General features: G+C 41.4%; 2 protein-coding genes across 10 annotated transcripts in view; one reads left to right on the top strand and one right to left on the bottom strand.

The window, feature by feature from the left end:
• Positions 1 to 51,964, top strand: part of NUMB (NUMB endocytic adaptor protein) — a 92,868-nt gene extending 40,904 nt beyond the window's left edge. For 4 of the 7 annotated variants that reach the window (XM_048484180.1, XM_048484182.1, XM_048484178.1 and 1 more), the window contains exons 2-11: positions 9,990 to 10,126; positions 29,301 to 29,375; positions 33,308 to 33,340; positions 34,663 to 34,737; positions 36,752 to 36,892; positions 37,439 to 37,640; positions 40,515 to 40,811; positions 45,645 to 45,794; positions 47,873 to 48,028; positions 50,048 to 51,964. In XM_048484180.1, coding sequence (XP_048340137.1) covers positions 10,001 to 10,126; positions 29,301 to 29,375; positions 33,308 to 33,340; positions 34,663 to 34,737; positions 36,752 to 36,892; positions 37,439 to 37,640; positions 40,515 to 40,811; positions 45,645 to 45,794; positions 47,873 to 48,028; positions 50,048 to 50,757 — 1,965 coding nt within the window. In that variant the 5' untranslated portion in view covers positions 9,990 to 10,000 and the 3' untranslated portion in view covers positions 50,758 to 51,964. The remainder of the gene's footprint in view (positions 1 to 9,989; positions 10,127 to 29,300; positions 29,376 to 33,307; positions 33,341 to 34,662; positions 34,738 to 36,751; positions 36,893 to 37,438; positions 37,641 to 40,514; positions 40,812 to 45,644; positions 45,795 to 47,872; positions 48,029 to 50,047) is intronic. The other 3 variants (XM_048484183.1, XM_048484184.1, XM_048484185.1) reach the window with 3 other exon arrangements.
• Positions 51,965 to 60,777: 8,813 nt separating this feature from the next.
• Positions 60,778 to 133,170, bottom strand: PAPLN (papilin, proteoglycan like sulfated glycoprotein). Of its 3 annotated transcripts, XM_048484435.1 has the most exons (29): positions 133,066 to 133,147; positions 129,246 to 129,415; positions 125,663 to 125,725; positions 114,252 to 114,367; positions 108,876 to 108,936; positions 104,333 to 104,435; positions 100,590 to 100,720; positions 99,297 to 99,420; positions 98,717 to 98,797; positions 97,175 to 97,347; positions 94,851 to 94,974; positions 93,866 to 93,992; positions 92,579 to 92,644; positions 88,420 to 88,627; positions 81,286 to 81,462; positions 80,464 to 80,620; positions 80,214 to 80,300; positions 75,687 to 75,951; positions 75,099 to 75,216; positions 73,764 to 73,893; positions 72,068 to 72,767; positions 71,176 to 71,313; positions 70,073 to 70,197; positions 68,921 to 69,059; positions 67,420 to 67,557; positions 65,511 to 65,638; positions 63,974 to 64,082; positions 63,543 to 63,718; positions 60,778 to 61,748 (listed from the first exon to the last, which is right to left on the bottom strand). In XM_048484435.1, exons 3-29 carry the CDS (start codon positions 125,720 to 125,722, stop codon positions 61,576 to 61,578), a joined length of 4,134 nt encoding a protein of 1,377 aa, XP_048340392.1. In that variant the 5' UTR covers positions 125,723 to 125,725; positions 129,246 to 129,415; positions 133,066 to 133,147; the 3' UTR covers positions 60,778 to 61,575. The 3 variants fall into 3 exon arrangements, with proteins under 3 accessions (XP_048340392.1, XP_048340391.1, XP_048340393.1); XM_048484434.1 differs by lacking the exon at positions 129,246 to 129,415 and having other exon boundaries at positions 133,066 to 133,170; XM_048484436.1 differs by lacking the exons at positions 92,579 to 92,644; positions 129,246 to 129,415 and having other exon boundaries at positions 133,066 to 133,170.
• Between the last annotated feature and the right edge of the window lie 11,009 nt (positions 133,171 to 144,179).

Below are 144,179 nucleotides of genomic sequence, written 5' to 3'. Positions count from 1 at the left end.
GCAGGGGAGGTGAGAAAGCTTCTTCCCTGGGCCATGGTCAGAAACAGCGATAGCTATCAGTGCGGTGGCGGCACCAGCAGCAACAATCCCACCTAAGTAGCTCTGCCAACAGCTGTCTTTACGTGTGCACCACCCTGACCCCATGACTGAATGGTACATGGAGCAGACTGAAGTGGGGCTTTCTTCATCTAGCCTGCCATGAATAGGGCAAGGTGATGCTGCCCTGTGATGCTGCACTTTGCTGCTTGCTGCTCCAGGATAGATGGTAAGGTGGATGTGCTCCTTTTCAGACCCATTTCTCCTGTTTGCAAAAGCCAACTCTATGTTACCATATTGATGTATCGACACAAGCATTTAGAAAAGTGACAAGGAGTCAGCAATAGGGAGGAGGTGAGGCAGAAGCATGCAAAGCCCATAAGGGAGTGTGTGTGAGACTAGGTGGACTGGCTGTGGGCAGAAGAGGTCTGGAACAAAGCTGTGCCCTCTGGTAAATCTGTCTACTCTGGCTGTGAAGTAAAATTACATTTGTGCTAGAAGTGGTCTCACTTGCCGTGGGGAGAATAGAAAGTGAAAGTGGGACTTGAGGAAATACATCTGTACAAGAAATCTTGTGGCAACACACATTTGTCCCCATCACGCAGCAGTTGCTTTGTGCATAATTGGCCAAAGGTAGTTAACCTACAAAGTCTCCTCATCAAGTGGGAAGTTTATGATCAGTGTGTCACACAGTAAATTTCTAGAGACATACAACTATGCAGTCACAATAATCCTACATAAGGTAAGTCAATAATAGTATCAATAAACACATTTATAATGTCAAAACTACAAATGAACAAATAGACTTAATGAACAACTAGTCTTAACTCAGGAAACTTTATCACAAACGTAATGTTTCACAACAGTTTCAACTGAGCTGGATAAGGTCTTCTATTCTGTGAGCCAGTCACTCTAGTACACAGAAATATGTACAGATATCATAAGTGAAAATACATTATTAGAATTCAACTTGAGTTGAAAACACCAAATCCTTTGCTGGTTCACAGTACGTAGTGTAGGCTATCCAGAATCCAGTGTCCTCTGGTCTCAATATAGGTTAGATAGAGACTGGCCCAAAGCTATTCAGCAAGGTTTGTGGGGGGATACTTGAACCTGGGTCCTCACCACATCCACTGTACCAAAAGTAACTCTTATACATGAACTGGCACACTTTGCTTAAAAATAAAGAACCTTGTTGAAATCCATGTTTTGGTTGCAATGAATAAAGCCCTAAAGGTCAGGAAATAATTTCAACATAGTTTACAGAAATTGCCTTTGACATACGAATTTCTTAACATTGTAGCATTCTACAAGATGAAGAACTATGTTGAGGAGCATCAGAAAAGCATACATTTGTTTGAATTTCAGAATGAAAGTAAAAAATACAAGAAGGGAAGTATGCTTTCAGATATTGCATTCCAGATGTGGGAGTCCTTGTTCAGTATAACCATTCAGAAAATATGAGTTAATCCCCTCACATAGAATGGGAATTTCAACATCATTGGAACCATGCCTTTTAAATGACTTTGCTTTTGAAATTTGGGAGAGGGAAACTGTTTTTTCCTCTCCTATAATATAACTCAAACACTTATTTGTATATTGACTTTTGTCTTGGTATTTGCAACTGGCCCGACTCTAGAATCAGTGTTCAGTTCTTAAGTACTGTCTAGTTGGGATTGAGGTCCTGTTATTACCAAGCTCACATTGTTTTGGAAATTTGCCGTGTTGATATGCAGTAGAACAGCTAGACTAGGGTCCAGTAGTACTTTAGAGACCAAAACATTTTGGGGCTTTTGAAAGTCTGACAGAGGGAGCTTTAATTTTCAAAAGCTTGGATCCCTGAAATGTTTTTGGTCTCTGGCTGGAATCTAGCTAAGCTCACATTGTATTTAGTCAGAAAGTATGTGGTGGTGGTTAGGTTTTGTGATACAAGAATCAGGGTTCCTTTCAGTGAGATTCAGATTCTATTTGTCACAAAACTGATGTTGCTCATAACTCTGCAAACCATGGGGTCCCTTGTAGTTCTAGTTCAGTGGTTCTCAACCTTCCTAATGCAGTGACCCTTTTATACATTTCCTCATGTTGTGGTGACCCCCAACCCTAACATTTATCCATTTTACAGATGGAGAACACTGATGCAGAGTCTCTTAGGCAACCCCTGTGAAAGGGTCGTTCGAACCCCAAAGGGGTTGTGACCCACAGGTTGAGAACCACTGTTCTAGTGAAAGGTACTGATAGAGGCCTATCTTCCCTTCCTTTGCTTTTACCCATCAGTAACCAGTGTGTAGGGGTGAGCCCGCGAACCCGGCAGAACCGTAGAAGGAGCGCTAGGCATGCCAGTGCCGGCTACTGCCTTCCGGGCGCACACGCTCCCCCAACCCCCGCTCCCCCATGAGTCACGGGTCATGAACTGCCTGACTTGCGGTCACCAGGTGTCCCACACAAAGGGACACAAAGGCTCCTGCCCTCAGGTGAAGATTAGGCCCAGACATGGATGCTTCCTCCCACACGTAGCAGCCCGATGAGATCATGCATCACATGAATGATCTCCCACTCTCCCGACCTCCCGTTCTCCCGCCTGCCCGACCCCTTTTACACGCCCCCATTGAAACCCTAATAAAAGGTGTGAGGGGCGAGCGCACGGCAGAGTTGCCAGGATCACGGGATCCCTCACTTCCTGCTTGCTGGCTCTCTCCACCAGATGAAATCTCCGCATGTTGTCTCTTCCCTGGGACCTCGTGGGTACGACTACACAGTGAGAACCAGAAATGTGATACTGGTGTTTGAGAGGCGTGCATGAATACAAAATAGGCAAGTGATATGAGGAGAAAGTAGTAAACTGCTTTTTCAAGGGAGCCTCTGCCACAAGCAGAACACTCATGTGATCTCATCAGATCTTGGAAGTGTAGTGAGGTTGGCTCTGGTTAATATTTGGATGGGACGTCCAAGGAAGTGCAGGTTGCTTCACAGAGGCAGACAGTGACAGACCTCCTCTGAACATCTTTGTCTTGAAAATCCTACATGGCTGCTGTAAGTTGGCCATGACTTGATGACATTTTCCATCATAATAGTACTTGAGAGACTATGGAGGTTACCTGGTGATATTTCCATTCCTTTCAGACATGGCACATGTTGCTGTCTAATTAGAAACCAGGAAAGGGGAAGGCATTCTTTTTTCTTCTCTGAAGGTTTCAGTTGGGGCTGCCAGCAAGTACTCTGTGCTTTCAATTCAAGCAGTCTGACCTCTGAGCAACAGACAGCAGTTGGGCAGCTTTCACCAGGTGCTGTTTAATAAATTTTCTTTGTTTGTTTGTCTTGGAATGTACCTGATTTCTGCAGCCAAACTGTTTCATGCCTTGACATGTTCCTATCCTTGGTTGAAATGCTAGACCTTCTGAGACTTTCACCTGTTTCTGAGAAGGGTACCATCACATCCTTCAAACAGTGATATTTGCAATATGAAGCAGTTACTTAACTTATAACCTTTGGGACACCGTAGTTTTCATTTCTAGGATTCAGACAGCTTCAGGCATTTGAGATTTGGGGGTATTCAGTGGGTACTCAGTGTAACTAATGTTGCATCTAAAATGACATCCTGTGCCACAAACTTTGTAACATCAAATTGTGCAAGAAATTTCAGGTAACATCCACACATGAGAGAAAATGTCTTCTATGTCAAGTGGCCTTGCTGCTCCTGAGGCCTCTTTGAATGCATGACATTGCTGGGGTACCAGAAAATAACTTGCCACGAGGTAAATATGAAAAAAGCCAGTATGCTTGCCAGAAGTTTTTACTGTTAGTGTTCACATTTAGCCTTCATTACTTTGTGCACATTTTTGGTTGTATCAATTAAAGCCTGTACCTTAAAGATAATTTTTAGGCCCATGCGACTACTGTGTTAAGTTTAATTTAAACTATTCAAATTCTGCTTAATTGAGATAATGTTGTGAGGTTATAGTAACTGCTGGAACACTTGTAAATATTCCTTCATCTATTGCTTTATTTGTCTGAATTATTTATATGCCTCTTCAGGTAAAGGTGCAAACATGGAATCATTACTCACCCATGGGGTCATGTCACATCAGGACATTTACTAGGCAGACTGTTTACAAGTTGACTTGCCATTGCCTTCCCCATATGTCTACACTTTACCCCCAGCAATCTGGGTACTCACTTTACTAACCTCAGAAAGATGGAAGGCGGAGTCAGTTTTGAGCTGGCTATTTGAAGTGGACTTCTGTTGGGATCAGCTTAAGGTTGAGAGCAGAACTTTGACTGCAATACTGCAGCTTGCCAGTCTGCACCACAGGCTTCATTCAGATGCCACTTAGTTTCATATTTCTGCCTTTTAATCTGAAAAGTTCATAACTGATTAGCTGATAAAATCATCGAGGGTCAGGCTAATGTAAAATGATGCGAGCTGACATTTAAGAAGTAGATATGCTGTACTTGAATATTGAGGTTGATTTTTGGGGACATTGTCTAGGGACTTAAAATCAGATTCTTCTTCAAATGCTTTTTAAAATAGATTACAAAGTCCTGTTTATTTGGCTTGATCTATGTTCAAGTCTTTCAACAGAGTCAGATTCATTCCTTATCTGATTTGAAAAACAGAATGTAAACAGTTGCTTCAGTTGCAGGGTGGATTTGATTTAAATCAAATGGAATTAAATCGTGATTTAAGTCACTAGTCAGACTAGATTTAAATCATGGTTTTCTGCAGAAATACTAGTTCTTGCTGCTATAATCTTAATATTTCCAACCAGATAAAGGTTTCATTTTTGGAATAATAACTTTTTGGATTAGTTTAGAAGTTATATCAAAAATATTGTTTTGGTTATACTATTAGAAGCATATAGATAGTTCATCTTGCTGAAGTTTCATAATTGCCTATCTCCAGTTTCATTTGGGCCACTAGGCCTTGCATTTCTTTGTTGCAGTGTTTCCATTTTGCGCATGCACGCCTGCCTTCGCCGTAGATAGAGAAACTTGGCTAAAATGTTACCAAACTGGGTCTCTTTTACAGCCTCCTGCCATTATAGATTTTTGTCTTCCAGGGAGAGAATAACATGATAAATCTCAGACGATACACACAGGGATCCCAGGACGTATGGAGTAGTCTACTCAAAAGATTTTACTTCTTTTCCTCCTCACACTTAGCTGCTTGTGCAGATCGTTTCCACTCCAAACAGTCTTTTATTAATTGAACTTGAAAATTATCCCTTAAGAGATAAGGGGTTGATTCCATGTACAGTCATCTATCCCACATAGCAGCTTTTTACACCACGACTCTCTTCCAGTCCCAACTCCAGCAGATGAGGAGGGCCCAGCGACATGGAGCAGCGGTGCGGGATGAGAGCCTGGGGAGGAAGAGCCCAATCCCAGGGGTGGGGCTTGGGTTGGAAGCAGGGGAAGTAATTGGGGAGGGAAGAAAAATTGTATGCAGTTTTCTACTTTGCTGGATGTAACAGTCTTAGTAGCTGCTCCAGTGACAAGTGGAATCCCAACAGCATCAACTTCTAGCAACAGTGCCCACAACAAAGCACAACAAGATAGCAGGAGATGCACTTTGCCTCCATGATGGAAAAAAGCACTTCCTCCATAAACTTGAGACCCCCACAAGCACACAAAACCCACAGAGAGAAGGAACGGCGCCCCTGAAAACTTGTGCATGCCTCTGCCAAACTGTTCACTTCACAATAATCACAATAGAGGCAACAGCTGGAATAATCACAGCAGCTTCTTAAAGAGTCTCAAAGTGCAGCAGCTTGTCACACACCCCTTCCACTGCTCATCTAACCGAGTCCAAAGTTAAAAATTTACGCAACCAAGCCTTCATGGACTGGTGTGCACCCCCCTCCAGATGCCTCAAAGACCCATAATGTGCTGCCTCTTCACCCCTTGTCCCCTTTTCTCTCAAGCCCTTCAACCCATCACAAGCTGCCACCCCCTGGCCAAGCAAAGGGCTACAGCCCAGAGGCAGCCAACAGCTGCCCCTTCCCTGCAAACAGCCATGCCCCAAACTCTGGCTGAAGGGTAAGTCCCACTGAAGTAACTCCTGAGAAATCAGTCTTGGGATCTCCCTCCACATTCTCCATCCTGCCCATCTCCTCCCCAGGGGCAGGGGACTTGGGCTGGAAGCAGGGAAAAGGACTGGTGAGGGCAAGAAAATGTTATGCTGTTTCTCACATTGTGGGAGGCACCGTGCCCCTAGCCCCCATGATGTGGGAAGAATGACTGTACATATATTTATTTGCAAAGTAATATGGGATTAAGGTCGTTTCATGAACTCTGTATATTTATTTTATAACATTTTTGCTAGGAAGAGGAGGCATGTTATCTTTGCAGAAACAAATTCACAGTTATGAGAACTGCAAAACCAAGCATTGTTAATATCTTCTAGATAGAAAAATTGCCCAAAATAATCTTTCAGAAACCTTTGGAAAAGCATGACACTGAATGGATTAATGGAATTCATCTACCAAAAATTTAAACATTGCAAGAATATACAGCCTTGTGCAACAAAGTTAAAAACTAATTCTTATTTCAGGGTGATTAACCTTTGGACTATAATGTGTCTTAAACAGAAACTGTTTGGTTAGATCCCCCCCCCCCTCAAAAAGCATACTATTTAAACATCTTATTTAAATACAAAAATCTGATTTAAAAATAATTTTTTTAAAAAAATCATTGATTTTTATCTACCCTGTTCAGTTGAATTTGAGGACAAGGCGTGTATATTAGGGTATTCTCAGAAAGTTCTTACGGTGTTCTTAGAATAAGCCTGCTAGCTTGTCTGTTATTTCTGTCGAAAACCAGAAAATAAAAGCTTACACTGACAGTCTTGATTGCTGCATTTTTTTTTGCATGGACAGACGTCAGATTAATACAATGATGCTATTTGAGATGTCGTGTTATGTAATGTGTCACTGTGCATTCAGTTAGAAGTTGCCAGCTCAGGTTTGATCAATTCAGTTGCCAATCATAAGAAATAAATTAGTGTTCACTACTTCTCTACACAATTTGATACGTACTCTAAAATATTTGACACACACACACACACACACACACACACACACACACACACACACAGAGTAAATATCTTAAGATTTTTCGTGTTTCATTCTGTGAATTGATCTAGGAGAACTGAAAATAGTTTCTCTCTCATTTTTGATATACTGGTGTTCTTCAGGAAGTATCCACTCTGTATCAGCCTACAAATGATGACAGATTTTTTCCCTCCCATCACTGTCTTGTTTTCTTTGTAGCTTATTGATTAAATAATGTCAGCATTATAGGGTGTGGGACAATATTTTGTTTGTTTTGATGTTAGGCTTTTTTTTAGTTTTCTGATATTTGTTAAACACAAGTTCAGTTTTTTAAAAATCCTTTTTTTCCTTTCGTTTTCACCTCTCAAAAATGTACCAATAATGGTGAGATTTAATATGGAATCTCAGTACAGACTTGTATGGTGGCTTATTCTTCAGCTGTTTAAAATTGACAAAAGTGTACATGTTTTCTTTTGGATGATTAAAAAAAACCTTTTTGATGAAATGGAGTTTGCTATCATGTGTTGTGGAATGAGGATCTCCAGCCATCAATTGATATTTTAGAATTAAACATGAATTCATGGAGCTCAGGCCTGTTGATCTTGCGCACCAAAACTGCATGTGTCCCACAGGATATTTTACTTACTATTAGAAAGCAAATATCTTTTGACATTTGGTTTTGGTGGGCTTTCTGGGCTGTGTGGCCGTGGTCTGGTGGATGTTGTTCCTAAATTTCGCCTGCATCTGTGGCTGGCATCTTCAGAGGTGTATCACAGAGGGAAGTCTGTTACACACTGTGATACATACACCTCTGAAGAAGCCAGCCACAGATGCAGGTGAAACGTTAGGAACAAGATCCACCAGACCACGGCCACACAGCCGGGAAAACCCACCACAACCAGTTGAATCCGGCCATGAAAGCCTTCAACAATACTTTTGACAATTGTTTATTCAAAAGGTGCTCAAATTTAACTGAAATTTGAGGTATATTACTTAGGTATGTATTTAGAACATATACCTTTCTCTCTGTAACTTCTGCTGTAAGGAAGAATGGATAGCACCAGATTTAATTTTTTTTCAAGGAGAATACAAGCCTTGATAAATAATACATCCTTGAACAGATATCTTTCTTTTTAAGGTAAGTGCCTACTCATTTGGTGCCCCTTCACCTAATGTGATGAACCTTGCTGTTGAATTTACAGCATCGCTGGCTTGAATATGGATAGGCTCACACCAATTAACTATGCAGCAGAAGTTTACAAGTAACCTTTTGTATGAAAAGGAAGTAGAGTTTTTCTGTAACATGCAATCAGCTTCACTTCAATTACTATGAACTCTCAGTGATGTCAGAAAGTTTCTTTTGGGGAAAGGAACTGTTTTTCTGGGCAGGTTGTATGAGACATTGAACTGCAGTATTTCTCAGTGTACTAGTCTCTGATCTTTTTAGCATGTCACTGTATTATTCAAATCACATCATTTGAAACAGCTTCTGTGTTGTATTGTGACTAAAATTTTGCTTCCCTGAGTATCTTTGTGACAAGCAACTTCTATTATCTTAGGCCCCTTCCGCACACGCAAAATAATACATTTTCAAACCACTTTCACAACTGTTTTCAAGTGGATTTTGCTATTCCGCACAGCTTCAAAGAGCACTGAAAGCAGTTTGAAAGTACATTATTCTGCATGTGCAGAATGAGCCTAAGTGTGTTAAAAGTTTACAAAATCATCTTATGTCTTTGGCTCAAAATCTAACTGGCGGGACTAAGTAGGCAGACCAAACAGTGGATTTGTTAACAATACTGCTCAAAAGCAGAAAGATAGCTGTGCAAGACTCTTTTCCTTTAGCATTTGACAGAGCTGTAGAATGACTTCGTAAGTTACAAACTTTTCCTAAGAGTTATAAAGTGTACCTTTATGACTCAAGGATGCGTTAACATAATCTTTGTGCAAATGCAACATTTAACGTTTGAAGTATTTTAAGCATCAGAGGTGGTGCCTCAACATATTAGTTTCTAATATTCATCAATATAAAATTGAAATGATGACGAATATTGACAATAGTGCCCATGTCCCTGAAAGTCATGCTGTATACATTCATAATTGATTGAGGAAGTTACTGTGAGGGCTCAAAACACATTGACTTTCTTTCATATCTGACATTATATTCAAGCTTTACTTGCTGGTATAAAACTGCAGTTATTTGCACCACAGGCTGTTTGTTTAAGGTATTTAGGCTGCTCCTGAAATTTGCTTTTAAAAAAAACCTGTGCTGTGTTTAACATGTTTTTTTTAAAACCTGTGCTGCCCTTTAAACATCCTATTAGCACAATGGAATATTTTTTCTATATGTTCTTCTGATGAAGCTTTGTGACTTTAGTGGTCTGGCAGCTATGTGTGCAGGGCTGCTTTTGTGCAATTGGAATCCCAGGGTGATGGCTTAATAAGAGAAGTCCTTCTGTAGGGTTGTCAGTCTCAAGGTGGTGGCAGGAGCTCGCCCAGTATTACAACTGATCTCTCAGGAGATCAGTTAACATGTTGAAAATGGCTGTTTTGGAAGATGGACTCTATGGCATTATACCCTGTTGAAATTCTTCCCCAAACACCTCTTTCCTCAGGTTCCACCGCCAAAATCTCCAGGTATTTCCCAACCTGGAGCTGGCAATCCAATCCTTGGTATCTACCCATGCACACTGCAAACCCACAAACTTTACAAGAGCAGTGCAGCAGAAGTGCATCACAAAGTACTCTCTATAGCAATAGGGTATATTGCTAGCCTTTCAGACACTTAAATGGTCTTTTGTATATCAGTGGAATGTGCTACCTTGGTTCACTATTTGCTAGATTCCTTTGGTAATGAAGGGGGGCATTTTCTCTATTTAAAATGGTGCTTCTTTATTCTTGTAGGCATCTGAGCAATGAATAAGTTACGGCAGAGCTTTAGGAGAAAGAAGGATGTCTATGTCCCTGAAGCCAGTAGACCACACCAGTGGCAGACGGATGAAGAAGGGGTTCGGACTGGCAAATGCAGCTTCCCTGTTAAGGTGATCATATCTTTTTTTCCCCCCAGAAGAGTAAATTTCTAAATGTGGTGTCAGTGTGACTGGAATTGCTGAAAAGCAGGTGTTTTGATGATACCGTTTGGTCACCTGCACGTATACACTTTCTCATTTATTACCAGCATGGGTATGGTAACAATCCTGAATTCTTAAGTTAAATGAATGTGCTGTACTCTGTCCCACAGAAAGTTAAAAGTGTAGTCAGTAGTGGTGTTGCAGAAGTGTGTGCTTCTGCAGCAGAAAATAGTCCTGAAGGACTATGTGCAGCCTGACGAGCGAGCGGAGGGGGGTGGAGAGGCAGCAAATATGGTGCTTGCCTGTCCATGACATGGCTGGTTTGCCTTCCTCCTTTGCCCACTGACTGCCCTGTTGTCTCCCTGCTGCTGCTCCAGAACAGGCTGCTCACTTGGGGTTTGTTTAGTGTGCGCCTTTTTAAAAACCAGGGATGCAGCTGCAGCAACTTTGCCTGGTTTGGTGTTTGGGGCAGGGGGAGGGTTGGAAGGGACTTGGGGGGGCTGGTTCCAGGCCTTTTCTCCTTCCCTAGAATTCAAGCGAGGTGTTTATTTGTGTCGGCACTGCAATGGGGCTCTCTCCATTGGGGCTCTCTCTTGTCTGCATCCTGTGCAGAATTCTGGGTGGCTTTGGATAAGGTTGTGCTGGTGGATGGAGGAACATAAGAACATAAGAACAAGCCAGCTGGATCAGACCAAAATCCATCTAGTCCAGCTCTCTGCTACACGCAGTGGCCCACCAGGTGCCTTTGGGAGCTCACATGTAGGATGTGAACGCAATGGCCTTCTGCGGCTGTTGCTCCCGATCACCTGGTCTGTTAAGGCATTTGCAATCTCAGATCAAAGAGGATCAAGATTGGTAGCCATAAATCGACTTCTCCTCCATAAATCTGTCCAAGCCCCTTTTAAAGGAGGAGATACCAGGTTGTCTCTTAGGCCTGATGCAGACCCGTCCACCTGCCCAGCACTCCCCACCTCACCCGTGACGCAATCAGCCTCTTCCCTGTCAGGGATCAATGGCATGGGATGGGATGCAAGTGAGGACCCAGCGCTGCCAAGGAAGAGGTGCTTGGGAGCTCTGCCAGAGGGGTCTTGGGTGAGGGGAGGGTAGAATTTCACCATAGTCTTAGACACAATGGAAAGACGTGCTGCTTTCGAGTCAGCCCATTTAGGATCCAAGGGAATGACATCTACTCATGATTCCTCCCATTCCCTCCGTTAACACACTGAAAGGAAAGGCGCTCCCCCCATGATTTCTTTGAGAGAATGACTTGCTGGTCACCCAAATAAATCTCTCACTATTGATGTTGGGGCGGGGAGAGGGTTGGAAGGAAAGGAAGTGGCGGCATTTGGCGTCACAATTCCCCTTATACCTTTAGGTGAGACAGAGTATAGTAAACCAAAGAACACCTGTTCTTTGCTTTACTGGTATGTGTTTATTGTGTTATGAGCCTTCTTAAACATTTTCACAGAGTACAGGTTATAAATATTTTAATTATGTACGCTTGAAAAATTTCTCTGAAGAAAAATCTATATTATATTTTGTTTTCAGAGGATGCATTAAGCAACACTATTGATGGATTCTCTTTCCTATGTAACAGACGTAGTGTCTGTAATTGGTTGCTTTAAAAAAAAGTGCTGATTAGTGTTCCCAATCAGTCTATTGAGCATGTTGTCCAAACCAGTTGACTAAACGTTGCAGTATGTATTACCAGAAGATTTAAAATGTCAGTAAATCTTGTTAATCAGCACTACATAATTATTGTGAAAATTTAATTACAGAGAGGTTGCTAGCTAATGGTAAAATGTGATTTACATTTAAAATAGTGTTAATTTCTGTTCTTCATAGTTAGTTTCTCCCTTCAGTGGATGTGATAGCAGTTTATGCTGCTGCTTAACTTAACACACTCAGCTCCTGTACTAAAGAATTATTTTTAAATGGTGTTCCCTGTGATGTCCTTGATTTTGTTTGAAAAAAGATAGCAAAGGAGTTCTACTGAAGGAAATAGTGCAGTGCTTTTAAATCTGTGTAAGTACCCACGGTTGACTAGATGTGAAAATAATGGAGCTGAGTCTGATGCTTGAAGGTTGTGGCATCTTAACATGTGTTTTTGTTTTGGTACAGAGTTCTTTCTCGAAGTCTGGAATGTCTTGCAAACAGCACAGGGGTAACTTGAGAAAAACTAATTTGGAGAAGCAAAGGATAGTGAGCATTATTTGAGTGCAAATATTTTGTAATATCATCTAATGATATTTGTGGAATACTGTTTGGATGACATCTTAGAACATTTTTTAAAAATACAAAAATAGGACTGGGCTCCTTGTACTAATCTGTGTTTCTGGATTAAGGCTAAGCTTGCAATTTGAATTTCCCAGCTGATTTCCTCTTCCCGTCCATGACCATATGGCAAGGGGAGTCAGTCCCAACTGAAAGGTTCACATCTCTTAAAATAAAATAAAGTGGAAGGGAGGGAGGGAGGGAGGAAAGAAGAAAGGAAGGAAAGACTTGCACAGCCTAGTTGGAGCAATAATGACTTCTGTTTGCTGCTAGTGAGGTGGGAGAGAAGGGCCAGGGCTCAATTGATAGCACATCTGCTTTGATTGTTGCCAAGTGTGGTCCCTGAAGTCTCCTGTTGAAAGGAGCAAGTAGTAGGTAATGTGAAAGGCCTCCACCTAAGAGTTGCTGCCAGAGTGCATGATACTAACTGTGCTAAACAAATGGTCTGACTTGGTTTATGGCAACTTAATGTGTTAATGTGAGAGGATACAAAGCTGCTGAGAACATTGGAACCGTGTCACTAGAAACCTTTTAACCTTTTAAAAAGGAAACATTTTTTCATGCAATGTGTGATTGGTGTTTGGAATATGCTGCCACAGGAGGTGGTGATGGCTACTAACCTGGATAGCTTTAAAAAGGGGTTGGACAGATTTATGGAGGAGAAGTCGATCTATGGCTACCAATCTTGATCCTCCTTGATCTGAGATTGCAAATGCCTTAGCAGACCAGGTGCTCAGGAACAGCAGCAGCAGACGGCCATTGCTTTCACATCCTGCATGTGAGCTCCCAAAGGCATCTGGTGGGCCACTGTGAGTAGCAGAGTGCTGGACTAGATGGACTTTGGTCTGATCCAGCAGGCTTGTTCTTATGTTCTTAACTTAATTTTCAGAAAATATCATCTGTATGTTTTCAGTTTCTGTTCACGCTTAAAGGTAGTAGAAACTAGAAGTGTCCACAGATTTTATTTCTCTTCAGATTTAGCTTGAACTGAACTTTCTTCTGATGCTTTAAAGTTATGTGTATTCAAAGAAGTTACGTTTCAGTGGAAAACACATTCCTACCTGCAGTTTGTGTGCCACCCAATTGGTGTGATGTTCTTATATCCTCAAAGAGATCCTTCCTTTTAGTTTTCAGATGGATAGGGGAAAAGAAACCTTTTCCTTTCTAGAGACAATTTAAGTTTTCACTAGCATAGTTGTTATGAGTATCTAAGTGTTCATCACAGTGTGAGAAAGAGACAGGACAGTGTTTGTCTTCCCTTGTCTGTGTGCTCCACTTTTATGTGTGTGTAAAAGAACAAAGATTTGACATGACAATGGGTGGATTCGTGCAGTTTCCCTAGGTCTGTTTTTAGAGGAGAGGGATCCTCTTACACAGAAATGTGATACTTTTGCTCACCTTGTTTTTCTGTGTGTATATATATTTGTAGCAGTAAGAGAGCAGAAGTCTTAGCTGCTTCTATGCAAAGCAAGCAGGTTGCCTGCTGTGCAATGAAAAAACAGAGCATAAAAAGATACATGTCCCATTTTAACTCTTCTCACTTTAGAGTATACAGGCAAAGTTTTCCTCTGTCTGAATGTAGCAGGCTAGGGGAGGACATAGGCTTCTATCATCCCCCTGCCAAGTAAAACAGTAGTTACAATCAGCTAATGTCTGATTGCTAGGTGAGCTTAGGCAAAAAGCGTGAAACTGAAATCAGGGTTATAGCCATAAGATACTGCAATGCTGCCAGGAAAAAAAAGTCTATATTTAGACTGGTTAATTGAGGCCCAGCACTCAGAGAAAATGTCATTTACATTCATCTTTCCAAAGTTTACAGTATTCAGATTGTTTTGACTAATTGTATCCTAAGTACACCTCTCTACTAAAATAAAGTCTTTAAAACAATTTGGAGATTCTTGAGTTGCATGATTCAGCACTACATTGCTCATTATTACTTGCGAAGTAGTTGTATAGATACTTGGAATAATGTGCATATAGATGAGTCTGTGGTACAAGCTCGAGTTCAAGGAAACTTAATTTGTAGACTTGGGATACTTCTGTTATACACTGACTTGATGTTTCCTGATGTGTTGATGCTTCATAAAATGAGAGTTCTGCTTTTAATAAGCGATTTAGAACTTGGCTCCCCCTCTCCTCCCCCCACCCCAGCCAATAGATGCCTTGTTGGCATGTCTCATTTCCTACTCATGGTCATTATATTAAAAGATCTGCTGAAGTGGCCTGAAACACAGTACAATTTTAAGTGCCTCCAACTGTGCATATGACTTACAACATCTGCTAGTTTGACCTCTGATTTTGAATGTTATTGATGTTGTGGCAATAAGGTGATAAGCAACACGTCCTTACACTTAAGGATCTTTTCTAGCTTCTTCATGGCTTCTCTCCAGATTTCTTGGTTGCATTTTCCCTTTTGGTTGATGATTAAACTAAGAAATGTAAAATCTTCAACTATTTCAGTCTCTTCATCATCAACCTTGAAGTTATACAGTTCCTCAGTAGTCATCTGTCTTCTTGATGTTCAGTTGTAATCCTCCTTTAGCATTTTCAGCTTCAACTTCCATCAGTAGTTATTTTAAGCCACTACAAAATGGATAAGATTGAGTTCATCTGACATGGCCTTTGGACGAAAAGTTCTTCAACGTGTCCTGCATGACTCAGTCTATGACCCACCTGGTGATATTTCGGATGGCTCTGGGGGGTCCCAGAAGATGTCCTCCTGCTCAGTGGGAGAGTGATTGTTGGTACTTACCTGTGAAAGGTCCTTCTCCTATGAGCAACGAAGGACATTTTGTCCTCTCCACATCATTGATTTTATAAGATGGGCAACAAATACTCAAAGTGCTTGAGTACTTGTGCAATCTGTTTTATGTTCTGTTGACAACTGTGTTCCTATTCTGTTCTTTGTTAACTGGTTATATGTTCCTACACCTAGTTTCCTTTATTAGTTATTGAGTGTTATTAATTACTACTTCAGCTGCTGGTAGTCCTGGAATTTAGGAATCCTAGGTAACTCCCACAGGAAACAGGAAATAAAGATTTAGTTCCTGCCTCCCAGGTCAATGGTGGGAATTACTCAGAAGACATCCTCCATTGCTTAGAGTAGAAGGACCCTTCACAAGTAAGTACCAACGGTCGTTTCATGCTACTAACTCAGATTTTCCAACAATATTTGTTTCTACTCTGTTTTCCGCTTCTGCATTCCAGTCATCTGTGGTTATCAGCAGATATTGTTTAAGTGTGTGATCAATTTTTTTCTGGAACACTTCCATAAAAGCTTTCTGTTTATTCCTCCTCAGCATCTGTAGTTTGATCATAAACTTGAATGATGATTATTTTGATAGGAATTCCATGAAGTCCAATTGATATTATATGGTCAGACTTTTCATTACAGCCCTGAATTGCCTGTGCTACATCTTACCTCACTATAAAACCAACTCTGTTTCTTCTATGTTTGTCAGTTCCACAGTAAAACACTTTGGAATTGTCTGGTTGAAAATGTTCTAGTCCAGTTCACTTTAGTTTCTTCACTCCCAATATTGCAATGTTTAAATGCTGAAGTTCTTGTTTCACTTCAGAATATGTACCTCCAGTGTAAAAGTGTGTGTGTACTCAAATGTATGAGAATATGAAAGCTGTCTTTTTAATTAGCTTAAATTGGTACTTTTGACTGTGGAAGTTCTGCTGAAATTAGAAAGAAACAAGTATAAATCTATAAGAGTTCAGGAAGCATTGTGAGAAGCAAAATATTCAAAAAATAGAAAAACTAACCAGAAAAGTGTCTTTAAATATAAAAGTAGGAAAGTCAGAGACAGTGGCGACATTAGATAACATTATTATTTAAAAAGAGGAAATGAAAGAAATGAACTCTGGTTCATTATTTTCCTTCCTTTGACAGGAAATAATGTAGGGTATTCATTTGTTAATTAGAAGCTAGCTACTTAAGGAAGGTGTCACTGAGTGGGTAGTAGACATTTTTTACTGCCAAAGTACCACATTTACCATATGCCTTATTTTTGCCGTGCAGCTCTCTAACCTTGAAGTGTTAAGCAAGTATCAAGAAGCACAGCTTGAGTTCAGTAGTACCTTAAAGATGAAGAAGATTTCCAGGGTATAAGTATTTGAGAATCCAATATCCTTTTGTCAGAGCTTTGTGTCAAAGTTCCCTTTGCAAGGGCTTTGACTTCCTGAACTTATCATGGGAACCTTATTCATCTTTAAGGTGACACTGGACCCCAATCTTGGTCTTCTTCTTCAGACCAACCTGCTACCCATCTGAAAGTGGCACAGGCCACCAGAGAAGTCAGATTGAAATGTGCTGGTTAACCTAGGACCAGTCATGCATTCTCAGGTCTAGCCTACTTCATAGGGTTGTTGTGAGGGAAAATAGGACGGGAGAGTAACGTAAGCTGCTTTAGGTTCTTGTTGGAAAGAAAGGTGGGGTATAAATAAAGTGTTTAAGTAGGATAAGCATTGTATTGTATTGTATTGTATATTTAATTTATATACCGCCCTCCCCTGAAAGGCTCAGATCCTCTTTGCATTCTTAATGTTTTCCATTTTCCTAGGAAATAATTGTATCCATTGAGAACTTTTTCTAAACTGATTCTCTCACCTCTTCCCTGGGAATGCCCTGTTCTGATAGAACTAATCATTACTGGCAAGTTTATCCCTCTGAAAGTTAAAATATGAAATGGGACCACTGTAAATCTTAAGGACTTTCCAAATGACAAGGAGATAGCACAGCTGCTTTTGAAAAAGATATATTTATAGGGATAGGTCAGATCAGTCAGATTAAGTTGTTTGTTTGCAGTAGTATACTTGTTTTGCTGTTGACAAAAACAGTTCAAAGCCAGTTCTGATCACTGTAGCATATTGGAAATTAAAGTGCCATGTTTGGTGCATGCATAGAAACCCAAATTTGTGCCAAGGCAGTCCTTTTAATCTTTTCACCCATCCTTCTGATCTAGTAGGGATGGGATAAGGCACTCTTGGCAAAATCAGTCGTCATTCCTTGAAAGACAGGAGTTCAGATCCCAGGGCAAGGCTAGTAAGGGTTTCCGTTCCGAGTCGGGCGGAAACAAGGCATGACTGCCAGAGCCTTCCAATAGGGGGGCGTCTTGTGGCCTTCAGCCACATGTGGATAGGAGAACATGTAGACGCCTGGGTCAGAGAGGTCGTTTCAGACGGCTACTCCTTAGAATTCAAGCATTGGCCAAGGAACCGATTTATTCCCTCCCCGGTCAGTTCCAACCCGAACAAGGCCTCTTGGTTAAAGTTGGCAGTTCAACACCTAGTGGACATTCATGCTATCCAACCTGTTCCAGAACATCAACAGTTCAAGGGGACATATTCTCTGTTCTTCACAGTCCCTCAGGATGGACAGGCCACTTCTTCTTTCCACAATATTCAATGCTCAACTGCCAGAAGATTTCTTGAGCATATTGGTTCCCTTCCTGCATAGTTCTGTAAACTGTGACTTTTTCTCGGGACACTGTAAACCAGTGGTGGCGAACCTTTGGCACTCCAGATGTTACGGACTACAACTCCCATCAGTCCCTGCCAGCATGGCCAATTGACAATGCTGGCAGGGGCTGATGGGAATTGTAGTCCATAACGTCTGGAGTGCCCAAGGTTTGCCACCACGGCTGTAAACCATAACTTCTGCAACCGTGTTTCTTTAGTGGGAACAATATCTTGTTTCCGCTATTGCGCTGTTAAAATTCTTGCTGGATCAATCGAATTGGACAATTGTAAGGGGGGGAAGGTGAGAAAATTCAGTGGTGCATCCCGTGGTCACAAGGGATATTCTCTTTAGTTATTTCATTCACTGTAAAGTTTGATCTGCCAACATAGGGGCATGTGCCAAGTAGGGAGCCAAGAGAGTAGCCAAACAATTTATATATAGATTAAACAAAACAACAAACAACCTTGTCTAACCCCCTTATCTTGAGGGTATTTCTTGAGTTAGCTATCTTGATATACCTTTTTGAACTTGATGCACTGAATTTTACAACAATTATTCAACAATAGTTGAATAAGCCATAGTAATCTAATGTAGACTGAGGTTTTTCTTAATTTTTCTCATGAAACTCTAACAACTGAGTAAAAAACTTGCCTGAGATTACTTGACTCTTTAAATTGGAGTTGTCTGAAATTGAAATTGGGACCTTCTGCATGGCATGTGAATGCTATATCATGGAGCCATGGTCCCTCTCCAAATCAGTGGAGCATTTTTCTTAAATAGGAATGATTGGGATAGTAATAGGAGTCCGTATTCATATCCACTGTTTGGGGAAGAGGTTGCTAACAGTGAGTTCAGAATGGTTAGATATAAAGCATGAAGCTGCTTTGTAATGACTCAGATCTTCGGTCCATCAAGGTCAGTCTTATCTGCTTGGACTGACAGTGGCTATCCAAGTTCTTAGGCAGAGGTCTTTCACATCACCTGTTGCCAGACCCCTTAACTGGAGATGCTGAAGATTGACCCTCGGACTAGGGCTGTTGATTTTGGTCAAAACACACACACGGGGACACACACACGGGGACACGGACACATGGACACACGGACACACACACGGACACACACACATGGACACACACGGACACCTGGAAAAGACTATTCAGGCAGAGCCAAATAGCTCAAGCTGAAAAAAGCCAAAAAGCATTTCTGCTTTTTCAACTTTCGGTGATAGGGCAGCCAGGAGAGCTGAGTGCCAGGTGTTGACACACCCAATCCCTGCACCCAGCTTTCCTCCACCATTTAAGAATCTCAAGTAAGTTTCCAAGGCAGTGGAAAGCCAGCAAGGTTGAGTACAGGTGTTGGCTGAGGCAGTCCCTGTGCTCAGAAACCCAAGCAGGCTTCCAAGGTAGGGCAGCCAACAGAGCTGCGTAAAGAGATTGGCTGAACCAATCTCTGCATTCAGTTCTGCCTTGTCACTAGCCAGCAGAGCTGTGTGGAGCTAATGCAAGTCCTGCACTCTGATCTTCCCAAGTGGCCTAGAGCTGTGTGGAGCATTTGACTCAAACAATCCCTGCATACAGCTCTGTGGCTTGAAATTTTGGGGGGTCAGCTTTAAATACCATTTTTTTGAAGAAGCTAGGAAAGTTGGCATGGGAGTTTGCCTTTTTTTTTAGCTCTTCAAAAAATTTCCCGGTCTTTTAAAGCTGAACCTGAAAAATACCAGAAAAAAATAGTGCACAGCCCTACCTGGGACCTTCCGCATGCCAAGCAAATGCTCTGCTACTGAGTGGAAGAAAATACAACAGTGATTGCATTCAGGTGAGAACCTTGGTGAATAGCCTTGCTACAAACATGGAACAAATGTGCCATAGAACTTGATTTACGTTTGTCCTCACGTATGCCTGTTGTGATTCACAGTGTGGACTTTGAAGAAGCCGTGAAAAATAGTCATTTTATATGTTAGCTTTCGGCAGAATATATGTGCCTCTTGCATTTTGTAAGAGGACACACTATGTGTCCTTTTCCAGAGAAACTACATAAAAGGTATACCCTCCTTACTGACATTTAAGCATTCACTCTCAGTTGCATCAGGTGGATTTATTGTGTTCCCTTAATAAGATAAAAGGTATTGTAACACAGAGAATGAAAACTCAATGAAATTTTGGCTGGTACGGAAAGGAAACATCCCTTGTTTCTCCCACCCACCCCCAAAAAAGTTGGGACAAAGTTGTACTGATTGAGATTCCAGATAAGATAGGAATGTTGCAAAATTGTCAGTGAATATCACTGTCCAGTGAAAGTTAGGCTTAAATTATACTTACTATATTCTAGTAAGACTAATATCTGTTCAACTTCAAAGGGCTGCTTTGGATCCAGGTCACATCATTTATATACACTTGCCCATATACACTTGCCCATACTTGCCCATATAGTTCAGTTGTCAAGCGGTTATTGCACTACTAGCATGTAATGCATTAGCCCTGGGAATACTGAGCACTGATGTATTTATAAAGGAACACATAGTAGGCTTGGACTGCTTAGTTCTCAAAATTATTGTGGGTTTTGTTTTGGCAATTTCACCTCTGCTACAGAAAATTGAGTGAAGTAGCATGAAATTGAGAGATCACATCACTGTAACTGTAGAAAACTTACTACATTCTATTTATCATATTGACCTTACTGAAATCAAGAAGATACTTGTGTGTGTGTGTGTGTGTGTGTGTGTGTGTGTGTGTGTGTGTGTGTTCATAGCTCATTTGATCTCTGAGAAATGATGTATTATCTGGCACCATTTCCAACAACTTACAATATAATACATAGCCTTATACAACTGCCAGCACATTGTTTAGCTTGTACTAAGAAAATAACCACACCTTAGCAAAGTCCCTCCTAAGTCTTCTGTGACAAATTAGTTTTGTCCTCAGTCTGATGGCAGAAAAGTTAATAGTGAAAACTGCCTGTTGTGTTCAAACAGGAAATAATGGGTTGGATCGTGCAACTCGGTTCTGTTAATGGAGCCTTCTAATGGTGTAAGGTTAAGGAGCCTTCTAATGGTGTAACTCTCTGCTTTGAATAGAATTGAATAGTACTGTCCTTCACAGTGCAAGACAATGGGGGTTCGTGGTTAAAGTGTTGGACTAGGAAGTGGCAGAGCCAGGTTTGAATCCTTGCTCTTCTATGAAAGCTTGGTGAGTGATCTCTCACACTCCTAGCCTAACCTACTTCACAGAATTGGAAGAACCTTATGGAAGGGAGGAGACTGTCTAATTTGGGTCCCCATTGGGGAGAAATGCAGGGTACTGACCTTAGAGAAAATTAAAGTGCAATCCTATGCAGAGTAACTCCAATTGAAGTCCATTGACTTCAGGGACTTAGACTGGAGTAACTCTGCATAGGATTGCACTGCTAAACATGTGCTATAGAGGAGGAGTTGTTATACCTTTTCAAACCCAGGAATCAACCTTGAAACCTCAGCCTGTGTTACACTCTAACTTAACTTTTTAACTCCTTAAAACTCCTTCTTAGAGCTCCCACTCCACTAGTTTCTGGACAGCCAGTTCAATATGTTCTGTATCAGGGCAAGTGGAAAGAAGTACTCTCACCTTTTGAGTAGGAATGGGCACTGGCTTCATTCTGTAAAGTGCAACTGAACCAATGGCTGAACATTAATTGCTGTTTAACTTTACACATCAAGCACCCACATGAGGGTGTCTGGCAAAGCTGGAACCAAATTACGCAAATACTTTTGACAATTAAAGATTTCATTTGGTCAGAGATGGGTATCTGCCGCAGCAGCTTCAGAAGCATGAAGTTTATTGACATAGAAAGCATAAACAAGATTTCAGATATGTGGGGAGTAGAAAATTACTGGAAATATTAATGATGTGTAAAATTGAATATATATAGTACTTATCAAATCTGAACCTATTTTACACTAGCACCATACCATGCATGCATTATACCTTGGTATACAATGTATTATCTCTCATTTATAAAATTTGAAAGTATAGATACTATAGTAGTCTAAGCTGCAAATATACACAGTATTAGAGAAAGCACAGCAAACTACTACACCCTAAAATACTGAATGTATAGGGGTGCTGTGTGGTTTCCGGGCTGTATGGCCGTGTTCTAGCAGCATTCTCTCCCGACATTTCGCCTGCATCTGTGGCTGGCATCTTCAGAGGATCTGAAGATGCCAGCCACAGATGCAGGCAAAACGTCAGGAGAGAATGCTGCTAGAACACGGCCATACAGCCCGGAAACCACACAGCACCCCTTTGACAATACACTGCATGTATTTTTTGGCTTTGTCTTCTGAGAGGCAGAACAAGGGGAGAAGTGGTAGTATTTATTACAGAGGGCATCTTGATCTTGGGATATTCCCACTAATTGCTCAGGGAGGCAGGACTAATTTTGTCACTTCATGTCTCCTTCATGGAATCCTCTTGAGCCCAGTTTGTTTCCTGACTTGAACAGGGAGAGCAGCTGGGAAATAGCTCTCGACAGCAGCTACCCACCCTTTTTGTCCTGCTTGTTCTTTTTGACTCTTCCTTGAGTTTTTTCTTTTCTTCTACAACTCTAGGGAGAGCTTTTCTCTCTCCTAATCATTCTTGAGTTCCAGCCTGATTTTGTGTGTTTTTGTGCCCTGTTTCTCTTTCACCCATTTCGGTTCTCCTTCCCTTCTCTCTCCTCCTCATTGCAGAGTGAGAGGCTTGGGAGGAGTCCAGTGGAGATGGCTTTCTTTTGGAGAAAGACACAGACCCAGAGCTGCTGGCCTCCATGCTACAAGAGGGGGACTCAGATGCCCAAATGCAGTGGGGGAGAAGAGAAAGAAAGCTTAGTGCCAAAAACAAAAGTACCAAACTGTGCAATCAAGAAATGGTGCAGACAGGGCATCCAGGGAAAAGCTGCACTAATGTCTGTCAGTTCCACCCTGGCTCATTCCGCACATGCAGAATAATGCACTTTCAAACTGCTTTCAGTGCTCTTTGAAGCTGTGCGGAATAGCAAAATCCACTTGCAAACCATTGTGAAAGTGGTTTGAAAATGCATTATTTTGCGTGTGCGGAAGGGGTCCCTGAGTGACTAGATGGAGCTTCAAAGGAGTGATGTACACCAACACCCACACCCTTTGAGGCTATGGTAGAGTGACCATCCTTGCAGAGATGGTTGCAATTATTGGCCAATAGCACCCCTTTTAGTCATTCCAGATTTCCTTCTTGGCAATTACACGTAGTGCTATCATCTTTCACTACAGAGTCCTTCAAACCTTTATGGGAAGTAAGAGGTTACACATGAAGACCTAGTTTCTGATAGTGGTGACTTAGCTAAAAGAGTATCACAACTTGGATCCTTATCAGTCAGGAAAGGCATCTTCCATAAGGACAAGGTAGTGCTCCAACTGGACCCCACCTCTTGCAAGTGAAAAACTTTACACTGTCTCCTGCCTCAGTGGCAGAGGGGGGCGTATCAGTGAGTCAGATAGCTGGGGCGGGGGGATCAAGACACTGGGCATTTTATCTCTACTTCTCTGACACTATCTCTTTGATGGGTAGAGATGGCAAATAGACTTATATTTTGGCTTATGTTGCTGATTTAATTCTTGCCTATGAGAATCCAAATGACAGCAAAGAAATAGTACATTATCTGAATAAGCATGTGGAAGTCAACCAACTTGACAACATTGCGCACTACCTAGGCATCCAAGTAGAGGAAGATGGAAGTTGCTTTATCAACCAAGAACAGAAAATCAAAGAACTGATAACCTTACTAAGATGGGAAATGCTAATCCTACCTCAGTTCCAATAAAACTGAACTGCATAAAGCAAGAAGATCAAACTGAACCATTGTGTGACAGCACCAGATATCATGAATCACTCACTAAACCAGATATCAGTACAGCAGTTGGCTTACTGCGCAGGAAGACTGCATTGCCAAAAGTCAAACACTGGAATGCAATTAAGAGACTTGTTAAATACCTAAAGGGTAGTGTATACCTTAAACTCAAACTACCAACCAATAATGATCCTAAACTAGAAGAATATGTAGATGCGGACTGGGGTGGAGATCTAACAGAAAGAGAAAATCCACCAGTGGTCACATAATTTTCTATGGAAATGGTGCCATAAATTGGTCACGCACCAAGTAAGGCATAATAGCATCATAATACCACAGAAGTGGAATATGTGTCAGCTGCACGTGGTTGTTATGAGATGTACAATGGCTAATTTTTATTTTACACTTCCCTTGTGAATAGTCTAAGATAACAATGTAGATGTAACATAACCCACACAAATGTATGAAGATAACCAAAGCTACATTCAACTCTCCAAACAAGAAGATGTAAAGAAACATACCAAGCATATTAATGTGAAATACCATTGTAATGATTTTTAAGGTTGGATTGAAATGATGGTAGGTTTGTGTCTTTAAACTGAGTGCTGAATAGGAGAGAGAGAGAGAGAGAGAGAGAGAGAGAGAGACCAGAGAAAGGCAGGTGAGTCGTAATTGGTTTTTGTGAGAAGTTCCTGGGTGGGGGGAAAAAGAGAGGGTAGAGTCAGAGGGAGCGATATGTGTGTAGGGGGTAAAGTTGTGTGAGAGAACTCTTGGCTGTGTCTTTCCAAGAAAGGGGGAAATTGAAGTTAGTTTTGAGATGTATTAATCTAGGAGGAATATAGAAACTGTCAGAGTGTCAGAACTCTCTCTGAGGAAGAATTGGAGTAAGTCAGAAAAGGACCAAAGTTGTATGGGTGTGACAAAGGGTGACATAGTTTCCTTGTAAGAGTAAAAAGGTTAAATTCTAGTCCAAGAGAACAGTATAAGTCAACTTTCTATGTCAACTTTCATTAGACATTACAAGCTCAATCCACTCTCATTAACTGAACACCACCTTCATGCAGAGAGGTGCAGCATGTGGTAGACAATAACTAGTTCCCACCCAGATTGTGGAACACCACTATTGGAAGCCCCAAAGTAAAGATGCTTTCCTCCTCAGAGTGAGAACAGAACCTTGGATACTCACAATGAGGATTCCTTCTGTTCTGAGGTAAGGAGGGTATCTTGCTCACCCACCCCCTAAAAGTACAGTTATAATGAAAACAGGCTGCAGAGACAAGGAAAGTTGAAAGGAACCCACTCAGAACCATGAATGTCTCACACAATCCAGCACTGAGGGAAGACATTTGATACTCTTAACCTTCCCCAGAACTAGCTCTTTTTCTTCCCTGTATTACAACAGTGTTTTTACACCTGTTCTTGTTAACATTCTGTATCTGGTTATACGCCTTCCTATCCTTGGTTTAGCATGGGAAGTATTCAGACAGCGCTCAAGAGGCTCCTGCGTTGGAGAGAGAAAGTGACAAAATTAGTCCTGCCTTGCTAAGCAACCAGTGGGAATATTTTAAGATCAAAATTCCCCTTTTACCTCAGAGCAGAAGGAACCCTCACAGTGAGTATCCAAGGTTCGGTTTAATGTGAATATTCAAGATTCTGTTTAATGTGAGTATCCAAAATTCTATCTTTCTCCCCTATATTGGCAAGGGAAAAGCTCCCACAAGACCGCCACATTGGCTTGATCTTAGTAGCATTGCCATTATTGTGAGTGGAATTTATGATTCCTGACTTGAATCTTAAATGGAACAACAGTCATGCCATATTTCAAACACCACCACCCCATTTCCCCGCAGAATGCCCAAATCCTGAAAATTCTGGGATCCTTAGGAATGACATAGGACATGGAATTGCTCCTTCTTTTGCATAAGCTTCGGTTGGTACATACGTGATTTCAAGGGGGTAGGGAGATTTCTGCTGAATTTCCGTTTCAGGCTCCAGTGTGAAGGGGGAGTTCCAAAGATCTTTTCCATGAGATCTTTGTTTGTGGTTCATAAAATTCAAGTAATTGCAGTTACTCAAACTATGGTGAATTCAGTAAGACAGTTTTTCTCAGGGGAAGAACATGACTGGCTAGAGCTGCCTGACATGAAATAGTTTTCATATTACTACTTATACATGAAGCCCATCCCATAAATTACAATTTGTGTGGAAAATAAGGAATTGGGTGTAGAGTCCTGTTAGAAATGGCCTTGTCAGTAAAGCGACTGTTCAAAAAGGGTGATAAAATCAAGTGAGGATTCTTCACTATTGCAGCTTTCATGGTAAGCATTAATGAAAGTCTGTGACATCTTCTGTAGTTAAGGTTTTTAATAGATTCTGTTTATTTTTGGAAGGTCTCGTGCTTGCAGACTCTAGAACAACAAAAGGGAGATCAGACTTTTGTTTTGTGAATTTATGCTGTGATATAAATATCTCTTAATAGTTTCATTGAGGGTCTGCTTATGGAATAAGTGACAGTATTGTTGAAGGCTTTGTGCTTCAGTTAAAATAAGCAAATGTATATTCAATATAGTTTCTGTGACAGACTTATATTTTGACAAACGTGTTTGTATAATTCAATAATGTAAAACCTACAAAGTTCTTCATAGCCTTGGACATACATCCCTCTCCCACTATGCTCTGCCATGACAGCTTCACTCATCCGAACAAAGAATTCTTAAGGTGCCACCCTGCAAGTGAATAAGATCAGCAACCTTCCCTTAATCCTCATTCTCGGTGGTGGCTCCACCTTGTGGAACTGCCTGACAAGGTCGGAAAGGTTCCCGTACTTCTGGGAGAAAAAAAATAGAACAGGTGGAAGTGAATCCTTTTTCCAGTAGAAGGATTGATTTAGTGTAGTATAGATTTCAGTGATCCTAGATTATGCTGTGATAGCTTTCTTCTGAAATCGAAGGTTAGCCGTTGTCTGAGCTAAATCCTATTGCCTGAGGCAGTGCTAAGGATGCCATCTTTTGTTTTGTGCAGTTTTGCCAAGTAGAATGGATCTCATATTCATAATGCAATACGAACTGTTGCTGCTTGAAGAGTTTTATTCTGTTACAGCACAGAGATGGAATGAAAAGCCTCTCTCCGCATCCTACCTAAAATTATTCTTCCTTTTGACACAGCCTCTATAATCTCCCCCTTTTTAAAGAAAATGCATTTCAAATAGCTATTCCAGTGTTTCTTGACCTTTAATCAGCTTCTGCTACCCAAGTATACCGTAGTAGCATCAAATAGCACTTGTTTTATTGGCTTTGTGTGAAATAATTATATTCCACCTTTCCTTCCAGTAGCTCAAAGTGACTTACAAAAATACTTGACCCAAAGGTAACAGACACAATTGAAAAGTAGACTTTAAGCCATATTTATAACACTTCCCTTAAATACCTTGCCTATTAACTGCAAAGTACCCACCCAAAAAGAATAGCCTTTCACTTCTTATGGAAGGTGGGCAGTATAGGGAACCTCTGTACCTCCCGGAAGAAAGTATTCCATAACACTGAAGCTGCCACCAAAAAAGAGTGGGCCCTTGTGGCCGAAGAGGCTGCTTGATGGGAGGACTTAAAGAGAAAGTAGCTTTGGGAGGATCGGAAGGGGACAAACGAGTTCAAAGCAGTAAAAAACTAAGACGTAGAACCCTTCTCAGGAAGGGCAATTTTATATACTTGTGTAAGTATGATATGTATATAATACATTCAGTGACACCCTTGAGTATAATAGTTGTTCTTTACTGTTTGGTGTGATTGTGATTTCCTGTGTTTGCTTTTTGTTCAGAAGAACTGATCTAGTTCTGCTAATGGAAAGAGGTATGGGGTCCTCTTTGGCTATCAAAAAGATTATGCCTTAGATTTGTATTGTCGAAGGCTTTAGAATATGCCTTAGATTGTTTTTGCTTGCATTTTTTCTAGTTATGGAATCCTCTCCTCATTTCATTGTTTTGTTGGTCAGCATTCTTTAGAATATCTTAAATTTTGTAATCTTCTTTGAGACTCTGAGAAAAGTGGGCTATCAAATGAAGGTAATAAATAATCGTAGGATCTACATGAGCAAAGGCATATGGGCTAGAGATTGTATTAAGGAGGGGGAATTCGGTAAAATGCCTGGATCCAAACCTTAATTTATCTCTGGTTCCTAATTCAAGGAGTATACAATCAATAATAGCTGTAGTTTGCATTGAGCATCTATGAAAGTCAAGACTTATGGAAACTGACAACCACTCCTGCTCCCAAGTCTCCAGGTTGGGGTTGATGGTAGACCACCTAACAAGAAGAGGGTAGCTGAGAGAGAGGCATCTTCCAAGTAGTAATCTTGAACAGGGCTTTCCTTGCCTCTGGGGCACCACAGATCACAGCATGTTCTAGACAGATGCTCTGTGCTGCTGACTTTTATATGGACCTTCACTGTGTGAGTGTCCAACCTTCCTTTAAGACTAAAGTTATGTTGATTTGGAAGTTTATTGTTGAACTTCTTTAAAGAACTCTTGACAGTATGTAACAGTCGTTGCCGATGTTCTGACTGACCATTCTTGGTTCCTTTAGTGTTGATATATTTCTCACATGCAATTTAAGAAAAAATGTACCACCTACTGCTTACAATAGAATTGTGAGGTGGGTGTAGCCATCCTGCTGCTTACAACAGAATTGTGTGGTGGGTGTAGCCATGAGAAATGGGAGAAGCATTACAGGCAGTCAGTACTTCAATCTGTGTCCCAGTGAGACAGTTCTGAGAGTTCTTTTTAGCTCCTTGGTGAGTAGCTTGCTAAATACCAACATGAGACTTCACAGAAGATGGAAAATGAAAACCGGTTTGCAGTTAACTCTAACTGATGTTCACATGACTACTGTGCAGGTGTGCTTTCCCTCTTATCTGACCTGTTGCAAACTCTTGTGTCAGCATAATTTCAGGCATGCTTTGGCTCAGGTGGAACGGAGGGAAAGGGCACTGCTCCCTTGGATCACATGACTGTTAGGGTGGGAAATGATTGCAACAGTTCCATGGGAGCAAGGAGGGAGGGCGCTTCCAGTGGAAACTTAAGCTAGGAAAAAAACCCTCTCCGTGGCAGGCCTAGTTATGCATAGTTTCTCAATGTGTGCCTGCACAGAAGACACTTAATGAGCATTCAGTTACAGTAGAGTGTAATCCTGTTTCCTCCTTCTGCAGATGATCCTGAGATCACTCTTTGGTCCCCTGTGCACCAGGAGTAGCATTTTATGCAGATCAGTGAGCCACTGTTGGCGGCAGGAAAGTTCCATTCTGCCACTGGAAAAGCTTTGTATGGATCCAACCCATATCTTTCTCCCATCTGTTTTTTAATGCATTCATGGCTAGTTTTATCTTGATGACAGTTCTTTGTATGTGGAAATCTTTGGTGATTCTTGAGTTCCTCCTGCCTTTTCATATACAGGATAAATAAAAGTACTGAAGTAGTTAATTGATTTAACAAGAACTGTGTGTGTGTGTTCGGAGGAACTGGTCTAGTTCAATGCTTTTAATCTGTTCCCCCCCCCCCCCCTTTGTTGTTTTCATTAGTATCTGGGACATGTGGAAGTGGATGAATCAAGAGGAATGCATATATGTGAAGATGCTGTGAAGAGACTGAAAGCTGTATGTATACTTATCTTAAGTTATCATTCGGTTAAGATTCTTCCAGTTTTAATCAATGAATTTGTTGCTTTGTAAGGGAATTAAGTATAGGATGAGCTTTAGCACACCATGTAGCATATTTGTAGAATCCAAATAAGAATAGGTGTATTTTTGGCTCCCTATTCAGATTCCTAACTTAAGTAAATGATTGGTTACTAAATTTCCCACAGAAAATGAAAATCATTCTGAAGTAATATTCCCTGAACCAGACTGTTTTGTCCTGATAAGTGGCTGAACCAAAAACTATTTTCTGTGACATTCAAGATAAACCCATTCTTAGTGCCTTTTCTGCTAAACAGAGGAAAGATATTCTGGAATCTTACTATGAAGTTCAGAGAGAGCTCATACACTCCTCCTGCTCCCTCCGTATTACTGTTTAATATGTTACTAGTTCCCTTCCATTATTTGTCAATGAAACTGAGGCAAAAAGTTTATTGGTGTTGACATGTAGGGTAGTCCTGCATGAGGATTCTTGTTCAGGGATTGACTTTTTCATGAGTGTTTTTCACCTTCTGTGTTTTGTTCCTTATCAGTATGGCTTCTTTCTTGGCTAGCCTAATAACAATACTTCAGGTCCATTTCTACAAGCTGAACTTTCATTTTTACAGGATAACCATGACTTGGAGTAGATTTTGCTCAGAAATTTTCTGAAAACAGTGTTGAAGTCATTCAAGGACAGCATTCTAGATATGTCTTTTTAGGTGTGGGACTTCTTGTAACAGCCTAATGTTGTCAAAACAGACCAAATTGTGTATTGTAAACTGTATAAATGACAGAATTCTCTCTTTGTATTGCTGTAGATGTTTTTTGTGTCTTTTTCTGGCTGCTGTTGAGGGTATTCACTCAGGCCTGTTTGGTGTTTCATATTTGATTAATTGCACCAAAAATGTGAGGCATACCCCCGACAAGATATAGAGCAGTTATTTTGTTTTTCATTTTAATAGATTCTCAGCCCTTTCCTTCTAGATAGCGCACACTTATTTTCAAGTATACTATGGGAGGAGTGGGTGGGAGCAGTGGGTTTTTATTACATTTTTATTGCTACCTGCTGCTTGAATATGGTAGTTTTAACAACATTACTTGTACCTGTAGAATAGAATAAACTAGCATTTTAGAATAAAATTAATCAGCTGGGACTGGGTGGAGAAGGCAAAGCAGCCTGCTGGAAACAGCGTTCACCAAACTGTGGTGTTCCTGTTTATGCTAATTGATTAAACCCTAGTTGATACAGAGTATCTAATGCACATTCCACATTATTTGGATGTGGAGCATGTCTGTATTTCAAGGGCAAATAACAATGTTGAGTTAATTTGGAGACAGCATGGTAAAATGTCTTGTAAGTGGTACTCAATATGAATAAGGAAGCATGAAGAGGTTCAAGGTGGAACAGAGAATTCTCAGTCTCCAACTTGTTTAGATAGCAAGGTACAGCAGTAGCACAGGAATGACACAGATATTGAGTGGTAAGACCAAATGCCTTGGCTGAGAACTAAACAAATAGGGCACTAAAATCAAGCTATCAAATTCTTCTATAACGTGTTGTCACTTGGCTGAGTTAGTATGTGCTTGGTGAAATTTGCTTATGTGTTTGGAATACTGAGACTCCTACTTGGTTAATGATATAGTCACAGTAGGACTATGAATATCTTAAATACGTACACCCAGCTGCATTTAAAATTAGAATTTCATAAAGTTTGAAATTCTTGGTTTAGTGGACATGCTTAGGAGCCTTTAAAATAGATTTCCTCTTGATTAATAACCGCCTTATACTTGCCCATTGGTAAGCTTTGTTGGAGCTGCCCTGTCTCTTGCATTGTCTCCATCCTTTCTAGTTTGGTTAGAAATTGTCTTAACGTGTCATATTTTATGTTTACAAATATGATACATTTGTTAATGTGTGTTCTTGTTTTAGCAGGTAAAAGAAACATAAATTGTGTTTAAAACTATCTTAGTGTTATTTCTGAATATTAACTTCCATAGCTTCCCTAAAATCCATTTTGCATGCTTTCCTTATCATTCTTTTTCTGGGGCAGCTGATTTTTTCCTTATAACCCATGTTTCTGAAAGTAGAACTAATGATGTCTCTCGAACAAGGTAGCTTCTTAGAAACCTCCTAGCTTTGACACATCTTCTGAAAGCTGATTATCTTGATGTTTATTGCTTAACTTGGCAGTGGTGGAATGCCTTGAGATTCATTTGCTCTTTGGCAAATAAAAATAGGGTTCTATAATGAATTTGTGGACATAAAACAAAATTCAACAACCCTAATTCATTTGTGGAGACACAGGTAATATAAATGTGAGGTAGACAAAATTTGAGTCTGGTAGTTGCTTGAAGAGTAACAGCTTTTCTAAGATTAGGTGAGATTAGATTTCATGAGTCAAACTTCATTTTGTCAGATACCTAGAGAGCCTAAACCCTGGAAAATGTTGTTAGTCTTCAAGATGCTATGGGATTCCAGTTTTGTTCCACTACTACAGATTAACACAACTACTTACCTGAAACTATAAATACTAGGATTATCTATAATATTGTGTTCCTGCTTAATTTTATCAGCCTAGCAGTTTCTATACCATATTCTTTCAGTGGTTATGTACAGTAAAGAAGGTTACTTTGGATATGCGATTAATGTTACAAGACAGTAGTATCTGATCTTATTTGTGGATGTTATACTACATGTTGAAAGATGAAAGAAATTAGGTGCATAATAGATGTAAAAGTCACAGTTGACCTTGGAGTGGTCAAAGCAGTAGACATGAAAACAAAGACAGTCACGGGTATCTGATAAGTAGGGGACAATGCACATGAAATAATTATTAAATGGAATTTACCTGAATGAAGGGGAACTTTGAAAGGTAAGGCATGCCTACATTTGAAGCAGACTTGGACTGTTGCTTCTGTAACCATGTGACATGTTGTGGGTAACTTTCTTCAAAAGGCTGTGCATCCTTTGAGTTGAAGGTGTGTGTTGGTGTGGGGGACATTGGAGAATATCCATGTGGCAAGCCACTAATTGCACACATATGGCTGCTAATGGTGGTATCTGTCACTGGACGAATTTCAAATGGCATTCTGTCAATGCTGTTTTTTATTTTCCAGAAATTGCTGACTTTTCTGACTCTAAAATTAATTATATATAAAATATAAGTTGCAACATTTTAATTGCTGTGTGCCCTCAGTTTCTCTTAAGCTGCACATTTTGCACATATAATATAAAAATTACATATCCTTTGTGCTGCCTGGGTATGGATATAATGTCCCTTTTCACATTTTATGGGGCAGAATGTGGGTGGGGGGGTGCACTTAAAAGCTTTAGAGTTTTCTGGTTGGTTAGTGAATGGATCATTATTTCAAAATAAACATTGGCATAAAGATTATTTAATCCTTTAGTACAGTTAAACTTGGAAAATTAATTGTGACATTTGGTGGCACATAAATCTCTTGATAATGACTGAATAATAAATCCCTGCAATATTTTGATTTTATGCTGCTTGAGCCTTCTTCCAGAGCATCTTAAATGTCTCTAATGTGTTAATTCCTAGCTGTGTATCCCTACTGCCAAGTTTGGTTTATGACTTACTAAAATTAAGGGGACCAAGAAAATAAAATAAATATTTTGCATGAAATTGGGCCTGATTCCCCCTCACCTTTCCCCCACCAATTTCAGAGCTATAGCCTGTCTTTCTAATAAAAACCCATGGAAATTTCTTTTATTTGCATTTTCACAGCATTTATTTCACATTTACTTATCTCATCCTTTCCCAACAATTCTGAACTTTTCCCTACTTCCCTGTCCAATCCCCATTTCTTGTATATGTGTGTGGGTTTGAATCTCTGGGACATTTTAGCTACCTTCAGTAATAGCGTTCGACTTGTCCCCCCTGTTCCTCCAGGAAAGGAAGTTCTTCAAAGGCTTCTTTGGAAAAGTAAGTTTAATGCCTCATTGTGTTTGAGCTATAAGGAGTTACATCCCTGGTATAGCACTGTCATAGGTCAGGTTCTTGCAGAACCTGGAAGCTTCATCTTCAGTTGACCCTGGATGATTAGATGTTTTCCTCCCATCCCTTCCCTCAGAAGTCTCAAAAATCCCATAATGTCTGTCTCTTACTAGTGGGCTCTTATAAAAGGAAGTGTGTAGTCTGGTGAAAGCTCCTTCTGGAAGGATTGAATGGTGTAATTTACTGTTCAAGGCTGCTGATGGTCCCTGCTCAGTAATGAAAGTGTTACGCTCTTAACAGTATGTTTGATTTATTTAAATGACTTTTACGATGTCTTTCCACTTCAAGGCAGTTTATATACAAATTGTAATACAATAGAATAATAAAATACAAGAACAAATGGAACAAGGAGTTATTTAGCTTTCTAAAAGCTATTACTAAGATTGTCCAGTATTTTAGATTCTTATACATACTTCGCCCAGAATAACAGGGCCCTTATGTTAAGGCATCACTGCATAAGAAACTGGTGTCGCCTCTCTCTCATCACAGACATTCTTGACGTCCCAGCTACTGCTTCCAGTCTTGATTAACCTATATATTTTGCACCAGCAACTAGTTTTCACATAGCAAAATATGGAAGGAAACAAGCACATCATGTGTGCCTTTAGAAATTGCAAGGCGGTATTTAAATTTGTATATAAATATATGTAACAACTTCTCGGGGTATTCCTTTAAAACTTAAGCTGGACTTCTGCTTCCCCCTGATATTAAGATGCTTAATTGTGCTAATGACTGCACTGTGTCCCAACCCTTGTGATATGAACCAGAGAAGTCATATAAAGCAGTGTCCTACCTGATAGTAATGCTGTGTGTCTACCTGCAAGGCAGCATGGGGTGGGTGGGTAATAAAAAGATAAAGTAAGAATATTCATGGCTAAAAGTTGCAACAAAAGCTACCTGTGGTGTAACTCCTTAAGCATCATCGTTAACTGATTTTTTTTTTGGTTGGGTGTTTGAACAGGTAAAGAATTTAAGCTTGAATTCTTTGCCTTTTCTATGAATGTATTAACATACTCGATTCATGCTTTTCTATTCTTTCCCCCTTCCTTTTGCACTGTGTTCTTGAAAGACTGGCTCGGCTTGATTCTCTGGAGGTTTTGTAGTTCTGAATATCTGGCTTTGGGTGCTCCTACTGAAGTTGGATATCATCACCTGCACACTGACTTTTGTGTTTACTGGAGAAGGAAGTCTACATTTAGCCTTACTTAACAGTGCTACAATAATACTGTTTCTCTTTTCTTCCCTACAAGAGTGGAAAGAAGGCAGTGAAAGCAGTCCTTTGGGTCTCAGCGGATGGACTCAGAGTTGTTGATGAGAAAACCAAGGTTAGATCTTGTGTAATGGTTAGATCTTTTGTATCGTTAATATTACCAAATGCGATCTGCTGGGATATAAGCCTCCTTTGTTGCTTCCTTTAGATACAAGTTTTTAAATGTGTAATTGCCCAGATCTGCTTATCAGACATATCAAGGAATATGTCTCAATTATCATTTTGGCTTTTTATACCTATCCATCATATAATTAAATAATTTTAAATTAGTCCTCAATCTCTCTGTTTGAAAAGTGCTCTTGCATCACTGGAGAGCCCTCTGGGGGCAGGGGAACATCATACCTGGAATCCTCGGGGTCTTGACATCACCAGGCCAGATACTGTTTGCTTGTTCAGATTTATTCCTCAATCCATGCATCTGAAGCTGTGGTTAACTTCACCCACCTCAGGAGAAGATCCACAATGCTGCAACTTACCTCCTTGGTTTCCAGCCAATGTCTTCCCATTTCCCCTTCCTCCCTTTTTGTTGCCACAACTTCACACTTAACTCTTGAGCTCAGCTCCACTCTCTTCTTCTCTGTTCCCTCTCTCCATAGCCATGCCTTGGTTTAAAACACCTGGGATCAGAGAGCCACTATTCTCCCAACCAGGCTTGCTCACTGCCTCCACGCCATTTGAGTTTCCTTGGGGCAGACAGCCAAGGCTGCCCCGTACTCAGGCTATCCTGGCCACATCAGGTTGCATTTGGCCCCTCTAAGATCATGGTGTGGACTGGAGATCTTGCCAGTTATTTCAGTAGAACAGGGACTGTGTCCATTCTTTCATCTTATCTGGAGGATTACAGAGATTAAGTAGTGACAACCACTTAACTAGCTTCTGTTGTAGCTGTCACTTTATATCAAAGACAAGGGCAGCCTCAATAGATCATACCTTGCATCACATAAAGAGGCATGAGAAAACTCTTCTCTGGCTCTGTTTTGGACACTGTTCCAAAAGTACAATGGCACCTTTCCTTCCTTGGTTCTCAGCATGAAGTACTGGATGCTCAGGAGCAGCTGTGCAAACAGTGCAAACTTTGGAAGACGCTGTACAAAAAATCGTCACCCATCATGAAAGGCTTCAGTTTGAGGTTGGAGCTCTCCAGTTGAGGGCTGGAAAGTCCTTTGTTAACATGTCATCTATGAACTGCCCAAATAGCCCTAGACAATCACACTTTCACACACTTAGCCAGACATCTACAATGTGAGAAGGAAGGGGACAACTGTAGATTACTGGCATAGTCTGTAACATAAACTGTATGAATGTAAATAATATGACTAGACCATTGCTTTTCAGAAGCAAGGATACCATGTATAACGTGGGCAAACTGGCTGTTCAAATTATCCACCATAGTTTTTCAAAGTACCTACCAACCTTGGGTTTACTGCATTAAGAGACTAGCACTTCTGTGGTGCACTTGCACTGAATTTCCATAATTGATATATGCACTACATTTTTGAGCAAGTATAACTGTTCAGGATATTCTGATCTCAGTTATGTTTTGATAAACCCACTAAGTTAATACTAATTTTTTGTGCTGATATTCTAAATGTTAGTATGTAATTGTATAATCATAGATGGTAATATACCTGTTCTAGCTGGAAGATGAATATGGTGTTAGTCAATGGATGTGTTATTCCAAGATTCCAAATATTAAATCTCTAGGGAAGTTTGAAAATAAACTAACCTTGAGGACATGTATATGTATACTTCTGAAGGGAGGTTTCTTTAATATTCACATTTATAGGCTCTTCCATCTGTTGTCATGTGTGGTAAGAGATACCCAGACATATATAGGATTTTTGAGAATAAGGCTTAACTGCCTGTGAAACATGTTAGATATATTTTAAGTTACATAGCTTTTTATACTGGTTCTTTGTTGCTCTGAATGTAAATAATTCAGCTCTTAAATAGTAAAAGGTTTCAGACACCTGTAATGGCGGGAGGTGGGGGGTTTCTTGCAATACATTCCACATTCCTATAATACTAACGTTCCTAAGAATTGTCCTTTTGGTATCTCCTTTTTCTAGGACCTTATAGTCGATCAGACAATAGAGAAGGTTTCTTTCTGCGCACCAGATAGAAATTTTGACAGGGCATTTTCTTACATCTGTCGAGATGGCACTACACGCCGCTGGATATGTCATTGCTTTATGGCTGTAAAGGACACCGTAAGTTGCTTTTTAGACCACAGAGAGGGTTGCATGGCTACCCCAGTGTTTTTTAAAAGAAAAGCCTGTTTGTCTCAGGTTGGAAACATCCACACAGATTCGGATTGTATGGGGGCCATTTGTGCAGAGAAATCTCAGTGTCTTATAAAATGGAAATACTGCAATATTATCATGAAGAACTATTTGAGCATATAGTGACAGTCTTGAGCATTCCTTGACACAAACAAGAATCATAAATCTACTTACCAAACACTTTTTAAAAATCTGTTTTAGTTTTGAAGCACTTTTGTTTTAGTAAATGCTGCCTGGGTGTTGAAATTGCTCATTAGTTACTGTATTTTGGTGGTCACATGTATATCCAAAGAGTTTAATTTGTATAAGCCTGTGCTTTGGGATTGCATGTGGTAGTTATTTTGAATCTTCCTGATCACACTTTCCAGAGAAGGCGTGTAATGTGTTGAATGCCACCTATCATTTCATAGGGTTCAGACAAGACATACTTCCTTGCATTTTTTGTTTTTGTAAAGGATGCACGATCTTTTTCAGGGGGAAAGGTTGAGTCACGCTGTTGGCTGTGCGTTTGCAGCCTGCTTGGAGCGAAAGCAAAAGAGAGAGAAGGAGTGTGGAGTGACTGCCACTTTTGATGCCAGCAGAACTACGTTCACAAGAGAGGGCTCGTTCCGAGTTACAACAGCAACTGAGCAGACAGAAAGAGAGGAAGTAATGAGACAGATACAAGACACTAAAGGTAATGGAACGGGTTGCGCAGTTGTTCATCAGGTGCTTTCTCACTGTTAGTTAACCTGCAAAATGCCTCTGAAATCACACAGCATTTATGGCATCTCAGCCATCTTATGTATGTAACATTGTGGTGGTAGTGAGCCCTGCTTCCAGATACCGTCACACTGAGAGAATTTCACTGATCAGGTATTTCTCTGTGTCACTGTCGCTGTATAACATTTGCTTCCTGGTGGTTTTGTATTGTGAAAAGTTTTGAGTTGCTGTAATGAATGCAAACTGGTATTTACCAGAGGAGATTGTGCAACGAGTGCTCAGAAAGCACAGTGAGATTAAGAATGGTACTTGATGGGTTGCAGTTTATTTTGAGAGAGCATTTTGAGCTTTCGAACATGAAATACTGCTATGATCCTCATCTGCAATGAGTATTTGGCAGAGCTGCTGTGTGAGACCCTGGAGGGGTTTCAGTGTCCCCTCTGCTTCCTAGCAACGGTCAGGGAAGTGAGATCTCACAAGATTTCTTGTCCATTTCTGAAGAGCACCACAGGGCCTATTTTTATTTTTACACTTGCATTTCAAAACATTTGATTGTTGTTCTTATAGAACTCATTATCATTTGATTCCTGTATGTTAGCTTAAAAGCATTTAAAATCATGATTAAATACATGTCTGTATACTTTAGGAAGAGAGGCACATACATGGATTTAATTGAGGGGTCTTTCAGAAAAACTGATAATTTTAGTTTTCCTGCATTTTATGCAAGTTTAAAGGCAAGTCTTGGAGCTGACCATCTAGAATACTTCTGAACAACATGTCGATGCTGTTGCTCTTTGCATATTTAAGTGTATAGCTAAAGCAGCTGTGGTAGAACACATAGCTGTCTAATGGGAGAGTTTGGGGAGCCATTGTTTATCATTATTTTGATACATATTAAATTTTGAATATGTATCAAAATAGAGCATTTTCCAGCTGAATGTTAGCATCCTGAAGTTCAGCATCTCTGTCATTCTTCACATGCATGCTGATGTGTACCACAGTGTAAATTTAATAATTATGAACTGCCAGAATGTATGTGGTCACATTCAGCATTGAAGGAAAATGATGGTGCACACCTTGGAATTGCTGAAGGGTTTTGCTGATGATTATCCTAACAGAAGCAGTGAACCTAAAGAGAGAAATGGACTGCAATTAATTAAATTTACAGGTGACACAAAATTAGGCGGGGTAGCTAATTCCCCAAAGGAGTGTCAGAATTCAAAATAGAGATATGGGCCAAAACTAACAAAATGAATTTCAACAGAGATGAATGTAAGATATTACACTTAGGCAGAAAAAATGAAATGCACACATATAAGATGAGTGACACCTGGCTTGACAACAGTACAAGTGAAAGGGATCTGGGAGTCTTAGTAGACCACAAACTGAACATGAGTCAGCATTGTGATGCAACAGCCAAGAAAGCCAATGCAAATCTGGGCTGCATCAATAGGAGTTTAGTGCCTAGATCGAGGGATGTAACAGTACCATCCTGTTCTGCATTTGTTAGACCTCATCTGGAATACTGTGTCCAGTTCTGGGCACCGCAATTCAAGAAGTATATTGACTAGCTGGAACAGGTCCAGAGGAGGGTGACCAAAATGGTCAAAAGGTCTGGATTCCATGCCCTTTGAGGAGTGACCAGGAGCTAGGTATGTTTAGCCTGGAGAAGAGAAGGTTAAGGGGTGACATAATAGCCATGTTGAAATGTTTGAAGGGATGTCATGTTGAAGAGTGTAACAGACTTCCCTCTGTGATACACCTCTGAAGATACCAGCCACAGATGCAGGTGAAACATTAGGAAGATCCACCAGACCACAGCCACACAGCCCGGAAAACCCACCAGAACCAGGGAGCAAGCTTGTTTTCTTCTTCTCCAGAGACTAGGACAAGGAGTAATTGATTCACAGTACAGGAAAAGAGATTCCACCTAAAAATTAGGAAGAGCTTCCTGACAGCAAGGGCTATTTGACAGTGGAATACATGGCTTTGGAGTGCAGTGGAATCTCCTCCTTTGGAGGTTTTTAAACAGAGGCTGGATGGCCATCTGTCAGGATTGCTTTGATTGTGTATTCCTGCGTGGCAGGGGGTTGAATTTGATGACCCTTGTGGTCTCTTCCAACTCTATGATTCTAACTCTTCAACTATAGATCAGTCTGTTTCTGTTTGCCCAGTGCCTTAAGCATGCATACTGAGTCTGAAACTAACTCTCTGAATTCATAGGCCAAGAAAGCAATTTTGTTGATCATAACGAACTCTTAAAAGTTCTTGCAAATGGCTTTTAACAGAAAAAGTTTGGATCATCAATCTGCAATAACAGAGATCTACTTTGGTTGTTTGAACAGTTGCCAGAGTTAATGGATGCTACAGAGGTGGATTTAATCTGCATAATAGATCAATTGTAAAGTGTGGACTGGGCCATAGCTGTGGTAGGTCACCTGCTTGCCACGCAGAAGGTCCCAGGTTTAATCCTCTGCATCTCCCATTAAAAGGATCAGGTATCAGACCCTGGAGCCCTGAAAAGTTGCTTCCAGTCAGAGTAATCAGTACTTGACCTTGATAGACCAGTGATCTGATTACTATAAAGCGCCTCCATGTGTTCTTCTGTATAACCAATCATGTTTGTAGTAAGGCATAAGCAGGCAGCGACAACATTTTAATTGTACTAGCTATGCATCAACTGCAATTCCCTTAGGAAATTAGTGAGCATTTTACATCAGTTAACGTTATTGAATGATTTCTAACACAATGCAGGTTATATTCTAAAGATTACAGTGAACTTGCCCATTCAGAAAGGTTCTTTAACAAATAGCACTTTTTCACATACATCTTTTTTCCCACCATATAGTTGAAATGGATGTGAAAACAGCTGGTTTAAGCGCATCTGGCAATACAGTCCCATCTCCAAGTTCCCCCACCTCTCCTACTGCTGATGTTGCAGCATCTGTGGATAAAGAGTCAAATAACCCTCATGCTATTCCACGAAGACATGCTCCGATGGAGCAACTTGCTAGACAAGGCTCCTTCAGAGGCTTCCCTGCACTTAGCCAGAAGATGTCCCCATTTAAGCGCCAGCTTTCTTTGCGAATAAATGAGTTGCCTTCAACGGTGCAAAGGAAGACAGACTTTCCCATGAAAAACTCAGGTGAGGCAAAATTGAATTCTCTGTTTAAATGTTCATTGTGGCATAGAGTGCACTGTGTTGACTCGAACTCTGTATATGGAAGAGTGCTTCAGAGAGAAGTTGATGTGATATTTTCTCTTGAAAGTAGGACAACCCTGAGGTACTTCCCCAAACACAATTCCTGAAGGCAGGAAATGGACTGTTTTGGTTTCCAGAGAGTACCCACCATCCTCTGTTCCGTGTCTTGCCTCCAGAGCTTCAAGGTTCTTGGTTGAGCTCTTAGATGTTTTTTTCCTTTGCGAGCCTTCATTTCATTGATCAGTCTACTTTTCTACTTCCCTGCTCTTAAAAAAAGAGAGAGGGGGGAGGGGGAGGGAAGGAGAGAGGGGCAGGCTGCACCAAAAGGGGGATGCTGAACTGCTGGCTGCACAGAGACGTATTTGACCGTCAGGGCTGGAGTGAGGGAGAACTGCACCCAGGGCATGCGTGCGCATTGTGCCTCTGCCATGCCTGCCACACCCCTCCAAGCCCCTACCACGCCCCCACACTGGCGTGCACCTGGTGCATTGTGACCCCCGCCTTCTTGGCGCTACACCACTGTCAACTGTGTCCCCACACCAGGCAAGGCTACCCAGGAGGGGAAGCCTGAAGAAATACCACATTCCAGAGGCCCTCTGGTCCAGTTTTGATTGGCCCAGCCAGACGAGCATCATGATGCTGCCCAGCCATGCATACGCCAGGACTGAGGCCTGACCACTATAATCATGTGAACCTGATACTAGTTCTCCACAGTGGAAGACTTCAAAGAAAGCTAAGGAGAAGGTTGGCCTGAAAAGGATGACCTCAAAAGATGAAGAACAAGCCTCCTGGTTGTGCCGCAGTCGCAGTGCCTGCAAAGCCATGTGCTGAGAAAAAAAATGTTAGCAACCAGGCCTGCAGCCATGACTCTGAGGGAAGAAAAGGCACAAGCCTTATTCTTACATTGGTAGAAAATTGGTTGTCCCTCTGCTGTTCCCACAGAACAGACTTCTTCAGGCAGGATAAAAACATATAAACAAATAAATAAGGTAGCTGCCAGAGGTGGGAAAAATTTTGGAAGGTCAGGTTCTAGAGGAACCCAGAAGTCTGACAGTGTGGGGGGCACCCCAGGGACCAGCAACAGTATTGAAGAAGCTGCCAAACCAACGCACACCACCAGCTGCCTGACTGCACCTGAAAGGAGTCTCCTAACTGCATTACTGTCCTGGCCAGAAACCTTAGACATCAAACGCCCTTTAAAATTCAGGTGAACAAAAAGGGCCGGGCCTCCTGAAAGTTTCTAAGGTAGCACCCAAGTCTCACGTGCTCAGGGGGATTGCTTCAAGAATTGGCACACCCACAGATCGTGGTAATGCCAGGTGGTATGCTCAACGTGAAGAAACCCAAAACGTGGCAGCTTCAATCCCAGCTGGGACATGAGGACAGGTGGGCAAGAGAGAGTCCTCTAGCTATGCAAGTCCTAGGCCACGGAGGGCCACAGAAGGTCACTGCTAGCAACTAACCTTAACTCAGCAATAATCTAACAGCCCACAACACTGGAGACCCACATGATTGGGACATGCCACATTGGATCCCTGCATTTCCCTTCCAATACAGGCCTGAGCCATCAAGTCCCAGCAGGGGCAGGTATGAGTCTGCAGAGTTAAAGGACTGGGGTATCCAGTGCCAATCCAGTGTCCACCTTGTGTGTAATACCTTTTACTAGTAATGTCAGGGCTGGCAAAGCAATGGTTAAACATCCACATAGAAGAGCACTAACCGTAATGGTACAGTAATGCAACTTGCCTGACCTAGCGGAGTGGCCTTGCCTTCTCCCGTCACATTGAGGATTTGATCAGGTGCCTGTATGAACACATGTAAGTTAGAAAAGGATACACAAAAAGGCAGTAGGTTATTACTGCAGTGCTAACCTGAGAAAACATAACACAAACTTCTAGAAAATCAAATCTCAGCTTCTAGTCACCTTTTTTGTTATGCACTGTTTCTCCAAGAGTGTGTTAGACTATGTCTGTGCAATGTAACTGAATAGCTCCCTGATGGTGTTCCAGATTGGTTGCTATTGCTTCCTTGAGAATAGCATGGTAACCTCTCACTAGCAAATGCTTCAAATTACCATGCTGCTTTTGATCCTGATGCAACGTATGCTGTTGTGTGTGCAGCGCAAATGCATCTTGATTTATCTCAGCTTTAAAACCTTGTTGGTGTTCCCTGTAATCTTTGAGCTTGGCACTTACTTTAAGATATCAGCAAACAAAGGGGTTTATGTAAGTGATTCAAAAGCCATGTTTTTAAATGGTATGCAATGTATAAATTGAGGTTGCAATCCCATATCATAGTGTAAGTAATTGCCATTAATTTCTGTGGGATCAGTATGCTAGCTACCAAACACTGGGTTTCCTTTGCTCTAAAAAGTCAGTATCAAATAAAGTTATTTGAGACTTAACAGTCTCCTGGCCTATTCTATCGACATGGAGGGTCGTCTGAGTTATTATCCTGTTCCTATGCCTTTCCAAAACTATCCCAAAGCAGCATGACCTGTCATGTGTGCAGTGGCATGTACTTTAACCAAGGCCATAAATTTCTATGACCCTTATTGACCCATGACATCAAAAAGATCACATCCAAGAGTCTCCAATTAAACTCTGGTCACCTTCATATAAAATTAAAAGTAGCCCCCTGTGCCACCATCTGGGTGTTACTGATCCAAGGGATGAAGTTGCATTCCGACATTTACTAGGTACGCTGCATTCACAGGCTGGTTTGCCATCATCTACGCACTCTTCCCCCAGCATCAACTGTTATGTCAGTTGGCAATGAAACGTAACGAAACTGGAGGAAAACCTTCTACTGACAAGGCAGATTTTGGTCAGTTTTGCTCAATACCGGAAAACCTCCATAAACATTCCACCAGCACATAAAAAACTAATATTGCATTAGCAGCACTTGCACACGTCCTCACCCCAAAACCAATCCAGTCTAGCTATTCAGCATTCCATACAGTCTGATTCCACATCTGATCCCCACTATCTCTGGGGAGGGTTGATCCCACTGAAGATGATCCCACTGAAGAACAGTGTGCTGGCAGGCCCCTGTCCTTGTTTAAAGCAGAAGCCTTGCCAAAGCAAGCTCCCGTTCCTTTCCTCTGAAGTCCAGGCAGTCTGACCAGTGAGTAGGAAGGGGGGGGGGGTGTTGTGCACCAAGTCCGTTCCTCACTGTTTAAAGCCACTGATGGCTTTATGCAGTGAAGGGACCATGCAAGCACACCGCCAGGTGCCCCCCCTCCACTTGCTCCTTACCACCCTGTAACCAAACCATGTCAAGCAAGCCTTTAAGGGCTGTCATAGGAGCACGTGGAAGCAGCAAGTAGGCAAAGAAAGTGGCAAGGTGCAGATTGGGAGTATGTGGAGGCAACAAGCTGGAAAGGTAATGATCTCCAAAGGAGCCTACTCCCCACCATTCAAAGCCACTGCCATGTGGTGCCCAAAAACCCATGGAGCCACTGCTAGGCCATCCAGGGTGAAGCCTAGCTTGGCCCAACTTTGGACAGTCCCCCAGTACCACTGAGGGCCTTGTGACGACAGGCCCCTGAAACAGGAATCCCCTCACCTCTGCTCTCGCACGCCACCACCTCCAAGCTGGGGAATCTGCTGTCACCCAGAAAATACGAAGGGCCCCCCAGCAGTGTCAATGCAGAACTACAAAGAAAAAGCACCGTTGAATAGAAGTGCAGCTGACAAAGATCCCTTGAAGAGGAGCGGAGAGGTGTCGGCACTCGCACACTCTCCACCTAAACATTGACAAAGAACAGTGAGCACAGAGAAGAAGTGGAGGCACCACCTCAGCCATTTATGATCATGGATTCTGGGCTCTGCCCCTCCCAGCCAACCTTTAATGGTCTGGCCCTCTAGGTGCTATGTGGCCAGCACCGAGGTGGCCCTCGGCTTCCCTGCTCCCAGGCTGCAACGGTGGTGTGAGGTAAGTCCTGCACCACACTTTGTTGTTTGAGACTATCTTTTGCACTTTTTTTCCTGTGCAGCATTCTCTTTGTGAATCCCTTCTGCTATAGAGGCAAAGTTTGTTTCTGATAAGGCACATTCTGTGATGGGTTACTCTAGCTGCTGAAGTCTCCAAACTGAGATTAGTGGGCACTCCCTCCCAACTGGAGAATGAAAGAACAGACTTCCCTGCCCCCAGGGATTGTGAATGGGAAGAATATCCAGTTGTCAGAGGGTCCTCCTCTTCCTCCTGTAAAAGGAACCTTCACAATATGGCCAATGTTCCGTTCTCTACCCTTTGTCCCTTTCCCGTTGTAATGCAACAAAGACCTTGATTTTTCTACCTTTGTACTTACTGTTATTTACCTCTGCTCTCAAGTTAACTCTTTATAACTTGTAGAGATAGTCTTTTTAATCTGCTGGAACAAAAGCACAATGTCTCGTGGCACCTTAGATTTACAGATTGCTTAACACAGCTCTGTGGTTCATAGTGTCTGATGAAGAGGGCTCTAGCCCATGAAAGCTTATGCTACAATAGTAAAACCTGTTCTTTATGCATGTGGAGATTGTCAAGTTTGTGCAGTTGATCTTAAAACATGCTGGGGGCGGGGCAATGGGATAAAATGCCTGAGCTAAGCCAGTCATATCTTGATTCCTGTTTTCCAGAGTTCTCTAGAGCTCTCTGCTTGATCCTCCCCATGGATTGATGGGATAGAAAATACAGTCTTACATAATTGATCACAGTGCAGTGGGGGAGGGGGAATGTGGGGACTTGAGCCCTCTGTTTGTCTTCATAGCTGTGTCATTTGTGCTTTTTCAGTTCCTGAAGTCGAAGGGGAAGCAGATAGCATTAGTTCCCTCTGCTCCCAGATTACGAATGCATTTAGCACACCATCCGAGGATCCTTTCTCCTCCGCCCCCATGACAAAGCCGGTCACTGCTGTTGCGCCACAGTCTCCAGCTGTTCAAGGTATGTCCTCTCTCCACTTGAGCGTTTGTGGTGCTTGCTATGTATGCTACATATGCCGTGCTGCTTTCTTTGTGCTGTAATGGCTTTTGTGTCTCAGATTGTCTTGCAGCCCTTTCATTTGCATTTGAAGTCATTCTGTATTACTCATTTATTGTTTTCAGGAGGGTAACATCTGGGAAAATCTCAGACAGGAGAACCTGCTCAAACTGTTCAACTGCAAACTAATGTCATAAAAGGAAGCTCAATAAAAAGGCCCCAGATATTGTATGCTGATAAGCAAAATACTACTGTCACATTTTATTAAAATATGAAATTGCTGCCTCTCATGCTGAATGTTTGCAGTGACTCTTGTGCTGTGCCAGAGGGAAGGAAATAGGGTTCTCAGGATTCCACTCTTGTCTTTTTTGGTTTGACTCATCCCTAAATTAGAGGCAACACAGAGCCATCAGATTTTGAAGCTATAGCTAACTTGATCCTTTTAGCTCAGGAATGATTCCCATGGTTTTGGGGCAAAGGCAGAATCTGATTAAACTGTTCTCATTAAACAGAATACCTTAAAGATCAAAGGAGGGATGTAATGGCTGTGCTGTGCTTGGCCGTGTCCCGTAAGAAATGCACCAGGCTCCCCTTTGAAGTCTCAAACAGTGTGGTGTAGTAGCTAAGAGTGTTGGATTAGTATCTGAAGACCCAAGTTCAAGTTCCCACTCATGCCATGGAAGCTGGCTGGGTGAGTTTGGGCCAGTTACTCTCAGCGTAACTTGCCTCACAGGGCTATTGTGAGGATAAAATAGAGGAAAAGAGAATGTTGTAAAGCTGCCTTGGGTCCCCATTGGAGAGACAGGTAGGGTACAAATGAAATTAATAAATAATATTTTATTTAAAGGTCGCTAGCCCTATCTCCCTTCAAATCTGAGATTAGGGTTAAGGACTGAAGAGGCATAATGTAGACTTAAATGGCAGACCCTCTTAATATAGAAATTATAGAAATATAATTTCTATATAGAATATAGAAATTATAGAATATAGAATATAGAATATAGAATAAAGAAATATAGAATAAAGAAAATTCACTTTACAGAACCAAAGGGCTGAGTCAAGCATCATCACCTCTCACTACAGAATGATAAAGTTGCCAATGAGATTATCAATTTGAGTCAGGGATAAATGCTGTTCTGAATGTCCAGCCAGCAAAGAAGGTGAAGAGAGGACTCCAACCACACAACAATGTATTTTCTTCTTTACACAGTAACCACACACATTTACCTTCTCGATGAGAGGATCGAGGTTGGAGGGGATGATTTATTGGCAAATTTAACTTGAGAATCTCCCAGTATACTAATTAAAGCTCTGGTTATTAGTAGTTTACCAGCACTTTCATTGGCACAGTTCTGAACCCTCTTGCACAACGTTAAGCGCTGCTGTGTTGTTTTAAGAGTGAAGGATGTAGGTGAGCTAAATCAATGAAAGGCTTTTGGTTTGCTATCCCCTAGAGAGCAACTGATGCACCGTACTGTGGAAATGTAAGTGTCGTAAACCCCAGAAGTCTGTTTTTACATTTTGGGATTTTGTTAGGACTCCCCACCCTTGTGCTCCCTAAAACAGATCATTTTTGGCTCTGGTCCTGAATCAAAGATGATATAACACTCCTATATTCAGGCTGCCCTCTTGATGCCCCAACATTTTACCTTTGGCTATGTGGATATTTTCATCTGCTGCACATAATCGCTGCATAATTGGCTCTGAATTTTCATTGTTCCAAAAATAGTACAACTTTCTTGGTTAGAACAGGGAGAACTAATCCAGCTGCAATCTAAATCTAAAACATGGAGATTGCCTTATTAGCATTCTGCTACAATATCTGTGAAAAATCACTGTGTTTTCTTACTACAGAGCTAGCAGAAAATTAACTTCTTAGCCGAAAGGCACCATGGAAAAAGTCTATTGATTAACAGCGTGAAAGAGTAACTGTGTTATTGTGTATTGCATGTTGGCAGAAACCACGCATTCATTTTAATGTCCCAGTCATCTGCATGCCTTGCATGAATTAACAGCCTTGATATTGTCTGCTCCCATTTTAGTTAATGGCACTGCCTCTGCCTTCAGTGTGCTTGCTGCTAAGCCAGTTCAAACTACTGTAGTATCCACAGCAATACCAGTTCGTGAAACCAATCCCTGGGCTCAGGCCCCTGTTGCTCCGGCTGCTGCTAAAACTGGAGCTGCAGCCACACTTTCTGGTAAGATTAGATGCAAATCCTGTATGTGGCATTTAGAGGGGTTAAATGTGTGATGCTGGGCTAGATGGGCCATCAGATATAGCAGATCAGTTTTTAGGTTATTTGTTCATGGCTTGGATCCACTCACTGCCTTCCCTAGTACTGAGGTCCCTGCCCCCAGGAAAAACAAGAGATGTGACTCAGAGGACCACATTGGAAAGAAGGCATTGGCCCCCACTTCTGTCTGCAGAAGCCCTCCAGGGCTAAACTAGCCGTACCAGGGCTAAACTGCAGCCGGGGGCATGACTGCCTCCCCACTCCACCCCCAGCCCACTTATAAAAACCAGGTAGCCAGCAGGGAGGCCGGGGGAGGGTGGGGCTCAGGGGCGTGGCCCGGACTGGCATTGCAGCAGCAGGCCAGCCCCCGGCCTCCCTGCAGGCTGGCTCCTGCCATCCCCAGGGTATGGGGAGGTCAAAAGCCAGCCTGGCCAGGGGGGTGGGAGGGTGGCAGAAGGCAGGTCAGATGGTCGCCACAACCACTCACTGCTGAGCCCCACCCCCCTACAGGCTGGCTCCTACCCTGGAGACAGCAGGACCCTGGGGATGGCAGGAGCCAGTCTGCATGGAGGCCGGGGGCATACACTGTTTTGTCATGTGGGGGCGCCCGGAGACATGGGACATGTCCCCATTAGCGATATGCCACTGACTTCAGTGGATCCACAGTTAAAAACATACTATGTTTAAAGAAGAGTTTTAATGTTAGGGAAAAACTGGACTTTATTAAAAAAACACCAGTTTTTCAAATGCAACTTCTGTTTAAAAGAAATTTTGTTAGGTTTTGAGAAATAATTCATTGTAGTATCAATACTGCTCCTGTAACAACCATTCCTTTTGGCTCTTTAAAAACATTAATTGTATGACCTTTCAGAAAACCAGAGTTAGGTTCTACCTGAGATATTGTATGAAGGCAGAAGGTGCAGAAGCTGCGGCCACTTTGATGTCCTGTATATTCTCTGCTACTGAACTGGGGCTTCTGTTTAGTTGTCGACAGCTCCCAATAGCCTTAAGCTTAAGTGGCCTTTATTAAGTTTATGGGATGGTAAGGAAATGGTATAGTAACAGATGCTCTTTCTAGTACAAAGCATCAAATTTGGTGAGGTAGATTAGGGGAAGAGGTGAAATGTGTGGGTGGGACTGAAGGCAGAATCCAGAAAGACATACTGTTGAAGTCTAAAGTAGTTCAAAGAAACTGAAATTTTAAGTGTTGAATGTTACAGAGCAATTAGAGCAATTATGCATTGCATAAAAAAGAATAAGGAAAGAGTAGAAGTGAAGGAAGGGAAAGAAGGAAAGCAACAATCAGTAAGTACAATTTCAAGTTATATATATATAGATTTTGTGAAATGTGAATTCTGATATTGAGGTTCATATATGTGGAAAAAAGTGTAGCAATATCATATATGTAGTAATCTGTGAGTTGGGCAAGCATTGGTGTGTGTTTTTCTTTCCATACCAGACAGCATATACATTTACCAACTTTGGCCTTAGTACAGTGTGGTGGCCCAATTCTCTGATCCAGTTATTAGAATTATCTTTTCTAAGTTTAAGAGTGAGGAAGATCCTGTCTAGAAGCTCTGGATGGGGTGAAGAGGAGAGCAAGAACCCATTAATAGCTTTTGTCATAACATCCATTTTCCATACATCCTGCCATTCTGTTTTGATATCCATGGTAGTTCTGATTAAATAACTGCAATTTATATTATTCCTAATATATTGTCTATTTCCATGTGGGGACCACCTCAGTTCACATTTATGCTAGTTTAATTAAAATAGTTTTCCATACTAATTTCAGTGGATGTAATGTTTGCTCATCTGCTGATACCAGTCTGAATTTAGAGATCTATGAATACCCTGAGGTAGTTGGAAGCTTAACGTTTCATCAAGATTCTCACTGGGATGTCTTTCCAAACATCAAGAATCAGTGAAGAATGAGGAGTACACTCGAGTGAAATGTGGCTTTAACAATATGTTCCTTCCCAGGTACTGAATGGAGTTCCAACTCTGGGGCCGCCTCACCAAATCTGTTCCAAGCAAACCACAGACGCACTCCCTCGGAAGCAGACCGCTGGCTGGAAGAAGTATCCAAAACTGTCCGAGCTCAGCAGCCGCAGCCACCACCGCCAGCTCCCCAGCCGCTCCTTCAGCCTCCTGTGGCAGTTTCTCAGGCAGCACCAGCTTTTCCAGTCAGCACCTTCATTGCTCCTCAGCCAGTGCCCGTTGGAGTGGTGCAGCCAATGCAGCCTGCGTTTATCCCTGCTCAGCCATATGCCGTAGCAAACGGAATGCCCTACTCAGCTCCCAGTGTACCAGTGGTTGGGATCACCCCTTCCCAAATGGTAGCCAATGTGTTTGGCACAGCCAGCCACCCTCAAGCGGCCCACTCTCATCAGTCACCCAGTCTTATAAAGCAGCAGACATTCCCTCAATATGAAACTAAAAGTGCTACTACCAGCCCTTTCTTGAAACCTCCTGCCCAGCAGCAAAATGGCTCAGCTGCTTTCAACGGTGTAGACACTGCCAGATGGCCCACGGAGGACAAGCATATACAGCCGCCCGCAGGTGCCCAGCCGGTTGATCCATTTGAGGCACAGTGGGCAGCATTGGAAAGCAAGTCAAAGCAGCGTACCAATCCCTCTCCAACTAATCCTTTCTCCAGTGAACTACAGAAGACTTTTGAAATTGAACTTTGAGCAGTCCAGTGGCTTGTGCTTTAGTCTGTCTGTTTGTGGGGGAGTTGGGCGAAGGAGGGCAAGGGGGGAGGGGACATTCAAAAAGCGCCCTCGATCATTGATGTTCCCATAGAGTCAGAGTTGGATAGAAAGAGAGAGCAGTCAAGGAGGAGACTCCCAGCTCCAGCCACATCACTATTGGGGAATTATCCAGGAAACGATCTACCCTTACTGCCTTTCTCCCTGTTTGGGAGCCTGGACTGCAAAGCAAACCTCAAAAGGGCTGAAGATGGGAACTGAGCCCTGAAGCCCTTTTCCCATAAGACCTTCGGATGACCTTATACAACGAAAAGCAAATGCCACTGTCGTTTAAGGAGTGTCAGACTTGCTGCGAGGGCCCCATTCCCTGGGGGAAAGAGGAGTTGTGAACAGGTGAGGGGAAACCATGAAAGCTGCTCTGCATATACAGCCTGTGGAAAAGGATGAGCTTCCATTTTGAGTAACACAGTGATGATTATATATAAAAGCGAAATAAAGCCAAAATCTTTATTTTTATGCATTTTAGATTATTTTAAATAGCTCTAGATACTAAAAGTTGAATGAGTTGTAAGTAATCTTGCCAAAGGTATAAAAAGGGGCTGGATGTAAAATTGTACATAAGATTGATTTATCGCTGATTGTTATGATCAGTAATATGGGAGGAGGTTTGGGAGGTGACTTCCTAGCTTGTTCTTCTGTGTTCATTGTAAGTAGCATATTGCAAATACAATCATGACCAATAAAAAAACACACATTGTAGAGTAGTTTAAGAGCAGTATTGTCTTGGTTTGAAAACAATTGGTAAATTTTATCTTTTTTTAAGGAATCAAGCTAGGTCATGCTAGACTACATATAGGTTCTTCCACGTACTGCTGCAGTTTCATTGTTCTTATAGTACTGTGACAGTTTACTGTAACCATCTCTACCATCAGGTCTACTGAGGAACCCATTTTATGTACTTCAATAGATTTTAATTTTTTTTAAAAAAAACCTTATTTTCCCACTGTTCTATGTGAAAGTTAGTTGTTAGATTATAGCTATTCCATGTTTTCCTCTGATGAATCATGAACTCCACCTCATTTTTAATTTTACTTTTAAAACTTGGCCTTACAAGCAAATGTAAGTTATATATATTTGTACTGATGATTTATAATCGGCTTTAACAGAAATAAATGTTGGTAGTACATGACGTGGCTCTCTGAGCAGCTTTCCTTTCTTATAGTCCCTGTGCTTCTTTGAACTTGGTAGATTTGGGAAATGCTTAACTTATCAAAGCCTAAATACGTTTGCTCTTAAAAATTGATTATTGACAGCAAAAGCTCTGACTATCAGGTGCTATCTGAGGGGTCTATGCACAGGTATACATGCACACTACCAACAGTCAAGATGGAGAAATCATACTGAAAGAAAGGTGAAACGTATTTTACATATTATTTTCCTTCTGGGGGAAAGTGTATCAATAATGTGATATAAATGGCAGTTGGGTAATTAGCAGATGCAGTGAGCAAAGGCTGAATACAAACTCTGATGTATTTATTTCAGTTGTTTTAATTGGCCAATAGATTACCATTCATAATCCCAAGACCTACCGGTATATAGAGAAATCTTAATAGTTCATGCCTTAAGCAGTAGTGCTTCAAACTCCAAGAGTGGCATAACTTAGCTGTATTTAGTGTGGAATTTCTTGGTTTGTAGCATCATAATGATCTAATGAAGCAACCCCAAATACTTTTAATACAAGGCCATTTGGTGACACAAGTGCCACTTCTTATTGAGGCATTTTTGTTTATGGCAGACAGGTAATTGTACAAACAGTTACTCTTTCCAGTATATCTGAACACCTCTTTTCAGTTGCATGTATGATTTTGCAAACTTCTCCATTGAATAAAAATCTGGAACAGATTAGGTCAGTGTGGGTCAGGGATGTAGGTTTAGATTTTTTTATGGGGGGTTGGGGGGGCCACCCCCACCCCCCTAGGGCATGGCCACGCCTCCCCAAGCCCCGCCCCTGGCCTAGCACTTATAAAAACAGCTTTCCGAGGCCGGGAACGGCAGACTCCCCTGCCCTGCTCTCCCCTGCCCCCCACCTGGGCTGCCAGCTGGCAGCCATCAGTTCCTTCTGCCCTCCCCTCTGGGCAGAGGCATAGAGGGAAAATGGAGCCCAGTTCAAAATCTGAGTTTTGCGCCCCCACCCCCCGGGCAGCCGCTGTGATGCTGGAATTCACCCCCAAATAGCATCACTTTCAATGTGTTTAAACTAGAGACCCCAAATTCTCCTTTTAAATCCACCTTAAAGGGAGAATCTGGGGTCCCTAGTTAAACAACATTGAAAGTGATGCTGTTTTGGGGTGGATTATCCCCCACCCTGAAACAGCATCACTTTCACTGTGGCATAGTGGTTAAGAGAAGAAGAAGAAGAGTTTGGATTTATATCCCCCCTTTCTCTCCTGTAGGAGACTCAAAGGGGTTTACAAGAGCAAGTGCATTCTAATCTGGAGGAACCGGGTTTGATTCCCTGCTCTGCCACTTGAGCTGTGGAGGCTTATCTGGGGAATTCAGATTAGCCTGTGCACTCCCACACACTCCAGCTGGGTGACCTTGGGCTAGTCACAGCTTTGCGAAGCTCTGTCAGCCCCACCCACCTCACAGGGTGTTTGTTGTGAGGGAGGAAGGGCAAGGAGATTGTAAACTCCTTTGAGTCTGCTACAGGAGAGAAAGGGGAGATATAAATCCAAACTCTTATTCTTCTTCTAAACTGAGGACCTCAGATTCTCCCTTTAAATCCATGCAGAATGGGGTGGATTTAAAAGGAGAATCTGGGGAAATTTGGGTGCCTGCTGTCAGGGGCGCAATTGTTAAGCTAGAAGCACCAAACTTTCAGGGTATTTTTAGGAGACTCTCCTAATGATACCACCCAGGTTGGGTGAAGTTTGGTTCAGGGGGTCCAAAGTTATGGACCCTCAAAGGTGTAGCCCCCATCTCCTCTTAGCTCCCATTAGAAACAATGGGAGATGGGGTCATGCCCTTTGGGAGTCCATAGCTTTGGACCCTCTGGACCAAACTTCACCAAACCTGGGTGGTATCAGTAAGAGACTTTCCTGATGATACCTCCCAGGTTTGGTGAAGTTTGGTTCAGGGTGTCCAAAGTTATGGACCCTCAAAGGTGTAGCCCCCATCTTCTAATAGCTCCCATTGGAAACAATGGAGGATGGCATCAGGAGAGTCCTCCAAACAATCCCTGAAAGTTTGATGCTACTAGCCCAAACAATGCGCCCCCTGCAGGCCCAAAACTGAAAAAACACCAAACATGTTTTAAAAACCCACAAATGGAGGAGCGGAGCTTCGGACATGAATGGGGGGGTTTGAACCCGAGAAACCCCCCCCCCCCTTACCTACGTCCTTGGTGTGGGTATGTTTGGCTCTCACAAAGCAATTCTGGGTATAGCTAGAATCTGTTAAGACTTGCTTTACCATTCAGCTTTGTGAGTGGTTATATATAAATATTTCCCACACTAAACATTTTAGACACAAGAGAATCTGAAGAGAGCATTCTGTAATATGTTCTTTTAATTATTGCATAACAATATGTTTACAAAACAAGTAATGTATTCAGAACCAGTACTCGAACACTAAGACATCCATCAATATTAATATCAATGAGGAAAAAACCAATAAAAACTTCCACATATTTCTGCGGTATTTTTCCATTATTGTTGAATATATTCTATCCAAGCATTCCATTCAGTTTGGAAGTCAGAATCCGTATTATGTTGTGTTATGGAAGCACTTTTCGCTAAACTTGCTAATTCCATTATCTTAATTTGCCCTTCTTTAACAATAGGGCAATTCTCCACTTCCCAATATCTTGCCCAAACTATTCTAGCTGCAGTAGCCATATATTGAAATAATCTTGTCTTCTGTAATTTTGTTGATCATACCTAATAAATAATTTTCTGGTAAACAAGTAACCTTAATTTTCAAAATGTTCTTAACTTCCTCGTTAATCTTATGCCAAAATCTTTTTGCCTTCTCACAATTCCACCACTGATGTATAAATGTCTACATCCTTTACTGCATTTCCAATATTTATTTGATTTTCTTTCCATTTTGGCAAATCTTACAGGAGTCGTATACAACCTGAAGCGCATTTTCATATAATTTTCCATTATATAATTACTATTTGTAAATTTTAAAGTAGATTTCCATAACTTTTCCCAACCTTCCAACAAAATATTATGACCAATGTCTTTTGCCCATTTAATCATATAATATTTAATAGGTTCTATTTCCTGTTCCAAATTAAGACAAATTTGGTACATATTTTAATTAAATGTCTGTTTATTAAAATTTTTCCAATATGTCCTCTTTTACTGACCTTCAAATTTATTTTTATCCTTCATATAGCAGTTTTTCAGTTGAAAATAAAACCACCAATCCAAGTCTTTCCCTTCCTTTAGTAAATCTTGTTGTGTCTTCAATTCATATCTTATTTTTTCCAGTTATAATTTTATTTATAATTTGTGAATATCTTATCCATTCTTTTTTTGTAACATTTTCAGTCTAAATAGTGCTTCATGTGGAGCCACCCATAATGGAAAATCTGAATATATATATTTAATTTAATCCATACCTTATATAATGAAACTCTTATAATATGATTTAGAAATTGTTTATTTACCTTCAATTTTTCATACCAAAGAAAAGCATGAAAAACAAATCTTAATCCTTCTTCAAGATATAATAATCTGTGATTTTTTAACTCAGACCAATCTTTTAACCAAACTTAATTTATTACTTCATAATACAATTTCAAATTAGGAACACTAAACGTCCTCTTTCAACCTTCTCAGTCATCAATTTAAATTTTATTCTGGGAGATTTTTTCCCCTGAATAAATTGATTGATCATCGTTTGCCACTTTTTAAACGATATTTCACTATTGGGATGAATTGAAACAAAAATAAAAATGTAGGAAGTACAGTCATTTTGATTACAGCAGTCTTTCCTAGTAAAGAAAGATTACTTTTTTCTATTTTTCTAATCCTTTATTTCTATTTCTAGTTTTTTATAATTATTTTGTATAAGGCTAAATTAGATGAGAATATATTCCCAAGTATTTTACCTTTGTAGTATTTGACAACCTGTTTCATCTAAGATGTTTTTTTAGTTTTATTATCCATATTTTTGACTAGAAAACAGGATTTGTCTTTATTAAGTTCTAAACCTGATACACTTCCACAATTAATTAATATTTTTTAAGACGTGAAAGGGAATCAGAAGGATTTTCAAGTATTATGACTATGTCACCAGTGTACGCAGTAACCTTATAATCTTCCTCTTTAATTTTAATTCTTCTGACATTATTTCTTATATTCAGAGAAAGGGGGCAGCCTTGCCTGGTGCCCCTATTTATATAGATTTTGTTGGAAAGTTCTCCACATTATTAATTTAGTTTCTTGGGTTTTATATATTTGATTAACCCAACCAAGAAATCTTTATCCCAAATCTCTCCTACGGATGATTTCCAACATAAAGTTCCATTTCAACCGATCAAAAGCTATATGCATATCAAAAAGATTACCACAGAAGTTTAGTTCCTGTAAGTGTTATCTATTTTTGTATAATTCTTTCCTGTATTTTCTTAAGAATTCATTAGCACCTTCCACACCAGCAATTCTCCTTCTACTTCCTTTGAAAAGAAAAGAGAGCCCTCTTAGTATTTTCCCACTTGTAATAAATATTATTCTTTTTCAAACTATCTGTTAATTCTCATATTGTTTCCTTATCTGTAAGATCTTATTTGGTATCTCCTTCAAAATAATAATGTCTTTCCCGTTAACCTTCATTTTTTCATCTTTATACAACTCACTAAAATGTTCCTAGGCAGTTTCTTTGCTATACGAAAGTTTACTCTGAAAACTTCATCTATCTCCTCCTCAATTTCCTCATTTGATTTTCCCATAAATTTGACTAATAATATTGTCTTCATTAATTGCTCAAGCTGGTGAGTTTCTTTCTCCTTCTCAAAATTGTTTCCAGTCTGCCCTCTACTTTTTCCTGTCTGTCATTAAACGTTTTAAGGTCCTCCAACATTTTACTTATCCCTTGTTCTAAAGTAGTTATTTTGGTCATTTCTTGCTTAATTGTCTTTAAGTCTTCATCTAATTTTAGTCATGTCTTGCTTAATTGCCTTCAAGTCTTCATCTAATTTTTTCATATTGGCATTTGTCTTATTCACTGTTATAGAAATCAAATCTATTTTAATAATTAAATCTTGTAACACAGACATCTCAGATGTCGTGGTTTTTTTCCCTTGGTATCATTATAAATCTCCCTTTTACAGCTGCAGGGTGATGGTTAATTCTTTTAAAAGGACACCTTCTATAGCCTCTTCAGCAGAAATATATCCCCTTTCAAAATAGCAAGTTCAGAGGTTCAAAGAACTTACTCAAATATTCGGGAAAGTGAGAAATTTCTTCAGGGTCTGCATGCAAAATAGCTCTGTAACCATGGCTTTGGATTTCTCTTTGTGAGTTCCCGAGAGCTTTGCCCAGCAGCATCTTTATGTGACCCATAAATGTTAACTGGACTTTTGATGCATATCTTAAAGGCTACCTGCATAGCAGCAACTTACTACTGTTTACCATTGCAGTCAGTCAATGGTTAATATGATTTGCATAGCATTTAATTATTCCAGGTGCTTCACAGGCATTCTGTATCTCACAACAACTAAGTAGATTAGTATCCTTACTTTTGAGATGGGGGTCTGAAAGAAAGTGGTTCGTCTAAGGTCACTTAGCATGTTCGTCATGACAAGCACAAGACTCTAACGTGGGACTTCCTGAGTCATACATAGCTTGGTATTTTCTCATCTGTTCTATAGTGTCTCTTGATTCTAAAAGTGTGATAAACAGTTTGCACAAGACGCTGATAAAAGTGGGAGAAAATAATTGCATGTTCATGAGAAAGTGTGGCACATGTTCAAGAAAACACTTTGTTCATTCTGTCCTTTAAAAAATCAGTTGCCCTGCAGGAAAAAAAAATATAAGACATCTGCTTGCTGCATGATTACCTCTCAGGTTAGGACTTGGAGCACTAAAGAACTTCTCCAGTCTGATGGTTCTTGCATGTTTCACCTTAAGTAGTTTTCCCCCCAAAAAAGCCTCTTGAGTGTCTTGAAACCTGAACAAATCTAGGAAGACTTCCTTTTCTTCACTACATTGCAAAAAGCTAGAAGATTGCCATATAACCATGCATAGTTGTTAGAATAGGGTGTTATAGGACACTGTCTGGCTTTACAGGCCATAATACAGTTTAAGAGGCTGGGGAGTAGAGTCCTCAAGAGCTAACAAGGATCTGATTAAAAGTACACACGTGGAGTTTTGCTGTGGAAAGGAAAGCTACTTTCATACCTCAAGATTTATAAGGCACTGTATTCTACAGATAATATTAGCTGCTTCATTCTCTCACATTCTACTCAGTTGGACCATGGTTTCCGCCAACCCCAAGTTCAAATGGAAATGTTTGGCTTAGCAACAAAATTAGGCACTTGGTATTAGAGGGACTATTAAATTTTCTTCAGTTCTTCCAGATTTGGAACCATTCTCATCCTTTTTAGTATACAGTAAATCAAAGTAGAATGGCCTTTGAGAATAAGGTGTGCACACACCCAGACACCCTTGACCTGTCTGAACTTTCTTTAGTTGGTATAGAAGTCCAGTTCTGAATGTGATGAACCTGAGGATAAACATGCAGCATCAAACTCTGGCCACTCTAGATTTTTATGTCAGCAGTCTAAAACATGGAGCTATCTCATATATTCCCATACATAAAGAACACTAGAATGTGCAACTCCACCCACCCAAATTTTCTTAAGGTGATAAGCTTGCATAAGGCACTCAGTTCAGGATTCAGACCGTCACGAAGCTTGTTTCTTTTTACCAACTTCCAAATCCCGTTAAATGCAAATAAATTCATTGTTATTGGCATTATGCCAAAATCCCTTAATCATTAGTCCTGGGTGGCTGCAGTTATTCACATCCACGTTATCTACTTATAACTTTTGAAAACTGAAAAGCATGAAAGAGGAAAGGCTGTAGAATATCTGAAATGACTGAAGGAAGTTGTAACACAGGCACTTGTGACAGTAGAATGTTTAAAGCCCAAAGGGTTAATGTGAATCTTCATATGATTGGCTGAGAGAACTGCATAGCATTCTATAGCCAGAGGACAGAGAGTTCTGAGAGTTGACACCCAGAGTGAATGGTTGTTCTGTTCTGTTCTAGCTCGGTTCTCTGGTAGCTCAGGACCAGTTCAAAGTGAGCTGTGCTTCTCTGATTAATTGCCAGAGAGGACAGATTTCAGTTAGGGTATCTGTGCCGAGGTCCTGGGGTTAACCATAACACTGTAAAACAATGTGATTAATCACACTGGTGACTTGGTACTTTTCTCTGAGGAGAACCCCACTCAGATATGAAGCTCTTGAGGAGACTGGAGTTCTATAGAGAGAGGTTTGGAGCTTCCTGAGGGAGAGCAGCCATCTTTCAATGAGAAGCACCATGTGAGAGAGACGCTCTAGTGGAGAGACTGTAGTGTTTAAGGAACTGTGTTAGTTATACTGAGGGTAGAAATTGAGGTTTTTAATCAAAGGACTAGAAAGCTGAATAGAACAGTGTAACATCTATATGAGAGTATCTAAAACTTGTTTGTCTAGAGTTGAAGTGACCGTAACAATGGGAAGGCTGGAAGTAGGGGTGGGTAGCGTGGTGGCCAAGTTTGCCCTGGGAGTATAGCCAAATTATAGCAGGGTGGTGAGGAGACCACAAAAGGATTAACGAAGAGCTCAAAGCGGACCTTGATAGAATTAGGTGGAGTGGGCTCCAAGAAATGGCAAATGCAGTTCAATGTAGCAAAGATGCTTAAGAGTGATTAGTGCATATAGAGGCAAAAAATCCAAACTTCACATACAAGCTACCCGAGGAGTCCAGTGCTATCAGTCCACAAAAGAAAAGACCAGGAAAGGGATTTAGAAGCGTCTTAGATTGAGTAGTTCCATGGGAATGTCAACTCAATGCATGGCAGCTGTAAAGAAAAGGCAAAACTCTATGCTAAGGGATCATTAGAAGAATTGATAATAAAAGAGCTTTGCAAAGATTGTCATGCCCTTAGCATATAAGAAGCGGTGAAGTGGCGACGCGCGCTTGGAGTACTATGTCCAGTTCTGCAATTGGCCCAGCATCTCAAAAAAGGATATTGAGGAGATAGAAAAAGAAGTGCAGAGAAGGAGGCAACCTTAAAGGATGATTGAGGGGACTGGAGCACCTTCCCTATGAGGAGAGGCTGCAGAAGTGCGTTTGGGACTCTTTAGTTTGGAGAGGAAAACGGCTGAGGGGGGATATGATTGAAGTCTACAAAATTATGCATGGGGTAGAAAATGTTGACAGAGAGACAATTTTCTCTCTTTCCTCACCAATCACTAGAACCAGGGGGGCATTCATTGAAAATGCTGGGGGGAAGAATTCTAGGACTAATAAAAGGAAACAGCTTCTTCACACAACGTGTGATTGGTGTTTGGAATATGCTGCCACAGGAGGTGGTGATGGCCACTAATGTGGATAGCTTTAAAAGGGGCTTGGACAGATTTATGGAGGAGAAGTTGATTTATGGCTACCAATCTTGATCCTCTTTGATCTGAGATTGCAAATGCCTTAACAGACCAGGTGATCGGGAGCAACAGCCGCAGAAGGCCATTGCGTTCACATCCTACATGTGAGCTCCCAAAGGCACCTGGTGGGCCACTGCGAGTAGCAGAGAGCTGGACTAGATGGACTTTGGTCTGATCCAGCTGGCTTGTTCTTATGTTCTTATGGCTCTGGGGTAGTGACCTGTATGAAACTTGTATCAACTGGAAAAAGTTACTGAAACAACCTGTAAATAATAACCTCTCAGAAACCAGCTTTCTCTCTATGTGTATTCCTTTGTCAGAAAAGCTCTTTCACTTGGTTCCTGTAAATAAAATATTTTAATATCATGGTTCAATGTTACAAGCCTCTGGTGCCAGTTTATAATTTCATGTCAGAAAGAAAATGGGTTATTTTGGTGCCCCTTTAGACCAGCTCCTATGCCTAACAGAAAAGTGCCCTTGATGAGCAGCTAAATAATACTTCGATGGTTTCATAGAATGATAAATGTGGGAAAACGTAAAGAGTAATACCCCCTCACACCCCCTCTCCACGTTTCTAAAAGTCTGTTCTGACAGAGGAAATGAGAGAGAAAAGAAAGCTGCTAAGTTAGAGCTGTACTTTCTATTAAAGTTCTTTCTTCTTGGAGGAAAAATTCCCTCAAGTCACTGGGCAATGGGCAGGAGCTTGAGGGCACCCCCTTTCATATGTGATAAAAGTCTAGATCAGCTGTAAAGTTTCCCCAGAAATGTGGGCAGTCATTTATCCTTCCAGAAAGGAGAATGGTCTTAGTCTGCAGTGGCAGTTGACTGTTCAATGGCTTTCCTAGCTTTGGTTTTAAAAGCAACTTCCTTTCTAGCTTTTGCCTGTTGTCCATATTGCTTTTCATTAGAGAAATAGTCACTTGTTTCATTTCATTGTTGAGCAGCTCAGCCAGCAGCCTGAAAAAACCTGGGTGCGCTCACTGCAAAAAACTTGGGGAGGTGAGCTGTGAGTTATTGCCAAGTGTTCTGCAACAGGAGCCCATGCTGCCTTTTCCATGTGTGCTTCAGAAAGTCTATCTGAGATTGCTTGTCCAAGTCACTGCTGCAGGTATCCTCCCTCTTTGCGAGAGAAAAGGTCAGCGACGTTGGCGGGGAAGATCCTTGGGCTGATAACGAGAACAGCTGGCACAGCAGAAGCTTGAGTAATAATCATTGCTGCAGAGCTGCGCCTGCAATATCAGCTCACAGTTGGCAAGGTGTGGTTGGTCAACACATTCCTTACTTGAGTCCACAGAAAGAGGCACAAGTACTGCAAGCAGAAAGAAGAAGCAGGCATTAACAGTAGTCTTTTTAATGCAATATACAAACACTAATGGCCCAATCTCAGCATTTGTAGGTACCAAACCTAGAGCCTGTCTTTATTGCGTTTAGTTCAAATAGATTTATGGTAGGATAAAATTAAAGTTAGAAATAGCAACAGCAGGCAGTAGTGTTTGAAGGAACAGTTACCATTTTTAGTAAGACATTTTTCTCCTGTGTGGCAAATAGAAACTTCAAGCTGTGAGTCACACTGCAGTTGCTACCCGCATGAAAAAGTAGTTATTCCTAAAGTGAGACCTATTTCGTTTAAAGGCCTTACTTTTAATAACTTGAACAGCTTAGCCTTAATTTCCCTTCTTTATCTTCCTCCTACAAGCAAAATCTTGACCGATTAAAACAAACAATTTGCTAACTATGCTACTACAGCCTCTTGTGAATAATGCACAATTTAGGAATACAGATAATTAAACTGAGTAATGTATAGGTTGACAGGTTTTTTTGTCCATCAGGGCCATGCTGCACATGAACAACTGCTTATTCAAGAAACAAAGTAGATCCATCATATACAATATACAGTGTAGACCTGATGTCCAGCCAGTCCAGTATCCTGTTCCAGGAATGGCATGTGATCTGTCCTAGGGAGGCTCACAAACAGGCATGGAAATACTAGCTCTTCCCTGCTGTTGCCTTTCAGCAGATGCTATTCAGAAAGGCATCAACTCAGAACATGGGTTCCATTTAAACAGCTCTATAGATAGAAAATTGCTATCTGCTTATCCTATCAGGTTCTCTGATCTCCCTTTTATAGCAACATGTATAATTTAGATAATTCACAGTCACGTTTTCAAGCAAAAGGAAAGCCTTTTGTCTGATCTTGTAATTTAATCCCATGTCCCAGAGTTAGCACTACATGAGGAAGAGGGGAATAAGGGTAGGCAATAGTATGTGTAAAGGGCCAGCTCACTATTTTGTTTTCCCCTTATGTCATTGCTGCCCTGACCTGGATAGCCCAGGGTGACCTGATCTTGGCAGATTTTGGAAGCGAAGCATATTTGGCCCTGGTCACTAATTGGATGGGAGACCACCAAGGAACACCAGGGTTGCTAGATAGAGGCAGGCAGAGGCTAACCTCTGAAGGTGTCTTGTCTTGAAAACCCTGTGGGGTTGCCTTATGTCAGCTGTGGCATGACAGCAAAAAATGTTCACATCCTGCATGGGAGCTCCCAAAGGCACCTGGTGGGCCGCTGCGATTAGCAGAGTGCTGCACTAGATGGGCTGTGGTCTTAATGTTGTGGTGTGGGACTTATTTGCATCTTAAGATCAAAGTTATATTGTTGCATTTTCTTCAGATGAATATCCACAGTTTTCAATACTGATCTTCTCTCTTAATTGTGTTACCTAAACAAGAGTAGCCATAGACAGTGTGCGGTAGGGGTCAGTGTGTCAGATTGAGGTTCAAGTTTCCATTTGCCATGAAACTCACTGGATATGATCACTCCATGCACTGTTTCTGTCAACACTGCCAGCACTAGGGATTCAGTTTTGCCAGTCCCCTTTGAATCCATGTGGCAGAGCAACTGTGAGTCTTGTATGGGCTTTATAATATCAGCTTAATAATAACCAAGCCTGCCTTTTTCTTTTGCACCTTAGCAAAAAAATGAGCATGTTCCTAAGGCATGACATTTTTATACTTTGTTGCCCATAGAGTGAGAAATTCCCAATTTCCAGGGTGGAATCCTAAACCTCTACAGGCTTAGGCAGAAGGTCTGCCAAACACACTCACCTTCTGCTCTCCTCCTGATCACTTTCACTTCTGTGCTGGCACTGACAGAGTTACTGCCACTGTAGGCATTGCAGGTGTAGGATCCCTCATCACCTATTTGCACATTCCTTATATGAAGGCTTCCATCATGGGACACATGGACATGATGGCCATCAGCTCTCACCGGAACTCCATTCCTGAGCAAAAAGAAATGACTGGACTAGCTATTTTCCATGTTGAAATGGAGCCTCTTTCCAGCTCCTACATATTCCAAGGGATAAATACAAGCTTTTTAAAGCCAGGTTAAGGGAGGATCTTCTGAGAAACATGTTTTTATATAAAAAATGGGCTTTGGCTTATAGCAGAAACTAATTCTGGACTGTTCCAGGGTGACCATGATCTGAAATATCTTTGGTCATTACATGTTAATTTTTAATGTCTTGCATCTTTACCTTGACCATCTGATGTTGACATTGTTGCCAGTCACAACACATTGAAGCTGGATAGTCTCACCCTCAGTGACAGAGAGGCTGGGTTGCACACCAGTGATTCTAAGCTCTCCTGGATAAGAAAGGCCATTGTCAGTAACTTGGAAGATTCTGCCCAAGAAGTTGAAACTATTACTTCAGAAAGAGTACTCTGAATTTAACAACCCAAAGCCTTGATTCAGAGATAAACTGACTTCCTAACTGGACACTGAACCTACAGTAGAAGAAAGGTATTCTCAAAACAGTTCATAGTAGGATTCCTTGTTCAGAGACCACTTGATATAATCCCCAATAGATAATTTAAATGCCTCTTGCCCTCCCTCAACCACCAAGAATATGAATTCTCTTCTCACCAAGATGCAGTCACATTGCTCAATCAAGCACAGCAGTAGCAGTTGCCATAGACACACACACCTGCTCTAAGAGGCTGCAGCATGGTGTAGTGGTGCAGTGGACTCTAATCTGGAGAGCCAGATTAGATTCCCCACGCCCGCCCCCCCCCCCAAAAAAAAAACCTGCTGGATGACCTTGGACTTGTCAGTTTTCTACAAACTGTCAGATCTCCCTCCCTCACAGGGGAGGACAATTGTCAGCCATCTTCACACTGCTTAAAAATAGAGAAAAGTGAGTATAGAACTCTTCTTCATCTCAATTACAAATTTAAAACAGTCTGAAAGAAGAAGGAGGTTTGGATTTATATCCCCCCCTTTCTCTCCTGTAGGAGACTCAAAGGGGCTTACAATCTCCTTGCCCTTCCCCCCCTCACAACAAACACCCTGTGAGGTAGGTGGGGCTGAGAGAGCTCCAAGAAGCTGTGACTAGCCCAAGGTCACCCAGCTGGCATGTGTGGGAGTGTACAGGCTAATCTGAATTCCCCAGATAAGCCTCCACAGCTCAGGTGGCAGAGCTGGGAATCAAACCCGGTTCCTCCAGATTAGAATGCACCTGCTCTTAACCACTGCGCCACTGGTGTAGCAATCATCCCTTCACCACACCACACCCAAACTACCTTTTATTGAAATTTCAACCCCCAAGTTCCTTGTGGAAAGATAATGAGCAAAGCTGGAGTGGGGAGTAGCCCTAAACACTTCACAGATGTTTCTACAGTACAAATTTTTAAAAAGGTTAGTCACAACTGTTCTACCTATAAATCCTAGGTCTGATTCCCTCATATAATCACTGCCTCAAACAGACCCATGGGTGCGGGTCTGCCCTGTTGATGAAAGTGGGAATGTGTGGGGAGTTTATACCGTAGCATTACAAAATTCCCAGGTCATCTATAAAGGTTGCTCTCAGCCAGGTTGAAATTGCACAGGGAGAATCAAATGGCTCAAAGCCTGCTTGTTTAATTGCATGTATGAATTAACTGTCAGAGACTTCCACTGACCTAATGACTTGAGTTGACTTAACCAAATAAAAATAAAATAAAATGGAGTACTCTTTCTCAATGCCAGCATCCTTGTTCTCAAAGCAAAGCCTTCTCCCCTCTTTTTTTTAGTACCTTGAGGTCTAATCTGGATTCTTCTCTGATCCTGATCACGGCCATTGGAAGCAATACACGTAAAGAAGCCAGCATCTTCAGAACTCAGGCGACTGATCACCAAGGCACCATCTGCTTGCTGCCTGTGCCTGGGAATCAAAACCCAAACAAACCATGATTTCTGGGAGAAGAGATGAAAAACATTTATATGGCCAGGTCTCATATTGAGAACTTCTTTAAATGCTAAAACCATAGCTGTCTCAGGACATCCTTAAATCTCACACAGATCAAAACATAACTTGCTCTGGCATCTGGTGATCTGTTTTCACCAACACAGGTCAACAAAAGAGGAAAAAACTCTCTTCTGGCTCATCCTGTAGAAGGCCATGTAGAATACAGCTGGGTCCAGCATTTTGTCCTCACTTTAAGGATGTGTATTTGGTCTTCACAGTGCTGCAAGACTCCTGTTTATTTTTGCTTAAAAGGCTAACATGGCAACCACTCCCGGACTGTTCACTCCCAAACTGTATTTGGCAGCTAAGTCACTGTTAACTGCTAAGTCATGTCACGGCAACTGTCTGATAAGTGACTAGATCAGTTTACCAGAACAAAGCCTGAATAAGTTATTAAAAGGAGAGGGTGCATAGGCACATGGATGTGTGGAATAGCTGTACAAAACAGAAGAGCTCCCAGTTAATCTCAAGGAAAATCCCAGATCAGAAATTTAAGAAGAGCCCAGCTGAATCAGACCAGTGAGGGTCCATCCAATCTAGTATTCCGTTTCACACAGTGGTCAAATAGTGGCCCCGCAGGAGCAACATACAGGGCATAGAGGCCAAGGCCTTCCCCTGCTGTTGCCTCCTAGCACTGGAATTCAGAGTCTTGTTGTTTCTGAATATGGAGGTACCCTTTACTCACCATTGACCAGTAGCCTTTGGTGGATCTCTCCTTCATAAATCTAACTCCCTTTTAAAGTCATCTATGATCATAATCCCATTCCCATCTACTGGAAGTAGAATGTACAACTTAATTACTTGTTGAGAAAAGAAATATTTTTCGAGTGTGTTGCACCTGCCCATCTACCCATACTGTATAGCCAACCTCCATCTAGAATTCTTTCACTGGCACGATGTGTTCTGTCGCTCCTGAACTCACCAAGAAGAGTAAAGAGAGGCAGGAGAGAAATGAAACAGGCAAAATATACCCTGAAAGAAGAATAGTTGGGAAACTGAACGATGGGAATGCTGAGAAACCTAGTACAACAGGGAAAAGCTACAAGAAAAGCTATGCTTTTGCAAATGGACTTAATGTTGTGCTCATCATTTGAATCTATGGTTCTTAGTTTTAATGTTATGTGTATATATGGAAAATGCTATGAATATAACAGAAAAGTGGTACATAAATATATTTTAAGTAATAAGGTTGTACAGACATCTGTGGGTGAGGAACAATAAAAAAGGGATAGCTGTGCTATAGAAGTTTGGAAACAGAAAAATGGTAATAGAAATAGATATGCAAAGATCTTGGAGAGGGTGACAGAACAGAAAGACATTTGAAGCACAGAGAATAGGTTGGCATTACCTGGCACCTGGCAGAAATCAGAATTAACCAGACACACTTGGCCAATTTTTTGAAGTGAGAAGTTATTGGTAATAATGGAGGAAACAGTTTGGGAAGGCTATATCCTGTCACCTCCTCCAGTGCCCTGCCCTGAAGATGTGAGAGCACTGGCAAGTTGGGTGGAGGAGGAAGAGGTGCAATATGGAAGGGAAGACAAGAAGGGCCAACAATTACCTGCTGTTGTCCTATAACAATGTAGCCTCTTGAAATGGTCACAGTGGCCCTCGGAGTGACTGGAACCACTCCGTGTGTATCCTTAAGATACATAAAATGATGGAAGAGCAGCATTATCTCTGGCACTGCCACTTACCTGGAAGAAGAGATGGGCTGTCCATCCTTGTGCCACTCAATGGTTAGGGAAGGTGTAGCTTCGACTCGGCAAGGCAATCTGACTCGCTCCCCAATGTTAACATCAACTACAGAGGGCTCATTCTTGTACATTTTTAACCTGCAAAGTAGAAGCCTACGTTACACGCCCCCAAAAGCAGCAATATTCCAGCTCTCTATTTGAAACATTCGTACCATAACTCAACTCTTTATCTCCTCTGAAGGGTGCCACACAACCTGCACCCTCCCAACCCCTGTCACCTAGAAGTCTACAGTGGCTTTTCAATCTGGGCACAAGTGGTTTCCTTCAGAGGCTGTGTTGCAGCCAGTATGCTGCTTCTGCCTTGAACACTTTACAAAGTGCAAGCTTGTATAGATACATCTTTCCTAAGTGTCTGTCTGGCTTCAGGCCCAGATCACTCCTTCACCCACAAGAGCCCCATGTAACAAAATGTTCTTTTGAATAGCCTGCCTGGCTCCAGTGAACGTTTTCTATGAAAGGCTGGAGGCATTTCAACAAAATGCTGCTGTTTTTCCTGTAACCATTGAGGGACTGCCACTAGCTGATACCCCATCAGCATGCACACAGGGTAGGGCGAGGGGTTCATTCAAGCAAGACTTGGCTCACAGACTCTTCTCTACAGCTCCCAGCCCCTGAAGCTTGTGCAATTCTCTCAGACCTTTGCAAACTGCAGCCAGCCAGCCTGCACACCCCAATCCCCCGATTCAATGTGAGAGGGCACACAGAGCTGAAGCATCACTGTCATCCTCAACTCAGTGGGTCAGAAAAATCCCAGATGGACCAGCAGTGATGAAGTTTGCTTCTTCTGTGGAATTAGTGAGCAAACCTGCCTTGGAACCCCTGGGAGCAGCAGGAGACGATGAAAGGGAAGAAACAAAACAAACAGGAAGACTATTTCTGTCCACCTACCTGATTGCGTAACTTCTCAATTTCCATTATCATTGCAGAGTTCTGAAGTGCTCTACCACTAGTAGAAAATCTCTCACAGTTATAATTCTGAGATTTCAGGTTTAATCCCCATCTGCACCAAGGGAGGATTTTCCCGGTTGTTTCTGCTGCTATCTTAGGTTTAAACAGGTAATGGCATTTTACTACTGAACCATACACCCTATCCATTAAAAACAACTCAGCTGTTTGCCCAATCAGTTGTCTTCATCAAGAGCACTGATCTAACCTGGTTTTCTTCACTCTTGCAGATATGTTGCTATTTCTAAAGCTAACTTTTTTTCTTGCTTTAGCTCTACTGCTGCCTTTCAAGTAGCCATTTCCCAAGAGAAAACAATGAACTCCATTTCTTACACTACATGAAAAAGAAGCATGGTTTATGAAGTCATGACCTACACAGACCATTCTCCAAACAGTTCTCTTTTCTAAAGAGTTCGCAAAACAAAAACCAGTCTAGTTTCTGATACTGGATACAAAGCAAACAACAAAGGATAATATCAGCTGCTGGTAACCTTACCTATATGTGGAATGAGGATGCTCAGAGGAGGCGAGTGAATGCCCAGGACCAACTCCTAAACCAAATACTCCATGTTGATGATTCTGTCCATGATTAAGCTGATGCCTCGTGCCCTGTGGAACTGCAGGTCTATAGATACCTAGATAGAAAATTCAAACTAAGGCTTGAATCCTGCCTAAATGTGCAAATCCTCCAATCCCACAGCTATTCCCACTTTGAACAGGGGCAGCATTTGGGGGGCATTTTTGGGCTACAGCAGAATGAGAGGCAAGGAAGTCACGTACTGCAGGCAGAAATCCTTCTGTCTTTGGAAATTTTAGGTGCGATTCAAGCCTGAAGCTGCCCCTTGGTGATACTTCATGTGCCTTTGCTGTTACCATAATTGGAAAGTACCTGTTTGTCTCTTTGCTTTGAAAGTCCCTGAAAAAAGTTTAGTTCCTGCCATGTGCCATTTGAAAGTCAACACTTATATGGTTAAACATAATTTCTGTTGAATTTATATGGTTAAACATAATTTCTGTTGAAATTCTCCCAAGCACTGCTCCCTAGAAATCAGAGGCCAGCCATGCACAATTGTGTCATTTGGGTTGGCCCTAATAAAAAGGTATTACACGTATTTTGTTTCTTTTTCCGGTTGAAGCGCAGGTTCATGTGAAATTCACGAGTAGTTAATCCAAGGGCTCTGCAACCACTGTGTGCACCAAAAACCAATCAGTTAATGCCAAGGTAGGGAGAATGGTAACTGGTTAAAATGCAAGAGTAAAGATGAGTGAACAGAGGGAGAGTAAGAGCCTTGGAACCAGTTGGAAGAACTGTCTGCTGCAAAAGAAAAGATGGCAAATTCCTGAAAACTTTACACTCTACTCTGGGCACCCACTATCAGCTATGAAACTTTCTCATTATGAATAGCTGTAAGCAGGCCTATCATGAACAACTGTTACACACCACTATTTTTACTATGAACTGCAACTGCCTCCGAGTTTGCTATTATTGGCACAAAAGATATGATCATCATGAGATAAAAGAGATAACAGGTGGCATGGTGCTCTGTTGACTTCCCTAAGCCCAGAATTAGAAGGTGACATTTTCCTTTTAATCTTGGAAAAAATAGACAAGGCAAACTCAGGTCTCAAGACAGAAACAATGAATGACCTTTGATCCTCAGCTGAATTTGTCTGCGTTCTATCCTCCCATTGGAAATTACACACATATAGGTCCCAGCATCCTCAGCTCTGAGCTGGCTGATCACCAAGGAACTGTCAGACTGATAAGTATGCCTGCAAGGCAAAGGGAGAGCACTGTTAGATATTGCTGACTAACACTGCATCTAAGCAGGTCACTGGCATAGATACATGAGAATGAAGATACATTATATGTTTAACTCTTATCTAGCTTGACCAGACCACCAGGAGGTCAATACAGTATTAGCATCATGTTTATCTCTCTATTTTTTCTTAACCCTGTAATACAGGTTCAGGGTAGAGTGAGTGATGGCCCAAGGTCACCAAATTAAATGCACAGCTGAGTGGAAAGTTGAAACTGGGTCTCCTGGGTTCTAATCTGACCCTCTAGTGAGCACAGAACACCCTCTCTATGTATGTATGTATGTATTTATACTTCACTTATACTCCACCATTCTCCCCAATGCAGCCTGAATAGGCCAAGCTTGTCAGGGATTAGGGAAAGCATGGATGGCCATAATCAGGACTTGGATAGGAGACCACCAAGGAAGATTGGAGTTGCTACATGGAGGAAGGCAATGGCAAACTACCTCTGCTAATCTCTTGCCTTGAATAATCATCGGCAGCAGTCAACATGAATTGGTTAAGAACTCAGCAGCACACTCTTCTTCTTCCTTCCCAGTGGAAACTCACAGCAACTTACATCATTTGAGAACCTTCATTTGAGAACTTCAGAAGAGCCTGCTGGGTCAGACTAGTGATCCATCCAGTCCAGCATCCTATTCCACACAGTGGTCAACCAGTTGCCCTGGAGGGCAAATTTAACATACAGGCCAAGGGCCTCCCCTGTTGCTGCTCACTTGTGCTGGAATTCAGAAGATTGCTGCTTCTGGTTTCTATAGCTAATATGGAGTTTATCAAATTATTTTGTTCTTCAAAGTGTTAGAAATTTTAAATATTAGATTTTAGTATTTTTTTTCTTCCCTTTTCCAAATTTTACCTGGTTGGTATAAATGAGCAAGATTGGTTTCACAGTGTATGTGGGACAGAGGAGGAAAGCAGAGGCATACTTACCTGTCTGATGGTACTGGTCGTCCATCTTTTTGCCACTCAACTCTGGAGAAAGGGGAATTGCCTGCTTTGCAGAGAAGACGGATACTTTGTCCCAGGCCTGCATCCACAGTGGAAGAGCCTGATCCTTCCAAGAAGACCCTGAAACAGAGATTTTTCAGAGAGCTCTATCCTCTACCATTTCCACAGTCACCCTGAGAGATAGGATGAGGAACTCATGGCTGTGAGTAAATTCATGAGAAACTCATGGCTCTAACACTTGTCACCACATTTCTGAAAGGCAGGGAGATCTAAGTAACCTATTTTACTTAGACCTGTACATCCAAGGCACAATGAATAGTACTGAAACCACAGTGTGCAGCTATGGCTAGGCAACGGAAGACTTTATAGAGGTTCAGACAGATAGACTGAATAGGAAGTGACAATTAATCCATCATCTTGCATAACAGAAGCCCAAAATTATGAAAATTCATTTTGCTTGGAAAATCAAGAGTGGTGTTATTTAGATAATGAACCAAATCCAAGCTGCTATATCCAAACTAATTGTAAACTAATTATGTTGTTCAATATATCCCAAGAAAAGTTTGAGATTACCCAGAGCCTAAAGAAATATAACTACCCAACATCACAATCTGGGATCAGTGGGCACAGGAAAAATACAGTGAAGTCTTACATTTGTTGTTACATCTTTGCGGTCCTGTGAAGTCTAAGGGAAACGTTGGCATATAAAGATGCACAACTGGTCACTTAACAATGGGAAATCCTTGCCGCTAGGTAGCTGGCATTTCATGAGGAAATGTTACTGACAGTATTTCTGTCTTTGAAAATAACAAAGGTTCCCATGCTGCAGAAATTGAGCTCCTCAGTAGGAAAGCACGTTGCTATAAAATGTTACCTGTTCAGAGAATGCTGTATGGAAGAGTCTCGTGATGTATGATGTTCAAATCCATTCAATGTTGATTCATCTGTTCCAGGTGGTCGCCTCCATTCTTCACGGTCATGGTAAACAGTCTGACCACTGACAATCTGTTGTGTGTCAGTGTGTCCAGATGTCGCAGTTTCCCCCAATGCATGTGGGTGCTTTGCTGGATCCATCCTTCTTTCCCCATAAGCTGTTGAGTGATAAGAACTTTGCTGTTGGCTGTCCAAAACAGCAGTCCCTTGCTGAGGCTCTGGCAGCGCATCTGTAATCATAGTCCTTCCCCAATCCCTTTCTCCATGGTGCAGTGCTGATTCAGCCCCTGAGCCACCTTGTGCAATGTGGAAAGTTTTGTGTCCTCCTGTATGGCCATGACTGATGGCTCCTCTTACAAACTGTTGTTGTTGTTGCTCCTGTGCATTCCCTTCTTGCAAATGAGAACTAGACTGGATATTGGGGATTGCAATATGGTGGGAATGCCTCACTTCACTTCTTCTCACAGATACATGGCAAGTTCCCATGCACTCCTCTTCAGAAGCAAAGTTGTTCTTATTACCATGGCAACCTCCATACCAGAATCGGTTGCACTTCCCAACCTCATATACAAAGTACCAGCGGGTTGCCCAATCTGTGCAAGGGCCATGGGCACTGGGTAGTAAACAGTTGACAGGATAAGCTAACAGAAAAGAAAGGCAATTGTCAGAGATTTAACCAGCTCACATTAAACATACATAGAAACTCTCATATATGCAATGTATCAAATGCTATAGTGAGAGGTCAGAAATCTAAGACCTACTACGAACCTTTGGTCATGGATTTATCCCTGGCCTATCAAATAAGCAAGGCTAATTTCACTGGCATTTTGTTTTTAAAGCTACCAGCAAGAATTCTGTGTACTGGGGCATGATGCAGACAACAATGTAAGGCCAGAGAAGCTCAGGAATCCCTTGAAGAAGTGCTGCTATTATTGTAGTTCGCTGTTCCTTGGGAACCCTCGGAGATGGAATGCTGTGAGGGGAGTAGAAATCTGGCTTTATTAAAGTTTTGATTGAATGAATATGTGCAAAGAATCCTGGGAAGTGTAGTTTCTAGAGAATGTTGAATAATCCATAATTTCTCTGCTTTTATGTACAGAGTCAGGGTTCAAACCATTAGAGGCACAGTGCAGTCTTATTGGGCTTCACATCAAAAACTATTGGTCATGAAAGCAGATATTGAGTATGAGTGGGTGACTTCTTTGGAATAGGACTGGTGCCCATCCTGACTTGGGGAAGCTACTGAAAGCACTAGCTACAGTAAACACTGCCCATCTGGTTTTTGACCTTCCCTTCTTAAAAAGCTGAACTGAACAATCATGATTCCTCAAAAGAATCAATAATATAAATGTACTAGTGATTCCTCTCCAGCTGGAATTCTGACAATAAAAGCCCAGCTGGAAGAACATACAGTGTTCTGTTTGCTTAACAGGCTTTTAACAGAATTTTTAAATGAAGTCAACAGAATTCAAAAATGGGATACTGACAGCCTATTTCAGACTTATAATGAATTCTAATCATAATTAGGTAATAGAGGCTACCCTATAATACATCAATTAAAATAACATAGTTTAATTCCATTCATTTTTATAGAAAGCATTGAATGAATCCACCCTTTAAAACCAAATGTCACTTACATTGACTGGGTCTGTTGAGGCATCCTTCTCCCAGAGGCCCTGAAGCAGAGGCAATGTTGTCATAACAACAACCATACATAGAACTTCTGCACTCCACCGTTGGACTATGCTGGGGCAGAACTCGGCTTGCCTTTAACAAAACCAGATATGATTGAGAGAACACCATTCAATATGACATGAGAGTCACAGAGAGTAGAACCAATTATAGAAACAATTCACAAGTTAATTTTTAAAAATACCTTACTAAGAGGAGGAGGAGGAGGAGGTGGAGGAGGAGGAGGAGGAGGAAGAGGCAGACTGACTTTGACAGGGTTAAAGACAACCTCTTCAAATCACATAACACAATTTTGAAGGATGAGGAAAGCACCCAGAAGCTTTCTCTCTGACCTGGAGAACTACCAGAAGGAAAGAGCACATATACAAGTTGCAACATAAGCTATACAGACTCTTTGAGGGTGCAGATGTTTTGCTGTTGATCTCTTGCCTATAGTAGGGGTTAAATGGAGATCACTCATTCATATGGCAATACCTAACAAAGATCCCTATTCTGCTATTGGAAAGTAGACTGTTATTGTAGATGGAAGGTCTGCAGGGTATGAGAAGTCAGCTGCTGGGCCACCAGCTCGGCTCTCTGTCACTATCTTTGGGCATCACAGCCATCCACTATGCTTGTTCTGAATGTCCCAGTACATAATTCAGTTTTGCAAATACAAAATTTTGTCTCCTGTATCTAACAAAGTAACTAGGCTGAGATTTAAACATGGCTGTCAGAGATAGATTCATGGCCAGAAGTGTTAATGGCAGAAGATAAAAAGGTTATGAAGGAACAAAGAGGGACAAGGGCCACCTACAGAGTACAGACAGTCGCCTAAGGCTTCGTGTCCAGAAGGCAAAAAAGTTAGTCTTGAATGGACTGTGTGATTGTAGAGGTCCATGGCAATTATCTAGGCAGAATCTTGCCACAGCAGACATTTGCCTGTGCCACGCAGCAAATACCTTGTGCGTAATTGGCCAAAGTGTGGTGAGTTGATGCTGTTGCTCTATTACACAAATGGAACAAGTATAGGAACTGAATTTGAGTGCAATGGCATCTCAGAGACCAACAAGATTTTCACTATATAATTTCAAAAGTTAAAGCTCCCTTCATCAGATACAAATATGGATGGAGCCCATATCCCAGTCAGAAGGTGGGAGGTGTGCTGCAGAAAAAAGTAGTCAGGATACATTGCAAAATATAACCACCTTGATTAGAGCTGTGGAGAAATGATCAGGGGCAGAAACCTACAAATGCTATTTTCATCTAACATCTGCCCCTTAAAGTCCCCCCCAACTTACACTTTGAGAGGCAGCAGCAGGTTCATTTCTGTTTGTATAAACATCACTGTAATATTGTGGGCAACCTTCCTTATTTGGGCCTAGGGCCGGTGATACGCCATCAGAGCAGCACCCATACCTATCAGGAGGAGCAAAAAAAAAAAACATGGTCTAGTGTAATATGTTTAAAACTAGCTCAGTAAATCAGCTTTGTGGCTAAATAAGCAATGCATTTAAGAAATTTGTATGCAGCTTCTCTAGGACCTGCTCAATGTAGCTTGAAGCTTAAACAATAAATCAATCACAACAAGGTGAGAAAAACAAATCACATAAAAACAAGTCAACAAAAACAAGCAAGCCAATTAAAAAAGCCAGGGCATGGAACCACATAAAATGAACAGAACAGTATAAAATGATATTAATAAGAGTCCTCAGACTAGGAGCAGACTATAAAAGAAGTAAACAAAGTAACCCCTTAGTTTAAAGCCAGGACAAAGAAAAACATTTCGGGCTGGTGCCTAAAGGAAAGCAGAAAGGAGCATGAAAGGAAAGGAGGTGCTAAGTGAGTCTCTAAGGGAGTGCATCCCAAATGTAACCAGTCTGTCCTACCTGGCATGCTGGCAAAAGTTAGATGGACAGCCTTGCTTAAGCGGGCCAGTAGCTGGAGTTCGGCCATCTGAGCAGCATCCATAAAGACTTCGGCTGCAGTCCTGCACATCAGTCAGTGGGGCAATATCTGAAGGGGAGCTGAAGCGATGAGACACTGAGGAGTAAGACTCCCATCGAAGAGGTAAGAAATTTGAACCATGATCTTCATTGGGCTGGAGCTGGTGGTGAGTAGAGCTACCTTGGATTACTCTTTCATTTCTAGAAACTGAAAAGATAACTTAATGGCATGTAGACTTCTACCTGCAGCTTCTAACTCAGGGCTACAATTAAACTGAATTCTGTGGTGAAACAACAGGAGATTGCCAGTCACAGTAGGAAACATTCTGTGGCAGGGATGTCACTGGGTTACTTTTTGGTACCACATGGCAATTTCTGTAACACCCTGAGATGAGATTGATGATGCAGTTTTTACTGCTGTTCCTTGTTTTCATCCTTTTTGTTTTCATCCTTCTGCTTCTTCGTTCCATCCACTAATCAACCAGTAAAACTCCCATGAGCTTGAACACTTGGCTCTGTTTTTGTGACATATACCTCTGGATAACTGCCCTTTGATTCTATGTTGTTACAGATGAAATGCAGTCTTCCTCCCCCCCCCCCCAATGTATTCATGATTACATGAAACCAACTCATTCATTAGAGATAGGTTTGTTGAGATACCCATGAATATTCTCACACTATAACAACCAATAGGTGAAATATGCACACACAAATCTCTGTAAATAACCATCCCTACCCAAAATGGAGATTCAAATTCTCCAAATGGAGATGTAAATTCTCCAGTAGGCAACAATTACAAAGCTAAAGCAGAATGAGCCACACTGGATCTGAATATGTTGAAACTACTTTCCTTCTTTTTTTAAATCTCTCCCCCCTCCACACACACTATAGTGTGCTTACCTAAGGAGGAAATAGGTGATGGAGGTATGGGGCTGAAGAGAGGAAAGACCAAAGATAAAATACAGTTTAGGTAAAATGTCAACTATGGTCTGGCTTGTGAGCTTAGATATTGGCAGGAAGACAGTGGCAACCAGGAAGTTCTGGAAGCTAAAGGAATGTGGATCAGAGAACCAAGCATGGCAAGATTTGGGGGTTTGTACAAACCTAAGAGGAAATTTGAACATGTACGAGCTTTATAGAAAAAAATGCTGACAGGTGCAGCTTGTCCTATCACCTCACTTCTACTTTGCCAACCTTAGGTACAGGACCTCTTTCTGGATCTGAACATGGAAACCTTAAGGAGACAGCAGACTCTGCAAAACACTGGCTGGGGAGCTCAGTCCAAAAAATGGTGCCAATTTACCATTCAAATGTTTTTAATTTAATTTTAATGTTTATATGTTTATTTTATTTCTGTATTTTATGTGTTGCTTATTGGCCTTACTGTTCACCGCTCAGAGCCCTTTGGGGAATGGGCGGTATAAGAAAACTAATAAATAATAATAATATTTTTAAAAAATTCATCAAGGAGGTCATTAAACTGGATCATTCTGGGCAAACTCCAACAGCGATAAATGTTTTATGATTGTGCCTTGCCAGTCTTCACCCTTCTCCTGACCTTTTTGTTGACAGCCGCTTTACCTTCTGAGTGGCACAGCTGAGCTGACACCACTAGCATGGAAGAGGACAATCTACCATTGACCATTGTCAAAGCCTTTGCAACCTGGCATTTTTGGGTATAGAAGGGCCCACCAGAGCCCTATACGTGGCTTTTGTAGATCTGGCCACAGCTTTTGATTCAATTAATAGAAACAGACTCTGGTTAAAATTAGCAAAGCTAAAAATTGCCCAGCAACTGTTATTCCTTCTCCAGGAATTACAAACAGACACCCAGGCTAGGATTAGAGTTGGTAAGTCGGGCTCCCTAACAAAAAAAATTTCAATTAAAAGAGGAGTAAAGCAAGGGTGTGTCTTAGCTCCGCTACTTTTTAATCTCTATATAAATGATATTGTGCAGAGGTTATCAGGAATAGAATTTATAGCCCCTTCTATTAACCAACAGAAAAATTTGATCTTATTGTATGCAGATGACATGGTCCTAATCTCCCAAACCTGGATGGGTTTAAAAAGACTTCTTAACAGTTTGGGTGAATACTGTAAGGAGGAAGCACTTTCCATTAGCTACATCAAAACAAAGGTATTCAGGAAACCCCGCCCCCCCCCCCCCAAATACTCTTGGAAGATACAAGGAATTTCTATAGAGCAATGTAGCTCATTTAAATATTTATGAATTAATTTTAGTGAGACCTTAAATTGGAAAGTACACCTAGAAACTGCAAGAATCTCGGCCCTAAAAATAATAGGGACATTCATGAGATTTTATCACTCAAAAGGGGGATGTCTTATAGATCCAGCTATAAAACTGTTTGAAAGTAAAGTTATCTCCCATATGTTATATGGAATGGAAGTTTGGGGCTGGAACAATCAAACACTTAAAATACTGGAATCCATCCAGAACCTTTTCCTAAGACGGGTTTTGATGCTGCCAAAGAGAACACCGGCAGGATTAATGAGGGCAGAGTTAGGTTTACCATCAATTAAGAACATAAGAACATAAGAACTAGCCTGCTGGATCAGACCAGAGTCCATCTAGTCCAGCATTCTGCTACTCGCAGTGGCCCACCAGGTGCCTTTGGGAGCTCACATGCAGGATGTGAAAGCAATGGCCTTCTGCTGCTGCTGCTGCTCCTGAGCACCTGGTCTGCTAAGGCATTTGCAATCTGAGATCAAGGTCACGATCATGATTGGTAGTGTTCATAGATTGAATGCCTTCTCCTCCATAAATTCTGTCCAAGCCCTTTTTAAAGCTTTCATATCCAGGTTAGTGGCCATCACCACCTCCTGTGGCAGCATATTCCAAACACCAATCACACGTTGCGTGAAGAAGTGTTTCCTTTTATTAGTCCTAATTCTTCCCCCCAGCATTTTCAATGAATGCCCCCTGGTTCTAGTATTGTGAGAAAGAGAGAAAAAATTTCTCTCTGTCAACATTTTCTACCCCATGCATAATTTTATAGACTTCAATCATATCCCCCCTCAGACGTCTCCTCTCCAAACTAAAGAGTCCCAAACTCTGCAGCCTCTCCTCATAAGGAAGGTGCTCCAATCCTTCAATCATCCTCGTTGCCCTTCTCTGCACTTTTTCTATCTCTTCGATATCCTTTTTGAGATGTGGCGACCAGAACTGAACACAGTACTCCAAGTGCAGTCGCACCACTGCTTTATATAAGGGCATGACAATCCTTGCAGTTTTATTATCAACTCCTTTCCTAATTATCCCCAGCATAGAGTTTGCCTTTTTCACAGCTGCCATGCATTGAGTTGACATTCCCATGGAACTATCAACTAAGACGCCCAAATCCCTTTCCTGGTCTGTGACTGATAGCACTGACCCCTGTAGCTTGTATGTGAAGTTTGGATTTTTTGCCCCTATGTGCATCACTTTACATTTAGCTACAATTGAATCACGTGTTCATCTTGCAATGAAAAAAAAAAGCTCAACTAATACGGATTCCTTCGGCCATCAGTCTTTTATTCGTCTAATGACAAAAAAAACCCCGCTCCATTTTCCCCCGAAAAAAATTGATCTTGATACACTATTTCAGATGATCTCTTAAGAGTTTAGCATCTAACGCCAAACTCTGAGACTGGGTGTATAGAGAAGATGCCAGAATAAATAGACAATTAATAGTTCAGTCAAAAACTGCTCCATGGTATAAACTATTTAAAAGAGATCACACTAGAGCCACATATTTGACCACTTCACTAACAAGAAATTTAAGAATAGCTTATACCTCTATTAGATTTCAAACAATGCCTTCTGCAGTGCAGGAACACCTTTTTCTCAACGTCTCTGTATTTGTGGAAAATATGAGCCTGATAAACTTTCCCATTACATACTGTCCTGTCCCTTATACTTGGCAATAAGAAAAAGATTCTTGGAGCCAATATTACCCAGGACAGTTTTTGGTCTGATAATGAGAAATGGACTTTTTTACTATCTGACATTGATTCCTACGTTTCTTATAAAATGGCTCTTTTTGCCCTGGCGGCTAGGAAAATGCGAGCAGAGTATTTAAAGCACTGTTTGAACGGATGATTTAATGAACTTGTGGTCAGTTAAGAATGAAGAAGTTGTAAAAACACTGACATGGAAAGTATTTGATGGGGCATTTTAATCTGGATATAGTGAATATAAATCATTTATATTTTAACCTAAAGACAAGTTTACTACTTTAATCTGAATGTTTTAACTGTATGTATTTTTGGATGTTACAGCCAATGGCTCACACAATAAATACTACTTGACTTGACCACTAGCATGGGAGGCATCTAAATGAGGAGACATTACCATGATCAGGCCCTACCTTACATGACCTCATCTCTTTCTCTCCAATAATGTCCCTAATTGGACAACTTGTATTGACCAATCTAACCAGAGGCAAAAAGCAAAACACAATAGTTCCAAACCTGTGGCATCACGGTCAGGATTGTAGCGGGTCAATAAGGACAGACGGTTGACCTCATAGCCTGTGGAGTCCTGCATGCTGGGAACCTCTGCAATTATATTAATATTCTTAGGTTAAAATCAGTGAGCTCAAGCAAAACGTTTCTGCCGCGGGCTGGAATTTCAGAAAAGTATGAACTGTAATGAAACTACTTAGGGGCACAAATGAGGGAAGTTCCAAAGGACTCTGAGTAGCAGCTAGCTTTTACTTACGCTGTGGTTGGTGGCAAGGCTGTATGTTGCAGCTTTCAAATGTCTCCGGTACCCATGGCTGGATGGCTTTGCACATCTCTTGGTTGTATGATTTGAAATCTCTATCGGCACATGTGACTTGGCGGGTTCGGATGCCAGAGTCACAGCTCTTTGAACACTTGAACACACAGTACAAGCTAAGTTAGTGGGGAGTTATAACTCTATTGTCCTGAAAAAGTAACCCAGTGAACTTCTAAAAGTAGGTGGCACACGTTAGACATGCGTAGAGCACTTAAAATATACATTTCCAGAACAGATTCCATTAGAAAGACTGAATGCATGTTCATTAATGTATCACGTCCCAATATAGGTCAGGCGATTTTTTCAAGGGTGGGTCAATGTCCATAGTTAGTTGTAGGACTATTGCAGGTAGATTATCAACCTGCTAGCTGGCAAAGATTGTATGGGACAAAATAACGTAACCTATAATAGTTTCCATATCAATTGATAGGTAGACCACAGACAAACAAAATTCTGAGACCAATTCTCCATAGGGACAGTTCTAACTATATACCTTTTATACTTTCATTCCCAGAGAAACTGATAGCACATCACAACTAAAAGCTTATGTTGCCTCTTTCCCACAGCTTAGTTCATACCAGATCTTCAGTCAACATGTGGCTAGGTCCCCACGACTTCTCTCTACTGTGCAGACACTGCACCAGGGACAACAAACCTACAGTTGTGTAAACAGGTTTCACTAAAAGTCAGAGAGAGGAGGCAGGAAGGGGATGGGAAACAGTGGACAAGAAAATAAATTAAGAAAAGCTGTGTGATACTCACCAGTCCCCAGTCACCAGTGTGCCAACCAACCTCTTGGATGCAATTATCCACAATGCAGGGTTGGGTATGAGAAGGCTTTGGTTGTGTCAAGCAGGCAACATCTTGAGTCTGAGGGCCCAGGCCTGTCCTGCAAGTCACAGTCCGGGAATGAATACCTTCCCCACAGCTAACTGAGCACTGTAAGAAAGAATATGGTCACTACAAGATGTAGACCTCACTATCACTTGCATGTAATTTGCTATGCACACTCCCATACCCAAAGACCTATTTCGAGAGACCTTTCCAAATCCTGTTACGTATGCACAAGAAGAACATATCACACTGTGTTGTGATCCTTTGAGAGGACAAGAATATGAAAATTCAGTTATGCATTCTCTAATTCTCCACACAGTGAGTACCGCATGTTTTCTTTGTTGAGACTTGTGGTAATTTGGAGATATTTTTTAATATACAAGCACATGCACACAAAGGTAAATAGTCACATCAGCTCATAGAAAAATCCAAACACCAAAAATATGTTATACCCTTTATTATTAAGAGAAACAAAAGAACCCACTACAGTGTCCATGCTTTAAGGTTTTTCCAGAACTCTTTATCAGGGTGGGTATAAAGCATTGATTTTTTGAGTCTTCACTTGGCTGCAGCAACCAAAATTGGTCTTCAGTATTGTTAAAATAAGGACTATTAAGTTTTTCCTTTGCTTTCAACCTTTTAAGGGATCTGTGTGTTTCATTTGGTATCTGAGAAATATTTGATTAGCCATTGGTTGTCATTATTTCAGAGCAATTTGCCAGCAAGCCACACCCTGCACTCACTGATATACGCAAAGCATTCTGCACAGGATTCTGATAAAGCGGCTTGGAAGATCTTTCTCCAGATTAAGAGAATTCAAAAGTTTGCAGATCGTAGTGTTATTTTGGATGGTTTTAATAAAAGGTATTGCATGGCTTCTGTATGAATATTGTATTTATTGGTGGTTGAGATGGGTGTGACATTTTTGTGATATTTGCTTGCTTGCATTATTTCCAATACATCATTTGGGAAGCCATTAAGAACTGGCACATCTAAGAATGCTGCCAATGTGGAAGAAAGAAAAGGAGGTTTTGTAGATAAAATGAGGAATTGCCTAGCAACAGGGCAATAGGAAACCTGGCTGGATCCCTTTGGGAGATGGGGTGAAAGGAGAGGGCCTGTGGGAAGATAGCTTGCTGGGGAGTCTTTCGTGGGACCTGTGGAGCATTTTTAAAGACAGATTTCTGCTTAGGGACCCAATCATGATTTTGAGAAGAGATTTTACCCTTTTACCCTTGCATGGCTTCACCAACTAAAATGGATACCCACCCTTGTCTGAGCTGTTAGAAAAAGAAAAAAAGAGAGACATCTTCTTTGGCTTTCCCCACCTCCACAAAGCTAACAGCTTGGGAGAGGAACAGTTTTGATTAGTGACATTAAATGTCCCTGCACTGTGACCCTGTTGCTGCATGACTGCTTTTTGCATTTATAACACCTCTTGACAAATCTGATTATGGATTTCTCAGTTAGCCTATGGGAAAATGGCTATTTCCTCTCATCCCTTCCCTTAGAGGAAGCCCCTAAATAGGTTTGACCACATGCAGCCTTTAAGAAACTCAGAAGATCTGACCAAAAATTTTTCAGTGTATTAGACCAGTGTTTCCCAACCTTTTCGATGACACGGCACCCTTGACCTCACTCTTCAAATCTCATGGTACCCTGGGGTACCCTGCCTGGGGTACCCTACCATGGTACCCTGCCATCCCCCCAGAGGCATATCTAGGGAAAATGGAGCCTGGGGCAAAATCTGAGTTTTTCACACATACACATCGCCCCCACCCCATGATGGGCTTTTCTGTACTCTGTCCCAGGTTTAACATCAACACACTTAAAAGCTGACACAGTGTTGAGAGTTTGAGGTTCTCAGGGAAATACCCACTCTGGGGGCACACAAGTTAAGATTACTAGTGAGAGTGGTGATCGAAATAAAAGAGAACAGAAGTGGATTTTTAGTTTCTGTCAGGGAGACAGAATTTAGAAGCAAATCCATCCTTATACATAATTCCCTAATGGATGCAATGTCCAAGGATTAACCCCCAGCTAACGGGTGTGCACATGTCCACTGGTGGGCGATATTCCATTCTCTCCCCACTGGCCTTCCCCAAAACCTGGGAGCATTCCCCCTCCCACCACACCCAACAGCCATGCTGGCTCGCTGGAGCAGTGGTGCCTTGGTGCTCACTCTTCTGCAGGGCCACCACCCTCCTGGTTGCCCCCTGTAATGGACTTGCCCCACACTGAAGGGCTGGTGTGTGTAAACGGCCTAATGAAAAGGCCTTAGTAACAGCCAGAGTTAAGGCAGCAGGCTCCACTATACTAAGGACCCCATTTGATTGGTCGAGCAAAGGCACAGTTGCCTATGGCCAGGGATAGGGGGAGCCAGAGTGCTGGCAGCATAAATAGACAGAGCAGAACCTGTCAGTAGATACACTCTCTCTGAAGAGATTCTGATACAGAGATCAGAAGGAGTCAAGATTGGGAGAGAGATTCTGGAAGAGCCAGAGTTTGGCAGAGAGCGGTCTGTCAGGTTTGAAGCTGAAGGATTCTGTCTCAGCTGAGTTAGCTGACAGAAGTCCAGTCACTCTACAAGCTGAGGAGGCTTGTCAGAAAAAGGAGGCCCTGAGTTTGGTGCAAAGTGACGTGCCAGTCAGTGGCTTGACAGTGAATACTGTCTAGACCTAGAGTCTGCCCTACCCCTGTGTAACACCAGTCTGGGAAAAGCCCATTCCAGAGGCAGTGAGGCCAGTTTGGGATTAGTGTGAGAGAGGGAGGCTTTGTATGCCAGAATCTCACAGGGCTTAGACTGTGTATGTGTGTATTCAATGGGTTGTGGATCAGAAAGGACTAGTGTCTGTCTGTGAAGAAATTTAGTAGATCTAAAGCAAAATCATTCCTGAAGATACACCTGCATGTGTCTGTGTGTAAGTGTGAAATCTAACATCTGAAACTCTGTAATTTTTAAGTGAAAAGAACCTCTCTGAAACCATCAAACGTTAGTACCTCTCTGAGCCAGTTTAAGAAGTCTTTCTTTTTTTTTCAAAATAAATTTCATTTGTTGTGTTCAAGTTACCCTCGTGCCAGTCTGCATTTGTGTGTGAGCGGTTGAAGAGTGCCTGTCTGTGAGACTAGAATCCCAGCCAAGTTTGAGTTCCCTCCATTTTTGTATATGGGACTCTGAAGGACATTCCCCTCAGACCAAGTGTGAATGTGAGGTAGGATCCTTTATTATATTTGGCAACCAGCAGCAGTTTTGGGATTCCTAGTTCCTTCTCTTTAATGGTGGCAGCAGAGTAAAAAGAAGATCCCTGAACACTAGTCTGGGATATTTTGGGTGGCAAAGGAAACCCCACTGGTCAGTTTAGTGGGAACCTTGATTGTAGGCCACACACGTCCCGGTACAATTGGTGGGATAATATCTCTCCTTCACCCGGAATATAAGGACTCCGTTGCACCCCCCACCCCCACCCCAACAGCCAAGCTAGCCTGCTGGACCAGTGGCACCTTAGCACCCTGACCTGGGCCCAGTCAAGAAGTAGCGGTAAACCGCCCTCCCACCAGCCTCCCCATTCCACCAATCACCTTCCCACCACCCCAAAAACCAACCTGGGCCCTCCTGCCCAGCCCCAGTAACCCATCTGTAGTGCATGAAAAGCCATGGCAACACTGGGCACCAGCACAGTAGTGGTGGACACAACCATGATCCACAGGGCAGTCCCAGCGGGAGTTACTCCACAGTGAGTTGCCAGGGACACAAGACCTGCCAGGAGAAGCGACGAGAGAGGGCCAGGAGAATGCAGGCATGCAGGAAAACCTCCAATCAGCCTGCACTGTCCCCTACCTGCGCTCTCCTCCCCCCCTTCATCTAGAACTGCATTCTGAAATGGGCTTTGCTCCTAGTCTCAATATATTCAACCCAGGAGCGTAACGAGGCAGCCCTCGGCAAACTGTAGCCCTGGGCAAAACCTGAGTTGGATGCCCCCCCCCCCATGGGCGGCCACTCCACCACGACCAAATTTCTTTTTGCACCAGGACATTGGTGGCTGCAGGGGGTGCATTTTTAGACATATCAGCACCAAAATCTCAGCATATCATCAGGAGACTGTCCTTATGATACTCCCCAAGTTTGGTGAGGTTTGGTTCAAGGAGTCCAAAGTTATGGACTCCCAAAGGGGGTGCCCCATCCCCCATTGTTTCCAATGGGAGCTAATAGGAGATGGGGACTACAGTTTTGAAGGTCCATAACTTTGGGCCCCCTGAGCCAAACTGCACCAAACTTGGGGGGTGCCATCATCTCCAGATGATACCCTGAAATTTTGGTGCCGATACATCCAAAAATGCACCTCCTGCAAGAACAACCTAGAAATTTGCCCAAGAATCTTTGTTCTGCATTGAGTTTTCTGCATTGCTGTCAATGGGGGTTGCAGGCTGGAGGGGCACATTTCTGAAGGCACAGTCTCAAAACTTTCAGGGTCTCATCAGGAGACTGCCCTAATGATACCCCCCAGGTTTGGTGCAGTTTGGTTCAGGGGGGCCAAAGTTATGGACCCTCAAAACTGTAGCCCCCAATCTCCTATTAGCTTCCATTGGAAACAATGGGGGATAGGGGCACCCCCTTTGGGAGTCCATAACTTTGGACTCCCTGAACCAAACCTCACCAAACTTGGGGGGTAGCATAAGGACAGTCTCCTGATGATACGCTGAAATTTTGGTGCCGCTAGCCTAAAACCTGCGCCCTCTGCAGGCCAAAAATGGAAAACCACTAAAATACCCAAAAACGAACCCAGCATTTTGATGCCCCCCACAAGGTGATGCCCTGGGCAGCTGCCCACCTTGCCCAATGGGCATTACGCCAGTGATTCAACCTGAGCTCAGGACAAGATTGTCCTCATGAGAGTATGGAAGAAAAGCAGACTGGAAAGTCTAGTTAAAGTCTTCCAAGAAAAAGAAGCACAAGTGTTCATATTATTTTGAAACAGCTTTGTTTATTTCTTGAATCATCCTTACTAGGAAGTCTGTGAATGTATCTTTTGAGAGAGGCTAAACTCCAGCAAAGAAACTAAATTGTATCTACCACAGACTTGAGCAGCAGCCTGTACAGAAATTGAAAATATCTCCTGAACTGCCCTGTAAACAAAACTTTTGTTTATCTTTTTTTTAAAAAATACAATGCCTCTTTTTAAAAAAATACATTTATCTTTTAAAAAAAAAATACACAGCCCTTAATTTCAGGAGTCTGACAGGAAAAGAAAAGGGATATTGGTCTTTGATATACAGAACACATACCTCTATCACTATAGAGCAGTTAATTATTTTGTTACTTATTATAATCAGTTTTTATTTTAAACAAAAGGGAGAAAATCAAACTACACTGCCTCAGTGTTAACAATAGTGGGAAACTGGTCAGTGAACTCTCACAGGGACAGTTAAAGTTTTTGGCAGAAAAAGTTTTTGACAGTTAAAGTTTTTGGTAGTTTTTGGCCACAGCAGGACAGAGGAAAGCGTGACAGTAGGAAAGTGATTGGGGTAAGAATTTACAGTTGCATAGTGAATATGAAGACAGAGAGAGGAAAATAACATCAGATTATTTGTGTGAGAAGTACCGTCAAGTTGCTTCTAACTCATGGCCAAATAAATTAATGTCCTCCAAAATGCCCTTTTATTAATAGCCTTGCTCAATCTTGCAAACTGAGGGCCATGACTGCCTTTTAGTGAATCAATCCATCTCATGTTGGGTCTTCCTCTTTTCTTGCTCCCTTCCATTTTTCCTAGCATTATTATCTTTTCCAGTGAATCTTGTGTTCTTATAATGTGACCAAATTACAATAGCCTCAGTTTAGTCATTGTAGCTTCTCATCAGTTGTCAGACTTGATTTGATCTAGAATCTACTGATTTGTCTTTTTGTACATCCACAGTATCCGTAAACTCCTATGTCACATTTCAAACAAATCAATGCCCAAACTACCACGTAGGACGAAACCAGGTAAAGCTTTACTAAAAAAAAAAAAAGTATTGAAAATGAATTAAAGAGCATATTTACACCAGTGGGCCCCAACATGGTATCCATAAGCATCACAGAATTCATTGTTGTGTTTCTTGAAATTCATTTGCTTCTTCTGCAAAGCAAACAGCCAGTCCTGCCTTTTTTCCACTTCACTGGGCCAGGAGGTGCTTTGTGTCATCAGGGAGCACCCTTTAAAAAACAACCACTGCCTCCCGTTGTGGAATCTCCTAACATTTAGTGATTGGACCCTGCCCACATAACAGTTGCTTTGTTGTGGTGCTCACCTCTCTGCCTGTTCTCAAAATTCCAAATGTGCTTAACAGTTCAGCAAGGTTTAGGATCTCTGGTCCACACTATAATAAATATTTATACTGGCTTTATACTAGTTTAATTATTATCCCCCCCCCCAAAAAAAAATTGTTGGAAATTGTAGTTCTGGTGAAGGGGATAAGACTTCTGTTGGAAATTTCTATCCCCCCCCCCCCCACACACACACACAACCAGTTTCCAGATTTCCTGGGGAAAGGAATTGGTTAGTAAAGTAGTCTGCAGCCCAGATATAAACTTAAAAGAGGAGGTAAGAAACAGCCAGACAAACAGAGACAGGGAAGCTAGTCCGGGGTAGGACAAATCAGAGCAAATTCTGTGTACTTTAGCGGGGATGGGAGTTTTGCTGAGAGAAGACAGAGCCTGATGCTAAATGGCTCACTCGTAGCTGACTGACCAAAAGCAATATGAGCTGTAAGAGCCAATCATGTAAGGGAGTGGGGAGCATGACATTTATAGCATCATTGTCATTCAGTGGGATGGCCACATCTATCTCCTTTACTGGAACCATGTGAGGAGGGATAAATAGTGGGCTGCACAGGCTGATTTGTCCTGGGCCTCCACAACTCCGTGGCTTTCTAGGTCTACACATCTGGAACAGAATGACTAGGAACTCACAAAGTGTGGGAGAAATATGTGAGGCTGAGCTAGGTTTGCTTCTCTTCTATAAGTCACTGGGGTAGGACTATCATGTCAGTACATGCACAGGATATATTATCTGTAATAAACTCACCTCTGACCAAGGTCCTGTGGTCCATGTTGCACATTGTTGCATGTTGCAAGGCTGCATACTGCGTGGCTTCTCTGTTGAGGATGTACACTTGGCGTCATCCACTATATCCTGAGAACCATGTCCATCATAGGAGACACAGTAAACAGAACGGATCTGTGTGCCTCCTCCACAGGATGCTGAGCAAACTCCCCAGTCCCCAGTTTTCCAGCTGTAAGTATAGAAACAAGATCTCTCAAGCAACTGAGAAACCAATACTAGTACTAACAAAGACCACAAGAAATAAAGCAAAGTTTTCTACCAGGGCACTTTGGGCTACCCTGCAGTTGTTTTGTTATTTATTAATGAAGGTACCAGAGTTTGCTGTTTGCCCTCCAAATCCTATCCAGGTGGTATGAGCATAAAAACTGATATCTGAAACAGTTCATTAAAAGTGATTAGAATTACTGAAATCAAACAATTTAATAAGTGACAATGAAAATTCTCTGGAGGTGTTTTAAATTACATAGGTGCCAATTAAGGATGAAATTATTTTTTTAAAAATAAGACTTTTAGACTGAATGAAAAAGTCTGCTTCAATGGTAGAAACTTTTAAGCAATGAGGAAAGTCTTCCCCATGAGAAGCTTGCCTGATATATATTCAAATAAGAAAGATTTGTATAAATAGCTGTTTTATATAATTTATTTTGCTCCTCATAGTTATGGGAAGAGTCCCAAGAATGATGAAGGGAAGTGAAACCCTGCCTTGACTGATGCACGTTTTATTCAGTGTCTTTGACCTCTGAATTTCCCCAGGAATAACTCATGTACTGACCTCACACCCTTTACTAGAAGCTTCCCTTTTTAAATTGTCAAAATTCTACTCCAAAATAATTTTGTCCATATGAGATGTAATCAAAACAATATACTTGGTCCAGGAAATAATTTAACATTTGCTGTCAAGTATCAAGACTTCAAATGAAGTCTGCTTGTTCTACAAATTTTAGGCATAACTGGATGGCTGCAATTTTGGGGAACATATACATTATATTTTATGGTTTTGATGCATGCAGCCCAGATGTGCAGGATGTTGTAGCACAAATTGGTTCCCTCCTCTGTCATGTAGCAAAAAAGATCAAGGTTGGATTGTTCTTTTCCCACTCATGAAGCAGAGATCCTGGGAAAACAGTAACTGGAGGAGAATCTCTTCTGAGTTTTTGGTATCAATAAAAATGACAGAAGCAAGACAAAAAGATGCAAGACAGGAATCCTGACAAGAGCAACATTCCATGAAAAAATGGAGGAGGAAGTACAGGGTACAAATGCAATAATAAAATCAACCTGAAAATGGGTTTTACAAATAGAATTTCCTCATTAGCTGATTATTACTTTTCTGCACATAACACTGCTATAGTAATTATATTGCAGAACCAATTGTGGGCAGGCAGTCTATGGAAAATATATTTTTTTTGCTAATATTCAGCCATACTAGATGAGATGCTGGGGAAAGTGCTATCAGTCACCTTAAAAAAATTAATTCAACTGCAGTTTCACATATACTGCACAAACCAACTCAACCATCTTGTCCTGGAAGAAGGCTCAATCGGCTGCTCTATAAAAATACTCCTGAGAGTAGAGGGCAACTTCCCAGAGGAAGTTTGTTTGCTAAAAATAACTAGATTGGCAGAAAACCAAGCTAGTCAACTCCTTGTCTTCAATACACACAGGAAAAATCCCCCACAAACCGTGACTGAAAAATTCATCTCAGTTCCAGATGTCAAGAGTTCTGCCCACTGCCCCCAGGCTTTGCCCTATGGCAATTGTATCTATTGCCATTATCAGTACAATGAAATAAACCAGACTTTTGAATTGCATATGGTGAAACTCCAAAACTTTTGTCTGGTTCTTGCTAACATATACCTCTTCCTGGCACTGAACCCAGAGAGGAACAGCCTCTGGAAAACTGAAAGAAAAATCTCATTGTTTGAAATAGTCATATCAACAGCAGAAATGCCTGGTATAATCCACTAGGAGGGCGTTTTTATAAAGGTTATAGAGCTATATTAAACAGAATGGTTCAGAAAGCACTTTAATAAATGGAATGGACTATACCACTGCATACAGTATGAAATAACTGTTTGCTGTATGTAGAAGCCTTTGTTTTCTGCATGTAATACCATTTTCTGCATTGTTTAACATATCATATGATTTGTTTAAAATTTCTGTAATCCGAGTCCTATTACATGGTTTATTAGATTTTTCATCTCACTGATTGTATTGATTTTACCTGTGCAATCTAGCTCAAGGCTCAGTGAGAAAGGCAGACTACAACTTATTTATTTATTAAATTTATAATTGGAATGTAAATCCAAACGCTTCTACTTGGAAACAAAGTTGCTCTGTACAGGTAATTATTGGAGGAGATGGAATGTACATCTAACTGTTGAACAAATCCCCATTATGTAGATGAATAAATGTATAGAGAACAATTTATTAAACTTATATGGCACCTGATTTCCCCCTCATCTTCTGAGAAGATTCTTCTCCCAGCTGAACACCTCTAAACTCTGAGCCTGGATGAGGGGAATACACTGGAGAAGGGAGAAGGGGGAGGGACAAATGAAGCAGATTTCTCTACCTTCTTCTAAACTCTCCTCTGCTTTGAACTGTCCGCTCATCATGTGTTACAGCTGCATGGCAGATTTAGGTTCTGCCATACAAGTTTGCCACTGTGCTGGTTCATTTACCCATCAAAAGCTCAAAAATATTTCTGGATCAAAGATAACCTGATGCTGCAAAGAATATAAGGAACCCCAGTTTTAACCACATCAAGATTTGCAAAATAAGCTTTTATGTGTTTTTAAAACTGCTGATTTATTTATATTGTATTTATTGATTGATATTGTTACATTGAAAGCTGTCTTGAGTTCCGCAAGGGACAAAAATGGCTAATAAATATTTAAAATTTAAAAAGAAAGAAAAAAAGATTTTCAAAATAAGTTTTATAAGTTTTAAACTCACATTGTTAACAGAATGTAATGAAAAAGCTTTCTCTGGTCTTACAGAATGTCTACGTTTTACCCTAACTCTTATAACTGGAATCTACATAGCAAATTTTGGTGCTGATCCTCACCCCAGCTCATGTCCTGCATAGCAATCTGGGTGGACTGCAGGATCAGCATGGGTGACAGAGTCTATAGAGGATATAGTAGCACCCCAACATGGAACTTCTGCATTTCTGGAACACCCAACCATGAGTGTGCACAGCTGTGAAAAGGGAAATGCTTAATGTGAACTAGTTGTACAAATATTTATTGGAAAAACCCTCTTTGTACTTTCTTCAGATGACAGCAAATGTAAAATCCAGCCACTTTTGCACCTATGTTGGTAATTCCCTCATTTTAGAAGAGCTAATACTTCTGAGCAATCCAAAATATGTATTGTTTTAAGATTGGAAACCTCTGTTTGGAATGATGTTTTTTTCTCCAAGAAAAAAAAAACAAATTCAGGAGTTTCCATCTAGATTTATTTTGCAGCTTTCTCCACTTGTGAACTAAAGCTGCTAGTATAGTAGCCATCACACCATGGTGAAATAACGATGAGCCCATACTTCCAGATCAAAAGTAGAAAATTCCTAAATATTTTATCCTCTCTCCCTCCTCCAAATGGAAGGCAAAATCATCAGAAATAAGCACCCTGCCCAAGCAGAGTTCCCTCTTCCCATTACCTACCATTCCACCATAATTTGGGAGAGAAGCCAAAGTGGAAATCTTGACCGTCACCAAGAATGAAAGCCTGCAAGAATCCACCAGACAACTTCATATTCTTGTCCAATGGTTTTCAAACTGTGTTCCTAGGATCCACAGGGCTTCATAGAAGATTAGCAGGAAATTAAGAATGGTGAATCACTTCTCCCAAAGATAATTTTTACCATTATTATCAAATTACCCCTGCAACACAGCACAGAGAGTGCATTCAAGCTACATTTTGAGTTTTGTAAGGGCAATAGTTGAAGCCACATAGGTCTGACCTGTATGCCACTATAATACACCCCAGAGTCCTCTGCCATATCCACAGGTGCCTCAGTGGACAAAACAAATACAAAAGGGGAGGCAGTTTGAAAACCATTGTTGGTTGTAGGGAGTAGAGAAGGAATAGCTTAACATTGCTCTCTCCTGGTTACCTCTTCATTTGCAAGCTCCATGCTCTGCTGTGGTTCCGTGCTCCCGGCAGATAGAGATAAGATATTCTTCATATACAGAACAAACATTATAAGGCTTTTAATGAATGTGCAGACATCTGGGGTTGTCTGTTACACTATGGCTGTTTCCGCACGGCCACGCTGGGGGTTGGGTCGGCGTACATGACGCCGACCCAACCCCCCTGGGACCATTCGCACAAACGGTCCCGGTTGCGATGGGGAAGACAGCGCAGCCTCTGCGCAGGCTGCACCGTCCCCCAAACGCCTTACCGTGTCCTCTGGCCTCCGGCACGTCGCACAGGCCAGGGGACACGCCCCCCTTGCCTTGCGCGACAGCTCGGAAGTCGCAGGGCAGGGGGGCTTGTCCCCTGGCCTATGCGACGTGCCAGAGGCCGGAGGACACGGTAAGGCGTTTGGGAAAGGGGGGGGGGGATGGCGCGTTCGCACGGCAGCGGTTGGAAGCCGCTGTTTCCCAAAAACCTTGCTCAGGGAGCGAGATTGGGAAACAGCGGCTTCACGCTGCTGGGGGGAGCGAGGGCAGCGCGGCTGTGATGCAGCTGCGCCCCACCCCCCCATGCGAACAGCTCCCTAGGGATGGCGTTTTTGCCGTCCCTAGGGCGCTGTTATTAGCCCCTGCGGAAAGGGTCTATGCTTTAGAGACTGCAGCATCTGAATTACTCCGGCATACAATTATGAGGAGGCAGTCATGGCAATCTATATTAACCAACATTAGAGGTTGGCACTGGTCCTTGAACAGTTTCCATATGAAAAAATGTTCCACAGACTAGTTCTCTCTGTGAAAGAATTTGTATGCAACAGACATCATTCAGAGATCTGAAGAAAGATTTTCAAATCACAAGTGTAAATCTCCTTGTTTTATAATTAGAAAAATTCCCAAGCCAGGACATTGGAAATGATTCAAATAGTGAAATAGGAATGTCCTTCCAAATGATAATTAAAAAACCCACCTGTACACAGGCACTTATCAATCACCACCATGGTACTCTCCATCTTATCTAGGAGGAGTTACATGAGCTTGCAAGTTCCTTTCCTAGTATGCTGACAGATGCTAAGACCACACCCCCTTCTGTGTTTTTTTAACACCACAATTTTTCTTGAGTTTTATCTTAGTTCTTTGGTGCATTTTCCTCACATACATTTATGAGAGCATTAAGGACTGAAGAGACACACTAACAAGTAAAGTCAGACTTTTCAGGCTCTTAGGTATTGGGGAAATTCTGAAATCAAAGAAGCCAAATCAAAACTCACCGTTTTGTCTGAGGGCATGGCTGAAGGTTGCATGTCCGGTTATTTTCTGGTCGTGGTTTCTCTCTGCACATGTAGTCTGGATATGCTTCATTGTCAATGGTACAAAAAACCAGGCGTGACTGATAACCTATAGGAGGAACTTGGAAAGTTAAAGCCCATCATCCATAGAGACCAGTACACAGTTTAATCAGGCAGAAGCTCTCATAGCATTTCACACATGCATGTATTATTTATTCTTTACAGTCCTCATACCATTGGTACAGTGCTCTTTTTCCTGACTATACACTGTAGGCTAGATCATTTGGGTTAACCTGTGTGGAAATGTACAGTTTGGACTGTATCGGAAGATCTTAGGTTTTTTGTGGGTACTTTAGTCTGTGAAAAACTAATGAGGATTCTGTAGAGCCAGTGCTTGTGCATCATGCCCCAGCTGGTTCAAATACATGCAGCAAAGCAGCAAATCAGTTCACTTATAGAGGAATTGATTTGCTAAGTATGCTGGAGCAAAAAGTCTGCACAAGGAACTAAGAATTATGAAATCACATTAGGTGATCACAATCAGTAAGTGGCAACCTGCGGGGATATAAATTCGATTAAATGAATAAATAAACCAGCAGAAGACACAACTACATGGAAGTGGTAATCGTGCTCTTTATATGTCAGTTTCCTAGGCCATCCATCATATGATGTACACAGTCAATGGATACCAGACAACCCTGCAGCCTCTTGTGCCCAACACTGATGCAGCTGTAAAGATATTTTGTGATCCAGACAGTGTTTTGAAATAGCTGATTTATTGCCTGGACATAATCCTGTTCAAGGGAAACATATTTACACATAGGTATTTGTGTATTTACACAAACATATTTACACACAGGTATTTGTGTATTTTCACAAACTTATTTACACACAGGTATTTGTGGTATTCTGCAGGTGATTCTACGCAAATGGCAGACTGGGGTGACCATTCCCCATTACCACATACCTCCACCACACTCCACACTGCATTCACTCCAGGAGCCATATCCCCAGCTGTAGCCTGTGTCCTGCCTTTGGAAAGGCAGGTAGTATTCATAATTCACCCCTTGGTTTGTTTCCTGGCTGATAAGCTGAAAAGAAAAGGCAAAGAAGTTATAATGAACATCTACCATTTTCCTTCTCCTCATGACTGTTCTTCCAGGCACTGATCTAAGTGACATGAGTTGGACAGTAAGGTACTAAAATCATTCCTTGACACTAGAACATATGTGAGAAACTATAGCAATGAATACTCTTCTTAGAAACAAAACAACTCTGCTCTATGCAGAAAAATCCATATGAGAGAAGAGTTCTACCAGAGCACTCATGAATTTCACCTATCCATAGTCTAATGACTATGGTACCCAACTCTATCTTTCTTTCCCACCTAATTCAAAGGATATGTTCATGGTCTGAAACAGTGTTTGATCTGGATGAGGGTTAACAAGCTAAAACTTAATCCTGATAATAGCAAAGTTCTCTGGGTTAGTAGAAAGGGACAAGATATCTCCTGTTTTGGATGGGGTTGTACACCCCTTGAAAAGCCAGGTTCACAACTTGGGAGTGCTACTTGATACATAGGTCATCTTAGAAACATGTGGCTGTGATTGTTCAGAGTGCTTTTGTCCAGCTTCAGTTATCCATGCTTTAGTTACATCTAGACAGCAGTGGTGTAGTGGCTAAGAGTAGGTGCACTCTGATCTGGAGGAACCAGGTTTGATTCCCAGCTCTGCCGCTTGAGTTGTGGAGGCTTACCTGGGGAATTCAGATTAGCCTGTACACTCCCACACACGCCAGCTGGGTGACCTTGGGCTTTTCGGAGCTCTCTTAGCCCCACCTACCTCACAGGGTGCTTGTTGCAAGGGGGGAAGGGCAAGGAGATTGTAAGCCCCCTTGAGTCTCCTACAGGAGAGAAAGGGGGGATATAAATCCAAACTCTTCTTCTTCTTCTAGACTGGAATACTGGGTGTTTCCCTTGAAGAGTGTTTGGAGGCTGTAGTCATTGCAGAAGACTGTAGTTAGACAGCTGGTCAGAGACAGCTATTGGGAACATGTTATTCCAATACTGCAGCAATTACACTGTCTACCTATCCACTCCAGAGTCCAATTCAAGGTGTTAGTTTTGACCTTTAAAGCCCTACATGGCTTGTACTGGAGTATCTGAAGTCCTCTCCTACATGTTACTGCCCAGGAATTAAGATCACAACAAGAGAACCTGCTGACTGTTTGTTTGGTGAGCACATCAGAGTGAGCCTTTTCAGTGCCATTCCCATGATTATGGAACAATCTCCCCAGGGAAGGATGCCTGGCCCCTTCACTTTTCATCTTTAGGAGGTCATTGAAGATGGTTTTATTTAGGATTACATTTGGTTAAGTTCCTGAAATGTCATTTTAATTTTTTGGCTTTCATGTTTTTAATGTATTGTATTTTATTTGTTGTAAACTGCTTTGAGATCTGTAAGCCATGAAGACGTCCAAATGTTAAATAAATGCATAAATAAAGTGGCACACATCAAGAACAATTTTAGCACTTCAGCAGCTATTTGCATGAATGAGGCTTAAATCTCAGTTCTTTCTGAAAAACGAAACAAGCACAAAAACACACTCTCCCTCCCTTCCTTTTGCTAATCTAAAGATTTGTCAAGAGCCTGCTTTATCACTTTCCTGTCTCAAAGAGCACAGAATTTATTTATTTATTTATTTATTTATTTATTCATTCATTCATTCATTCATTCATTCATTCATTCATTCATTCATTCATTCATTTATTTATTTATTTATTTATTTGGCTTATAAACCGCCCTCCCCCGAAGGGCTCAGGAACTCCACCTTCAGTAAAGAGAGAAAACTGCATTCTTGATGGAGTGCTGCACTGCTCATAGGCAACGAGCTATAATTTTGACTGATGGTTATACATAGCCAGTTAAACTACTGCTTTACAGTGCCATCCTACACAGAGCTAAACCATCATAAGCCAACTGACTGCAATGGACTTAGAATGGTGCAACTCTTCTTAGGATGGCACTACAAGTGTTCTTCACTGTTTGATATTTGCAACCACAAAGTAGCCTAAAAGCCCGTTCCTCCTTCTTTCTCCTCTTCTTTCTATTTGACCAATGGGTGAACCAGTGGTTTAGTGAAAGACAACTCTATGCTTACTCTATTTGGCATTTTATTCTTGCGTGGGATCTTGACCTATCACTACTCTCTGGCCATAATTCAAAACTACCTCTCCTAATAATCTAAGAACAAGATAGCACAGTATACAGAGAAGTGGATACAGATACTTACTTCAACGAGCAAGGGCTCAGTGGTGGGACCTCTGACATGAAGCAGCTCAGGGGCCAGATCACCCTCAGAGCCCCGGTCATAATGTACCACTGTGCTTGCAACATGTAAGGCTCGGCTGAACTCAATTGTCCAGTGCCCATTTAGATAATATGTTCCTTGCACGTTCTTGATGGCTGATGGGAAGGGGGAAAATGGCAGAAAAAGTATAAAAGCAGTATGACTTTAAAACTAAAGGTGTGAGATGACATGATAATTACATTCTGTGTATCAGATCATAAGCTTTAATAGCCTCAGTGAGTAATAATGTACAGATAACTAGAGGGCTACCAAACTTCCAGTGAATAGCAAGGGAAAACAACTATAGGAAACAGGTGTCCTGGGTCAACAGATGTTTCTTGCTCCCTTCACTTTTGTTTTTATAGCAGACACCAGCTACGGCCAAACCTTTGCTACACACACAAAATGTATTTTTTTTCTTGATTAAAACAGCTCCTCATCAACAACTAAAGTTCACTCAACAGAGAGATCAACCAGGAACCAACCCCTGCAACAGACCTAGATGCCAACTTCATTCTCATAGACATTTGGGCAATACTATTATGGGACCGAATAACATCAGCTACATCATCTAGAACTCATCCATGTTCACATCCTACCATTTAATGCATGCCATCGTGTGTCAACAATGCCCTTCTACTGTCTCCATTGGACAAACATAGAAGTCTCCATGTGAGAGAATCAATTAACACAAATTTGACATAAGAAAATACAACATTCAGAAACCAGTGGGGGAAATTTTTTAATAATCCCTGAAATACTATTATAGACCTGAAAGTCACTGTTCTATTTTAAAAAGCTTCAACAGGACGTACAACATGAATTAGAACTCATAAAAAATTGAATACTACATGACAGCCAGATTTAAACAGAGACTTGGATTTCTTATTACAATTTCTAAAAGTGGGCACTGCAAAAAACCCTTTTTAGACATTTTAACTGGATATTCTTACTATGTTTTATCAGACTATAATCTTGTACCAATATCAGTTAATTTTTACTTAAGCTATTTGCTTACCTGTTTTTAGAGCTCTGACTTGTCTGTCCATCCAGTATGTGTAATCACTAATTGTTGATTTATTATGGGATTCACACCTAACCTTTCAGCTCCTCTGTCTTCCCCATTAGAGAATTTACACTTGAAAGACTCAATGTTGTTCACACCAACCCTTATCTCTCCCACCACAACCCACTTTGTAATATTCCTCTTAAGATTTCTCAGAAAGATTTTTCCTTCATATACCTATCTGAGCTGTTCTGAAATAACTGTTATTATTTCAAGTCCCACTGGGGGCCTGTTTTAATGTTGCATATTCCAGCCTTACTCAGACATTGAACAATCTCCCATCTGAATTCTGAAATGGCGTAGTCCCAGAAAGGCTATGCCCTGATATTTCTGAAGACATAGCCCTGGTCTGTGCAGAGTTAAACTGCAATGATATATTTTAAGCCCATTTACACAAATGGTAAAAATACTGTATTTACCCAAGAAGTTCCTAGTCGGTGTTGCTTCCTTAATGTGGATACTCATGGCTCCCATGGGAATGATGAAGATTTGATTGTAACCTAAAGGAAGTGGAGTGAGTCAGACACAATAATTTCAAATTATTAAGACAGGTGCTAAAATCACATGTGCATGCACCGAAGACATTTTTCAGAATGAAGACTAACTGAATGCGAAACTATAATTTCTGCTGTATCTACTCCATTGATTTTGAATTGGCCAAATCAAGATTCATACTTCTCATAAAGCAGCCCATCCATGTAATTGATAAAGTACAATCCAAAAGAGTGAAACCAATGGGTCATAGCAGAGATACAGTCTAGACTTCCCTGAGTTTCAGTTATCAGCTCTGGCTTTGTAGATTTAAATATATTAAGGCTGCAATCCTACAAGCATCTTCCTGGGGGTAAGTTTAATTGAAAAATTGGCAATTGAAAAAGTAGATCATCTGGGTATTGTTCCCTAAGAGGTGGAGTCAAGCCCTAGTTTAAAGATTTCAAATTTCAGATATGACTCATGTCATCTAGTTAGTAAACAGTGGCTAAAAAAATCATTCTGTACCTTTAGGGAGGTTGGGCACATCAAAGAGGCCCTTCACCTCAAAACATGCTCTGCCATCTCCTCCACACTGCAGACATTTGTCTTCCTTCTTAGCAGAATCCAGCAGGTTATCACAACCGATGGCCTGTAAAAGCAGCAGAGCATTCTCTAAATGCAAGCATGACTTAAAATACTAGCTGAAGAATTGCACAGAAAGAGGTAAAGAGCAAAGCTCAAATTTAGTCCTAAAATCAATAAACTGATTTATTGAAACTAGGCTGAAGACAGAAACAGGGGTAGAACAGACAAGACATTGAGGAGAAATGATTTGATCTTCCCAGCATCTTTTAAAACTCAATTATAGCAACACAGGGCCCTGATTCAGATTAATACTGTGAAGAGAGATGTTTAGTCTTTTCAGCTCCATCATCTTTTACAGATTGAAACTATGCTCCCCTTCCCACATGGTTTAAGCCTAAATTAGGGCTCTGTTTAGCTACAATTTGTCTTTAGAAGACTAACAGAAATCTATCTTCTCCATCTCATCTAGTCTGACCCTTGGTTTTTAAAGCAGGGCTTGGATTTCCATGGTATACAGATACTTATCTCATTTCATCTCACAGTTGCCACTGGTCAAGCAGCATTTATAGGTTTTTTTAATTCATTTTCAAATTTAAATGGTAAAGATTCAAGAATGTCTCAATCTGTTTCAGTCTGATTTCTCTTCCAGTACTGAAGCTTCTTCAGTGAACGATCTATACCAGGAGGTTGATATGGAAGCTCTTGGTTCACCTTGACCTATCAGCAGCTTTCAGTGCCATCAGTGACGACATCTTCGTGGGTTGGCTTTCTGAGATAGGAGAGGTGGATATCATTTTGCAGTGATTCTGGTACTTCCTGGAGGACGTAAGTTGGTGATGAGAGTGCTGCTCCATCCATGATAATATGACGTACAGCAAGGATCCAACTCATCTCTCATGCTGTTTAAATATTTGCATAAGAACTGGGTGACACGGTCTTGAGATTTGAGGTATAGTGTTACCTAAATGCAAATTACACCTTCTAGTTCCCAGTTCCAGTTCCCCACAGGGACCAGAATTGTTCCCTACTCAATAATGAAGCTCACAAGACAACCTTTGACTAGTCAAAGTTTCTCATGTGAACTTATATCACAGTATTGTCATGAGAATAAAATGAGATAAAACCCTTCAGCTCCTTAGAGAAAGGACAGAACACAAATGCTATAAATTAAAAAAAAACCTTTGAAAAGAAGATATAGGCTTCTGGAGAAAGGCAAAAGGATACAATACATACTCGACAAACTCCCTCAACACAGATGTCACGCTTCCCTGGCTCACAGGTTGTTCCATCCATCACCATTTCTTTATGTCTATAGTAGAAGTTCTCTCCCTTTGGGATACAGTTTAGTTCACATTTATTAGGAGCTAGGAGGGACATTAAAAACAATGCATTACTTAACATGTCGTATCCCTAAAATATGGATTTAAACCTTATACCATTTTCCTTCTTAGGCTTTATATTTTTGCCCCACTTTCCCAGTCTATAAAGTGGTTTCCAGTATCATTAAATTATACAATATTTTTTAAATTACTAATGAAGATGAAAAAATTAGCAGCAAAAAAGCATCCACAGATAGTTAACACTGCATTTAAAGGATCACAGCTTACAAGAAACCATTCAGAAATCAACCAGTAAATCACAAGGACCAGCAGTGACTTAAACAGCCAAGTGATCTTTGGAGGCCCTGCTTCAGGTGCTCCTGCCATTTGAGGCTAGACAAGTGGCAACCTGAGAAAGGACCTTCTCGGTCATGGTGCCAAAACTTTGCAACTCCCTTCCCAGAGAGATTCATGTGTCTCCCTCTATTTCTATTTTCTGCCAATGAGTGATTGACATACTCCCAATAATTGTTATTGGGCCTTGGTTGTATTGATTATATTATGTTTGTTTATATACAGCGGAACCTCGGTTTTCATTGTTGTCAGTTTTCGCCGGTTTCGGTTTTCGTCAATTCTTTCCCCGAACATTTTGTCTCGGTTTTCATCGTTTGCTTTGGTTTTCATTGGATTTCGTTGGCACGTGCTAATTTTGCAACAACAAACGCCAACCCATGCAGTTCCATTGCTTTCCAGTGTTTGCCTTGGTTTTCGTCGGTTTCGGATTTCACCAAGGTTTCCCGGACGGATTATTGACGAAAACCAAGGTTCCACTGTATTTTTATTGAATTGTTTATTTTATATACACTTTGTTTTAAATGTGAAGAAGGGGCGATGTGAATCAGCTGAAGTGGTGCCAACGTCATAAAACTTGACATATAATTCTAGTGGTTTTTAAGTCATGCTATGAAGACTCAGGAAATGACAAACACAGAAGAAACAGAATTGCTCTAACAGTGAGGTGAGATATAGTACAAGCAGTCAGGAGCTATAATGCAAATTATGACCAAAAAACAGCAATCAGACTTTAGGAAAGCCTATCAAAATGACCACTATTCAGGTTTATGTCCCAACTACTGATGCTGATGAGGAAGAAATTTAAAGCTTATATGTATAATGGAAGAAATTGAACACACACCTAAACAAGATGTGCTTATGATGATAGGTGACTGGAATACAAGAGTAGGAAACAAAGCAGAATAAATATATTGTCGGAAGATTTGGGCTGGTACCACAAAATAATGCAAGAGAATGACTCAAAGAATCCTATGACTTACAGAATCATTGTGAACATGTTTTAGGCAACCAAACAAACGATTGTATACATGGAATTCACCAGATGGCCAATACAGGAATCAAATAGATTACATAATTGGAAGCAGGAGATGGAGAATCCCTACTCTCTCTGCTAAAACAAGACTAGGAGTTGATTGTGGAATAGACCATGAATTGTTAATATTGAAAACTGGAATAAAGCTGAAGAAAAACACCAGAATAGTCATAGTGCCAGAATACAATCTAAACAACATTCCTGAAGAGTTTAAAGACCATGTCAAAATCAGCTTTACATTACTAAGTTCAAGAGAACACGAACCAGAAGAACTAGGGTTTAAACCAGAAATATTGTCAAAGAAGAATGAGCAAAGACAATTGCTAAAGACAGATGACTGTTGATTTTATTTGAATGTTGTTGTAAGCTGCCCTGAGCCTTCCAGGTGAAGGACAGCCTACAAATCATATTATAAATAAATGAAAAACAAAAGTAAAAGGTAACAGAAATAGAACCAGAAGTCTAAACACAGTGTTGCAGCAACTTGCATGCAGAGATAAAGAAAATTATTAAAATAACCAATGTAAAGATAATAGAAGAGAGCAACAAAAAAAGGAAGAACAAGAGATCTGTTCCACAAGATCCAAGAAATGAAAGGGAAATTTAATGCACAGGTAGGCATGAAGAAGAACCTGCAGTTTAAGAATATGAACTGAGAGCTGCACTAAGAGCAACTGGGAGAAACAAATCACCAGGAGTAGATGGAATATAAATAGAGCTATTCCAAGTCATAGAAATAGAGTCCATCAAAATCTTAGCAAGAATATGCCAAAAAATATGGGACACAAAACAATGACCCATGGACTGGCAATGCTCAATTTGCAATGAAAGAAGAAGCTGTCAAAGACTGCAACTATCAGGCCACTGATAGAATAGATTATGGAGAAACATAATTGTTTCCAATTCACAAAGGTGTCAGCCAAGGATGTATTTTATCTCCTATCACTTTAATCTGTAGGCAGAACATATCAAAAGGAAATCTGGATTAAATGTATTTATTTTATTATTTATTTATTTACGACACTTATGCCGTGCCCTTTTTTGGAAGACTCAAGGTGGAGAGGTGGATTCCCATAGAAGACTGGTGGAAGGAACATTAACAAATTGAGATATGCAGGTGGCAGCACCTGACTGGTAGAAAACAGTAAACATTTGAAATTACTACTGATGAAGGATGAAGCAGAAAATATCAAAGCAGAATTACAGCTGAACATCAAGAGGACAAAAGCAGTAGTTACTGAAGGTAATTACTTAAAGATTTATGATGAAGAAATCGAAATTGTTCAAAATTTATATTCCTTGGTTTTATCATCAACCAAAAGGGAGACTACAACCAAGAAATCAGAAGGATATAGACAATGGGAAGAGTAGCTATGAAGGAACTAGAAAAGATATTTAAGTGCAAGGATGTGTCACTGTGACTAATGTAATGATAATTTATACCATAATATTCCCCATTACTATGTATAGCTATGAAAGTTGGACAATGAAGAAAGTTGTCAGGAGGCAAGTTGATTAAGTTGAAAAGTAGTGTTGGAGGAGAGTTTTTGGAATACCATGGATCACTGAAAAGACAAATGGGTTCTAAATCAAATCAAACCTGATCTCTCCCAAGAAGATAAAATGATGAAACTGAGGCTGTCCTGTGATCATATTATGAGAAGAGAACAGTTACTGGAAAATATAATAACACTAGGAAAAGCTAAAGGCAGTGGAAAAAGAGGAAGACCTGACATGTGATAGATTGACTCAATTAAAGAAGCCATAGCCCTAAGTTTGCAAGACCTGAGCAAAGCTGTTAATGTTCAGATGTTTTAATTCATAGTCACCATAAATCCAAAGCAACTTGATGGCACACAACACACCAGGGGCGGAGCGAGGAGGAACTGTGCCAGGGGCGTGCACCCTGTGCCCCTGCCGCAGCACCACCCATCCCCCCCATGCCCTGGAACGCCCCTGGCCATGCCCAGGGCGTTGCGCCTCCCCACCCTGTGGGCGCTACGCCACTGCAACACACACACACAGGAAGACAGTCCTTGACATCCAAAAATTTGAAGGAACATACGCTTCAGTTAATTTTCTTCACATGAGACAGATTTTCCCACAGAACTTGCACAATTTACCACAATAAACATGAGGAATTTTCTCAAGTGCAAAATGTTGCAGTACTGTGTTAGCAGATTTCTATTTCCCATAGAAACCATTTCACTTTAATCCAAATTCTGTAAGCCATCTAAACAGAAGAATCAGTAAAAAAAGTTATCAATTACCTCCATAGTAAGGGAGCCACTTGTATCTCTTTCCTTGAAATTCTGTCCCATCAAACTCTGCACATTGTTCCCCTCGAAAATCTCTAGAGCCTTCAGGACAATTCTATGAGGGAAGAGAGAGGAGAATGTTATCTGGAACATGAGTACACAGGGAGAAATATAAGCAACATACTTGAAAAAATCCTTTTGACTGTGACTTACAGTGTTTTGTTCAGGACAACTTACCTAATGGAAGATGGTTAAAGTTCTGCTCTTATATGCTTACAAAAGGGTTTTGATATAATCAGCTCACAACTGCAGACAATATGGTACACAGAACTGAATGTTAGGTCTGGTGTTCATAATCCTATCAGCCACAAAAATTACTGACTGACCTTGGACTAACCAAATTTCTGTCCAGTTATGTCACTTGTCATGCTCAGGTCACTTGTCATGCTCAGATGCACATTCATGTTTGCATTCAAAGTTGCAGTTCAAAGGGCTCAGATAAGCATTATGTTGTAAATGTACATCCAGATGATAGTTGCATGTGATATAACTTTCTCTTATTGTGAAGGTATTGTGAAGATAAAATGGAGGTAGGGTAGCATACTTATACAATTTGTTAGAAAGGATTTAGTGATCTTAGTAATTAATGGTATTAATTAGTTGTAATTTAGTAATTAATTGTATTGACTACTATTAGATTTCAAGATTAAGATCTGATTTTTGTATTGTTTTTATATCTTGCATGTTGTTTTCTCTATCACATTTTTTCATGTGCAGAATTGACTGTGAAAGGGCACCTTAAAAACTTCTCATAAACAGCAAGGGTTGGTATATATTTACAAATCTGAGTGTATTTACACAACCACGGAACTTGTTGAGACACTACTTATCTCCTCACTCCCAGATCTACACACAGTGATTTAGCCAAGGGTTAGAATCTTTTGTCTGAGAACCTTTGATTCACCTCTTGAATGTATAAACAAAGTGGAGGTTGACATGCATTAAGGAAGTACTAGATAGAGAATAGTTAACTGTGGAAGGGATATGTCTGTTTATACAAAAATATAACTTAGAAACAAAGTGTACAGAAATGCACTGTATAGTTGCACATCAAAATAGAAATATTATATAAATGGTTGCTCAATGAAGTATAAAATCCTATCAGAGGTTAACACCTGTTTCTTACTTACATAGACTGCGGACCACTCTCCACAACTTCTCTCTCTCACAGGTAAAGGTTACAAATAGATCGAGCCATTACACACAGCTACCCTTCTTGCCTCTTCTAAAATGTTAAGAGACCCATGAGCATTTCACCTTTCAGGTTATTTCTTTCACTTCCAGAGACATTAAGAGACACAGTAGCTGAGAGCCCTTTAATACACTCTCTTTACTCAAAGATTGAACAGAATTATTGGGACTGGGAACTCAAACACTGTTTCATTCACACACTGCCACCTAGGATTGCCAGTTCTGGGCTGGGAAATACCTAGAGATTTGGGAGTGGAGCCTGGGGAGGGGAAAGGCTTCAGTAGGGTATAATGCCATAGAGTCCGCCATCCAAAACAGCCATTTTCTCCAGAGCAACTGCACTCGGTCATCTGGAGTCCAACTGTAATAGAAAGAGCTCTCCAGATGCTGCCTGGAGATTGGCAACCTTATTGCCATCATCTCTCTCTCTCTCTCTCTCTCTCTCTCTCTCTCTCTCTCTCTCTCTCTCTCACACACACACACACACACACACACACACACACACACACACACACACACACACACACACACACACACACACACAAAGTGTTTCTTTTCCTGAGACAAACAGTTCACAGGATTAAACAAATAAGGAGTTAACTTTTATTTATGGTTGGAACATGCCATTGAAAAATGGTAAGGTAGAGGTTACATTTTTTTCCATTGAACTGTTGAACTGGTTCTCTGTTCTAATATTTGGATTTTTTTTGTCAGATTGAAGCTATTCTTCACCACAGCTGCCTTCACATAGCCAGCTATATTCCTCCTCCAACTCCCTAGCTGCCCACAACCAACTGCTGTTTTTCAACTGTCACTCCCTAACATTCCATCTAGCTTTTATTAGTCTATCGTTGGGAGAGGTGGAAGCTAATCTGTCAAAGAGTCAACCAGTGACGTAGGTATGGACTTTTTATTGGGGGGTTTGGGGGCAGGGCCACACCCCCACCTGTTCCTGAGGGCGTGGCCATGCCTCCCCAAGCCCTGCCCCTGGCCTCAGTGCTTATAAAAGCAGCTCTCCGAGGCCATGGATAGCAGACTCCCCTGCCCCCCCACACCAGCTGAGCTCCCAGCTGGCAGCCGGCAGTCCCTTCTGACCTCCCCACCGGGCAGAGGCGTAGCTAGGGAAAATGGAGCCCAGTGCAAAATCTGAGTTTTGCACCCTCCCACCCCCATGGGCAGTCGCTGTGATGCTGGAATCCATCCCCAAACAGCATCACTTTCAATGGTGTTTAAACTAGGGAGCCCAGATTCTCCTTTTAAATCCACCTTAAAGGGAGTATTTGGGGTCCCCAGTTAAAACAACATTGAAAGTGATGCTGTTTTGGGGTGGATTCTCCCCCACCCTGAAACAGCATCCCTTTCAATGTTTAAACTGGGGACCTCACATTCTCCCTTTAAATCCATGTTGAAGGGGGTGGATTTAAAAGGAGAATCTGGGGAACTTTGGAGGGTGCCTGCTGTCAGGGGTGCAATTGTTAAGCTAGCAGCACCAAACTTTCAGAGTGTCTTTAGGAGACTCTCCTGATGATACCACCCAGGTTTGGTGAAGTTTGCTTGAGGGGGTCCAAAGTTATGGACCCTCAAAGGTGTAGCCCCCATCTCCTATTAGCTCCCATTGGAAACAATGGGGGATGGGGCACCCCTTTTGGGAGTCCATACCCTTGGACCCCCTGGACCAAACCTCACCAAACCTGGGTGGTATCATCAGGAGAGTCTCCTAAACAATTCCTGAAATTTTGGTGCTGCTAGCCTAAAAACTGCACCCCCTACAGGCCAAAAAAACCCACTAAAAATATTTAAAAAACCACAAATGGGGGGTGGAGCTTCAGACATTTAATGGGGGTTGAACCTGAGAACCCCCCCTTACCTACATCCTTGGAGTCAACTATACTCTGACTCAGATAAAGATGTTAGTAAATTTGAGGTGCAGTGGTCAAGAAAATTGTATGTATTAGAATATATGAGAATTATCATTCATTTTTATGTGCTGCCTTTATCAAAATCATTATTTTGTGAATTATCGAACATAGCGCTTTGATACAGGAGCATTTATAGTTCATTGAATGACTCTTATTGAACTTTCAAATGGTTTATGGGGGGAGGGGGAGAACAGGACTAGGTAGGCATTAGGATGCAGGCAACACATTCTACAGCAAAGAAAGTCCGGCATGTTGAATTCTGTGGCAGAGGAATGTAAAATCTACTAACATCTGTGAAACAGAGTATAGGTACTTCTGAACTGTAGAAAAGGAATAATTTATATGGATACCCTTATATTTCATAGTTATTAATGTTAATTGATCTAAACAAATGTTACCCCTGTTCAATTATCTCAACCACTTATGCAAATAAGAATCCTCACACTTATGCAAATAAGAATCCTCAGCATCAACTAATATACACTGAAAATACAGCATCAGTGTCTTTTTAGTATTCATGGGCTACTTTGTTCGTGTAAAGGATTTTTTCCATGTAGGACACTTTTCTGCTACTGACATATTCTTTTCTTGCAATCAGTTGCAAACACAATTAAAATGGTGGTTTCACTCAGTACTTAATATAGTGCTATATTCCACATTAAAAATTGGCAATTCTCATCTCTATAAACAAGAACCTACTATGTGTTAACTTGGAAGTAAGTTGCATTTATCCAAAGTTTCTGGTTTCCCCTGAAACTTTCTCTTTACATTTTGCTTTTTTGAATTTCAGTCACTTTGGTGCCTATAGTTTTTATATAGTGATGATGGCTACAACTTTCCAGAATTAATCTATAATTACCAGTTTTTCCCGCTGTGTATGTATGAATTACAGTTTTCCTCTGTGCTCATTATTTTTTCTATTTTTCATAATTATGCAATTACAATAATTAAGAAAAAGTTAAATTAATGATCAACTGCTTTGGCTGCAAAGAGAAAAACAGCCATTAAATCCCACATCTTCTAGGAATAAGAACAAATAATTAAAAACAGATTACAAAAGGCTGTAGCCATCATAGCCGAACAGGAAATAATTAATTAAACAGAGAATCAGAAACCGCTGTGAAAATGTTAAAAGCAACTGTTAAAGGAACAGTCACTGTGAGAAGTCTCAATAGCTTTTTTAATTGACAATGGACATGTTAGCACATGTTAGAAAGTCATCACAAATTAGACCTGAAAAAAGGAGGGAAAGTCTAGAATATAAGGTGTTGGCAATAAAATTACCTGAATTCTCATTTGTAAAAACAGAATGAAAGAATGATATCAATTTAATGAGAAAAAATAATCAATGATACGGGGAGAAGAAAGCTAATTGGTCAGTTTACCTGAATATTGCATGATCGATAGCTTCGGGATGGTCCTACACAATTGGACCCACCATCTGTCCTGGAAGACAGACAAACAATCAGCAACAGCTCAGAAAACATTAGAAATGCCACAGGTATATTTATTACATTAAATCCAATCAATCAATCAATCAATCAATCAATCAATCAACCAACCAATCAATCAATCAATCAATCATCATCATCTAAGCCTGTATCCTAGAAAGTAAGCATGACCAGAACGACATTTGAAATGCCACCCTAACCAATTTCTCTGATTAGCAGAGATAATATTTAGTTACTCAATTCAGCATTCCAAGAAAACCCACACTGGAGGCCTCAGCATAGACTTACCCACTACCAGATCTGCCATGGTCTATTAAAGGAGTAGAGGAAGCTAGGGCTAGGGCTGGGGCCATGGACCAGGAACTGAAGTGCATATTTGCCAGACCAAGGCCTCTCTCCTCCACTAAGGAAATGCTAAGACAGTGGTGGCGAACCTAAGGCACTCCAGATGTTCATGAACTACAATTCCCATCACGCCAATTGGCCATGCTGGCAGGGGCTGATGGGAATTGTAGTCCATGAACATCTGGAGTGCCATAGATTCACCACCACAGTGCTAGGAGATACTAATATGTCACCACAAGATCTGGGTCCCAGTACTCTTCATGAGTAGAGAAGCTGACTCAGAACCATAGGTACCTGTAGGAGGAAGGGTCAGCCTGCCAGGCCACTCCCCAGGCTACAAGGGAGAGCACCATGGCAGCCAGAAAAGTGGGAACAGGGTATAACCAGGCCCCTCCTCCTTCTATTGAATGAAGTCTTCTCAAGGCCCACCAGAGAAAAAGGGGAAGCTTAAGAGTACTACATGCCCAGACTCCATCTTTATGACAAAGGCATCTGACACCATTCTTGTTTCCTGATCCTTGGATTGCTTATGAACTCTGCCTTTGGAATATATGACCTGACCGTGGACAGACACCTTGGACTGCCCTCTGACTTTGCCTTTGGATTGTGTTATCAAACTCTGGACTGTGACCTAAGAACCCTTGCTGTCAGACCCTGTGGTTACTGAGACTTGCCTCCCACCTGGTGGCCAAAAAAGGAAGGAGAGCACTGACCTCTCTGATGTGACTCCAGGCTCTGGAACAGCTACTTGTCAGAGACAAGATGACAAGTCACACAAACTTTTATGGCTCTTCCTCTCCTCGGTTCCGTCCTGTCCCTGTTGTGTGAAAAATGGAATTTTCCCAGGATCTAAATCACAATCGTTTGTGGCTGGACAAATATAATTTTGTCTCCACCTTAAACATCTTTTGGGATTGTGACAGTGTACAAGTTTGATTAAATAATTTGGTCTATTAGAAGAAATGACAGCATTAGAAAAATAATATTGTTGTTAGGACTAGCTAATATTCATGAAACAGAAGATAACCTTTCCATTTTTTAGAAAACTTTTTATCAAGCTAAAAACAATTAAAGGAGGGAAATGTTCCTGTGGAATGCAACTGTGCAACTGCCACCTGGGATACCATCTATGATATCACTGTGGAAGAACAAGAAACTCCCCACCCCACCCCTTTTCTTTCCATTTTATTAACTTACCTAGCCCTTAATTTCTTTTTTTTTAATAACATGGCAACCAGCGGTTCTTAACTATAGTGGGATTGTTTAGTTTTGAGAAGGATGGATGCTTCTTCTCAGTACAGAAAAAAACATGCATCCTGTATTGCTTAAAAACAAAACCACAAAGGCAAAAACCTCAAAGAAATCCCCCAAGGCTGCAGTAATAGTGGAATCCTAAATAGAATTTCACCATTGGTCAAGGGTGCCATAACCAATTCTCTCAGTAAAGGACATAGCACAGGCAGCTTTAGATTGGGGCTGTGGAATATAACAAAATCTGGAAAACAGTATCAGCACCCAATTCAGGACTCGGGAGAAGTGATTACGAAATTTTGAGTCATTCAAGAGAGAAGTTTTTTTAAAAAAACAACAACATTGTGAGACATGAGACGAAAGGCAAAAGAAAACTGCCTGTTTATTAGTTTTCTGTTTGTTTACACAAGAGTCATCTGTTTCACCCATAACCCATAATCTCTCCTGGGTGCAGCTCTGCCTGTCCTAGCTGGCCCGAGGATTTTACTGGCACATGCTGTTAGCAAGATGATGTAGTGCTAACAATGCGCCAGCTGCGTTTATAGCTTCTGCTAACAGAGCAGTATCTGCATGAAACTGCCAGGGTTTTTTTTAAAAAAATAACAACACTCCAGTGCAGATCTATTTTTCTCCTGAGAGAGACTTGCATAAACACTTTAACAGGTCTGGTTCTAGGGGGGAAGCAAGAGGAGCGAGTTCCCTGGGCAGTGGGCAAAGAGGAGGCGGCTGCAGGAGGTGGGGAAGGCTCAATTGCCCAGAAGAGATTTCTCTTCCGCAGCATGCACATTCGTCCCCCTGATTAGGCTGCTGCTAGGAGGTGAGAGAGGCTCAAGTGCAGAGAAAAGATGGCTCATTCCGCAAAATGCTCAGCCGTTTCTCCCAGTTAGGCTGCTGCTAGGAAGTGGGAGAGGTTCAACTGCCCAGCAGAGATGGTTCATTCTGCAGCAAACATGCCCTGTTCCCCTGACTATATTCGGTCTCATCAAAAGATCCAAGTGTGGTCAGTAGTTATTATACAGGAATAGCGAGCTTCCACTGTAGAAAATATTCCTGAACGCACTTAGATTTTTGGTTGGGAAAATATTCCTGGCGGGGCAGTGGGTACCTTGCCACTGCTACCCTGCTGGGCCTGGAGCCAGCTCTCTACTGGTGTATCTAGGGGGAATGGGAGAGCCATTTGACCCAAGCGCCTTTCACCTGCTGCTTTTACTCCTCGCCCACAGCTTCTGCCTCCTACTTGCCCCCCGTCACTCACCTGCCACTTTTCCTCTTCATTTGAGCCTTCTGCTGCCCTCCCGCCTCCCACCTCCTGCTAATTCCCCTCGCTCACCCACCCCTTTTCCTCCGTGTCAGCAGTTTCTGCCACCCACTCTCCACCTGGCCTCCCCGCTCGCTCCTTTCTCCTCAACTGGAATTAACCATTCATAGAGGTCAGCATATTTTATTCCACCATTTAAAAGAGTTGTTGCTTATATATGATGATTATCTATACACACACACCTCACACACCACACACACACACATACATATGTATAGGTATAGGTATATAATATATGAAGGGATAATTTTGTACTCCCTCCCAATCAAAATTTGTAGGTCTAGGCCTGCTCTTTGAGTATGGAGTAGTGGTTAGGTTACAACACTGGACAAGAATCTGGGAAACCCAGATTTGGATCCCCACTCTGTCATACAAGCTTGCTGGTTGACCTTAGGCCTACCATATAGGCTGATATACCTCACATGTTCTCATGAAGATAAATGAAGGACAGGAGAAAAATGTAAACTGCTTTGAATCCTCATGGGAGAGGAAAGAGGGGTATAAATGAAATAAATAAGTACATTTTGTTGTTAAGTAAGGAAGGGCAGGTGGTATGGTAACTCATCAGATCTTAGAAGCTAAGGAGGGCAGTGGCGTATCTGGGGAGGGGACGACAGAGGGTGCATACGACCCAGATGTCACTTTGAAGAATCACATGGGGTTGCACTGGGGTGTTCCTCCACTCATCTTTGCCCCCGGGAGGCTCCTGTGCCACCAAGGAAGACTCTACAAACCACCTCTGCTTCTGATTTTCCTAGAAAGCTCTTGCTGGAGTTGCCATAAGTCTGCTGCAGCCAAACTCTTTAAACGTACACACACACTGCTTAGTAAGAATTGTTTGCATTTTCCGTGTTATTTTCCATCACTGATTCACTGGGCTCATTTAACAATCTGGAAGCGTTGTGGTATTGTAAAAAGCCTTGATAGACAAATGAACAAAAACAGTTAATCCTCTTCAACCAGCTTTTAAAGGAATTAAAAAGTACACAGCAGGCTGTACCTTCAAGGCAACAACCACAGTGCCCTTTTGTCAAATTTCCAGCTATGCATTCTGAAACACAGTAAACTGGGCCAGAAAAATGTCGACCCTCTTCACAATGAAACTGTTTTCAATGATGTAAATTCTTCAACTACAAGGGTTTTACAATGTAGGTCATGCAAATCATCTTTGCATAGTAAGTGCCCCAAATTAGCATTTATCTATAGACAAGGGAAACCTAATTCAGATAAAGCTTTACTGAGAGAATATCTTTTCTTACCATGTCTTTATAAAGTGCAGAATTAATACAAGCAGGGGACCCATAAGGAGTTGGGGGAGGCATCTAATTTTCCCACTATTTTCCTTCCTTGAAAGTCCATATTGCCTCTTGTTTTCCTCTTGTTTTCTCTTCTTCTCATCCACCTCCCAAGCTACATTTATCTGCCCCACCCCCAAATCTTCAGATTTCTCGCTGCCATGCTGAACAGGACTCAGTAGCACAGTGGGGAATCAGAAAGGACTTGCAAGGGACCCCTCAGTTTCTCCTGTGTCCCTCACCCCAGATTATTTCCTCTTTTTGTCCTATTGGCAGCTCCCATATCCTCATATTTCCTTGCTTCCTGTTATCCTTAAAACCCACTCACCAACTTGTTATCTTCCCCCCATCTTCAGCTATATTCCTTTTTATTTACTTAATTTGTACTCTATCTTGCTCTACTCACCATGGCTTGCATTATTCTCCTCTCCTCCATTTTATCCTCACAGCAACCCTATGAGGTAGGATAGGCTGAGAGTGTGTGACTGACATAAGGTCACTCAGAGCATTTAAAACTGAGTGTCCAGATCCTAATCTGAAATCCTAACCACTGCGCCTCACTGGCTTTCATAGTATGGCTGCTGTTGAAAAGTAGCAAGCTGCCGGACCTGCCATACAAATCAGGCCCTTATTAGGGCCAGGGCCAGTGGTAGTTGGTGAGCCTGGCCCCAATAAGTCCTCCCTCTAAGGCTAAAATAGCCTTAGAAAAGGTCCTGCCCTTTAAGTCAAGGCTTGAAGGCCAGCAATAATGCAGTGGTTGCCTAGCAATGGCCACTGGGAGCATTCATTTTTTAAAGCTACAGAACTGCTTCTATTATTGTTTTTTAGATTTTTGTTCTTTAGATTTCAGATTTTTCTACAAATCTGTTTTTTCTAGGTTGGTAGAAAGTCCATCTTGTCTGTTAATGTCTCCAGTCCAAGGGTTCAAGTATCCACGGATTAGACTATGTTGAGAATTAGATACATTGATTATTTCTTCAGCAATGGGGCAATGAGTAAGTGCAATCCCTATAGAACAGCGGGGCCAAAAACTGCTTTCCCTTATCATGGTAATATTTCAATTTAAGGGCATTGGCCTGAGAGAGAAAAAAACCCTCTTACCTTTGTGAGTAGCAATGCCGCTGCTGAACACTGACTCCTCCACCACATGTCCGGCTACAATCACTCCACTCTCCCCAGCTTCCCCAGAAGTCACTTTGCCTCTTCACTTTGTGAGCCTGTAAGAACAATTCAGTGGTATATATAACATTTCTGATCAAATGAAATATTCAAATTACAGGAGATCCAGGTGAACCTACCTCCCTTTCTTTTTTGTGATGCCCCCTATCTCTCTCTCTCTTAGAAGGTTACAGTGGTATAATTTAGTGGTATAATTAAAATACTTTTCTACATATCTTCCCCCAATAATTCAAGCACAGTTCAAGAGACATAAGACGCAGGTCCCTCTTCCTTCTACTGGTGGCCAGAGCTACTCATCCTTCCATACCATCCCTGTGGGGCCGCTGTTGCTAGACAAATCTAATTCTATTGCACATGCATGCTAGGAATTGCTCCTTATATTTTCTGTTGCTCCCAAATGGCCATGTATAACCCACAAGCCACAGTTTGGCCCCTCTAACTCTGTATATATACACAGGTATATACACAGGTACACAGGTACACAGGTATATATACTCACAGTATACATATGGTATATATACACAGTCTACATTGCTTAGGAAATAGCTGAACTATAGGTGCAATGTCAAGTATTATCAGACTAGCATGGCAACACAAAAGCAATAACCATAACTATCATGAAAGATATATCATTTTAGTACAAAACTGCTATAGGTACAGAACTGGGCGAGAAGCAGAATGCAGAAGAGGAACTATGTAGTATCTTCAAGGGATTCCAGTACTCACAATTTATTGTATGTGAGCTTATTATTTGGACTTGTGCTTTTCTAAGTATAGAGGAATCAGGCATAGATGGTGTTCTGTGTTTATCCATTTGCCAAGCATTCATCAAAGGTGACAGAGCTTGCTGGTACCATAACTAGTTCCAAGAATCTTCAGGGAAAGGATCTCAGATCCAGGTAGCAGGATCAGAGGCCAAACTACACTGTGTGTGTACAGCCCTACCCCCACCCCCAATCAGACAAATAATTTTCCAGGGCCATTTTGGGTTGGGGAATGGCACAGGGGGAATGCTGAAGTCTGCTCTTCTTTTCACCACAGCATCATTCTGAATCAAGACATTACAGGACTACAGAAATTAGTTCCTAGCAGCTGCTACTTGAAGGGAATGAGAGAAGTGTAGAGGGAAACACAGACTTAGTTGGTTAAAAAAATAACATGTACATTAACCTTGAAAAAGTTCTCTACTACTAGACTGTGTAGGATCATCTGTGTAGTATTATATTGGTCATTGTCCTAACATGTATAGCAACTCCTTACTCTCTAGTGGTAAAATTGTTTATGGCAAGTTACATTTCACAGGCAGCCAATATATTTGCATATCTACCAATATATATCCTGAGGGCAGTGTTAAAATCTATCTAAATAGATAGATCTATCTAAATAGATAGATCTATCTAAATCGAAATTTATAATTAAATTCTCAGCAAATATTGGTTGGTATCTACAAACGATTGCCCCAGAGGACATTGTTACATCAATGACTGTTATTAAAAGCTTAGTATTTGACCAAGGTTTATAGAACATGGGTATTGTTATGGTTCTTTTTTAAACTTCTGGATGAATCTTCTAATTGGATACCTGATACTATTTAAGCACTCAGCAACAGGACAATAGATGACCCTTTCAGCATTTGATAATTGCCTCCAGACATATGCCTGACTGACAGCAAAAAATCCAGCTTCAGTATTAAAACCCTTTTAAAAGGCTGGTTGTGATTCAAGGGATTATTGTTTATGACAAGCATGATTTCAAACACAAGAGCAGAATAAATACATACCATAAGGCACCTAATGAATGCCAGGCTTTCACTATCGTCAATTGTGCCAGCATTAGACAGTTTCATATCAAAACAAGAAGCCAAAATCGTACACACATACACAAATCTGAGTTTTTGATAGTAGTGACGCATCTATGAGTGTCATAAGCATGGGGTTTTTCATGAGGATACGAGTGCACCTTTGTGACGTGTTAGAATCTCTTGCCTGACCAATGGTTTGCACAGGGCTGGCCCATCTGCCTCAGGCAATAACTTAGAGGGCCAGCTGTGGAGGGGTACCTACCAGCCTTGTTGTGCCACTCCCATCCACAGCCTGTAAGGTACTCCTCCTGCCCAGTGGGTGGTTTGGGGAAGCCTGCTTTATTTCTTGCTCTCTCCCTCTCTCAGAATTCATCACAGGTAAATGGCTGAATTTAATACATATAAGAATCAAGCTGAAAGTCCATCTGATTTCAACAATGGTCATCTAAATGGCTACAGGAAACTGAGGTCACTTACACAATGGGTGCTTGCCCTGGCTTGAATGATACTGGTTTGTGTCCACCCCCCACTTCCCCAAAGTGTCAGGGTGCTTCTGTACACGTGGTTTTGGTGCAATGTTTTGGGAAACGTGCTGAGCATCATCCTCATGTTGGTGGCATCTCACTCCAAATAGCCAGACAATCTTTCCCAGCTGTTTCATGCAGATGTTAAACAATGTGGGGAGAAGATGGACTCCTGCAGTTCCTCATAGCATAAAAACCATGAGGTCAAGCAGTAATGCCTCAGCATTACCTTCTAAAATTGGTCAGCCAGATTGATTTGGAACCCCTAGAGCATGATATGCCTTGCTCTAAACCCAGTCAGTGACTCTAGAAGGTTATCAAATTTGATGGTATTAAAAGTTGTGAAAAGGTCTAAGAGAATCAGCAGGGAAGCACTTTCCCCATTAACTAGCCTAGCTAGGATGGTCAGTCACAGTGACTGTGTCCATTTCCAACCCACTCCATGCCTGAATCCAGATTCTCCATCTGTCAAAATAATTCTTTAAGTCCTTCTAGGGAAAATGTTGGCAAATCTTATAGCAGATGGGTACAGAGAGACACACGCTGAGTGCTTAGTGAAGCAACAAATTTAATATTGATTAAGATAGATGCAGATCGGATACACACTATCCTATCTTTAGGTGTAAATAAAATGCTCAAGGTGCACAGTACAGAATGAAATAATCATTTCTTGCAATCATTACAGTGAACTAAGGATTCATTGCCTCTGTGAGATTGCCTTTTCCACCATGAAAGCCTTTTACAAAGAGGCTATATATCTTTAACATATATAACCGCACAAGTTATCAAGAAAATGCACTTCTTCAAAATAGGATCCTTCATAGCAAAGGAAGATGAACTAGTGACAGTAGGAAACAGAAGACAGCAAAAGAATATAGAGCAGTGTACTAAACAACAGCTTGTTCACCTTCAAATGATGTAATATATATATATATATATATATATATATATATATGGGCTGGAGACAATGAAAGAAATGGTTATCTCATACCTCAATCTGGCTTGAGACTTAGGAGCTGAAAAAGAGACTGGGAATATGAAAGCTAGGTGGTACCTTCCTTGAAAAGTCAGGAAAAGGGTTGGACAAACTGAGATAATAAAATCACTTGGCATGGAGGGAGAAGGGCTTATTATTATGCTAGACCATTTTGGCTATCTGCAGGAAGGAACTCTCACACCTGAGATCCAAGTGATAGCCACCAATGCCACATGGAACAGACAAAGGGCTGATTGCCTGAACAAAGACACCAAGGTAATGAGAAGCTTTTAGAAAGTTTAAAGAACCTACCTTAGAACAAGACCAGCTAGGGTGGTACATAATGAAGGACAAAACAATTTTATGTTTACACCTTTATTTTGTAGTCCATGCTCAATCAGTTGCTGCGCTGAGAGCATGCACAGAGACATTTTATTTTTAATAAATTCTTTACTAATTTGAATGCTGGTAGTTGTTCTCCATATTACATAGATCTCCATCATTCAAACAAGCTATTTTAAATGAGTGTCAGGGAAAGAAAGCTTAAGTGGTAAATCACTATTTCCCCAAGAGTGTGTAAATGCAGTAAATCATCCCCATGGTAACTAGTTGCAGGTAGTGAGAGAGGCATAATGCCTTATAATGTCAGTGCAGGAAGGGAAGTTGTGAGCAGCGGCCCTCTTGGCAAGTAATTTCTAAAAGGGCCAATTGGTGCAGAAAAAATTAGAGAAACCCCTCTGAGGGTCAAGTAGACTGGGAAAGCAGAGTGGTGTTAGGTAGAAACTTGGACAACTGCTGGTGCTTAGACACCTCTAAGCTGGTGTTTAGAACAGAAAAGTGCTTGTGGGTCAATGGGGCCATTCCGTCACATCCTTCAAAATTCTTTTCAAAACTTTATTTTGCTTGCATTACCCAGAAGCTGTTCCTCAAAGTGACCCAACAAGGATTCCACCAGACTCTGCATTCCATTAAATCTCATTACAGTCATTCCTGTCTCCACCTCCAAATGTGTTTTCTGTTCATGACTTAGTGAGATATGTTCATGCACCATTGCAACAAATGCCCCTTTCTATAAATCGTGGTTCAACTCTGTGACCTTTCCTTCTCTTTAATCACTATATGATCTTCTCAGAAAACATTCACATATAAATTGTTGGGTGGGACACAAAGGTAGAATTAACAAGCACAACAGATCTTGTATAGAAAATGCTGGACAGCTCTGCCAGCAAAAGCAGTGCCATCACTTTAATCATGGAAAATTGCAAGTGTCTGTTTGTTAAGCTTGAGTGGTGGTGGGGGGAGGGTTTTCTCAAAAGTCCCACTAAATGCCTTCACACTGCACATAGCAAGTAAAACATTACAGAATTGGATACTCCAAATCATGTCAGAACAAAGCTGTAATATATCTCAAAAGATATTTGGTAGGCTGAGAACAGATTAAGAACATCAAACAATGTAGTATGCAATGATCACAATAAGGGGAAAATCAAGGCAAGACCATGTTGATTTCTATTCGGGTCCCATGCTCCCAGGGTCAAGAAAACGGATGGACATACTATACCAACTGCCAGATATGATTAATCAATACATCAGTGATCAATGTGAGGGTTTTAACATTGCAGTTCATACATACATGCAAAATGCAACACTGGCTGCGTCTATATATGAAAGGAAAAATTTGTGCCCTCTGCATAAGTAGCAGAATGCCAAGTAAGGTAGTATCGGCAGCCATATTTTTAATGGCATTTAAAATACAGGAATTCAGATGTAGCACAGTCTACTCTAGACACAGATTGACCATCTCAATATGAATTAATCATAGCTAAAATAGTCACCACGGTAGAAAAATAAACAGAAAGAAACCAAGGCCAGGATGCAACCTTCAACTAGTGATAATCTGTTACATTAGATCTTGTCATTCCTCTGAGAAACTCAGATTAATATTCATAAAAGTCCTCTTCCACTTTATCCTCACAACTACCCTGTGAAGTTGTGAAAAGGAATTGGCCCAAGTTTACCCAGTTAGCTTCATGGCAGGAAAGGAATTAAACCTAGATCCTCAAGGTCCTGGCCAACTCTCTTACCACTGCACAATTCAGTCAAAATTAAGAATTATGATGGACACCAGTTTCTACAGTAAACATGTGTTTAAATCACTTCCATGGGAATCAATGGGGCTTAATTTTGGCTAGGTCATGCTCATTCCTTCTCCCCAAGTGGCTATTTCATTCACTGCACTGTGATACTAGTAATAATAAAAACAGTAAGGCACTGTACTATAGTAAACACAGATTTTTTAAAAAGCCCTGTTTTCAGGGTTACAACTAAATAGACACATAAGGAAAATATTTCGCTTCACATTTGAAGCCAAATCAATCTGAGCCCTGACACCATTGGAGACTGCCCAAGAGTCCTTTGTAGACTAATAAGAACTCCATAAAAGATGGGGGAGTCACAAACATTACTAATACATAACCTATCAGCAAAGACATATGCATGCCTAGACTGGCTCCCATCTATGGCACACCTATTTTTATTTCTACTTGTACGTTACCACTACCATTTTTTATCATGTTCAAGTTGATAGGGCCCATTTCCAGACATTCTGACTTCAAAATTGTGATGTCATCACATAAACATGATCCTAGCCAGCTTATACAGCTTATACAGATAACATGTACCTCTTGGAACGTATATTTTCATTGTAGAAAAACCATAAATATCTCTTTTTCTCTATCTGCCTTTTCCTATACTCTTAACATCCCATCAACATTATACATTATTTATACGAACTTTTCATGTTTTATGTATGAGATCAGGCTTTACTCCAAAGGATAATTCAGAATAATAAAGAACAGAAGGGAAAACAGGGGAAAGGGTTAAACATCAAAATTGGGATTAAGTGTTGGTACACAGGGTGCGCAACTTACAGCACCCGACAAGGAACACCATTTTATTTTCTGTTTTAATCTAAGCTACACAGTGAACAGAATTCTGTAATAGAGCCCCCTATGTTTCAGATTATAATCATACAATTGAATGTTCTCCCATAATATAAACTTGCTTCACAAAAAACCTTTCCCCTGGAGTAGGACTCTCCCTCTCCCCCAAGCACACATGAAGCTGCCTTATATGGGTTTTTACCATCGGTTCATGAAGATCAACACTGTTTATTCAGACTGCCTGTTATCCAGGATCTTAGGTTAAGATGTTTCATATCACATATTACCCAAGAATTTTAACAGGAGAGGCTTAGGATTGAACCTATCACCTTCTGCATGCCAAAGAAATGCTCTATCACTGAGCAATGGTCCCTCCTGTACTCACAATCTACTTATGGTCTGAAGTGGTACAGTCCTGCAAGAGCTGCCATGGATGATTCCCCTATTTTTTCATTCCTTTGACAACCACATACCAAACCCCAAATACATACCAAAATCCACAGTTAACATTTGCCTCCGCTAATTAAAACAGTGTGTGCTATTCAATCAGTTCTCATTTAATCATCTGGTTTTTGCCAATTATTTGATCAACTAACTGGTTATGTTAAGTAATGCTTGTAGATTCTAGCTGATACTCTGGCTGACAGAAGCAAAAGTGATCTCTCCCTCTCTCTCTGCTCTATTTTATTGGCAGACTAAGTAGCTGTACAAAGGAACTGTTCTTATCATTTAAAGGAAAGCTTTGAAGAAGAAGTGGGGTATTCAGGATTTCAAAATGGCATCATTTTAAAAAAACTATTACATAAAATGTGTTTTAAGACAGCATGACTACTGCCTGAAAAAATTCCTTTCTTTTTGAAGTTACTGGAAGACCTCCCACTGAGCTTCAATGAGCCAGATTCAGGCAAATCATGTGACTAATTAATTCCCACTCATTATACTCTTGTCTGAAACCACCAGACTTTCCACAACAGCTGAGGCTGTCAAAACAGAAAAGGTTATTGTCTGCAAGTGTAACAGCATTCATGTACTACATTTTCTAGCTATATCTGTGTTTTTCAGTTATATCTCACCTTTCTAGCTGAAACTCAAGGCAGATGACAAAATATAAAAAGAGTGAAATCAGACAGTACACATGAGTACACATCCAATGGACAACACAATAGGAATGGGATTACAAAGCAGTGGTTCTCAACCTTCCTAATGCCGTGACCCTTTAATACAGTTCCTCATGTTGTGGTGACCCCCAACCCTAACATTTATCCATTTTACAGATGGAGAACACTGATGCAGAGAATCTTAGGCGATCCCTGTGAAAGGGTTGTTCAACCCCCAAAGGGGTTGTGATCCACAGGTTGAGAACCACTGCATGACATGCTATAACCAATGCAGAAAACAGATTGCAAAGTAGAAGACAAGGCAGCAAAACCAAAAGAACACATACAAGAAATAGTGCAACAGACTACAGTCAAAATCCCTTTATAAAGTCACCTTCCAGAACCATTCCATTATAGTACAGCACTATTTCCTTCATAAAAATGTTCTCTGGCACTTAGTCTGGCACTTTCTGCCGAATGAGAGGAGAGTAGAAGTCCTCTTGACCTCCTCAGGTAGGCCATTCCACAAAGTTGGGCAGCAACAGAGAAAGTTCAAGCATGAGCAGTGGTTTTTACTTTTTGCGGCGTGACATATGCAGAAGGCTTTGCTCAGATTTTTTTATTTATTTATTTCTTGGATTTAATATACCGCCCTATCCCCGAAGGGCTCAGGGCGGTGAAGAATATAAATATAACATATAAAACTTATATACAATCTAAAACAGTTCTAAAACAATGTCCCACGAAACCCATATACAACTCTCCCCAGAAAAATAACAATGGGTCCCGATGGTATTAGGACCCCTGGAAGCAGAGGGTGGGGGGGCAGAGGCACCGTCAGCGGTTGGCCTCTCCAAAGGCCCGGTGGAACAACTCGGTTATGCAGGCCCTGCAGAACTCTCCAAGGTCCCGCAGGGCCTGAACAGCTGGTGGTAGAGTGTTCCACCAGGCCAGCGCCAGAGCCGTAAAGGCCCTGGCCCAAGTGGAGGCCAGCCGCGTCATTGAGGGGCCAGGGATCTCCAGTAGATTGGCCTCTGCTGATCGCAGAGGTCGAGCTGGGACATATGGGGAGTATCTTGCGGTCCCGAAGATACGAGGGTCCCAGGCCGCCGTGAAGGCCTTAAAGGTCAACACCCACACCTCGAAGATGCTTCGAAATTCAACCGGTAACCAGTGCAGGCGGCGCAACACAGGGGAAATATGTTCTCGAAAGGCGCCCCCTGTGAGCAGACGAGCCGCCGCATGTTGGACCAGTTTCAGTTTCCAGATCAGACGCAAGGGAAGGCCCGCGTAGAGCGAGTTACAATAGTCTAACCTGGAGGTGACCGTTGCATGGATCACAGTGGCTAGGTCAGCGTTGGAGAGGAAGGGAGCCAGCCGACGGGCCTGTCGAAGGTGGAAAAACGCAACCCGGGTTATATGGGCCACCTGGGTCTCCATTGAAAGAGACGAATCCAGGTGGATCCCCAGGCTGCGGACGGAGGAGGTCGGCGCCAATGTGACCCCCTCCCACACCGATGGCTGAAAATCCCCAATCTCTCCACCCTGACCAAGCCAAAGGATCTCCATCTTTGATGGATTCAGTTTTAACCTGCTCTGTTGTAACCAACCAGCGACCGCCTCCAAACAATGCTGTAGAGCTGCAGGGGCGGCGACGGCTCCCCTCTCCATCAACAGAATGAGCTGAGTGTCATCAGAATACTGATGGCAGATCAGCCCAAAGCTCCGCACCAACTGAGCAAGGGGTCGCATGTAGATGTTAAATAACAATGGGGACAACAATGCCCCCTGAGGCACACCGCAATGAAGCGGGCACCTCTGGGAGGCTTTGTCCCCACACCACACTTGCTGACTCCACCCCCAGAGGAATGAGACAATCCACTGAAGGACAGTGCCCCGGACCCCGGAAGCGGCCAGGCGGTGGGTCAAAAGGTCGTGATCGACCACATCAAATGCTGCGGTGAGATCTAACATCACCAACAGCGCCGATCCACCTCGGTCTAGTTGCATACGGAGCGTATCTGTGACAGCGACAAGGACCGTCTCCGTCCCATGCCCAGCATGGAAGCCGGACTGGAAGGGGTCGAAAGCCGATGTGTCATCCAGGAAGCCCTGAAGCTGCTCCAACACCACTCTCTCAATTACCTTCCCCAGAAACGAAAGATTCGAGACTGGGCGGTAATTGGCCAGATCTCCAGGATCTAACGATGGTCTTTTCAAGAGTGGGCAGACCACTGCCTCCTTCAACCTATCTGGAAAGGCTAATTGCTCAAGGGAGTCATTGATGATTTTCAACAGGTGGGATTAGTAGCTCACTCCCAGCAAGGTTTAATCAGCCAGGAAGAGACGCGGATCCAGAAGGAACCCGATAATGAGACTCAACAGCAGCCAGAGGACAGATCCAGAGGACAGGTAGTAGGTCTAACAGCAGCCAGATTCGCAAAGCATTGCAGGGGACGCAATCCTGCAGATATGGGAATCCAGGGCCATGGAGAGTATTGCACTTGTTAAAAGAGTACCTTGAACTGAACTCGATAACTGATCACTAATGAACTGAGTGACTGCAGAATAAGTATAATATGAAAACTTTGCCTAGATCCTGATAATAACTGAGCAAAGGCTTTTGTACCAGCTGCAATTTCCAAGTTAACTTTAACCAACATCCCAGGCTGTTTTTTTAATTAGAAAATACCATGCTTATATATTTTCTCCATGGGGAAAAATAGCAGGTTAGGGTTAGGTGAGGATTAGGAAAGCACTGCAACATGGCCCCAATCCAAATCACATGCTTTCCCCACACCAGGGACTGCTTTCAGACTTCTTAAAAAGCCATAGATTGTCCTGGTCACATTCTGTGGAGCCTTAAATTTTCCCCACTGGAAGCAAACTTTCCATTTAAAAATATAGCCTCAGTTACACCAGTTTGTGTACATGATACATTGGTAACATATTTGTATTTTATTTTGTTATTCTATGTGACCTATTCCACATTATATTCTAATCCAAGTCTGTTCTCACTATTGTTCTCCTTCTGTTCATCAGAGCTGGACATATTGTGGTAGCTTATGGGAAAAACCTCCACCTGAGACCCCATGCTGACTTAGGTAAAAGCCTAGGTGTAATACTGGACTGAATTATTTCTGCAGAGGCAAGTCAGTGCAACTGCAAAAATGTTTACTTCCACTATCATTTATCAGAGAAGATGGTTGACTACCTTGACTTGGCCAATTTGGCTACATGGAGCCATGTCACAGTAACTTTAAGATTAGACTACTATTTGGATTTTGGTATGTGGTTGTCAAAGGAATTTAAAAATAAGGAATCATCCTTGATAGCTCTTGCAGGACTGTACCACTTCAGACCATAAGTAGATTGTAAATACAATAGAGGAGGGACCATAGCTCAGTGATAGAGCATTTCTTTGGCATGCAGAAGGTGCTAGGTTCAATCCCAAGCCTCTCCTGTTAAAACTCTTGGGTAATATGTGATATGAAACATCTTAACCTAAGATCCTGGATAACACGGGCAGTCTGAATAAATAGTGTTGATCTTCATGAACAGGTGGTAAAATCCATAAGACAGCTTCATGTGTGTCTGGGGGAGAGGTCCCTCTGAAGATGCCAGCCACAGATGCAGGTGAAACGTAAAGAGAACTGGTGGAACACGGCCACACAACCCAGAAAACCCACAACATCATAAGGTCAGAATTATCTACTCTGACTGGCAGCTGTTCTCCAGAGTCTCAGGTAGAGGTTTTTCCCATAAGCTACCACAATATGTCCAGCTCTGAATCCCATCAAAAGCAGGGAACACAATGTCCACCAAAACCTTTATCTTTTCCAGCAGCATCACCTTTTCCAGCAGCATGTTTTGTCAGAATTTGTATACCTTTAGTCATTTAACCACAGCAACCACCATGAATCCTCTACAAGCTACCTTTGCACTCTGATCTTACCCACAATCCTTTAAAAAGCCATTCATGAGATTACTTACTGCTGACTCACTGTGGGGCTTCACTGTTAGCATAAGCAATAGGACCAAAAATGTCATCATGTCCTGCAAGAGTAAAATAGATAAAATTACTTTTCACTGAAATCTATAGATTATGCAAAAAAGTCATTATAAGAAAACATGAAAATCACAAACACAGGTAAAATCTTATATAATAAAAATATATCACAAGCAATAGAACAATAAAATGGCACTGCTACAACCAGTGAAGTTCCCAGTTGTGTAAATTCCTAGACATGTTCACAATGGACAATCATTGCCATCTTTTGTAGACTGGATAAATATGCTATTATTTTGTTTCACCTGCAATTAACTGGTCTCCAATAACAATTCAGTTCTAAGTTGAGTTGTGTAATGTATACAGACACATAGGCACTTTCGGCAGTAGAATGAGGGTTAGTCTGGAACTCTATATGATTGGCTGAGAGAACTGCACAGCATTCTATAGCCAGAGGACAGGGAGTTCTGAGAAAGAACTGAATTGATAGCCAGAGTTGATGGCTGTTCTGTTGTAGCTCCATTCTCTGGTAGCTGAGGGCCAGATCAAAGTGAGCTGTGTTTCTCTGATTATGTGCCAGGGAGGACAGATTTCAGTTAGGGAATCTGTGCCAAGGTCCTGGAGTTAACCATAACACAGTAACACTGATTAATCATACTGGTGGCTTGACAGTTTTCTCTGAGGAAAACCCCATTCAGATATGGAGCAGGGAAGCTCCTCAGTGGTGGCGGGGATTATACAGAGAGTGGACTGGAGCTTCCTGAGAGATAGCCGCCATCCTTCCATGAGGGGCACCGTGTGAAAGAGACAGTCTTGTGGAGAGACTGTGTTAGAGATAGTGTTCAAGGAACTGTAAATTATACTTACCTGAGGCTACAAATTAAGATTTTTTTTTAAACGGCTGGAAAACCAAACAGGACACTTTAACACCTAAATGGGAGTATTAAATTTTTCTTGTCTATAATTAAAGTGACTGTATGTATGGAAGTTCATCAGACTGAAAACATCTGGCACCTCTGGCCTCTCATCTCCAAGAAGACTGATAAGAGCTTGCTGGTGAGCATGACTTTTCCCCTTTTGGTTCCTTCCTCCCCAGCCGCTCCGCTGAAGAAAGGGCTTATACCAGCCAGGGTCTGTAAACAGCTTTTGACGTTTATTTGCAGCAGTTTAAAACAACAAAGAACGAAGTCAAATAAAATCAATCCCTTTTAGTATACTGAGTAAACTTTCCCAAAAACTCTGGCAGGGCAGAAAAGCCCTCCTTACTACTGAAGCATCCACCAGCTTCCTTCCACTGAACAGCATTCTCCTTTAAAAAATGCCACTGAACAGCACTCTCCTTTAAAAAATCCTGATTATGAAGGCACATGTGGATAAACAGTCCACAACTGTGAAAATGCACAGGAAGGACAGACATGCTGAAGAACTGTGCCTTAGCTGTTTCCAATACTTGTTGCTGGACTGTCAAAAAATTAAGAGTAAGCTACAGGTAAGCATATGGAAAAGCCCCAAGAGATACATTTATCCTAAATATTTCCTGTTTTAGATACCTTGAGAAATCAAGGAAATGAAATACCTTGAATTCTCAAAGGTGTATCCAATTTCCTGTATGCACCTTTGTCATCCCAAACTGCAAATATGAATTAATTTAAACAGCAAGCAGTGGCTAACATCTTTCCCCGGGGCTCCACTGGCATCTTATAGGCCGATGGGAAGCCGCTGTAGTGGCCCGCGTGGAATCCGCCTATGTGACTTTTCCACATTATATTCTAATCCTATTCTGTTCTCACTATTGTTCTCCTTCTATTAATCAAAGCTGGACATATTGTGGTAGCTTATGGGAAAACCCTCTACCTGAGACTCTGGAGAATGGCTGCCAGTCAGAGAACACAATTCTGACTTTAGGATGTTGTGGTTTCTCTGGGTTGTGTGGTTGTGTTCCAGCAGTATTTTCTCCTGATGTTTCACCTGCATCTGTGGCTCTGAGGATCCTCTGAAGATGCCAGTCACAGATGCAGGTAAAATATCAAGAGAAAAGACTGAGTGGAGGTAAATGAGTCAACTTTACAGTACACCAGAGGCCTCTAGGTTTGGCATCTAATTTCCTAGGAAGTAAAAACTAGGCTGGTGAAGATTTGAAATAAATTTGCTAGTTTCTGTAATCCTTTGTGGCCACAGTTTGAATGGCAAGGGGACAGTAAATGATATCTGACATGGTGTGGTGCTGAGCTGAGCTCAGATTGCAGAAATAATAGATAACAGAAGATGATAATTGTTCTCAAAAGAATGCCAGCACAAATTTGCTTTCTCTTTCAGCTTTCTTTTTGGCACAGTGAAGTCACCAGCAAAGGGAGAAAAGAGGACATGTTCTGTTTTGTCTGCCATTCCAAACTGAAAGTTCTCTGGTTAATCTGACATTTTCTTATCTATACTATCCTCTGAATGTGGCTTAGTGCCATTTCCGAACATGAAGTAGAATCTAGATATGCTAAATCTTTGGATAAAATACACAAGTCCAATTCCAATCCAGATGTTTCAGGTATTTTAATTTTTTTTCAAATGTTACAATCAAGCATACTGGGAGCCTTCCACTGGGAATGTACTAACTGCATATAAGAGGAGCAATTGTTACCCACATACTTCCCAATATGTGTAGTCACCTTGTTGTGTGAACAGAGGCAAAACATGTATTTACCATGTGGTATACAGTCTCTGTACATGTAAACTGAAAAACTCAGTAGTTAGCTTGCATACAACACCAAAGCAATATAATTTGCCCCTTTTTATAGAATACTGCAACCACATGTATTAGATGATTGTGGGTAATGTGCAACCCTGTTATACACAGGCTCCCAGCACAGGTGACTGTAGCATCTCTAAATGACCAAGCAGATGTACACATTCTGTACAGTTAAAAAACCAAAACAGTTACGCACATTAATTATTCCCTCAGATTTCTTCAACTGTCCCATGGAAGGGTAGGCTACACCCAAACAGCCATGTATAATTGAAACATCTGGTGCTAATGCCTTAGAATAATAAACCTGAAGCACTAACTTCTAAATCCTGATTACATGAATTACATGAACCCTCAGAATGGCAGGTTTTGAAAATCTTGTCTTTCCTTAATAAACCTGGAATATAATATCTGCAACATGACTGTAATGGCTGTTGTGGATTTTCCAGGCTGTGTGGCCATGGTCTGGTAGATTTTGCTCCAAACATTTCACCTGTATCTATAGCTGGCATCTTCAGAGGCATGTCACAGTAAGATGGTGCCATAGAGAGAAATCAATCTTACTATGACATGCCTCTGAAGATGCAAGCCATCGATGAAGGCAAAACATTAGGAGCAAAAACTATTGGATCACAGCCACACAGCCCAGAAAACCCCAACAGCCAGTTGATTCCAGCTGTGAAAGCCTTCAACAGTGACTGCAATGATTTGAAAACATAGTTAATTTAGTTAAATATCAATGTCCACAGCAGTACTGGATTAACAGTAAATATTAATTCCAAACTCTCAGCAGAGATGTCAGATAGTATTTAAAATAAAAACAATTATACCTGAGGCAGGACAGCTATTGAGCCAGAAGCTTAAATGAGGGAGAGCTGAAAACTAGGCCTTCTTAGTCCCTTGGATGCTGCTAGCATAGCTACAAGTCAGGAAATTTCACAGCTATTGCAAAATATCTTTGGGTGTTTGGTTTTGAGCAACTTCTTATATCTGGGCACAGCTGTATGTGAAGAGAGGGTAGGGGAAAGTGGGAATTATTTATTTCTCTGTACCACCATAGGAAAAAAAAATATGTAAAACACTTTATAAACTACAAGCATACACATATGGGTCAAATTCAAACAGCACAAAAAAGATGTCTGTGGGACATCTTAAAAAAGGGTAACTGCTTCTTTTCACTCCTCACACCCAAAATAAAACATTTAAAGGACGACTTTGGGCCTTTCCCCACTTACCTTAAGCCCCGCGCTACTTGAGGAGAGTAGAGCGGGGTCCCCCAGCACTCCCCACGAGAGGGGCAGCCACAGCACAGCCGCCCCGACGCTGCCGCTGTCGCACCCCCTTGGCGCGCGGCATCCCTGGTGCTCTTGCCTTTTGATGACCCCGCACAGAGCGCGGGGTTGTGGGGATGCCTGGGCGCGCACCAGGGATGCTGCGCGCTGAGAGCAGTGCGCAGCATGGGGGGATAGGGGAGAGTGGGGAAACGCCCTTTAAAAAAGGCGGCTTCTTGGGTGCTTTCGAGACAGCAAAGGTGTCAGAGAGGAAAAGAGGCTGTTCCCCACCTGACTGTTTTGTTCTCTGGTCAGTTTCACCCTCAGCTTGCACCTGACATTTTGTGTGCAACTGAAGGGAGTCTCCCTGCCATCATTTGCTGAAGGTTGCCCCAGGACATTTGCTCTGCAGACCCCGATCCTGGGCACCTTTTCAGTCCCCAAAGTACAGGGTTGTACTCAGCTGGTCCTGCCAATTCTAGAAATATGTAGTTTCCCTTTTTTAGAAAAAAATTTGAGGAGCTCTCTTCAAAGATGTGCAGACAAGCATAAGAGAACCTTAGCCACTTGGAGAACTCCCATTGAAAAGCATTGGGACTGTGGAGGACAGGTCTACTGCCGAGAAGCTTTTGATGGTCTGATAATAACAAAATAACTGTTATCTAAAATACAATTTACTCTGCAAATAATCAACTCTTTTTTTCACAGCAGCAACCTGGATGGCCCAGGCTAGCCTGATCTTGTCAAATCTCAGAAACTAAGCTGGGTTCATGAGTATTTGAGTGGAAGACCGCCAAGGAATACCAGGGTCACTGTGCAGAGGAAGGCAATGGCAAACCATCTGTGTTAATTTCTCGCTTTGAAAATCCTGCTGAGTTGCCATAAATTGGCTACGACTTGACAGCACTTTACACTCACATCTAAAACACAGAATTCATTTCCCCAATGAATATATACAGTGATCTGATAGCAGTTTTCCATACAAGATCACCGGTGTCTTTATGAGGAGTAGACAACTGTATTTGCTAGCTGTACATCACAGAAACACACACATGTGGGTGTTTTCATTTAAGAGGATACTTGATGCAATTCATAAAACATTTTATTATCAAACAAAATTAGCAGTAATCATCAAGAAACCAAACCACGTTCCTTTTATCAGCTAGTCTGTTGATCTGAACCAGGAGATGAAGAGGAAACAGCAACACGTGGAGAGTTTTTTAAAATCACTCACTCACCACCTATCCAAATAACACAACTGGGACTTATTTGTTGACATTACACATTTAAATAAACTAGGGCTGCAACATTTAGAACAGCAACACCCAGTGGCTCGGGACCCACATGTGGCCCTTTGACATTCTAAAAACATCCTAGATTCTAGAAAAGAAAGCTTTTTCTAGCTTTTCTTCTTCTTTTTAGGATTGTAACTGCACAGTCATAATTGATGACCTTGTCCTTGATGCTATGTACACAAAATTTGTAAACTATTTTAGTTCAAGAAACAACTATCGCTTCAGTGTTCAGAGAGTCTTGTTGCTATCACATCCCATTTGTGCTGCTAAAATGTGTCCCAGTGTGCTCTCTGGGCATTTATATCCAGTCTGATCTTCATTACATACTAAAATGACAACACAAGTACAGTGGCCTGGCAAGATGCCCTCTTGCAGAAAGGCACAATCCTAACCCCTTGTTCACAAACCAGCATCCCTGTGCCAATTGCCTTATAGATCTTCCAGGACACAGTCTAGAGTGCTTAGGGACTACAGAAAGCACTCAATATATGATATAATTTATTTAAAGGATCTAGTTTCCCTTCCGTGTACTGTTCTAAAAAAAAGCACACTTTGCAACATTTTCATGCATCTGCTTTTCCCATCACCTTGGGGTCAACACCAGCTAGGCAAATTTCCCCCCAGCTAGGCAAATATCCAACAGATGCAGAGCCACATCTCCAATGCTGAAGACTAACTACACTAGTTGCATGTCAGCATATTGTGCTGCTAATAAAGAGGTACAGCCTCTTTCAAGAAAAAGATAGCAGTAATTCTTAAATAACTCAAACAGTGTAGGCATTAGAGTTACTAGGGAGGTAAGGTACAAGTAGTTCTCTGTGCAAACACCATGTCATTACTGACCTGTGGGTTGACGCGACATCATGAAGTTTTATTAAAGTTTTATTTATAGCCATTGCCTTCCCCAGACATCTATAATTTATACCCAGCAAGCTGGGTACTCATTTTACCAACCTCAAAAGGATGGAAAACTCAGTCCACCTTGAGCTGGCTACCTGAAACCAATTTCCATTAAGATCGAACTTAGGTCCAGAGTAGAACATTGCCTAGAGTACTTCAGAGTGGGGAGACCAGGATTGAAATCCATATTTAGTCATAAAAATCATTGGATGACCTTGATCAGATAAAATCGAGAGGGGGAAATCACATATACCACCCCTCAATTCCTCCAGCAATGGCGGAATAAAAATGTGACAGTGTCAGTCTCGCTGGACCTTGTATAAGACATGTTGATACTCATTTGAAGAAGACTTTCTTTGCTGGTCTGTTGACTTGTTAGTAACTGCAACTGCCATGAAGCAAAAGGCAGAGATAAACCTGCTCCTACCCCTACACAACTTTCTGTTGATACTGTTCACCGATCAAGCGTGCATGTAGGTGAGCTCAACGGAATCTGTAAGCTGGTTTATATGAGCATTTTACCTTTGCCTTCTTCATGGCTTAAACAAATCAGTTTATGGAAACAAGTTGGATGGATGATGCTACCCATCATAAACTGAGTTAAGCTGCATCTAACTAAGCCAAGTCAGTGCCACTCAAGAACAACTCCGGATTTTCAAGTGATGATAGAATCTGAATTAAGCACTCCTGTTGTTCTCTTAAGGCACCCAGGCATACACATTCAACCAAAAGAACATTTATGGAGACCAGCATAGAAACTAGTTGAATTACTGATGTAATCATCCCATGATTTGGGGTTACTTTTCCTCATCAGTATCCTTCTCATACAAAATCTGCTAATGCAAAGACAGATAGTTCAAGCTAATAACTTAAAACCACATCAAATAACATTATACCTCGGATTACATTTAAATTCTGAAATGAGCAGAGCGCCAAACAAGTTAACATTTATTTATGATAAGAGATTTCCTTCTCCACACCTTGCAGTAAATCAAATAACTGCAATTATAAGGCTTCACTCAACACTGTGCTTTCTTTCCCACTCATTTTCAAACTTTATCAGGCTGATTTAAGCACATACACCCATAGTTAAAAACAGAGTTCCTTCAGAAGCAAAGGCACTTAGATATGTGGACTATGAAAGGCAAAGACCAAACAGCCCGTAATACAAAACTAAGATTTACCTGACCCATGTGCCTGTTTGCAGATGACAGCAAGAAGCAGCAAAACCACCCTGGAGCTCCACTTAAATGTCCAGACTTCCAGTTGAATCAGTGACTGTAACACCGCCCCCCCACCCCTTTTCTGTTTGGTTACTAATCCTTACTGCACAGGAAAGGGAGAGTTGGATTTCATTTAACCCCTTCTGATACAAAGGTTCCTCCACAGATTTCCTGTTTTGCTTTTTGAAAGCCAGAATTGTAACCATGCACACATGGAAGAACCAGGTTTTGAAATATTTCCAGTTCTTTAGCATGAGCCTCTTTTAAAAACACAATCAGTTGCTGAGAGCTATTAGGGTGGGGTTGTTCTTAACCAAGTTTTATTTTAGCCACAGGCTGCACATCAAAAGGCATGTAGGAGAGACAAACAGTTGGAACCATCTATAATTGCAGCCATTGTTTCTAGTGTCCATGAAAGTCCCCAAGTCTAAATAATCACTGTTTTTAAAAACCACATTTCCTTTGTCTACACCAAAGTCCTTATCCAAACTCACCCCTCCCACACTTTGAAGCTGGGAACATAAACAATCCCAAATCTTGTTCATGGTTAGATCCATCTGTGCAATGAAGTGATTCAAACCTTGGGACCCAGCAATGCAGTAGTCTGGAGAATACGCAGAGACAAATCTAAAACAGCAATAGACCAACCAGTGTTTGAGGAATTCCTTCCTATTTTAATTCATATTTTACAATTAAAATCCCTGTGCACAAAACAGCTAGGAAATAAATTACGCTGTTCACACACAAAGCTGATGGGAGTGATGCTGGGTAGTACAGTATATAGATAGCATGAGCCCAAATCATCATTCCTTATCTGATTTAAATCCAAATAATCAGAATAATCTGAACTTCTTATTTTTAATTGCACTTCTATTTAAAGATCAGTTGGAATCATACAGCACCTTCGGGAAAGGATTCATATACGGTGACCAGTTACCTACTTGTCTTATTGGAGGAAACCAGGCTACACCACATTGGGGTGGGGTGGGGCAGAGGGACAAAGCCATGTGATAAAGCTTTTGGTAACGTCCGTGGGCTCATGAAAGGCATCAAACAATATTGCAAGTTGGACAAATGCAGAGATTGGCAGTCTCCAAGTGCAGTCTTGGGATCTCACAGAATTAACACAGAGATCAGTTCCAGTGTTAAAAACAGCAGATTTGGAAGGTGGATTGTATGCATTATACCCCACTGAGATCCTAACCCAGGAGTGGGCAATTATTTTTTCCATGGGGCCACATAAGAATCAGAAAATATTGTGGAGGGCCGGGCCAAAAGGCTGAACTCAATTCTGCATAATAGGGGCTGATAAGTGACAGACAGGTGAACAGATCAACTTGGAATCAGTGGCAACAGTTCTGCATACAACACTATTTGGCACAAAGAATCACAGGCTTAACCTACCTGCATAGTTGTCCACTGTGACAATCAAGCAGAAGTGAGAGACTAAAGTGCCTTGACCTACTTTTTTCTTCGACTGGTGCTTTTGAAAGCCCCGCCGAAGCAGGTTGCCTTGGTTGCGGCTACCAAGAGCTTTCTTTAACCACAACAAGGCAGAGCTTTTGAGCTTTGAAGCCCGCCGAAGCCAGCAGCCAAGGCAACCGGCTTCATCGCGGGGGGCTTTCAAAAGCAAACTCAACAAGGCAGAGTGAGGCACTTTAAGCCGCAGAGCGCAGCCAAGGCAGCGCTGGCTTCTGTGGGGCTTCTAAAGCCTAAACTCCCCAACAGAAGCAGTGGCACGAAAGCCCCACTTGAAGCCGGCAGCCAAGGCAACTGGCTTCTGCGGGGCTTTCAAAGGAGGGGAACTCCCCAGAAGCCACTGTGCGAGGGGAGTGGCCTTTCTCAGAGGCCCTTTCCGGCGCAGTGGCAAGGTGAGGGGAGAAGGGGGAGGGTTAGCAGAAGAATGAGCAGCGCAGTTCTAAACAGGTCCTCTTCGGCCAGGGCCAGGTGTGTCATACGGGCCAGTCAGGGTCATCCGGCGGGCTGGATGTTGCCAGCGGGCCGTATAATGCCCAGGTCTGTCCTAACCCTTCCCAAATCCTGCCTTCCCCAGGCTCCACAACCCCCCCCCCCCCAATCTCCAGGAACTTCTCAACCCTGAATTGGCAAGCGTAGTGGTGCCTGTAGATACCATGGTACCTACCCCCACCTTTCATAGTGCCTGACAAGTATTTTTTTAGAAACAGGGTGGGTCCAGATGGGGTTCTTGCATAGCAGGGCTTCTGACTGGCTGTTGGAGATCTGATTGACTGGGCAGATCTTTTTTTTTTAAGGGGCTTTGACAGCAGTATCTATCACAGCACAAGGATCTTCAGTGTGCTGTTTGGACAAAAGAACATTAACATTAATTCTCCAGACAATTTCTTAGGAGTCATTTTTCATCAAAGTGGAAACTTCGTAACTCACAGCTGCAAATTGTCCACGTCTTATGATGGCCTTTTGATTGAATTCATCATCACTAAAGGGATCTCTTAAAATGTATTTAGTATTCCACAATTAATCATTATATCACAATCACTAGAGATTAAGACAATTCTAAGAATCTCCAGAAATGTGAGTTGTAACATCTAGCACTGGTGCTGTCTGTTTTTCAGTCACGTGAGGTGACAGCAAGAGCAACAGTAAAGCGGGGGGGGGGGGGGGGAGAGAAATTCTGAAGATCATTTATGTGACAGGGGTATCTTCCAACCAGAAGAGTTAACAGATGTTCCTGCCAAAGAGGCGGGATCCATAGCCACCTTGTATTACTGCTTTGAGATAGAATAAAGGGGATGTTTTTCGCTGTGTCTTAGAGAGGAGCCACACACATCATATTGCTCATTCCAGAGCATGACACTTTAGCAAAATGAAACAAACCAAAGCTTGCTATAGTTGGAAGGTAGGGCAAAAGTTCTAGGTGAAAGGTACCTCAGAACAGGTTAGATCCTTTTCAAAACAACAGAAAAAAATAAGGCCATCTTAAAGCCAACTCTCAAGGAGCCTCTCATCAGAAAAAAATACAGAAAAAGGAAAATATAATTATTGCAACTAATACCTTATTGGCAAAAACATGGAACAAGCATTAGAGGAGTTTCTTTGTTTGGTGGATATGCAGCCCAATGGAAGAAGCTACTTTCTTCCATTATCTGAGTGACTGGAAGGGCGAGTTAGATAAAACAAGGTAGCTGCTTAGGTCAAAAGAACAAACCGAAAGTGAGGGAAAGACAGAATTATTTATTAGTTTATGGAAATCAGGATAACAAAAGGATAATTTACCCAAGCAAGCCTGAGATGTAACTGAATAAATCGGGCACTTCCTGTTGACAGGACACTTGTCTCCTAAGATCATAACTAAATTGTAGGTGTATTAGATGGTTGGAAGGAGTGGTATGGAGCTAGCGTAGGGTTGCTGTAGACCTCCCACTATTACCACTGATCTCTAGACAACAGAGATTAGTTTGCATGGAGAAACTGGCTGCTTTGGAAGGTAGACTCTGTGCCATTATACCTCACTGAAGTCCATCTCCTCTCCAAACCCCACCCTCCTCAGCCTCCACCCCCAAATCTCCAGGTATTTCCCAGACTGAAGCTGGCAGTCCCATCCATGGGACCCATCCATACACACAGACAGGCCATCCCTGCTGGTACTTCTCAATCCGATAATAGTGTTTGGTTTAGTTGATTACGAACTGTTAACTCATTGCCTTGCCAACGCTTGGTATCCGGGGAACAGCCTTGTGATGGCTGATCTCCTTTCTCCAGGGTTAGGACAGAGTGTAGCATTAGAGGACAGAACTTCATCACGTCACATGTTGGGGTGGGGGGTCTCTCAGGGAGCAATCCTCTCCTCTATTTTATCTGTAAATGCCTTCTAGCCCAGTTGGTCTGGAGTTTTGGGTCAGAATGTCACAAGTACACTGATGACACCCAGCTGTATCTGTTGATAAACATCCAACCAAGTACCACCCTGGCGAATCTGGCCAGCTGACTGAAAGCTGTGGTGGGATGGATGAAGCAGAGACAACTGAAATTAAATTAATAGAAAATAGAGGTCCCGTAGCCTTATCAGCTACATTAGCTCCGGGTAGAGTACCTAACCAGGTTAAGAGTGCTAGTATTAATGTTTCAAGTCTTTCCCTGCAGTTGCTGTATGACTGAAGGAAACATTACTTGGATTGGGATAACCTTGACCCAGCTGCAAAAAATATAACATCTAGTTTGGCCCTCAGGAAGACTGCACAACATAGTTACAGTGAGCACAAAGCAAAAAGTATTCACAGCAAAACTGAATAGAAATACCAAGTGGTCTGCAAGCATAACCATCAACAGAGAAGTGTAAGGCTTTGCTTCGGATAATGTGATTAAAACCATTGCCAGCAAACTTCTTAGAACTGAGTCCAATCTGATGCTGTCCCATTAAGAAAAATAAAGAGGCAGTGTAACAGGAGACCAGCTGGTAGATTTATGCATTGGACAGATATAAACTCATTCTAGGTATTTCAGTGAATGGCTGGTATTAAAGACATACAGTGGGTGGGCAAGCAGCTTGTCTATGGGTTTTCTATTGGTAAAAAAAGGTGAAAAAGAAATGGTGAAACACCCTTTCGCTCCCCATGGTGTATAAACATTTGTTTTGTCCACTCTGGCCAGTGAATTTGCAGCTTCAAAAACACTGCAAATACCTGCAAACAGCATAAAATACCTGTTTTGTAAGGTAAGAGTGAGATGAGTGTTTCCTGTTTCAGTAACAATAACAATAATTTTCCTGTAGGCCTTACCATGTTCCCTTAAAACCAGTGGCAAAGTCTTGATCAACTTGCCTTAGGCTAAATTCATTCTATAAGCAGGATTCCGTTTAGCTGTTGACATGGTGCTTCGTTTTTTCAGCTGCAGGCAAGTCAAAACATCTAATTGAACAATCCTTTCTTTTCTTGGCTTTAAAAAAGCATAATGACTCTCAATTATCCCTTCTCCTTCCCCTTCAGGCACTTCTGCTGAACATCAAATAGACAATTATTTCTTCAAAAGTGAAAACCTTGTAGATTTTTGGAACTCCTTGTGTATGTGTAAGATATGAATAAAATGCCTACCAGTGCCATGCAGTAAATGAGATTAGATCTGGCTGCTGATTTACATGCCACAAATTAATATTACCAAAGCTTTTTCAGCTCTTTGCCTCATATATTACTTTATGCTCAGTCAAGATACATCCTATTTCCAATGCAGACACAAATGATGTATGAAAGAAGCCTCCAACCTGTTGGCTAGACACTTCAGACTCGCTTGCTTTGCTAACACTGTAAAGAACAAGGACTTCTTCAGGCAGCCATATCCCATGCTTACTGTCCAGCACTGTATCTTTTCCCCTCAGACAACCTCATTCGTTACCCAACCCTCAGATTCTCCAGGCAATTCTTGACCCCATAGAAATGTAGGAAAGCCAGAGTAAGCTCAATATTCCAATAGTGTGAACTAAATACTAAAAGTAGGAATACCAGCCTCCAGATGGAACTTGGGGATCTTTGGAATTAAACCTCACCTCCAGACAACAGAGATAGTTCCCTTGGATAAAATGGATGCTTTGGAGGGTGGACTATATAACATTGTACCCCACTGAGTCCCTGTGTCCCCCACCCCAGGCTCCATCCCCAAATCTCTAGAAGTTTCCCAACCTGGATCTGGCAAACCTTCTCCAAATTCGTGGCCAGGGGGACCTGGCAACACTACCTAAAACACTACTCCAATTCACCTGGTCCAAAATTGGGACCACCTGTATCTGAGCTGTTCTATAATAAAATATCTTAAGCAATCATATTTCCATAACAGACTAATTTTAAAAAGAGATAACCTGTTAAAGTAAAAGGCTTAAAATAAATGGCATAATACCCCATCTCCTTTTCTACCCAATTTTAGACATGTTTCTGGACCATATACAGTTGTCCATATGCAGCAAATACATTTAAAACATCAGATGGTTGGTTTGAATACCAAAACTTTGAATCAGTTTTGCAAAAGAAATTGAAATATTTCCATCCTTGGCCTCACATATCCTCAGCAGCAAGCAAGAATCTTCAGGCTGATATGATACCTTTCCTTTTATGCTCATATCAGTCAGGCACCAATACTGTCAAAATACCAGAAGATGAAACCTGATGATTCTACCACTCAATGATAGTCCAGATAGCATCTTCTCTGAAGAATCTCATTGGTGGGAAAAAACCCAAACAGCCACCCAATCCCTTTCTTCTCTGTAGTTTGAAGTATAATTGGTTCTTTTCCTTCATTTTTCCTGGGGCACACTTCATGTTAGATTGCATAGATTTTGTAGCTATTTCTGCTCATTAAGTTTTGATCTTTAGCAGAAAGATCTATGGATGGGAAGGTGGCATGGTCTTGTATGATTTTGTCAGATCTCGGAATCTAAGCAGCATTGGTACTTAAATAGGAGACCACTAAGGAAGACTCTGCAGGGAAAGTGATGGCAATCCAACTCTGCTTTTCACTTGCCGTGAAAGTCCTTTGCTGGTGTTGCTTCAAGTTGGTGGTGACTTGACATCATATGTTTATGCAGAGAGTTCTATTCTCCTTTCAAAGTGATAAAATTCAGAGACCTCTCTTTGCACCGACCTCTTGCCTGTAGCTCCACTGATGATGCTAATCCCTAGACTGCTTAAGAACATGGAAAAGAGCTGGTAATTGGCATTTTAAAAGTGCCAGTCCAATGGTTTGTCGATCCAGTGCCCCAAGACTTTAGACTGCTCAGATGTTCATCAAGGAAATGCCATGTTCCCTGAAATATGCACACAAACATACACACACTCCTCTTGAGACTTCATAGCTGTCGGTTCAGCTTTTGTGCTTGCCGTTCCTTGGACTCAAAGGCAAATTTGGTGTCCTGCAATTGAGCAATGGTCTCTTTAGCTTCCTTCAGATCTCGACAGATGTACTCATATTTCTGACTCAGCTCCTTGTTTTCACGACGTAGGTCCTGAACCACCTGGTTGACTTCCTCTGTCTGTTTTGTGCAGTGGATTTTCAGTTGCTCCACTTCAGCCAGCATAATCTCCATGTCTTTCACAAGTGCTTCCAGTTTCTCCTGAGACATCTCTGGTCCGTCCTCGTTCACTCGCCCAAACCCAAAGGGAATAAAAAAAGCCACTTTTGTGTAATATAGAATCAAGAAGCCTAATGCTCACCCCCCTGCTGTCTCTTTTATATACCCACTGTCTTCTATTCTCCTCCTCCTCCCTTCTCTAAAGCATTTCTAATCTTCTTTGCTTGGATAATCTATTTATTTTTACTGCGAAGCAGCAAGCAACAAAAGGGATGAAAATTCTCAAATGCTGCCTAGCAAAACAGTCAAAGATTGTTGTTTCAAGCAGCCACTTGTAAGATTTACCCATTTATTAACTGAATACATTAAGAATAGCTCATATAGAAAACCATCTAACAAAAATCAAGAACTTTAAAGTGCCTTTGGCTTTAGTGAGAGTGAGTTAAGTATTGCTCCATTTGAGATAATATAACACGCCTCATTGAAATCAGAAAGATTTAAAAGTTAAATACTTTCTTACACATGAAATAAATAAATAAATTCTTACTGCAGCAAGTAGCTAACTGCCTGCTGCATAGGAAGGAAGCCCTGACCTGGATGGCCCAGGCTAGCCTGATCTCATCAGATCTTGGAAGATCAGCAAAGTTGGCTCTGGCTCATATTTGGATGGGAAACCACAAGGAAGTCCACGGTTGCTATGCAGAGACAGGCCACCATGGCAAACCATCTCTTGCCTTCAGAACCCTAAAGGGTCCCAATAAGGCTAGCCTCAACTGCCCAGAGCTCCAAAATAACCCCCGTTTGCTCAGTTCTGATTCTGTACTTCCATTTAGTGTAAGCCCCCCCCCCCCGCCCCCCACAAATATTCCAACTATAGATCCTCTGATGGGAGATGGTGGGATAAAAATCCAACAAATAAACAAAAATGTGAAAAGGTCAAAATCTTCCAATTTTCAATTCAATAATTTTATTGTTTAAAAATATACATACAGTTATTCATACATTATTTCTCTATTACAGCTAACAAAAAAAGGTCTAGTCCAACCCTTTTACCAAATCATTTTCTTCATTGCTGTCCTTCATTCTGATAAACAAGTAGTTTGGTTTGTTTCTTATCTTTACTACTTTTAGACTTCCTCATTGGTTTGGCTGAGTCTGAGAATTAAGTAAAAAAGCAAAATTCAATTTCATCAAATAAGAGTTGATATACAGTTAAATTTACAGATTAGCTATTAATGTATATCATAATTTACTATCATCATATCTTCTATACATATTATAGTTTAATATACCATTAAATTCAGTTTTCCTTTGGGATATTTGTGTTATCCTGTATTTTTCTTATCTTTTTCTAGGTACTGAAGATAATCATTCCATGTCTTCTCAAATTTATTCCAGGGTAATTCTTTCCACCTTAACTGATAATCTATCTAATTTCAGCGCAAACAGGTTACACTTTAAGTAGCCACTCTTCCTTCGTTAAATGACCTTCTCCTCTCCAATTTTTTTGCTATGAAAATGTTTTTTTTGCTGCCGTGGTCATGTATAAAAATGAAAATCCTCTATTTATTTTTGCAATCTGCCATATTCCTATATTCAATATATATGACTTTCGGGGCAAAATCTATCTGTATTTTCAATATCTTTTCATTCATACGACCATCCAGAAACTTTTTTAATTTTCTACGGCAAAACCACCACATATGTATCCTTGGTACCCTCTTACTTTATGACAATGCCAACATTTTAGAGTTGTTATTTTTTTAGTTATTTTTTTTTTGCAAGTTGTGTTGTTGGCGTCCAAGTACCAACTGTTGGTATATTTTAAGGTAATTCTCTCTCAACTCCTAGGCTTTGCTGAAGGCAATTGTTAATTTGCCAACTAAATTCCCAGTCTTCATATTCTATTGGTTTTTTAATATCCTGTGCCCACCTCACCATTACATCTGTAACATTTTCTTTTTCCGTCTGTAGAGTCAATAACAACTTATATAATTTGGAAAGCCTCTTATTTGGTTCTATTAGTAGGACTTTATCCAAGTCCGTCAGTTTTTTGTTAATTGTCCATTCTTCCATGTCTTTCCTAAATTGTGTTTGAATTTGTTGGTAGGTAAACCAGTGGCAGGGTTCTTGCCCAAAATCTTCCAATTTTCGAAGTACAAATCATTGTAGCCTACAAATATTAAAACCACAACATAACAATAAAAATATTACTAAAATGAATTTACAGCCAATATATAGCAACCTACCCCCCACCCGTTTGGGTCTGGTTGAGTGAATAAGGGGGCTTTCCCCACTTACCTTCTGCTGCGCGCTACTCCAGGAAAGTAGTGCAGGGTCCAGCGGCAGTCCCCACTTGCAAGGGTGGCAACCACGGAGCCGCCCCGATGCTGCCGCTCTTGCACCACCTCAGTGTGTGTCATTCCTGGCACTGAAGAAACGGCACCTTTTGGGGAACCCCGAGAGCGCGCCAGGAATGACGCGTGCTGAGGGGGCATGAGAGCGGCGCGCAGCAGAAGGTGAGTGGGGAAAGCCTCAAGGACAGACCAGATAACATGTCTTGGGAGAATCTGGAAGCTCTTGTGAAAAACATGGAGATTATGCTGGCTGAAGGTGAGCAACTAAAAATCTACTACACAAAACAGACAGAGGAAGTCAACCAAGTGGTTCAGGACCTACGCCATGAAAACAAGGAGCTGAACAAAAATACAGTTACAATAGCATATACGATTAGTTACTAATTTAAAATATGTCTTTCACTGAGTCATATAACTTTGCTGTTTTTCTGGCTGTTAGGAAAATGCTATGTGTTTGTGAATGGAACTAAAGTTATCTGCCCCTAGAAAGCAACTTGTGTGTAAAGGGACAAATATGGATCAGGACTGTGGCATAGAAAGGGGTGAGGGAATACTAAGGAGAAAGACAGGTAGGTGCATTATACTTCTCATGAAGTACCAAAGGAGGGGCTTCAACTGGAGAAATGTTGTGGGGGGGGGGGGAGGAAAGAGCTCACTTTCTCACATCCCAGCATCATGGCGTTGATGGCTAATTTTTAGGTAGGATTCTTATTAAAGTTTTCCAAAGCCAGGTGATCTGATTTGTATATTATGCAAATCACTTAAAATTATGCAAACGAAATACAGTATTGTGCTATCTACCAGTTCCTTTGTATCTTCTCTTGCTAACTGCCACAAAAATGATAAAAAGCAACTCTGATTCTTGATGTGGCACTGATCTTTAGCTCATGCCAAACTTTTCTTGGGTTCTCTTATGAAACAATATCAAACCTTGCCAGCCTATGGCAGAGGTAGAATTGCCAACCTCTAGATAAAGCCTGCAATTATCCAGGCTTTCCCAGGAATTAACACAGTGGCATAGAGAATGTGATGGGCTCACCATATCCCTGCCCCCAACCTTTCTGCAAGTTGTCACCCCTATTTCACAGGTTAAGCCACTGGTCCTGTAAATTAGTTGAACCATAATATTATTTTCCTAGCACAGGCTTAAATGTCATTAAGAAGCCCCACCTATTCCTAAGCTACTAGTGCCCCCATTTGCCTGCTCATGGTGGGAGTGCCAGCCAACTGCATATCTTCTTTGCTGGTACTGTAGGATTGTCAATCTCCAGGTGGTGGCTGGAGATCTCCTGGGATGACACCAGAACTCTAGGTGACAGAGATCAGATCAGAGAAAATGGCTGCTTTGTAAAGTGGATTTTAAGTAATTATACCCCATTAAAGTCCCTCCCCACCACAAATCCCACTCTCCTCAGACTCCACACAAAAATCTCCAGGGTATTTCCCAACCCAGAGTTGGCAACACTATGATGTTCAGCTGATCAACGCATGGAAACTGGAGCCAAGGGATGGTAGTGGTGCAGTTGTCCTGGAGAGAAAAATTAAAAAGAAAAATGAGGCTTCATCTACTTACAGGAAGTTGAAACCACAGAATTCCAGGCAATTCCTAGAACTACAATATTAGCAATTGCTAACTCTAGGAATTGCCAGGAACTCTATGATCAGAACTTCTGATAAGTACTGAA

The sequence above is a fragment of the Sphaerodactylus townsendi genome, linkage group LG02 (assembly GCF_021028975.2).
Source record: "Sphaerodactylus townsendi isolate TG3544 linkage group LG02, MPM_Stown_v2.3, whole genome shotgun sequence".
NCBI lineage: Eukaryota > Metazoa > Chordata > Lepidosauria > Squamata > Sphaerodactylidae > Sphaerodactylus > Sphaerodactylus townsendi.
The sequence above is the reverse complement of the archived record's forward strand: the minus strand, read 5'-3'. Positions and strand labels throughout refer to the sequence as shown.

Bases quoted from the DNA above. Each gene is read 5' to 3' on its own strand.
- PAPLN (XM_048484434.1), bottom strand. The intron at 97,348-98,716 runs GTAAATACAGTA...CCTTCCCATCAG, and splicing joins ACCGACTAGGAACTTCTTGG to CCATCAAGAACGTGCAAGGA. The intron at 92,645-93,865 runs GTGAGTTTTGAT...CTGTATATGAAG, and splicing joins CCATGCCCTCAGACAAAACG to AATATCTTATCTCTATCTGC.